Below are 144,179 nucleotides of genomic sequence, written 5' to 3'. Positions count from 1 at the left end.
CCCTGGGATCATGACCTGAGCCGAAGGCAGAGGCTTAACGACTGAGCCACCCAGGTGCCCCGCGTGCACAGAATCTTACAGCAGCCTACAGTTGGGCAAAATCGTCTAACACAAATCATAAGTATGTTTTATAATAATAAGTTGTTTTATAATAAAGTGTTGACTATCTCACGTAATTTACTGAACGTTGGTACTGAAAGCGAAAAACAGTGTTTGGAGGGGGACAGAATGTCGGTAAGTGTGTGGATTGTTTGCCCTTGTGATCCTGTGGCTCAGTGGGAAAAGCAGCTCACTACCACTGCTCAGAATCACAGGAGAGGAGCGTGCCACATATTGCCAGGTCAGGAAGAGATCCAAGTGCAAAATTCGAAGTATGGCTCCTACTGCATACGTATCACTTCCACACCATCGTGAAGTCAAAACGTTGTAAGCCAAACCCCTGTAAATTGGGCACAATCTGTATTAGCTATTGGAGGTTGATGACACAGTTACTGAAATCATTCAATTAACACTCCTTCCTTTGTTTTTATGCTTACCAAGCCACTTTCTAATTATGATTTTGCTTCCCCTAAAGACTATCTAATGGGAAAGAATGTGTTGATTAGTGAACAGAAGTGGTTAGTATACTATTTTTCACCATAAATTAAGAAGTGGGAATTCTTGTTTTTATACATCAGTCTTTGGGGAATGTGATTGCTGAATTCTCAGTATAAAATTACCTATACTTATTTTAACATCACATGTTTTAGCTTTAGACTACTACTGAGAACCAACTCCTGGGATATAGAAACCCTACCAGGGACCTCCTACAATACCATTTGGCCTGTCCCGGGTAATGACCCCTCTCTTTTTACTTGTTTACTTCTCTGAACTACAATGCAGGGGATGAAAGGAAAAAAAAAATTATTTTTCTTTTATTCTTTTGTTTTTTTCAGTTAGATCCTCAGATGTCTCACTAATAACATGAGAATAACAAATAAAAGTTTGGGGGTGGATTAGATAAGGCAATAAGTATGAAACTACTTTGCAAATTGCAAGTAGAGATAGGTGTTATTTATTTATTAAATGCATTTAAAATATTTATTAAGTGCCTATTATATGCCAGCAGTTGTTCTAGGCATTGAGTGGTAACTGAAACAGAGCCTTTGCCCTCACTCTGATGGGAAGAGACAGATAATAAACAAATAAGTAGATCATTGTAGTATGATGGTGAAAGTCCTATGAAGAAAAGTGAAGCAAGTTAAGAGAAGTATGGAGTGAAGGAGGGGGAAGGCTGACCAACGAGATCATTTGATCAGAGATCTGGAAGGAGTGACAGAGGGAGCCAAGCAGATAAAGTAGATAGATAAAGGAGCAAAAAGGGAAAGACAATGCAAGGGCCCTGGGGCAGGTGGAGGCTGCAGGTGGGGAAGCATGTTTATTAAGGAAGGATCTTTCTAGGACAAGACTGAAGCAAGAATCATCTATATTCAAGAGGAAAAGTATATCATCCTGAGCATTTTACGGCAGTGGGGCCCTGTAGAAGAGAGCAGGAAAAGTACTGGCATGGTAGTAAGGAGATGCAGGAACTGGGGACATGATTGATGGTACCATGCACTGAATATGGGGAAGCAGCCATAGTTGGAGAAAAGATGCACACAGGGCGAAGCAACAAGATTTTACTTCAATCTCTCTTTCCCTTTCCTCACATCAATGTCACTCCTGTCCCAGAGACCACTGGACACTCATCTCAGCGAGAGAAAAATTGAAATGTCACCAGTTTTGCAAGTGGTCTCAAGTAGCAGGGAAGGAGGGGAAAAGGGCACAAGAGAAAGGAAATGCCAACTCATCGTCACAGAGAGAAAAGAGAATTTTTGGCTAATGGGCTGCGGGATAGCTGCTCCCAAGTGGATGTTCATCTTTAAAGCAAGTAAGTTACAGACTGCCTGAATGATGATTTTTGAGAGATTTCTTTCTACAGTTTTTTTGAGGAGAGGGGAATTTCTTACAAATGAATCCTTAGTTCTGTCTAGGTATATATTTTTAATCTCTATCCTGAAGAGTACAAACAAAATTTTCTTATTCCAATACAGAAAATCACTCATAGACTTTGATTTCATTTTGTGACCTTCAGTAGCTATTTATTAATGATTTATGAATAATTCAAAATATATTTTCTAGAAATGTCAATGAATATGTGTCATTTCCAACTAAGAAACAGCTGAAGGGTTCTATGCATGCGATATACTCATTTTATGTATTATTTGCAGAATTTTATGTTAAACTTTGCACATCAAAAAGTAGACATCTCCATATTGAGACACAAAACCCTAGACATGCAAAAAGAATGATAACAGTATCCATAAGGAAACATTTTCAAAAAGGAAATTGTATATATGCGTACTTCTTTTAAAGATTTATTTATTTAAAGAGAAAGAGAGCATGAGCAGAGGGAGGGGCAGAGGGAGAGGGAGAATCTCAAGCAGGCTCTGTGCTGAGCAAGGAGCCTGACGCGGGCCTCGAACTCACAACCCTGAGATCCTGACCTGAGTAGAAACCAAGGATTGGTCACTTAACTGACTGTACCACCCAGGCACTCTTATATGTATTATTGTTGTGTTGTTGATTTTTGTCACCTTTGATTCTGATTGAGAGAAAGAAGTAACGCTAGTGGGATTTTCATGGATCTGTCTTCCCTTGTGTGTGGGTCATAGTCTCTGGTGAATGCCATGGCCCTTTCTTCCACAATTAACAGATACAAAATTTTGTTTTCAGTTTCATCAGTTAATGGACCTACTGAAGTTTATGTATGTCCTACAGACCCAGGGTTAAGAACTTCTGCTTTGGGGCGCCTGGGTGGCTCAGTCGGTTAAGCGGCTGCCTTTGGCTCAGGTCATGATCCTGGAGTCCCCGGATCGAGTCCCACATCGGGCTCCCTGCTCAGCAGGGAGTCTGCTTCTCCCTCTGACCCTCCCCCCTCTCATGCTCTCTCATTCTCTCTCTCAAATAAATAAATAAAATCTTTAAAAAAAAAAAAAAAAGAACTTCTGCTTTAAAATATTTCAGAATCTGGCCATGGTAGGCTCATGATCTCGAGCGCGAGGGAGCCAGAATCACATGGCTTAGCTTATTTGCATTTGCCAGATTTAATTTATAGATGACATCACACTAATCTCTACCTTGTAAAAGAGGGAAGTCTAGGCACTCAGTCCATGAGCTGATTCCTCCTAAGAAAGACAGTTGGGAGCACAAACCTTGTGGTGCCCACAAACTCAGAAAATTATGCAAATTAGCAGGAGCCATAGTGACAATGTGCACATTTGTATTCACAACAGAATATGAAGGGTAGCTCTAACGTGTAGTTTATTGTATTCAGTCACTTTAATCCCCCAAATTGATAGGAAGCCCCATAATATAAAAACACTACACAGGCAATTATTGAAATTATATTTCTATGTGACTTGAATATGAAGAGCCTGGGCCATGCTGCTTTTTCTCTTCAATGCACTGCTGTAGGAACAGTGTGATGCTTTCTACCCTGGGCCCTACTTGTAGTCTCGTCTCTTACAAGCAGCTGAGTCTAAAGAGATATAGACAGAACTAGAAAGAAGGATATTTCTGAGAGTATAGGTTTTTACTTCCTGCCAAGCATTCTATTCTCATACACCCTTGTGACCCTATGAAATGGGAACCATAAAAGTATTTTCTGGCTTGGAGGTTAATCTATAGCTCACTTTCTCCAATGTGTTCCACCAAAGACCAGATGGGATACTAAAATGAACTACGTTCCAACTACAAAGCACCCTTGTAGCCTGAGGCGGGGGAAGGCATTACAAATATGTGTGTCATGTGGAAGTCCCAGCGGGATTTCCAGAAAGAGCCCATCTAAAGGCGCATGTCCACTCTGGGAAGCAAACTACTCTGAAATTCTCAATTCATTCTGAGCACTGACCCTGCAGCAGGGTATGGGGGCCAATTGGAACCATGTGTATGGGCTATAGCTCTGGGCAGACTGCAGCCCTTGCCACACTGCCTTATGGTTGTGGCCCCAGAGCCTTCCCAGCTACACACTCGTAGACGAGCTTGCTAAAGGCGTTGACTTAGCCTTCCAGAAAAAGCATACCTCTTGTCATGGAGAAACACAAGCTTTGACATCACTCAGTCCTGCGTTGAATCCTGGCTTTACCTCTCTAGAGCTGTGTGATCTGGGGGAGGTGACTGAATTGCTGAGCTTCTTGTACCCTCACGTGTATGCAAAAAGAATAATCATGCCTATCTTGCAGGATATCACAGATATTGAGTAAGAGAATAGAGTAGTCTAGAGAAGCAAGCTAGACCCTGCTTAAGAGCTCTACATCATTGCAGCTTCACTCTCCTCAACTGCAAAGTGAAATAACAAGATATGTACCTAGTAGGGTTCCTGGTAAGGATTCAGTGAGTTCATGTACTTAAAGGGCTTTAGCCAGAGTTTGACACATATTATGCACTCCATAAATGCTCATATTACTGGAGAATGTGTGTTTAATACTTAGAAGAATGCTGTGGTTAAGTAGGAGCTCAAAAATGGCAATATTGTCATCCTTTTATCTTTCCCCCTAAACACAGTATGAAGGGAAACTAATGTTTATTTCTCTTGTCCTACAGACAAATTCAGTATGTTTAGTGCCCTCTCTTTTAAAACCATCTCTTTTAAAATACCCTAAAGCTTCATATACCACATCCTGATGGTCTCTACCAAACTTGGTCTGTGTCAACTCCCCAAAGTTTCTGAGAGTATTAAGCATAGGCTAAGTTGAATGGTTTCAGTGAAAGCCAAAGAAAAATGCACAAGGAGAGAATGTTATTCTAGGATTAAAGATGTGTGACAGAAGAATTTGGTAATCTCTACCAAAAAATACTCTGGTACTTCCTGTAAATCTCAGCAAAAAGAAAAAAAAACCTTTTTCGAGTGGTCACATGAAAGATTTGTATAGTACTTACTCAAAACAGCAATTTTCATTCTGCAGCCAGGATACTTTAAAGAGGAGAAAGACCAATTGTATTGCACTGCCATGAAAATGATTCCAGGTGCTCAAGATTTATACAACTCAGCTCTTAATTTATTTCCTTTAATCCACACAATATTTCCCAGCTTCTCAATTGTCAGCCACATGTTTCTCAATAAAGACCATGGTGGCACTAAACTTCTAAGTTAGATGCTATGATTGTGTTTCCTGACTGCCCAATATAAAAAGTAGTTAGTGATTTTAATAATCATTTCTCCTGTGATATTTTCAGAAAAATTCTGTGTTTAATGCCAAACCTTGGTCTTCTGCATGGGACCGGTCAACGTGAGTGTAGTTTAGAAAGCCGGATTTTCAAACTCCTATGTTAATTTCAGTCCGCATGTTTTAGACCACAGTATGGGGCAGCACTAGAATTGATAGACAGCTATCTCATGGGTGTGATGCATAGAGCATGGGGAGCAAGTAGTTAATTAAAATCGATATCCATTGCAGTCTCAATATAGAAGCCCTCTTTGAAAAAAATTGCAATCTAGACATAGTATCCAATAAACAATGTGCTCTTATTGTCTAATAAGGCCACATGGTTCAAGGAAGGAAGGAAAGCAGTGTAAGTAAGAATTGTAAGAAGTAAAAACAATATAAATCTGTGTAGATAACCACGAAAGTTTTATAATATAACAAGTTTCAGTGAGCAAAAGTTCAAACTCAGTTATTAAAAATCAACTGCTTACAGAAATGAGCTTTTAAGTATCAGAAGTTCTATTTTTACACTTGCCTGCTTGCACTTCTTTACATGCAAGAACAATTTCTTGCAGCCAATTAAGTAGAGATGAGTATGCGAACAGATAGAAAAATTTCTAGTATGTTTGTTTTAAAATATATCCATAAAAATAAATTATGTAAACTTGAAAGTTCAACCAGAGTGACACTTTCCTTTAAGGGGTCTGAGTAAGAATTTATTAAGTTGGAAAAGTAATTTGTGAAAGTTTTATATGAAAAACAAAGACATAAATTCCTTCTTTTAATATTAAGCATTAACTTATAGCATCCTCCCTTAAAATAGCAAAATCTATTCTACACCATCGGTTACCATTGAAAATTCCAGAAGAAGCCATTGTTACCTTCTCCGTGGTATTTTAGAGTCTTTGGAAATGCAAGCAGCAGTCATTTCTCATTGTGTGACTTGTGGTGATAATTTATTTTTTAGGATGGAACACCCAAATGAGCAACTTTTCACACGCTGTGTATATGGTGTTCATGTCAACATTAGGCAGAGCAAACACGGCTTATGAGCAGAGGTTAAATGATAGATAAATCACTTCATGAATAACAAACGTAAAACTCTCGACTCTTCCTGTATATTAGCGCTTTGGTGCTGTCTTCATCTTCACTACAGGCTGCATTCTTCTTTTTCTTTTTAATATGATTCCCAGCGTTTTGATGTCATATGTTTTGTCTTACTCAACCATTTGGAGTACAGGTGTGCCACTGTGTTTTTGATGGAGTGTTGCTATTCCAGAAAGCTCCATCCAAAACACAACCCCACACATGTAACCCAAACCCAAAGATGAGTCAGCCATTGAGCCTTTGCTCCAGTACTCGAGAGAACTCCTCACAGAGTTGGACAGAATATAGAATTAGTAACACACACAATAGTTAAGGAATAATCCTGAGCTTTAAAAGACCTCTATGAATTTTCAAGGGAAAATTTTTTTTTTAAGTTCTGTGTGCCTTCTACTAGAATTGCAGTCTGAAGGTTTTAGATTGCTAAAGTCTTTCCTTAGAGAGCAAACCCCAGTATGCATGCCTTATACCTCCTCAAAAACGGGAACATTCCACAATACTGGTTAAATGATTTTCTGAATCAGAACAAGAAGCTTGAGAGAATTTCTTGCGGTGAAATTATTCCCTGAAAGTGCTGGCTGAGACCGAGACGCCATGGATCCTGACCAAATTCTTATTTCTTTGAAAAAGTTTCAGCTTCTTATCACATTAAGGAAATGGGCATTTGCAAAAAGCTTGCAACGACAAAGAGAACAGCCTGGTCTTTAGGCTTAATCTGGGTATTATTTTCAAGACACATTTTGGAGAGGCTCTTTGAGAGCGCTGCCGGAGGCTTGTCTCTGCCAGTGTTTATTTCTTGTACTGAAGCAGTTCAGAGGTGATTAGTGGAAAAGATGCTGAAAGAAAGGGAATAAACGAGAGGACAGGTGTCATATTCTTTGTGCTCTCTCTCAGAGCTTGCACAGACAATTCCACGGTGACAAATTTGGCACTATGTGGGTGGCTGCCTGACTTCAAATGCTCAGCTGCTCTGGCTCTCAGGGCACTGACAGACTGTCTCCTCCACTTCAGAACCCCCAGATGATGAGTCTCTGACCCTTTAAACAAAAAGCCTGAGCACCATATGGTGATTTTTTAAAAGCACTATCTAAAGATACAAGAACTTTATGAAGAGCATTCCTACATCACTGTACTGCATGGAGTCGGTTCATTCTACAGTTTCTGTTCTTAGAAACCACCTTCCAGTCTGTATCCTATAATAGAAGTGTAGCCACAGACTCATAGCATTTTAAGGCTGGGGGGAGCTTATAGACCATCTAGCCTAAACTTCTGGAGCATTAAAAAAAAAAAAAAAAAGAGCATGTGGGAAAACACTTTGCAAACTGAAAAATTCTCCCTAAATGTATTTTATTTTGCAGATGGGAAAACCAATGGCCAGGGGCGCCTGGGTGGCTCAATAGTTAAGCGTCTGCCTACGGCTCAGGTCATGATCCCAGGGTCCTGGGATCGAGCCCTGCATCGGGCTCCCTGTTCCACGGGAGGCCTGCTTCTCCCTCTCCCACTCCCCCTGCTTGTGTTCCTTCTCTCGCTGTGTCTCTCTCTGTCAAATAAATAAATAAAATCTTTAAAAAAAAGAACAATGGCTAGAAGTAATGTCTTATCTACTATTCCTTAGGCTGAGAGAGAACTGTGTAATCGATTTTAACACTGTCATGCAAACTTTTAATTACAAAGTTCATCTAAAGTTTAAAATGAGATCATGGGTCCTATGACTTCTTTTTTGAATGCATATTCTAAATGAGGATTTCGGGATTTTTTAGCGTAAATTGTCTGTCTCACGAGCCACATGTGAAACTTCAAACAGAGAAGTTGTCAACGGCATCCGGAACTCTTCCGTACAGGTGAGCCCACAATCTGGCCTCATGAAAGTGCAAACCAAGAACCAGTATTATATATTTCACAGGATAGATAGACACACTTGGTTGAGGTGTTTTCTTCAGGCAAAAATGAATGTATGATATAAAAAAGTGTATAATATTTTAATAGCCGAAGTCTCCCAAAACCTTAGTGTAGGAGTGTCTGCAAAGGAAAAAGCAGAAAGGTGTAGGTGGCTGTCTCAAGAGGGGTCATCAGATTTCCAAGTCTGACTCCAAGGATCCCTAAACTAACAGAGCCACAGTGACTGAGAAGCAAATTCCAGTTCCCACTCCCACATGGCATCGCACAGCGGGGACACAAGAAAGAGACAGAACTAGCTCAGACCAAACAGTTTGTCCTAGGCCAGACGCTCAATGCCACAGGGCAGGGAAGCCAAGAGCATCTTCACCTCGATGCTTAGGGACTATCAGTGGTGCTCTCTGATTTGAAGGAATAGGGGTGAAATAATAATTTGTTTACTTCTGGATGACCCATAGTACCCACAACCATCATGGAATCTGGGACCAGACACTAAAGACCTGTGCATCCACAGGGAACAACTTCACCGAGCCCTGGCTTAAGAGGTGGAATCTGGTGGAGTCATGGTCCCTGCTGTGATCTCAGCTGAGCCCACCATCCCTGTTTCCTCATCCTCTTCTAAACCTGAATGTCTCCCAGCTCTCTGCACTGGCTGTAGGAATCCCTGGCCCAAATGTGCTCCACTTCCTTCATTAAAACCCTCTCCCACGCCTGCCACGGTTCCTCTCAGCTGCTCACACCATGTTAAAGAAGAATCAGGGTATTGCTGAAGAGAGAGCTGAGAAATTCAGAGCGAAATAGGAAGGAAGTGTAGCAGGGTTGACTTTACTCATAGCTAAGAAACAAATTAAATGCCTTATTATTAATTCAACCTTTTTTTTAGCTTCTCCATTTTTAACATGGACATCAGCAATATAGGGGGAAATGGGCAAGAACCTGGAGCCAGGTTAACTGATTTTCCAGTTATCAAATGAATATGGCATGGAAGGCAATTCCTCCATCTTGAACAGTGAGATTGAAGAACAGAGCACTTCAGTGACTTCCCAAGACTGAAAGATGCCAGATGTCCACTCTCTTGTATTTCAGTACCCAGCCCCCTTTTATTTGTTTTCTTTTACAAAGTGGTGATGCTGGGGACGGGCATGCATAACATTGCTTATTCAGTAGCCCTGTCAAAGCTACTGATGACAACTGTCAGCACATCGACCACCCCCACCTCCCTGCTTAGACTCTGCCTCCTGTACACCAGGCTAAAATATGGCAGACCCAGGAATCCAGGAGTAGAACTTGAACAGACTTTCTTTCTCAACTCCACCTAAGGGGAGAATTTCAATCCAGCACATATACTCCCGTGATCCACGTCCATTTTAATAATGGAGGGAAAGGACTGCATTAAATCCCTCCGATACCAAATTAGAAAATTAGAAACAAATAGCTACTTTTATAACTTAAATTTGCCTGATTTACCTTCCAAGCTAATAAGAGGGTTGAAAAATGGTTCACATCGAGCACAAACACTAGCAGAGAGCAAACCTCTCTCTCAGTGTGGTGCTTAGGATAAACATACATTCACATACTGTTTATTATACTTCAAAAATTAAAAAAAAAGTTTAGTGCAGGGAAAATTTTTCTAGCTGTATTTAGAGAGTGACCTGAGATGTGGGAAAGTTGTCTAGTGCTTATGTTATTTTTTTCACCCACTTTTGAATTCTTTGAGGCTACATTTCCCCTGAGTTGAGCAGAGATTGCCACCCACCTTGGCTCTTCCTGTCTCTGGCCTGACAGAACCTCTTTGTTGTTTTATCTAATCAGATTCAGAGGCCCTGCTATGGTTGGCTCGCTTGGATTTTTCAAGGAGGTTATATTTCTTATTTCCCAGGCTTCAGAAGAACTAAAAATAACTGGGTGAAAATCTAAAAGGCAAAGCTGCTCTGTCTGCCAGCATTATAAGGAGATAGGATCAGCCTGAACCAAGAGAGAGCATCTCCGTCCTGTGATGATTACAGCAGACTTACATCTTGTACCAGTTTGGTAGCTAGAGCCTCTGGCTTGTTTTATGTCTATAGCTAATCAACTTATTTTTCCTTATTTGTCCATTAAAACATCGATATGAACACCTATGTTTTCATGACCATCTTACAAATCAAACTGCTTGGCCTTCACCTTTGTGCATCCAATATTTAAAAACAAAACAAAACCAAAAAGCAACTGGTCGAGTAAATTTAAAATGGCACCAATAGAAAATGTTCTATCCAAATGGCCGCTACCACCATTAGTAGACTTAGAGCCATTTTTTACATTTCAGTCTCATGCTAATTTTTTTACTACTCAATGTCGGATCTCCTCCAGAAGACTGGAGCGTACAGGGCCCTAAGGCTCATTACGAAGGATTTGCGCATCAAGATAGCTAGTCCTTTCTTCTTGAGGCTTTGCCGGCAGCAACATCCATCTCCAGGTTTTCAAAAGCCGGATTATGCCCATGAAACATGGGTGAGGGAACATCTGTCATACATGAAAGATAAAATATATCTGGCTTTGCCTTTTCATGTTTTATTTTTTAGAGCCATAAAAAATTAAGACACTAAGTCAGGGAAAAAGTTCAAAAAAGGAGTTTGTACCATTAACTCTGCTAGGACGTCAGAGGAGATATAGGATTTCAGTTCTGAACTTACAAATATGCGAAACTGGAGATTGTGAAAATAAATATTTAGCCGTTTTCCTAGTTGTCTTTTTGTAAAGGTTAACAGTTTCATACTGAATTAAAAGCAAACAAACAGTGGTAAATTAAGAACTTTGTTCAAACTGCTTTCTTTGTCATGTTCGCAGTGATAACCCCTCCTTATAAAGCTGAGCCATAAAAAAGGATAGACCTTCTAAGATAACACTCAAAAATGACATTATTATTGGAAAGCATTTACATGCAACATGGAAATTTTAAAGAGTAATTCATCTTAAATATAATGTATGAATATATATAACATAAATAGCTGAGCTCAATCATCAGGTTTATCAGACAAATTGTCTCATGTATCTGAGCCAAGTTCCAGTTAATAAGTCAGAATAATAAAATTGATTTAAGTGTAAGACCATCAGCATATGGGAACAGGAAGGGTATCATTCCCAGTGTCTTTTGACTTTTTCATACTGAATCCAAAAATGGTTGGCAGAGATTCTAGGTTTTCTGTGTGGTTTTTGCAAATCCTTTTAAGATTCTGACCACTCTGAAGCCCTGTCAGGGCAAGGATCATCTTTTCCTTAGTCACAGATCTTCTCCAGAGCTATCAGTCACTGGTGCTCATGAAATATTTGTTGAATAAATGAATGAAGGAATGAATGTATGAACAACCTGGATAAAATGGTCTCATATCCAGTGATAGATTTTAATGAGAAATATACAAAACATACAAAACTTTTATCATAGATGATAACATTGTACTATCCCTCTCTAAAACATTGTTCCAGTATAAAGCTTTGCAAACAATGAAATAGAAAATTTAAGCTGTTATCTGAAAACCTGAAGCCTTCTGTTACTAAATAGTTATTCCATGCAAGGCTTTGTTTAAGAGGAAGAAAGGATGAATGGATTAGCAAGGGGCAGGAAATCTCTTTGAGGAATTTTCTGTGTCTGATATAAAGTGGGACGAAGAGAAGAGCATATGGTACAAAAAGGCCACCAACAACAGACAAAATACTATTTTACAAAAATGAAAATGGTCAACATCTGCATGATTTTGCCTGGCTGATAGCCCTGATGCTTATTTTCATTCCAAAAACTTGTTTTGCTGAAAAATGCTTGTTGTTGTTTGTTGCTCCAACAACCATGCTTGTTCCAAAAATGTGTTCGGAGGCAGAAGGCACAAATGCTTTTGCACAATATTTCTATAGGTTCACCCTTGTTCACAGATTGTTAGTTGGGAGTATCTTGAAAATATTTATGCAGTTCAAGTCATCTGGCAATGGGATCTTGTACACACAAAGTTCTCCATAATAAAGAGAAGATACAGCTCCCCATACTCATTAAATGATTTCACATATTCGACATCTTGTCTGTGTCTAAGTACATATCTCTTCTGTAATACGTATGTACACCCATACAAGAGAAGTCAGTTGTGTTTTTTTTTTTTTTTTAATTTCATTTATTTATCTGACAGAGAGAGACACAGCGAGAGAGGGAACACAAGCAGGGGGAGTGGGAGAGGGAGAAGCAGGCTTCCCGTGGAGCAGGGAGCCCGATGCGGGGCTCGATACCAGGACCCTGGGATCATGACCTGAGCCCAAGGCAGACTGAGCCACCCAGGCGCCCCAGGAGAGGTCAGTTTTGAATGAAAAAGACAAAGAGCACAAAGTGGAAGCCCACTTCAAAGGACATATACTAAGTACATCCATTTTAATTATCTAGGTAAGTAAAGCAGACCCATTTTCTCAATTATTTGCTAAGCACCTACCAATGTCAAGTACTTACCAACACTCCCTTGTAACTTAACAATGGGGGTGGGGGGGAGATACAGAGAGATAAGTATGGTGACAAAGCCATTGTTCTTTCCAAAACAGTCCATTGATTTTTAAGCTGTGTTCCATGTGTAGCAGGATTTTGATGGTGTAGGTCTCTTCCACACACATACTCATACATATGCATACACACACAACCACACCGTTACAAACATACCTGTTTGACATCATTTATTTGTCTTTGTCTTTTTTTTTTTTTCGGGGTGAGGTTCAGTGAAAGAAGGTATAGATAGAAGGGATGGTATAGTATCTGTTCCCATCTGGACTAGTAGATAGGGTTTATTCAAAAGGCAAGGACTAGAGGCAGATGGAAATGTTCAAATGTGCTTTAGGCTGCCGAGAAAAGCATGTCGGAGTGTGAGAGAAAAGGCCCTCATGCTCACCTGTGCTGGGCATGGAGCACTGTCCTGACACCCAGGTTAGGGAATTGTGTGTGTGCCCTGAGACGTTACCTTGGTGTCGACATCGGGTCTTCGTGGTGGCCATGTGTAGCTCCTCCATGTGGCGTCACAAGCAGCTACCAGAGACAAACCGGAGCCATGGCCGCAGAAGAGAAGCAAGGCAAACCCATCAGTAAGCGCAGGTAAGGACTGGGGGACACTTCGGAGGGAGGCTGTGAGTCCCCTGTTACAGGTCTGCATATGCATATAGACAGATGTATATTCTATCTGGAGCCTTAGTGTTCTGAGGAGGTGGCTCAAGGCTGTCTTGGGATGCCTAGCCTCTGTGCCTGTTTCAACCAGAGCCTCTCTAGTTTCAGATGTTTTATAAATTGGGGTTCCGTGTCATAGGGCCTTTGAAAAAATATTCTGCTGCTTTTAAAATGTAAATTACAAAACGAAATCATAATGTACCTCTTTTGCTAACTAAAATTGAGGTTGAATACCTTTCACAAGTTATGCAACAAATAGCTGGTCATTGGATGAAAGGAGCTGTGAAGTAGCTTTGAGAGTGGTCTCTGCTGATATTCTTGAGGATATTTTCTTCAGCCAGCTACCTATCTATAGCTCTCAAAGGTGCTTCATCTACTCTGATCACCTAAATACTCTGATCACGCCATTCATACTTTTCCATCCCTCACTTTTCTGCTCCAGTTCAGTTCTGTATATGCACCTGCCTACGGGATAATTGTACTTTAAATTTAAAGATTCAATGTATCCAAAGCCTCTTTGGCTTACCTAATCAACGGCTCCATCAGCCTTTTATCTATCCATTCACCCAAGCTAGAAGACTTAAAGCCATCAACAACTTCGGCCTCTACCCCACAGCATAAGTCACCCAAACCAATACATTTAGCTTCTGGAAAATCTCTCAAATCCTCTTCTCTCTTAATCACTGCCTTTTCCTTTTAAAGCCTTCATTATCTCTTGCCTGACCATCACAATAATCTTCTACCTGGACTCCTCTCTTCGTTCTTTTCTTTACCAATCTCAACATCAACAACAGAATTATTTTTTAAAATACACATATGATCATATCATTCCCTTATTTTAGGTCTTAGATATGAAAAAAATATAGTTAGCATAGCATGAGATCCTTCACAGTCTGCCCTAATTTTCTCAACTCATACACGAACACTATTGACCTAATAAATAGGGTCATTAGTTGCAAGAATCATGGCTGATTTTTTTGCAAAAAGAATTTATGACAGGATATATTGAGAAGCTCATAGAAATCTTGGGAAGATTGAAGAACCAGACTCAGAAAAGGCAGGAAGAAAAGGAGACTAAGGAGAAAAACGACAGCCAAAAACAGACTACAGAAGCAAGAGAGTTGAGACTGTTAAGTACGGCCACTACAAAACAATGGTCCTGGGCTTTCTCCCACCACTGCCACTCTCTGGGGACACTGCTTCTGGACACTGGGTGTGCCATGGCCCCACAGCCACTGTCCCTGGAAATTTCAGCCCCAATGATGCCGTTAACACCAGAAGGATTCTCCACTTGCTGTGTTTTTCTGCCCCCCTTCCTTGCTCCATCTGAGGGGCTAGAGCCTGTCAGATTGCCATTTCTTGCCAAGAAAGGGGGAGGTGGTGAGGAGTGCAGAAACAAGAGTCAGACTTTTCAGTTGCATAGGGAGAGGTTGGCCATCAAAAGTGAAATTAGCTGTGGGGCGCCTGGGTGGCTCAGTTGGTTAAGTGTCCGACTCTTGATGTCGGCTCAGGTCATGATCTCAAGATGGTGAGATCCAGCCCCACGTTGGGCTCCATGCTGGGCATGCAGCTTAAGATTCTCTCTCTCTCTCTCCCTCTGCCCCTACCCCCCACCCTGCTGCTCCAGTACATGGACTCGTTCTCTTTCTCTCTCTCTCTCTAAAAAAAAAAGTGAAATTAGATGCTGGACAACAAAAATGGACAGAGGTAGAATCTCTGCTTCAGTTACTTGAGCTATGCAACATTCTCCAAAATAATGTCTTGCCTCTTTTAAAATGCTGTTCTCAGTATTTGAAAGATGGTTCCCTGTTTCCTAATAAGAGAGCACTCATCTACCCCTGGTCTAATGTCACCTCCTCAGTGAAGCATTGGCTGGTGCCTCTAGCAAAGCTGATACTTCTTCTGTTTATGGTCTACCACACTTGATTGCAGCACTTCACACAGGGTGTTGTAATTATTACGCACTTCACGAGTCAATTTCCCAGGCCAACAGGGCGTTCCTCTTGGCAGGGACTATGTCTCCTATCTCAGTTCCTTTCAGATCCAGGCATCGTGCACAGGACAAAATCGGTCCTCAGCAAAGTTTGCTGAATAATTTTTGTGCTCCCCTAAGCAGAATGTTTGGGGTTCATGGGTGACCCCTAGAAGACCCTGGCCTCCACAGTCAATAGCAGAGGCACCATCTCCCTCTTGCCCAGTGACAGGAACTGACAGTTTCTAGAACTTTATCATACAGTCGCAAGCTGGGAGACACTCCTGGCATGAACACTGGCCATCAGTCTCCTTATCCACACCTCTCAATTCCACTCTCAGTTCTAAGATTTATTATGGTGCGGACTTCGCTAAACTGCTAAGGCTGCCTCTGTGCCAAAGCTTATGTGCAGTTGTTTTATTGCCATTTTAGTTATAAGCTGGGTAAGATAGCAATTGTGTGAAAAGTTTTCCATTATTTCATAGATGAGAGTTAGAGCAATTTCAAAAGTATTCAAATCCTGTTGGGTAATACTCATTCACACTAAAATTTATCTTGTCTTCCCTGTGCTATGAAGATAGTAAAGAGTCCATCGTCTCTCCCTAGATTTCAGATTGGAAATGAGATAAAATTCTTCAAACTCTTTAATATCACACAACACATCATCATAACAAAATAAAATTTGATAATTTTCCCCATGTAATATAGTTATTAAATTATTAAAGACAATAGATCTCATGCTAAGCATTCCATTTTTTGATCAACAACATAATAGAAGATAACATTCTTTATACTATTAGTCTTAACTGAGAAGTAACAAAGTACTTTGTGAATAATGTTCATTTGTTTTAGGGATGAGATTTTTTACTTGGTATCCACTTAGATGCTGGCATAAAAGCATTAAGATTCTTCAACAAGCACCACTATCCGTTATCAGCTGTATGCCTCTTTGAGGTGCAGAGAACTACTGTTCCCTAGCCATATAAGAGACTGTGGTCAAAAAACATGGCCATTATTCCACCAACGTGCACCAAACTTGCTCAAAGGAAATCAAATTGAAATAGCTAACTGGAAAGAGAAATGATCGAATAGTTAAAATGGAAAAATTGTGTGAGGAATAAATATACATACATTCAGGGGGAAATGTAATTATTGTCTTGTAAAAGTCACTGATAGACTGTTTTTACACATACGTAAACTTATTTTTTCATTGTGCAGCTTACAACTTTCATCAGCGTGCCTGGGAAATTTTGGCAGTCCGGCAGTCCTTTATTTTGATAGAATTTTTTAACAAAGCTTTTTGAGAACCTCTCTATTCCATTTAGTCTTGCTTGCATTCTGTCATATGTTCCACCAGTGAAGGCAGGAGCAGTATTATGATTAAGCTATTAAAGTGTATTTTTGTCCTTTCCTTACTTCTGTCTCTAAATTGCCTTCTCCTCTTTACCTTGGGCCCCTGCATTTGGTCTAGTACATGAAGAAATCAAATAATACGTGAGTTTCCAGGCTTACAAAGAAATATCTAGATTCACCATAACCTAGATAAGGAAACAACAATGGAAGGAAGAAGTTTTGTTACAAGTCTAAACCAGCATACCTACCATTCCTATTTTATATTTATTTTATTATTATAGCATTACTACTTTGGACCCCTTTACAACATGAAATCTTTATTACAAATGTACAGCTTCCTTATTCTTCATTTAAGCTATACATGACCTTAAACACTTGATTGTTCAGGATTCTGTGGATTTTTTAAAATAGAAAACTCTCACATTAGGAACTGCCCATGGAATAAGGATAAACATGTGAAATGCAACCATGTTAATAATCGCTTTTCCGAAAATTAAAGCCTTTTTTCCCTTTTATGATTATAAATGTATTTTTAAGTAGACTTTAACAGAGAACTTTAATTTTATCTCTGGGTGCCTGGGTGGTTCAGTCAGTTAAACATCTGCCTTTGGCTCAGGTCACGATCCCAGGGTCCTGGGATGGAGCCCGGTCGTGTCAGCCTCCCTGCTCAATGGGGAGCCTGCTTCTCCCTCTCCCTTTGCGCCCCACCCCCTGCTCGTGTTCTCTCTTTCTCAAATAAATAAATAAATAAAATCTTTAAAAAAACCTTTAATTTTAACTCTGATAATTTATTTCTTCTCCAAAAAAATCCCAATCAAAAATTTTAAAAATGCAAATAAAGGTAGTGAATACTTGCATGTTTCCTACATTACTTTGAACTTTCCCTTTTTTCAATCTTCAAAAAAGACTACACTCCCCATGCAGATAATTAGAAAAATATAATAAAATATAAAGAAAATTCATCAAATATACAGCCCAGCCCAGATAATTTTCATGTGTGGCCTATGTGATTTTTTTCTATGAGATTATATGTATATGCATTTAACAAAATTCAAATTACAAATTCTAAATTTGATATTTGAAAGTCTATCATATACTAAGATTTCAATCTTTAAAGGCCAAAGAACTTTTCAAAATTTAGAAAGAAATAAAAAAGAAAATAGCTTTTTGTTCTTGAAGAGTTGCCAGAGCTAAAAATGTAAAACAAACTCAGACTAGCAGTATATTCTTGTTGTGCTCTCCAGATCTTACAAGACTGTTGATCTGAGCCAAAAGTATACGGTTCTCTTCTGAAGTTCAAATGTTACCTTCTCGGTAGCCTGTCCCTAATTGGTTTTCATTGCTTTTCCTGCCAGCCCGGCCAGCCTGCCTTCCGCCAGCATGATTCACGGGGCTGTGGCTCTGCCTCAGAGGGCTGGGACTTCTCAGGCCTTCCAACTTAATCTCTTTGATGGTAGACATCTCTGGTCATTTGTCTGCTATGTTCCTGGTGTCAAAACAAACCCACGAGATGTTTTGCTTCAAACCAAGTATATTCGTGAGGGTGACATTTCCAAGCTCTGTAAAGGGTCCACCTCCACAATTAAAACCATAGCTGAGACTCTCATGAGAGGCCTTCCCCCGAATCAGCCTATGGCCTCTTCTTAGATGTACACACAAAAAACTATGTTTTAAAAACCCAGGGTTAACGATAATAATGTTAATATGTAGCTACTGCTTTATTTCTTGCAGTGTCTATGTAACCCATTTTTAAATTAAAAAAAAAACTCAATTTCTATTAAAACTAAATCAAATTTATCTCCTTTCAAAGAGTATCAAGAACTCAGAAACAACCTTGACATATGGAGGTCATAATCTCATGGATTTTATTCTCTTTTTTAAGAAAAACAAAGCATTAACACCTCTCTTCCTAGAGGGGGAAATGGAAGAGGGAGCATAAATCCTGCATCTTTACCTATGTATTCCAAATAGCTCTCAGAGTAGGTGAACAGCCTAAATGTGTTTATTGTTGTAAGAGGGAAATGAAACTGCAGAAGAGAGTTACTTTAAGCTACATTAACTTAGGACAAAAAGGTGGTACAAATAGCAAAGCTTCTTCAGGCTTCCCAAAGACATTAGGGCAGGTAACTTATCCAGAAGGTAACCACCAGTGCTCATCCTCATTCTAACTTTAAGGATCTATTCTTGAGCAGTAGGCAATTAGTTGAGATTTTTTATTTGTTCTGAGTCCTTCAGAATTAAGACACAAAATGAAAGAATTTTCCAGTTGATGCAATATTCGTCCAGATTAAATGAAGCAACTTACTCATCCATTTACTAGACCCTAGGAGGGTAGAGCACCTGTAGATTGACACTGAGCAACCACTGAGCTGATAGAGGACATTCTACAGTTCCCACATCTCACTGTATAGCCCTAGACATTTGGTTATTGTTGCTATCGTGGAGATTATATAAAGTAATAACAGATCACCATGTTTATATTGTGACTGTAATTACTTCTGCCTAAAAATACTGTATCTGCCTATGCACAGGCCAAAGGACAATCTCTCTACCTAATACACAGGGATGGCCTGGAAGGTGGGGGGGAGGGGGGCAGGCAGCGAGAGCAATAGCCCCATGAATGTGATAACCATTCAGGACATATTAAAACTTAGAAAAGTTTTAGGTTACAACTTAAACCATCAGATAATAAAATGGGACCAGAAATAAAGCCAATAGTTTCAACAACTATGGAACACTTACTTGTGCAAAACATTGGTATAATACAAAAATTAATAATGCAACACCCAACCTCAAAGAGTCTATGATCTGGTAGGAGAAAGAAGAAAGAGTAGACATTCAATCAATCAATCAAGTTTTTAAAAACATTAAAATAAACCTTTTCTATTTGAGATATAAGCAAAAAAGAACTTTATTCCAACTTGAAGTGTCAGAATATCACTGAAGGCTTGGCTGGGAGCATGAAATAAATCTGAAGTGGATGTCTTTTTGCTCCTTATGTGATTTTTCCAAAGTCAGGTAGATCATTTAATAAGGCAGTAGTGATACAGAACTAACTCTACTCTCGTTATCCTTGATTATTGAATATGGAATAATGCAGGTGATGGATTATTCAGAATTTTTCTTCATTTGGCTTTCACCATAGAACCAATTCATTGCTCATTAAAACCTGCTGCAGAGGCCAAACAAGGCAGGAGATGGAGATGAAATTCATTTTGGAACTTGTTAGAAGCATTGGTGAAAGATTTGGTGGAATTGTAGAAACAGTCTCTTCATATTTTCTTTTTCTTTCAAAGAAACCTTGTTTTCCATCCATGAGATTTATATGGTGACTAGAAAATGGTATGTGGGTTTTGACTTTCAGACTAAAGGAGTTCTTCACAAAAGAACTTTAAGCAAAGAAATCAAAATTTTCTCCCATTTCATATCAATTATTAGTTTATATTTTTCCTTTTAAGATTGATTACATATCCAAAAACAAACAAAAATAAGGTAAGATATTTCTCAACTAACAGAACACACCAGTATTTACACAAGTAGCAGAATCTATTTTCCTGTTAAAACTGAGGGATCCTAAATTTACTAATGAATCCAGCAAGTGTGAACAATAAAAAGTCTAAAAGTAATTTTTGGAAAACCCAAAGAACGACTTTAGAATAGTTATTATTATCAAAAAGGAGCACGGATTAAAAAAATAAAATCTGTGAAGATTGCTGAAACTCCAGATTCTAATCAGCCTCCCCCAACCACCACACATCATGGTCATTGTTTGTAGAGAGGGATTTCACATAGGAGTAGGCTGCACATATTAGCAGCATCAAGGCTTCCAGAGCCTGACAGCCACTGGAAGATTAGAGAGTAAACCCAGGAAGACACAACTGACTCAAAAAAAAGAGGACAGAAGTGAGGGGAGGGACACTCGTATGGACATTAGTGAAGACTAAGGCTTAGTGTTGACACAAAGAGTCCATGAAAATAGATACCTGTCTTAGTCACTTTACTGTTTTGAAAGGCTCTTTGATAGCTGTGATGTGCCTAGCACTCCAGGAGACAAACGAAAAATGTCTTTATAGACACTCGAACAAATAGTAATGGTGATGATGATAAGTATCAAATCATTGTTTACTGTATATACACTAGGACATGCTTCACAAATAACACAATAGCTAACATGTATTGAGCATTGTGATATACAAGTCCCCATTCAGAATTTTTATATGCTGTAACTCACTTATGCCCCCCATTAAATAACCCACAGACCCAACATTTTACTTTCTTTCTCTATGAAAATGACAACTCTGGATACTTCATAAAGGGGAAATCACACAATATTTGTCTTTTTATGACTCACCCATTTCATGTGCCACAAAATTTTTGAAAACATGTAACATTTTGCTAATGCAAACATATTAACAATCATTTTATAAGGAGGTTTTATTATTATTTTTATCAAAAAAGGGCAATGGCAACTGATGACTTGTGTGTTTTTATAACCTGAACAAAGGTTATTTTCACTTACTGATTTTTTGCATTTCTACATAATTTACCTAGACCAAGAAAAATTTAAAATCAGCACATGCTACCAATGATAAACAAAAAACAGATCAATAGTAGATATTTAAAATTTATTGTCAATAAGCTATCTGAGACATTTTGCATTGCCAGCTTCTCAGATCCAAGCTTTCTGACACTTTACTATTGATTTATGAAGTATATGCTATGTTCACTAAGAAATGTATTCCCAGATCATTCTAAATTTTAATTTTATTTATTTTCTCTTTTTAATAAGTGGAATACTTTTGTCAATGATAGGCCCCACAAACCCATCTGAAATTAAATATTCTATATTTCTAAGACAAATAATCATCAATACTTTGCATTTAAAATTTTATTCTTAAACATTTTTAAAAACTGGAAGTATCAAAGTCAAAGAATAGCCTGATGTTCTTGTAACCCATCAGATCATTTTATTCTTAAAAACTATTTTTCTTCCCTTACAAACTATACTGGAATTAAAACAAAAAACTTAATGAAACAATAATATGAAATCATAATGAAATAGAAAATGATGTTTAGATTGTAATATTTCTTTTTAAAAAACATTCTGATGATGTTACAGTTCAAATTTCAAACTTTAGTTTATTTTCAACAGTTCCGATTTTCTGTTCAACACTGTCCTTTCATGACCTCTGATGGTGAAAGCGTAAACTGACATTACAAATACCAACCGAAATAATGTCACAAAATCCATTTACCTTATTATTGAAGATCCTTTTCCTTTTCATATTTATTTACCTTGAGAATGTACATTCAACAATGTAGAAAAAGTGTTGGACAATTTCATGCTATTTTAAAGCATAAAAAAGCCCTCTTACAGTCTGTAAATCTCTAATATACGTGCACTTTATATAGCAGAATGAACATTTCAATGATACAGCAACTTACTACTGTGACTACTAGCTCTCAAATATAAGTGAATAAAGTTTGGATAAGTTGAAGCAATTATGGTAACTTATAAAATTATCACTCTTCTTAAATCTCTGTGCATATGAATAATGAAGCATGATTGCATATTAAGACCTGAATTATTTGGATGTGTTTATCTTAAATTAGCTAATAAGATTAATGTCTTGGCCTGAGTTCCTCCTGAAAAGGCTTTCCCAGAGGTAATTTATCCGGGAATAGACCCCAAAAGCAGGAATAATGAACAAGGGAGTAAAAACAGGAAGAAGGAACAGATGAAATAAGGATGCATTATGAAAATGACTATGGCTAGGTGGCTCAGTTGGTTAAGTGTCTTACTCTTGATTTCAGCTTAGGCCCATGATCTCAGGATTGTGAGATTAAGCCCTGCATTGGGTTCCATGCTGGGCATGGAGCCTGCTTAAGAGTCTCCCCCTACCTTTCCCTTTCTAAAAAAAATGGGGGGAGGGACTATGGCTATGGCCAACCTGTGCTGAATTCCATCGACCTTCTAAGAAACTTTAATGAAATCTATGAAATAAAATGAGAAAGATTTTTCTATGAGCTTCCATTCCCCATAGGTGGAGGTGGCCCCGTGGACACTGACTACCGCATAACCACTTGTAGTTTGCACATGTATGGCATTTCAGTGGATATTCCACACTTCTATGTCAGAAGAGTTCCAGCAAAGGAAGCAAGAGGCTCACACCCTTGGCCAGAGATGAGACACTCTCCAGTTGCACCTGCAGGAAACTGGTCAAAATCTATAAGAACTGGTCATAGAAACAGTGACTTCAGTAAAATGTAGGGCTGAGAGGATTTTAAGTGATGGAAAAAGTGGTAACTGATGCAGTAGAACCTTTGCACTACTCAGATCCACCCTTTCTCTCTGTTAATTCCAGCCCATCACCAAATCTCTTTCAAGGTGTTTGCCAGCTACCATTTCTGCAAGAGGTTCTGTAGAACTAGTGACAGTCCCTGCTACCAAAGGTGGTTCCAAAGTCTTGTTGATAATCATCATCTCTCTCCTCCACTACTTGATTTTAAATTTCTCTTATCTTTGGCCAGCATCTCAGCTGATCTAAAGTTCCTTGCCTGGTAGAGTGACCCAGACCTTCTCATTCTAGGTTTGGTTTACTTTGCCCTAATCAGGCATAGTTGCTGTAACTGTCCATTCACCATTATTACCTGGCACAAAAACACTGGGAGATGCATCAGTCAAGCCTTTGCATATTTCTCCCTGCCTCCATTAAATAAGAGCGACCCAGGCTCTCTATACTAATAAGGGTAGATTAATCCTGTAGATATGTTGACACTAATTCACTTTTGCTTGATGATACAGAAATGAGGAGCCTAGTCACTGGAATTAAGACCCCCAAATGACCAGGTAATAGTCAAGTTCTGTGGAAATCCTTTACTTTTTCTTCTGTAAAAGTGTTCTCCTTTTTGGAAACCAGGACCTCTTATCCACAAGGAATAAACTTTGAAAATGGGTCACTAGGACTAATGTTGAAAGAGATCAATTGTACTTCCATCCCTCGGTTCCTGAAAGAACACAGCACCATAGGTCAGCCATTGATACAGCACCTATATCTTATCCTTTCTCCAGTCTAGAACTTTAGCTGAGCCTTCAACATGCTATTCCACCATTGCATTAAGTCATCCGCCTTTGGGTGATGAGATATGCAGTAAGGCACCATTGTTTCACTACTTTTGTCAAAAATTAATCCCTTGAACAAAAGTAATGTATGGGGGGTGAGGCGCCTGGGTGGCTCAGTCATTAAGCATCTGCCTTCGGCTCAGGTCAGGATCCCAGGGTCCTGGGATCGAGCCCCGCATTGCGCTCCCTGCTCAGCTGGAAGCCTCTTTCTCTCCCTCTCCCACTCCTCCTGCTTGTGTTCCCTTCTCGCTGTGTCTCTCTCTGTCAAATAAATAAAATCTTTTTTTTTAAAAAAAAAGTAATGTATGGGGAATGCCATGCCAATGAATAAGGCATTCTGTAAGCCCTGAGTTCGTGGAGGCTTTACTGGCAGAGAATGCAAATTCATTACCCTGCTAGGTTTAAATTCCAGCAAGGATGAATTGTTGCCATTTCCCCAGGTGGAAGGGATCCAATAAAGTTACTCTGATATTAAATGACTGGCTGGTGTCCTTGAAGGATGATATCATATCAAAGACTCAGTATTAGTCTCTATTGCTGACAAGTTGGGCATTTAGAAAGTGGCAGTAGCTAGATCAGTATTAGGAGAGGGAGCCCATTCTGTTGTGTCCATAAATAGCCTTCTTCCCAACCATGGGGTAATGTCTGTTCATGGACAAATTGTTCAAACAGGGAGGTGTCTAAAGATTAAGAGAGAGTGTAGCTCATATCCACAGGGCAAACTAACCTATTTGGTTGCTGCTTTCCACTCAGAGAATGCTCTTTGGTGGGCATTAGCATGAGACACAATGATCTGCATGCTATGTACCCACTCTTCCCATAGATCTATCTACATGCCTCTCTATCCAGATTTCCTTGTCTCTGTTTGTTTTGTTTTGTTTTTTTTTTAAGATTTTATTTATTTATTTGAGAGAGAGACAGAGATAGAGAGAGCATGAGCAGGGGAGAGGGGCAGAGGGAGAGGGAGAAGCAGGCTCCCTTCTGAGTAGGGAGCCTGATGCAGGGCTCAATCCCAGGGCCCTGGGATCATGACCTGAGCTGAAGGCAGACCCTTAGCCGACTGACCCACCCAGGCACCCCACAATGCCTCTTTCTTAATGATAGGTTCTGATATGTATCAATTTGTTCTTTATCTTCATCTTTTTGGTCCCAGCATGTCCCAAACAGTAGGTTTGGGACCAATATGGCAGTACCATAAAGTTTTGTGAGGATTATCTTCTACTCTCTGGTTTGGATGTGCCTAGGTAAGATAACCTAGAATAATTTTCACTTCCTGCTCACAAATACAATTAGTATGATGCCATCAATATAATAAACCATCATGATATTCTGTGAAATGTCAAGACAAATTTCCTCCAGATTACATTCTGATAGAGTACAGGAGAGTTAGTTCAGGCAGGGGGGAAAAAGTGCATGTGAACTATTGTCCTACCCAGGTGCATGCCAACTGCTTTCATGCTTTTTCTGAAGAGAATGTAAAAGACCATATTTGCCAGATAAATAATGGCATACCAAGTGCTGTGAACTGTGTTGATCTCTTCCAGTTAAGCAAATATATCGGGCATGACAGCTGAAATTGGGGTTGGTACTTGCTTAAGTTTACCGTAGTCCACTGTCATCCAAGATCTATTTTTTATAGGAGCCAAAAAGATTGAAGAGGGAAATGCAGGGTTTACTACTCCTGCATCCTTTACGTCTTTAAGTGGTGGTGCTAATCCCTGCCATTCCTCCCAGGAAGAGGTATGGTTTTTTATTTGCTCACTTGGATGGGGGTGGGATATTTTCAGGGGCTTCCACTTGATTCTTTGTACCATAATGGCTACACAGATCAGGGAACCAACACAAGAGTTTGAGTTTTTCCAGTTATAAAGTATACTTGGGTATTTTACATATCTCAGTTATTCATTTGGGGAGTGGGGATACAATCACAGAAAAGGCCACAGATCCATTGTACCCTTCTGAAACATACTTGGGCTAGAACCCTAATTTTTATCTGGCCTCCATATGTCCCCACTCTAACTGGAAGACCATTATGGGGTTTAAGTTTCCCTGACACCTGTGTCAGTTCATACCCCTTATCCAGCAATCCTTGAAAAGCTGAGAATCCTTCTTTCAAAGTTTGTGTAAAAAGTGGATCGTGCCCCCTGTCCATTCCAACCCTCTCCAAATACAGAGACAACTACGAATTAGTTAAGAGATCTCAGTTTTAAACCATACTGACTAGTTTTAATATCTAAAAAATTACTAAAAAGTTATGCAGTCTAAAATTTGTCTAAGGTGATAAGGGATAGTGGTATTTAACACAGCACGGTCTAAAAAAGTGATAATTAAAAATAAAATAACTTCATGTTTATACTCCAACAAGTTGAGATGTATCAGAAAACTGGTTATAGTCCAACCTGTTGGGTGATTTTCTCGAACTATCTTCAATGGCTCCAGAGCAGGTGTTTTATTGGGTAGGCACGGTCCAAGGGCACTGGGGAAAAGCTATTGAAAGTATTTGCAAAAGGCTTTTGGAAGGATGATAGAATGGAAGCTGGGTAAGAAAGGAGGTGAAAACAAGTCTTGAATTCTGGTTCACCCTCTATGATTTCGAGCAAGTCACTTAACCTCTCTGCTTCAATTTTCTCATCTATAAAATGAGGACAACAACTTCATAGAGACCTTGTGCATTTTTTTACATGGATTCCTTCGTATTGAATACTGCCTTTCTTCTCTTCATCAACCCTTGCTACCTTCTACTTATCCTTTAGGTGGTTTAGGTTTCAATTTAGACTTCATTTCCTCTAGGAAGCCTTCTCTAACCTCCTAGGAGGGTGAGAAGACCTCTAACATCTTCTAAGCACACCCAATTTCTATCATAGCTGTTGTCATACAGAATTGCAATTGTCTGATCATTTGTCTATCAGTTCCATTAGACCAAAGACTTTATTAGGGCAGGGATTATGATCATTTTGTTCATTTGGCACATATTAGAAACTAAAATATAAGCTAAATTGAATTGACTTGAAGAGTGTAAGGATTAAGAGAAAGAATGCTTGTGAAGCCCTATTAACCTATGTGTTCAATAAATAGTAGCTTTTAAAAAAAAAAAACCCTCCATTATTGAGGGCATGTACTGCATGGAGCACTAGGTGTTATACGAAAACAATGAATCGTGGATCACCACATCAAAAACTAATGATGTATCGTATGGTGACTAACGTAACATAATAAAATAAAAATTTTTTAAAAAACCCTCCATTATTATTCAAATCTTTATCTGAGGGCACAGCTCCTGGCATGTATACACTTGTATCACAATAAACACTTGCTGAATGAAAAGTTTAGGCTAGTGATAATTAAGTCCTTAACCTGTGTCTGCCAGTGGCAATCCTTTCAACTGTTGTTCATTTTACTTTCACTATCGTAAATGCTGTCCTCTGAAACTGAAACGTGTGTGTTTTTGAAGAAGAAAGAACAAAAATAAAATTAAAAATCCAAGAAAATAATTGTAAGATGCCACTAGAGAGTGGGAGTAAGGGAGGTGTAGAGGGAAACCACAGATACGCTCTGAGAGGAGTAACAGGTTGGGGGTGTGAATGTGTATTTTCAATTTTTTGCCCACTAGATGGTGGAACAGAGCCTCTATCTTCATAACAGAATTCTTTCTCACCGATCTGAGTTTCTCTCACAACGCCTACTCAGGGGTTTGCACGTGGAGGAAGCCAATAAAATAATTTTTTCCAAAATTTCCGCTTGGAAAGCGGAGCCAAAACCACAAGGGCGGGGAAAGTTAGGAAGAGAAAAGACAAGACGTGAGGAAATACAAGGACTAAGGAAGCTAAACTACATTTCCCAGGAAGCCACGGGCTGGGCCTACAACACCCAGCATGCCTGTGTTCCGGCTCTCGAGTCCCGCTCGCTCAATCCACTTTTCCAAGGAGCGCAGAGGAAGCTGTGGAGTCTCTCCTGGTGCAGCAGCGACGGCTCTTACCCTCCAAATTATTCTGAGCCGCAGCAATCGTCACCTTCTTGTACAGGAAAAAAGACACTAACCACGGTCCCGTTGCGGGGCGGGGGGGGAAGGGGGGGGCCTCCACAAGCCACGTGACCAGTCCGGGTCAGGTGACTTGGGAGCCAGGCGGCTGGAGTATGTTACCCTGGTAACTGTTGGGCTCCCGCAGACCTTCGGGATAGCGCGGAATTCAGAGGCGGAGGTAGGTGAGGCTTCCCACTCGGTTGACCCTGGCCGAAACTGTCCTCAGACCCGCTCTCAGGGCTTTAGTTTCCCGGGTCACTCCCTGCGCCTGCCACACTCCGTTTAAGTGCGTCTTTGTCCTTCCGCCACTCTGGAACCCGCGCTTCCTGGAGCCCGGACCCCGCCAAGCCGAGCCCTTTTGATGGGATCCGTCTCCGACCAAGATCTTGGGGGCTAAGACCTTAACTGCACACACCCTGAACTGATCAGAAATGCTGAAGAGGCGGGGAGGTGTTACTCTGCAGGTTGGGAAAAATGTTGTCCGGGCGGAGTCTCCACACACACAGCCCCCCTCCACCGCCTCCGGAAAGTGAAGCTGCGGTTTGAGCAGCCTCAAGTAGGTATAGTCCAGAAGCTGGAACAGATCTGAAGTTGTTTGGGTTCATTAGAGGGATGGGGAGAGCTTTGCGTTACAAGTCACTTACGAATAGTTTTGTTGGCTTTCCCTGGCTCCAAAAGAAACATAATTCGTTCTGATTTGTATACTCCATTAACTGTATTTCAGGTATATTTTTAATCTTAGTGAATTGCAGTTTGTCTGTATCCGGAAACAGTATATTTTGCAAACTATTAATATGGACTGATAACCAACCGAATGATAGGGCTGCACAAACTCTGTCCCGTGCTTTGCAAAAAAAGAAATGGCCTTTTGGACTATAATTTTTGAAAGATTCCTTGAAAGGACCTGATTTGTTTCAGGGATATTAAATAACATACACCCCGTAGGTTTAGGAAATATCGTGGAGGCCACCCTTCAACAATTGGATGTTAATAATGAAAATGTAATTCTGGACCCTAAGTACAGTGCAGACTGTGAAAGCTGGTTTTCCAAAGCAGTTTTATTCATGAATTCGGAATCTTTTGTCACGGTTATTGGTCAGTCATTGTGCATATATACTAAATCATAAGAGAAATGCCTGAGGTTTAAGTCTGGATGCTCTTATGACGTGATATGAATTTACTCAAAGCATATTTATTTCTTGTCATTTAGTGTTTCCAATGTTATAAATACTTTGGGATGTTTACTTTGGGAAGTGAAAATTCTTGATTATGGCTCACTATTCCAAAGAAGAGCTGGATGAAGAGTTTGAACAGTTCATGAAAGAGGTATGTTTATCTTTTAAAAGCTACATTGTAAATTTGTGTCACAAGAAATTCATCTTTCAATTCTCTCTTTCCCTTCTAATATGCCATCAGCTTGGCCACCTTGAAAATAAAGCAGCCAGTTATCTTACCAGCAAAATGTGTTTATTTGGGAATGACAGAGGAACTGCGATTCAGAACATGCAGGCTGTGGCAAAAGCATAGGCAAGTCCGGAGACCAAAGGAAGGAACCATTACCTTATAGAGAAAATGAGGAGAAAAGTTGGGAGGGGCTTCTTTGAATGAAAGTCCATGGTAGGAAAGAGAGCTCAGGGTGGTCACAGTTTCTCATTGGCAGAGTTGTGGTATTTTCTTACTGGCTGAGCTAGTTGCTTGGCTTGGAGAAATTCATTCTTCCCCCTGCTGGAAAATGCAAGGTCCCACTTCTTACTGTTGGGTTCTGCAGTGGATGATGAGTTGATAGATAGGGCATGAGAGCTCCCCCTTCTGGCCTCCTCTTTGTATCTTAAATTTAGTTTCCTTTATTTAGTTTGACATTTCTCCCTTTTGATCCAAGTCTTTCCTCAGAAGCATTGCTGACCAAGAGTTGGGTCGTCTGTGTCTCACTGCCAGGAAGGAGCTTTCCTGGATGTCAGATCCCACGTCAGAGAGAAAGTGTATAGCGGTTAGAACCCATTTTGGACCATATTTGAGTAACAGAAACTGAGGAAGGAAAACTCTCAGGCATTTCCCTTCCAAAGTCTGTATCTTGTTGAGGTCGTACGTGTTGGAGATCATCTTGAAATGTTGAGCTAGCATCACCTTATTGGTTCCATGGTTTCTATAAAAGTTTGACAAGCAACAGGTGCAAAACTTAAAAATTATTATACAAAATGTAACTAAAAGCAGCATGACAATTCTAAATTGTATGATGGTTCTAAACCATGACCCTAGGCCTGAAGAAAGCCAACTGAACAACAGATCATTGAGAGTCATGTGAAATTTGTTACAGTCTATGTGCTTGTCCCCTAGTTCTGTGCAATTGAGTTTCTACTTTTCCAGAAGAGTTCATCTATGTGCAGTAGGTGGTGTCTGCTACCGCGCAGATGCCTCCTTGCTCAGCAGGTAAGTAACGCAGAGCTATGTGAGTGTCCAAAACTACTTCAGCCAGTGAGCCGAATAATCATTGTTGGGCTGGTGTTGCTTTAGCTGTAGAACTGACCAGCCCTCCTAAGTTTAGGGAAAAACTTCTGTGTCTATTAGTACTTACTCTGAAGGGAGAAAGGCTCTCTCTATGGAGGCAAACCTGGAGTTGTGTATGTCTCCTGGAAGTTCTCATTTAAGATGGTCATGAAGGTTTAGTGATATAGACCGGTAGGAAGCTGCTAGTTCATTATGAAGCATAAATAGGACAGTGAACACAGCAAGAGCACATTGTCCTTTTATCCTTCAGCCATCAAGGCAATGAACTGCTCAAGCATAGGGGCCATTACCAAAACCTCCACATACAGAAGAGTAGCCAGGAGCTACACATAGGGCTCCCTCATAAGCATTAGCATTTATGGACACATTTGTCAGTATAGAGGCATTGGCATTATTCAGCCAAGACTCAAATACCATGTTACCACTTATTGAAAGTCTTCTAAATATATGAGTATGACAGCCAGCTTACAAATGGTCCAACTTACATTGGCTGTTCCACAGTGTGTTTTACATATGCATTCAAGAGGTCTCATTTCTCCCACCTAGAGTTGGGTTGAATTGAGGCAGGGAACAAGTATGTGTGGATTTAATATTCTAACTTTATAAACAGGCCTGGGCAACAGTTTGGGCATGCAGCGGCAATTGGACTTCCAGCAAAATTACTTGTAGGGTGAACTAAGGGATCCCTGTTGCTCTGGACAGATTGAGGTTTCTGGTGACAAATCCCACAATCAGAGAGGTTCCCCCTTTTGCAGCAGTTGGGAAATGCGGGTAAGAGCATTATCTGTCATGGAAGAGAGACAAAGAATAAGCCTGATCCAGTCATTTTGGGAAAGTGATCTTTATCAGATGCCTGCTTTAATTCCTGGAAACTACTTTCAGGTCACCAGTTGGTGTGCAGGTCTTTAGATGTGACACGTGAATCCAGGAGTGTGTTTCTTGAAATTTGGTGGCACAAGCGTTGGTAAACAGTACCTGGTAGGGCCCCTCCAACAAGAGTGAAGAGAGAACTTTTTGAGGTGTCTTTTGTAGTAGACAAAATCTCTGGGTTGCAAGATGTGATGTTTACGGCCTTTGTCTCCCGGGAGTGTGCTGTGAAGATAGTTCTACTAAAGCATGGTTAATTTCAACAGAAGCAATGAGGCCTTTACAATATCCGAGTAGATCTCCTTTTATCAGCAGTGGATTAGACGAGGCAGGAGCCCTGTGCATCAGGCGCCCTGTGACTGCCTCAAAGCATGTGAGAGTTAATGAGTTACAAAGCGGGTGGTGGATCTCAGATTTAGAAAGACCCAATCGTGTGCTCGCTTCAGCAGCACATATACTAGCAGGACCCAATTGCAGTGCTTTTGGCCAGGTTACTCGAAGAGTCTCCACAAGTTTTGCCAATTGAGTCTTAATGGTGCTGTTAGTGTGACTCGCCCTGAGGATTGAAGGTGGTAAGCACAGTGATGGTGCTGTAGAACCGGCCAAACAGCATAGACCTTATTGATGAACTTGACCATTCCCTGATCACTGGGACGCTCGAGAGGGCTTCCTCAGGTAGGAGTAATCTTTTCTAATAGGATTTTAGCTACAGAAAAGGCCATACCCCATCTGCAAGGAAAAGCTTCAGATCAGTGAGAAAAGAAACCATGACCAAAACATATATCCACAAGACAGGGGGAGTGGAATAAAATCCATTTGCCAAACTTTGAATGATCCCTTGGGCAATTTAAGATGCCAGGGTGTGGTGTGGATGGGTTTCCCAAATTGTATTTTGGACAGGTGGGGCAAGCAAAGTAGGCACTTTTGTGGGCTTCTTAATATTTCTCTACCGGAATTGATTCATTAAAGCTATCATCTTATCGGTAGAGCCATAATTAATGCATGTGCAGTGGTTAGTAATGAGATTTTCGAGACTCTGGCAGGACTGGATTGTTATTTCTCTCAAGCTAGAGTTCTTTTTAATCAAACCAACAATTATTTGATTTCCAATATTGTTTTTCTCTCTCTGGGGCCAATTGTTGGACATCTCTTGTCAGTTTTTCTAGGTTATCATTTGAGGCAACATTCTTTTGGACCATGACAGAGGTTTGGCTATTGGTTCCTTTAAGAGCAGTGTTTTTAATGGAAACATCAACAAGGTAGTTTCCTTTGGCCTCCAGGGAGTCAAGTCTGGAATGCATAGGGGTCTTAATAATAGCCAGGGCAGTTGGCAAAAGTTTGACATCTAATGAATTTTGGACATAAGAACCATTTGTAATTTTATTCCCATTAGAAGTAAGGAAACCTTGCTGTTTCTATAACATCCCAAAGTCATGAGCTGACCAAAGGGCATACCGACTGTCAGTATAGATGTTTGCAGTTTTACCCTTGGCAAAGGTACCAGCCCGAGCACGAGCATATAATTCAGCCTGATGGGTCAAAGTAGCCAAAGGTAGAAGTTCTGCCTGGATGATTTCAAAAGGAATTTGCAGTAGCATAGCCAAGACAGTACCGTTTTTGTCCTTTAAGTAAGACCCATCAGTAAGCTATGACAAATCTGCATTGGTTAGAGTTATCTGTAAATTGTCATGGGCAGTCAGAAGGTGATCTGTCAGCATCAAGCAGTGGTGAGGGGTTTATCAGAGTGGTGAAAGAGAGAATAGCAGGGTCAAGGTTATTACAGTGAGGAAGAGTTATATGAGGAGCAACTAACAGGAGGATTTCAGAGGAGGTAAGATGACTGGCCAACAGGTGTTGAGTGTGACGGGAATTCAGAGGAGCTTCTACTGCATGGGGCACAAGGATGGTTCAAGGGGATCCCATGATTATTTCTTCAGTGGCCTTATCCAAAAGGGCAGTGGCAGGAATGGCTCTGAGGCAAGGGGGCTATCCTCGGGCCACAGGGTACAGTTGTTGGCTATAATATCCTGTGGGTCGATAACAGTTTCCTGATTTTGGGGTGAGTTCTCCAAGGGCGTAGCCTTCCTCTCATATACAAAAAGGGTATTGAGGAGCGGATAATTAGTATGTCCAAAGGAAGGAAGCCTTATTAAGATGTTCTTTAAGGCCCCGAAGGCTATGTCATTCCGATCTTCCGAAATAATAGGGTCCAGTTTGTTGTGTTTAGGTAAAACATACAAGGGTTGGGCGATAAGAGAGAAGTTTGGAGTCCAAGTTTTGACAGTAGTCCCCTACCCTAAGAAAACCTTGTGATTGGCACTTAGTTTTAGGTTTGGGGAAGTTCAGGATACCACAAAGCCTAACTATGTCTAAATGAACCCCTGTTCTGGGGCACCTGGGTGGCTTAGTTGGTTGAGCAACTCTTGATCTTGGCTCAGGTCTGGATCTTGGGGTTGTGGGTACAAGCCCCGCATTGGGCTACATGCTAGGCGTGGAGCATACTTAATAAGTAAATGTATGAATGAGTGAATGAATGAACAAACCAACCCCCATTCCAAGATCAGGTGCCTTAAATATAGAACCTGAGTTTGAGCAAACTGCAGTTTTGTCCTTGGAAACTTTATGTCCCTTTAAGGCTAAAAGTTTTAACAGCTACATGCTGTCCTCCTGTGAAGAGGCTTGGGAAAGGGAGGAGAGAAGCAAGTCATCTACATATTGTAACAAGCAAGGTAGGGCCTCCAGAAAACTTTATATCATCTGAGTCAGCTTTAAAGGTTTGGAAGAAGTAAGACTCTTAGTAAAACCCTGAGGCATTACTTTCAAATATATTGTTTTCTTTCCCAAGTTAAGGCAGAAAGATATTGGCTAGCCTTATCAACTGGAATACTAAGGAATGCACCACAAAGATCAGTAGGATCTTTGGATTCAGTAGGAATAGATGCTAGTAGCATGTTGGGGTTAGGAAGAGCAGTGTGCCAAAGGAAAACGTTATTTATTGCTGGGAAGTCCTGGACGAACTTCCATCCTCAGCCACTGGGTTTTCTTACAGGTGAGATAAGGGTGTTACAAGGACTAGTGCAGGTGATAATGCGCCCCTGACTGAGCCTTATCATCTTCTATTATGGGCTGGATGCCTTGAAGGGCTTCTTTCTTTATAGGGTATTGATTCATTCTGGGGAGATATTTTGAGGGATCTGTTTGAATCTTAGTAGGAGGTGCTTTGTGTATTCTGCCAAAGTCAGTTGAGGATTTTATCCATAAGGAAGATGGTAACTGATCCAATAGGGACAAATGGTTAGTGTCCTTAGAATTCGCTCCAGTGCTGTCGGAGACGAGCAAGTAAAAGATGCTGAAGTATCACTTGGTTGCTATTTTGGTTGCTTCTATCAAATTCTAGGAATTACTTCCCCCTTTTTGAAAAAAGAAATTCCAGCATGATATTTTTTCTAAGAAATCTCAGCCCAATAAGTGAGTTGGGTGAGAGAATTAAGGAAAAAGGGTGACTATCTCTTTTTTTTTTTTTTAAAGATTTTATTTATTTATTTGAGAGAGAGAGAATGAGAGACACAGAGCACGAGAGGGAAGAGGGCAGAGGGAAAAGCAGACCCCCTGCCAAGCAGGGAGCCAGATGCGGGACTCGATCCAGAGACTCCAGGATCATGACCTGAGCCAAAGGCAGTTGCCTAACCAACTGAGCCACCCAGGCGCCCAGGGTGACTATCTCTTGAAGGGCCTAAACAAAAGGGACTAGATTTAGAGATCGGAACCTCACTATTTGCACGGCTTTGCTCCTCTGAAGCAGGGGCTGCTTTGTAGCAGTGCCGTTGCACACCGAGGGCGTAGCTCCGGTGGTGATGAGGACAGACAGAGATTCATTCCCAGTCTGGAGGGTTGTTTGTGTAAACCAATGGAGAGAAAGAATTGGGACAAACCCCTGTAGTTCCTCAGAGCCCAGTCACTGGGGATTAGGAAAACATAGGAAAGATTGCTTAGAGGACCGAACGGCATCTGGAGCACTTAAGTTTGTAACAGTCCTTTTTCCAGTGTCCTGGTTTTTTGCAGTAATGGCAGAGATCAGGAGGGTTTGGGGTTTGTTTAGGGGCCTGCATTTGTTGGAGATGAAACTTAAGGATTTTAGTGGTGTTACTGTTAGTCCACTCATCTAGGGTGTGGGCCAGCTGGTTTGCTAAATTAACTAAATCTGGGGCAGACATAGTTTCTCCCATTTCATCCTGGTCCTTTTAACTTGAAGGGAAAGATCCGGTTTAGCTGGTTAATGAACACAGAATTAAAGGCTACCTGAGTGGATTTGACATCTAAAGGAAGACCAGAGTTTTCCTTAAAAATAATCTGACGTCAGTTGTAATAATCATAAGCAGGTGCATCAGGTTTTTGTGTGTGCAAGCCTGAATGATGTTTGTGTAAGCCTGAATGATGTTCCAATCATCAGGTTTAGGAACAGCTTTTGTCATTGTGCCAAAAGTCAGAGATCTATTTTTCTGAATCTCTTTCAGGACTTTTCTGTCAGACCAGTTTCATCCAGTGTTAGGCCTAACCCTCACCAACAAGCGTGTGAACTAATTAATATAAATCTGAGAAACCTAGTCGATAAGTTTGAGTAACTGTGTTAAATTCCTCAACAAATCTGTGAGGATCCTCAGTAACTTTGGGAACGTTTTTGACTGTAGCCTGTAGTTCAGCTTTAGTCCAGGGAACATAAGAAGGTAGGAGTTTAGCAGTTGGGTCCTTAGAGGGCTTAATAAAGGGACGGGTTCTGATAGGTTCAGAGGAAGAGAGCGCGGGGAGGGGTTCGGAGAAGAAGGGACAGTCAGAGAGATTAGACTGAGGAAGCGAAAGGGTAGAGAGGGGCTGGGGACGGCGCTGCAGGGAAGTAGGGAGATGGCAGCGGAGGAACGGCCCGATTGTGCGGGCTGCTGCGTGTCCCGAGACCAAGGATACCAGAAGGGAGCGAGGACTCGGAAGCCCTTCTGCCTTCTCGCAGTGGTTTAGTAAGTAGCCTCAGTTAATTTAGAAATGGTATTTTGCAGAGAGGCAGTTTTGGAGTCCTGAATTTGTTGGGAAGCCTCCAGGTACCAATTAAAACGGGGATTCCATTCAGTTTGTTTAATTTTAGAGGTATGGTCTTCTAATTTGGTTTTGAGAAAAGTAAGTTTGAGGAGATCAAAAGTTCCCCCATGGTGGTCATTGAAATTCTAAATTTAGCTAGGTTGGTCTGTTTCATTAGCAATGTGAGTGAGGAGGGATCGGAGTTTTTAAACAGCCGTCAGGGTCCCAGGAGTTTGAGGATTAGGATCCCGTTAGTCAATACTAGAAGTTCAGAAAAACACGTGAGTACTCACCAGAAGGGACAAAGCCTTCACAAAAATAGAAAGAATAAAGCTTGGAAACAGATCCTGAATAAAGCCAGAAAGAGAGCTCAGAACGCAAAGAGAGCAGAGCTTGGATCCAGGAGAGACTTACCTTCAAACTCCAGGCTCAGGGAGAAAGCAGTGAACTCATTGGGCTCAGTGGGTGCAGGCACCTGTTTGCTCACCAGCCTCAGAGTTGTTGGAGTCTTCTCTGGATCCCACTTCTCATCACCAAGTAATGTCGACCTCAAGGATGAAACAGCCAGTTATTTTACCATTTATTTGGGAATGGCAAAAGAGTTGCAGTTCAGGACATGCAAACTATGGCAAAACCCTAGGCAAGACCTGAGATCAAAGGAGAGGAACATTATTTTATAGAGAAAAGGAGGAAGTTGGGAGGGGCTTCTTTGAATGAAAGTCTATTAGAGGAAAGCAAGAGTTCAGGATGGTGATGGTTTCTCATTGGCAGAGCTATTGCTGGGCATGAAGAGAAGCCTTTCTTCCTCCTGCTGGGGTAGTAACATTAACATCTTCCTGTTGGAAAATGCAAGATACACTTCTTTGTTGGAGTCTGCAGTTGATGACAAATTGATAGGGTGTGAGAGCTCCCCCTTCCGACCTCCCAATTGTATTTTAAGTAATGGGGTTTCCCCTGTATTCATTTTCACAAGTCCATCACCAAGCTCTGTCAACTCTTCCTCCAGAATATATCTGTCCTCTTCCTAGGTCTCTTCCTGTTCACTGCTGCCATCCTAGTCCAGGGCACCATCTTCTCTCCTGGGCTACTATAACAGTTCCCATATACGGTCCCCCCATTCCTTTACCAAACTGCAGCCAGTGTGATCTGTAACATGAATCAGATTGTTCCTCTTCTTTGTAAAACACTCTGTTAGCTTCCCATCCCCAACGGAATAAACTCCAAACTTCTTCCCATGGTTTACAAAGCCCTAGATGATTTTGCTCATGTCTTCCTCACTCACTTTATACCTCTTTTCCTCCTTATCTACTTATGCTCTAGTGGCCTTTTTTCTCCCTCAGACATGCCAAGCTCATTTCACATAAGGAGCTGTGCACGAGCTGTTCCTTCTGCCAATAATTCTGTTCCCCTTTTCTTCACCTGATTGTTAACGATCTCATCTTAAATTTATCACTACCACAGAAATTAACATTTTTTCTGTTAATGTAGTAAAAAAGTAACAGCAAGTGACTTCTTTGTGTACCATATATTTAATTCTCTGTGTAGCACTTGGCACTATTCATTATTTTCCTTGTGTCGGTCTGTTTCCTGCCTCCCGTTGTAAGAATGTGTGATTCGTGATGTGACAGCTATATGTTCACTGCTATACCTGTTGTACCTAATAGATGCTTAGTAAATACTGGCTGAATGAATAAATTAGAGGGTCGCACTATATCCGATGTATTTAATATAAATAGGCCATGTAGAGCATTCAGGAGTCACATTTTAAGCAATTATACTAACATTCTTGTTCATAAAGGGAGTTTAGATGTAGGGTGTAGTAGAAAACCTCAGTTTCATTAACAGGAAAAAGTAATGCTTACTTTGTAGGTTTGTAAGGATTTAAAAAAGCATCTAGGGGCACCTGGGTGGCTCAGTCGTTAAGCGTCTGCCTTTGGCTCGGGTCATGGTCCGAGGGTCCTGGGATTGAGCCCCGCATCGGGCTCCCTGCTCTGCAGGAAGCCTGCTTCTCCCTCTCCCACTCCCCCTGCTTGTGTTCCCTCTCTTGCTGTGTCTCTGTCTGTCAAATAAATAAAATCTTAAAAAATAAATAAATAAAAATAAAAAAGCATCTAATGATTATCTGAATGTAATAGACACTCAGGATAAGAATCTCACTTCCCATTTGAAAACTGATTTTTTAAATTTCAAATATGGGTACATTTTGAAAATTAAACTTTATAGGAATTGTTTTCACTGTAAAAGATGAAAAGCGGTACAGGCCAATTTTTTTTCCTTTTGCCCCTCATTTAGCTCCCTTTCAACACCCTCCCTCCCTCCCACTCTTTCTCTCATATTCAGGCTCAACTGGTAAAAGCTTTTTTCTCATGCTAGAGATTTGGATAAGGCAGCATCTCGTTTTTTTAAATAATGAAAACCATGATTTTAGAGTCATGCTAACTTCTTTAATCATTTTGCTAAGTTACTGTTCAAATAGTTTGTTCAGTGATATGGCTTACCTATCTCTGTTTGTAAGGAGATTGGTGCAAACCAGCTTTTTTTTTTTTTTTTTCTTCTAAAGCTTTATTGAGTTATCATATACCATACAATTCACCCATTTAAAGTTTATAATTCAGGGGTGCCTGGGTGGCTCAGTCGGTTAAGCGTCTGACTTTTGATCTCAGTTCAGGTCTTGAGCTCATGTTGGCGGTGAGGGGGAAGGCTCAGCGTGGAGCCTACTTAAAAAAAAAAAGTGAAGTGTACAATTCAGTGTTTTTTAGTTTGTTCACAGCAATGCAACCAATACCACAATCACTTTTAGAACACTTTTATCATCCTTAAAAGAAACCCTGTACCCATTAGCAATTACCCCCTTCCCAGCCTTTGGCACCACTAATCCAGACTTTCTGTCTCTGAATATATGCTTGTTATAGACATTTCATAGACATGGAATCATACAATATGTGGTCTTTTGTGACTGGTTTCTTCCATTCAACATAGGTTGAAACAAGGTTCATCCATTTGGTAGCATCTATCAGTACTTCATTGCTTTTTATAGCTGAATAACATTCCATTGTATGGGTTTACCACATTTTGTTTGTTTATCCACACATCAGTTGATGAACATTTGAGTTCTTTCCACTTTTTGGCGTTTATAAATAAGCTGCAATGGAAAGTCATGTACAGGTTTTTGTGTGGATGTATGTTTTATTTCTGTTGTGTGTATACCTAGTAGTGGAAGTCGTGGGTCATATGGTAACTCGATGTTTAACCTTTTGAGGAATGGCCAGACTGTTTCTAAAGTAGCTGTGCCATTTTACATTCCCACCAGCTGTGTATTAGTATATAAGGATTCCAGTTTCTCCATATGCTCACCAGAGTACGGTTATTCTCTGGGGACCAGCTTTTGTGTTTTGTTTTTAATGATAGGAATCTGGAAAGCAGTGTGGAAGATTATCAAAAGTGAGACTACCTACTATGTATTAGATGATAGGGTGAGCACTCTGCATTTCATTTTCTGATCTTTGTCATAAGCTTGCAAGGTCAGTGGTACTATGACTATTTTTTAACAGATGAACAAGCTGAAAAGAGAGGATAATTTTCCCTAAGCAACAACTAGTATATTTTGAAGTTAAAATTTGAACTCAGATCTGTCTGGCCCCCGAAACCTATATTCCTTCCACACTCTTATCTGGCCATGGGGCTTACGAGGAACAGACTGAGTCTAAGGCAGATTGTCAGAATTTGGTGAACAGTGAGATATAGGGAGGAGAGAAATGGAACATTTCAAGGTGATGATCAAGTTTAGAGACTGAGTGGAAAGTGATGGAACTACAGTTCAGACAAAGAATACTTTTCCTTCCCTCTTCCCCTCTTCCTGCCTAATTGTCAGGAAAGACAATGATTTCTTTTTGAACATTTTAAAATTGACATTATTTTAAGTCATTGAGATAGAGTTGTTTGGTTGGCAGGTGGAAATTTGTGCATTGTCATCTTGGAAGTTTAAAAGGGCATCCTGGTGACATTGTCCCAGTTCGGGGACTACATAGTATAGTGGAAAGTGGACAGGTGTTCTCAGACCTCGGTTTGAATCCCAGGTCTGTAACACTTACTAACAGTAGCAAGTGGGGCAAGTTGCTTAACCTCCCTGAGCTTGTTTCCCCATCAATAAATCTTGATTGAATTGCTTAAAGATTGAGATAACCTGGTTATATATCCTGACATATAGCAGGCATGGAATAAATGTTGGTTTCTTCTCCAGGAGAAGTGTGTAGAGTGAAGATAAAAAGGACAAGCACAGAGTCCTGGGGAAGTCTAGTGTAAAGAAATGGGCAAAAGAACCAAGACTTATTAAAATAGACGGGTGGGAAAGGTCACAGAACTGAAGTATAATTTGGAGGAAGTGATGCTGTGAAATCAAACATACAGAGTTTCAGGAAGAGTCAGTCACTGGTATCAAATTCCATGATGTGATCAGGCAGTGGTCCTTTATTTGTGGCTTTTAGGAGACTTTTGCAACCTGGAGGAGAGCTGTTTGGGATGGGAACCAGATTTTAAAGGGTTGAGCAATAAACTCAAGAAAATGGTGTGTAAAAGAAAAGTAATAGGTAGAATAAAGGGGAGGTAGGAATAAGGATCTTGTTTGTTTTGTTTTGCTTTGATTTTTTTTTAAAGATTTTATTTATTTATTTGACAGAGGCACAGCGGGAGAGGGAACACAAGCAGGGGGAGTGGGAGAGGGAGAAGCAGACTTCCCGCTGAGCAGGGAGCCGTTGTCGGGCTCCATCCCAGGACCCTGGGATCATGACCTGAGCCAAAGGCAGACACTCAACAACTGAGCCACCCAGGCGCTCCCTGCTTTGCTTTTTTTTAAAAAAGGTGGTATAGAACTGAATGTTCATTCTTCCATTTCACAGTTGTGCTTTGGCCTGAGGTTACAGAGATGGGCTGGTTTAAACCTGAGGGAAGGAGGGAGGGGAGAGAGAGGAGGAAGTGCAGATATGGAGATGACATGGGATGACCAAGGAAGTAAGAACCTAGAAAGGTGGGAAGTGATTGACCCCTCTTCAAGTTCTCCTTGGTGTGGAGGAAAGAATTTCTTTTCTGAGAGAGGAAAGCAGTGTCTTTACGGGTGAGTGTAATGGTGGAGTAAGGGAAAGGAGGGTGGTTTTTGACTGAAGGTCTTTATTTTCTCAGTGAAGAGAGAGACCAAGTTACTGACTGAGAGTGGTGGCGATGGGTCAATTAGGATTAGACTAGGGGATTTAGGATTGTACTGAAATTTGGACCTGAAGAGTAGAAAAGGACAAATAAAAGTTTATTGATCATTGTGACAAAATACTAATTTTTCTGGTAAACACCTGAAATTCAGTTCATCTTAGAATTTTGTGCTCTTTGAGAGTGATGCTGGGTAACTTTTGCTCAATCATTATTTATTCTTAGATCCTAGAGATTGTCTAGAAGAGGATAGCATAATTCTTTTTTTCCCCTTCTTGATCAAGTTTCTTGATAAGTTTTCTTTATTTCTTTGTTGTTATCGTTGATGTTTTCTCCCTGGTTAGTTTACTTATTTAACTCTAGATATGAAATTGATGTTCAGAGATGTATGCTTGATTTTTAAGTTATTTTAGCCATGTATGTTTAAAAGTACAAATTTACATATTGCTGAGAATATTTTTTATGTACATGATAGCTGAACTGTGAAAAAAATAAAAGAAACATTTTTAGTGATGAATGTGGGATTCTCGAGTTTTAATTCAGTAGCTTGTATCTGATTTAGCTTTCAGATGATTCTTTTGAGAATTCAAATAAAACACCTAGACAACCTAAAAGAGAAGTGAAAAAGAAAGATGCAGTGCCATGGTGGATAACTGAAGATGATTTTGAAGATGGTGGTAAATACTGCTGATTTTTTTATTCCAAATTATTTGACCACAAGGTGTCAGTCAAGACTTTTAATTTTGGGGTTTTGTTGTTGGACTATACCTATATAAAGAAAATAATACTAGTAGTGTGACTTTTTGAAGCTTGACTTTTCATATTCACTTTATTATATATTTATTATGTAATTGAGAATCTATGATGTTTCTGCATTATCAGGTTATATTACATTGGGATAATTTTATATTTACTCAAGTTAAGATGATGAATAATACATGTATATTTCTACATTGTCATGTATAATGGTAAATTGATTTAAGGTGATTTAATAAATATTTGGACAATGTATTAATGCCATTACATTGGGAACATTTTAACAAATCTTTAGATTTTTGGTATCACAGTCTGTTAATAACAGTAGTAAAAAAAGTAATTTATTGCCTTAATGGTAAAGAACTCATTAATGATCCTGCCTGACATATGTGTATACCTTTCCCCAAACTGTTCTTAGTCACCTCTTCACAAATGGAAAAGTACTCTCTGGAGTATTTGCTTTGGTATACCTGCTGTATATGATACTGCCGTATCCATAAGGAACCCCAGACTACTTCTCTTAACCTATGTTTGTACTATTTATGGATCATTAAGCAGCATTTTATAAACTTAGAGGATTTTTCTATCCTAGGGGAGAAATTTGCCCCATAGCTTTTGTTTTTCCCCATGAAATTAAGCCCAGATTCCTTAATGTGCCCACTAAGGCTCTGCATCATCTGAAGAGGACCCTCCTTTCTAGTTTCCTGTGCCCCAGCCATACTCAGTTATTCCCTGTCTCCTGGAAACATCATTGACTCTGTGCCTCTGTGCATTAGCTCATGCTTTCTCACCACTAGAATGCCTTTTCTCATCTTTCTTTCCTAACTCTTCCAGCTCCCTTTCCAGCATAATTATTTTCTTCTTTGTTTTGATTTCAGAACACCACAGTAGCACTTACACATTGTGCTGATAGTCATTACCTGTAGGGCTATGCCTGAGGTTGGGAGCTTTGTGAGAGCAGGAAACACTTCTTTTTGTTTGTATCCCCTGACCCCAACAGTAAATAAATAATAAATGTATTTAATAAATGAATGTTAGAGTAAATTTGATAGTCATTTCTCTGTTCTTAAAACTAAAATAAGGAAGTGCCTTACTGAAAAATTCAGTGCATTTTTTCATAAATCCCCCAACCACATAACAATGCTGAAGTTTGCATGCAAAGAATTCTTTTTTAGAATCTTTTCCCTGTTGGTGCTTGAAAAGAATATTACATGATGAAGTACCATTGGAATTGTTCACAAAGATTTGAGACTGAATTAGCATTAAAGTCTCTTTCTAGAAAGTAATGAATCAGAGATGGAATGTGCATACTCATCCCAAAGGGAAAGCCTAGGTCCTGGACCAACACTTGAATGTAACCTGACTAAAGGTATTAATTTTTAAGAAAGAATTTGTCAATCAGAATGGATTTGATTAGTAAAAGATTCAAAGAAGGATATTTAAGAAGTAAACTTTGACGATATCCATTTAAATACTAAGGAGAGGGTTTCTCCACGCAAGAACATAACCTGGTCCCTGGTTCAATCACAAACATTTCTGAGTTCATGTTATGTTGGGCATACTAGGCACTAGTATACAGACAATAGGATTCCTGCCATCAAGAGTGTAGAAGCTTCTGAGGGGGAAGTAAACACCCTCTTGAGGAGAGGAATGCATTACCAATTTTAGACACCTTTTTTTTTTTTTTAAGATTTTTTTGTTTTTTGACAGAGAGAGAGACAGTGAGAGAGGGAACACAAGCAGGGGGAGTGGGAGAGGAAGAAGCAGGCTTCCCGCTGAGCAGGGAGCCCGATGCGGGGCTGGATCCCAGAACCCTGGGATCATGACCTGAGCCAAAGTCAGATGCTTAACGACTGAGCCACCCAGGCGCCCCAATCTTAGACATCATTAAACATCGACATTGAGCTACTTCAACCTTATAATTTTCTCTTTCAATTGCCATAAGGATGAAATGTTCTGCCTAGAGGATGAAACAATCTAATCCTTCTACTGGTCATACTCTTCATTATGAATAACTAAATTGGATATTGGTTTTGGTCATTAGTCTCTTGTAAGCTCAGTTAGTATGGGTCACATCCCTGAGTCCAGCTTCAGAGCCAAGGTGAGACCCACATAGGCACCACAACAGTACCCCAACCATGGCATACCCTTTTTCTTTTGAAGTGTCTATAGATAACGTCTCTTGATTTTCTGCAACCATGGAAGTTATTATTTGATCTATAAAACCATTATTCACACAAAGCCATAAAAAATAGATTGGAATCCTTTCCAGGAGTATACTAATTAGGAAACTGAAGTCAGAACTTGACTTTTTTTTTAATTTAAGTTAAATTAGCCAACATATATTACATCATTAGTTTTTGGTGTAGTGTTCAATGATTCATTAGTTGTGTATAACGTGCAGTGCTCATCACATCATGTGCCCTCTTTAACGCCCATCACCCAGTTACCCCATCCCCCCACCCACCTCCCTTTCCACAACCCTCAGTTTGTTTCCCAGAGTCAAGAGTCTCTCATGGTTTGGCTCCCTCTCTGATTTCTTCCCATTCAGTTTTCCCTCCTTTCCCCTATGATCCTCTGTACTATTATTTCTTATATTCCACATATGAGTGAAACTATATGATGATTATCATTCTCTGATTGACTTATTTCTCTGAACCCTCCAGTTCAGAATTTGTGACTTTTTTTTTATTAACATATAATGTATTATTTGTTTCAGGGGTACAGGTCTGTGATTCATCAGTCTTACACAATTCACAGCGCTCACCATAGCACACACCCTCCCCAGTGTCCATCACCCAGCCACCCCATCCCTCCCACCCCCCTCCACTCCAGCAACCTCACTTTGTTTCCTGAGATTAGAAGTCTCTTATGGTTTGTCTCCCTCTCTGGTTTTGTCTTGTTTCCAGAATTTTTGACCTCTTAATAAGACTTCCTTCTAAGCAAAATGATATTCTTCTAATCTTAATATATACACAATGTAATTATATAACTTCTCCGTTTTTTACTTTTTTATAACAAATATATGCTATTATGACAAATTTTGAATATTGCATAGCATTTTCAGTGTTTTCTAGTGTTTTTGGCATAAAGAGAAAAATGCTATCCATGGCTATGAGTACTGGCCTGGTCTGACCATTGACTCCTGCTCTGGGCTCATTTCTACCTGGACTCACCCTCACTCTCTAGATTCAACCTCACTGGTCTTTTTGCGTCCTCCAGTGTTGCCTGCCCTCCCATTGCTGACCCTTTGTACCTTGTCTCCACCCTACCTGGAGTTGTTTCCCTTTTCTAGTTCACCTATTCTTCCTTCATATAAGGCAGAAGATACTCTTCAAAGTGGCATGGTATACTGTATTAAATAATTGTGCTTCAAAGTAATTTTTAAAATTTTGTCTCATGTAAACTTTTGAGATTATTTAATAAAATACAATGCAAATAAATAGTGTTATAATTTTTCTTTTGTGAATTTTAGGTCTGATGGATTCTTATTTAATAGACCAGATTTATTTTGTAGCTACTGTCTACAAAATTAGCATAATGGAAAAAAAGTTAGTATAACAGTATTACTGGCTAATACATAGTGGTCAGAACAGTTTTCTGAGCATAAATATCCAGCTATATCTTAAATCCCATCCCTAGGACTGCTTGGAACAAATGTAAGCTATCTGAAAGCAAAGAGGCCTTCTCAGCCTATTATGGAAATACAAGAGGAGTCTGCTGAAAGGATTCAGTTTCTTCAGAGCAGTGGAACCTCTATCTTAAGTATTGACAGCTTAGAAACAAATGGTAAGAAACGTGAGGGATACAAGTTGACAGATTAATTACTATGCTTAATTAAATTAAATACTATAATTATACTATACTCAATTAAAATTTTTACAAAAACTAACCTGTATCTTGGAGCCTCCTTTACTGAAGCATGTAGACATTCTTTTTTTTTTTTTTTAAGATTTATTTATTTATTTGAGAGAGCGAGAATGAGAGAGAGAGAGAGAGAGTACATGAGAGGGGGGAGGGTTAGAGGGAGAAGCAGACTCCTCGCCGAGCAGGGAGCCCGATGCGGGACTCGATCCCGGGACTCCAGGATCATGACCTGAGCCGAAGGCAGTCGCTCAATCAACTGAGCCGCCTAGGCGCCCCAGCATGTAGACATTCTTAATACCTTCCTTAGAAGGTTTAGAATTAGATCTTGAGGGAAGCCTTATAACCGTACATACTGATTATGAATACAAGTCTATATGTAGTGGGTGAGAGATGCATGTTTTAAATTTTTTTAATTTTACTAATATCAATAAATGCATCATTCAAATTAATTTTATCAAAATTCAAAATTCTGCATATTAATAAAGTATATTTGTCCTTTTCATTTAGAGATAGTAGTTTCTGAACTCAATCATAGTGTTCTTGGATTGGGATTGGACACATTAGAAGAACAAGAAGAAAAAGAGCAATTTTTTGCCAGGCTTGAGGAAGGCTTAACATCTTCCATTGATTATTCAAGATTAAATAAGGAACTGGATTCTAATGACTCCACACAATTTAAAGGTTTACATAGGTAATGTATGTACAATATCAACTAATCATTAAATGGTTTCTGTATTTTTCTATATATATTTTTTTAATTTATTTATTAGAGAGAGAGAGATAGAGCAGGAACACAGGAAGCGGGAGTGGAGAGGGAGAAGCATGCTTCCTGAGGAGCAGGGAGCCCGATGCGGGGCCCGATCCCAGGACCCTGGGACCATGACCTGAGCCGAAGGCAGACGCTTAATGACTGAGCTACCCAGGCTTCCCTTATTTTTATCTCTTTTCTGTGTTCATTTTTTCGATCCTGGTTTCCCTAATATATGAATGGAATATGTTGATTTGTGTTTAAGAGCTCACTCTGCATCCAGGTATCTGAAATGTCATGCGTGCGATGCTACTGAGACTAATGGCGCACTGCAAAAAGACCTTACTAGGAAAGTAGCTTCTTAAGTGATTTTCCACAGATGAAGTAAATAAGAGAGTTCAGGTAGCTGTCATAAACTCAGAGAAAAAAATAAAAGAAAGGGTGAACCAGGGAGTCAAGACAGGTTTTGTCTCCGTCCTCCCTTTGTATATGGTTGACCCTGATGATTATCAGGAAACCTCACTTATCCTGAAAATCCTACTAGTTGACTGAGCTGGCCTTCTGTAAGTACAGTAGACCTTTGACCTTTTAAAATTATATATTATAAATGGAGGGACACCTGGGTGGCTCAGTCGTTAAGCGGCTGCCTTCAGCTCAGGTCATGATCCCAGCGTCCTGGGATTGAGCCCCGCATCAGGCTCCCTGATCAGTGGGGAGTCTGCTTCTCCCTCTCCCTTTGCCCACCTGTCTGCCTACTCGTGATCTCTCTCTCTCTCTCTGTGTCAAATAAATAAAATCTTAAAAAAATAAAAATAAAAAAAATAAAATTATAAATGGAAGCCAGATTACAACTTCAAGATTTTAAGAACACCAAACTATAATTAAATTAAGGGTGAGGAGAATCATTACCTCTTATTAGAGTACCTGGTCTCCTTAGGATGCTTAGTTTCTTACAGACCATGGATAAAGCAGTGCAGTCACTTTCATGAATTTTATAGAGTTTGAGATTTTTACCCTGCTTGTAAGCTAACAAGTTACCCTGCCAGTTTTATGGATGCAGATAGTAGACACAAGATTCCTGGGTCAGAAACAAAGGACTTTATTTCTCACAATAAAAGCCATATCTGAGTCTCATGTTTATTTGCCTCAGTTCCCCCATGCTCCACAAAGCTTGTGGAGGCAACATGGAGGGTCCATGATGGCTGTCTGCATGGGCAGTGGGTTGCTTTATAGGAGAGGAGCACTGAGCTTGGGGAATCCATTGCTTTTATAGTAAGAGGAAATAAGCCTGCTTCTTTTCTGGAAGGAGATACGGTCTCATCTCTCAAGGTTGCTCTCTGCAAACACAATCTTGGGAAATAACCTAGGAGAGAGAGGTTTGTGCCTTGCATTCCTGGCATACCCCACAAGAACATGCAGGGACACTCAGGGCCCTTGGCGATTGCCTCTCCCAATAGTAACAACACAGATTAAGTATACACAAGTTGGCTACAAGTTTTGGCCCCTTTGTAATATTTAACTTTTTAAATTTCTTTTTTTTTTTTAAAGATTTTATTTATTTATTTGACAGACACAGCGAGAGAGGGAACACAAGCAGGGGGAGTGGGAGAGGGAGAAGCAGGCTTCCCACCGAGCAGGGAGCCTGATGCGGGGCTTGATCCCAGGACCCTGGGATCATGACCCGAGCTGAAGGCAGACGCTTAATAACAGGGCCACCCAGGTGCCCCTTTTTATTTCTTAACAGTATTCTTAACTACTGATATTTCTGCTTTAGGACAGGCGAGTCAGAGTGCTAAATAACATTGTGTATAGAATATTGTTGCTGCTATTATTATAGTCACAGCTTCTTGATTTGCTGATAATCTCACTAAAGACAAGGTTGATAGACTGAAAAAAGTAGGGTGGATTCCTTGGTTTGAAAGAAAGCAGTATAGGGCGCCTGGGTGGCTCAGTTGGTTAAGCGACTGCCTTCGGCTCAGGTCATGATCCCGGAGTCCGGGGATCGAGTCCCGCATCGGGCTTCCTGCTCAGCAGGGAGTCTGCTTCTCCCTCTGACCCTCCTCCCTCTCGTGCTCTCTGTCTCTCATTCTCTCTGTCTCAAATAAATAAATAAAATCTTTAAAAAAAAAAAAAAAAAAAAAAAAAAAAAAAAAAAAAAAAGAAAGAAAGCAGTATATGAACTAATCCAATATAATTAAAATTTGCTCAAGCTCCTTTGTTACTTTTCTGAGTTTTTATTGGTTTAAGGTTCCTATTCACCCTCTATGTCATGATTAAATTGCTTATTAACAGGTAAATGCTGAACCTGACATTTTTTCTGGCCTCCATGTAGACTTCACTGGTTCTCATGTGGTCAATTTCTAATCTTTAGTGTAGAAAGGATATCTGGGCCCTGAGACATGTAAATGCACACACTTATGTATAAAATTGCGTGTATTTGTGTATAAAGTTAAGTTATGGCATTTTTTTCTTTGTGTTAATTTGATAGCTTCAATTAGGCTTTGAGGATCCTTTATTTTCAAAACATTTTCTTTGTAACTCCCAAATTTTTAGTTTTTGTTAAAATAAGAGTACTTGAGAAGAAAAGTATAATGCTAGAGATTTTTAAAATATATATGTAAAAGAATCCATGGAAATGTATTATTAACATTTAATACTAAATTAAGTAAATTTGGGGGTACCTGGGTGGCTCAGTTGTTAAGCGTCTGCCTTTGGCTCAGGTCATGATCCCAGGGTCCTGGGATTGAGCCCCGCATCGGGCTCCCTGCTCCGCAGGAAGCCTGCTTCTCCCTCTCTCATTCGCCCTGCTTGTGTTCCCTCTCTCGCTGTGTCTCTCTCTGTCAAATAAATAAATAAAATCTTTTAAATAAATAAATAATTTTTTTTTTCAGTTATCAAGCTAATGTAGAACTAAGTGAAGATAAACATGAGTATGAATCGAAACATGAAGAATTGGCAGGTAATTTCATTGGTTTAAAAATGTACAATACTTGAAAAGATAATATAACTATTAATAAAGACATTGATAGGAGAAAAATAAAAGTAAAACCATATCTTTGAAAGAGCTTTGATCAGGTAGAGTGAAGTGCCTATGTTACAATCTGAGCTGCTAAGAAATGATGGAAAGTGCACTGCTGCCTCATTTGTTGGGAGTGGGCAGTGGACCAATTAGGAAGACAGGAAAAGGACTAGAGGAATCTATGGAGCCAGGACCAGTGTCTCTAAAGCATAGCTCAGTAGGTATTTCTTTTTCTACCTTTGACTTTTAACGTGTCCTTGTTTTTATATTTAAAATGATAGTTAGCATATAGCTGGATTTTCCTTTTTTGTCCAATCTAACAATCTCTGACTTTTAATTGAAGTGTTTCTACCCTTTATAAAAATATATTCATTGGTATGGTTTATTACTCTTTGGCCATTTGTTGGTTGTGTTGATTTTGTCCTCCAGTCTATTGGATTGAGTATTTATAACATTCCATTTTATCTCTTCTTTGGGCTTGTTAGTTGTACCTCTTTGTTGTATTTTTTTCCTAAGTTTCTCTATGATTCATAACATGCATCTTTATCTTATTAAATACAGTCTATTTTCAAATAAAATTATACCACTTTATATGAGTCTTAAAAACAGTGAACTCCCCCAACCTTTTTGCTATTTTGTCATACATTTTCCTTCTATATATCTTAAAACCCTGTGATGTATTATTATTGCTATTATTATTATAATTAATATTGCTTTTAATAGTCTATTTAAAAAATTTTTAAAGAATATAAAAAATTTATATTCATGTAAAAACATTTATCCACATATTTGTCATTCCCAGTTTTTTGTATTCTTTGCATAGATTTGAGGGTTTTTTTAACTTCTTATTTAAAATGAATTTAAAAATTTTTTTATATTGAATATAACTGATATATAATATTATATTATTTGCAGGTGTACAAATACTTATTTAATACACTGTGAAATCACCACAAGTCTAGTTAACATCTATAACCAGTACCAAAAAAACCATTTTTTCCTTGAGATAAGAACTTTTAAGATCTACTGTCTTAGCGACTTTCAAATACAGTTGACCCCTGCACAACATGGTAGTTGGGGATGCTGAACCCCCTACACAGAAATCTGTGTCTAAGATTTTTAGCCTGGTTTTGTGGCAGTTTGATGATGGTGTATCTTGGTGTGGCTTTTCTTGTATTTATCCTACTTGGAGGTGGTTGAGCATTGATCTGTGGATTTATAGTTTCCATCAAAATGAAAAAAATGTTTTGTCCACTCACTAATTCTTCAAATATTATTTCTCTCATCCCCTGCCTTCTGACCCTAATCACAATTGTGTTAGATGGCTTTTTGTCTCATAGGTCACTAAGACTCTTTCATCTTTTAAAGCTTTTTTCTTCTCTGTGCATTTCAGTTTTTACTGCTTTGTCTTCAAGTTTACTGATTGTTTTTCTTCTTTGATCTTCTGTTAATTCATTGAAGCATTTTTTTTCTTTCAATCTAGAAGTTCATTTTGCGGTTTTTTTAAAATCTCTTTGTATCTTTTCTCATGTTCTTTTTTTATTTTTCCCTCAAGTCCTTAACATTAGTATATTCTCCTGATCCCAATGCTTGTGCATTTCTGGGTCTCTTTCTATTGAATACTGCTTCTCCTTATAATGATTTTTTATTGGATGTTGGATATTGTAGATTTTTATATTGTTGAGTGTTTGGATTTTGGTTTTTTTCTTATAAAGAGTGTTGAGCTTTGTTCTGGCAGATAATTGACCTTGCTAGCTTGATCTTTTCAAGGCTTTTCTTACGCTTCATTAGGGGAAGTCTTGAGTAGCGTTTCCTAGTAGAGTTTGACACTAGTACGAAGGCATGGCCTTTCTGAGGTTTCTACTGAATGACCCTACTACACAATGAGGATTTTTTCCACTCAAGCTGGTTAGAACTCCAGAGTCTCTCTTTCTTGTGTGAAGCCTGTGAATTTTCTAGCCTGTAGCTTTCCAGTTGCTCAAACTATACAAATATGGTTTAGTATTCAGCAAAGACTCAGGGAGACTCCATGTAGATCTTTAGAGCTCTATTTCTATGTGTTTCCTCTGTTACTGCCCTGTAACTTCTAATTGGCTCAGCCTTTCTGAACTCTTATCTCTGTCACCTTAACACAATGAGACTGTCCTGATTTCCCCCTCCCTGCTTAACATTCCTGAATTTATGTACCTTCAAGTAACTGTAGGGCTCACCCCACTTGTTTATCTTTTCTTAGGAATCACAGTTTTGTGCTGCTAATTATCCAATGTCTGTAAATAGTTGTTTCATATATTTTGTCCAGTTTACTCATTGTTTACAAAGTTCTTGAAATCTGCCATAGTAGCGGAGAAAGTCCTATAGGTTGCATCATACTTAAATTTGCAGCTAAATTTTCCAACAAAGAATGAAAAATATCTCCAAAATCTTTCATTCAGATCTTTTATATTGACTTTTATTTACTTCACCTCAATTTTAAAAACTTCTATTTATGCAAATAACATTTTCAAGTTATAAAGTTAGGGAATATAATAATAGAAATAGTACCTTGAATGTACAACATCTCCTCCCAAAAAGGTTGGAACACAGCAAATTAATACTCTCATTGTTTTCCAAAACAATATGGAAGAGCCTGCATATTATTATCTCTGAGATTTGTCATATGAGAACCACCTTCTCAATGTGGTTTTATTCTTTGATTTTTATATAAACTTAATTTGCCTTGATGTTTCTGAAATCTCTGATATGCTGTTTTATTTCCATTCATTTCTCTTCTGTGTCCTTTCTGTCTGTATCTTCCAGTGACTTTTCCTTCTTACTTCGAATCTAGTTTATTCGTGACAAATTCCTGGAGAAGGGATTGGTCATTTGTATGTTACAGTATTTGCCTCTAGACCTTCAGTTACAAAATACAGTTAACAAAATGCAATATTGAAAAATACACATTAGCACTTTCCCCATTCAGAAATAATATTTGGCCTTATTAACTTATGATTCAGATTAAATGCAACACTAGTTATAATAATACTAACAAAAGTAATTATTACTACTAAATGTAATGGCTAACGCTTATGAATAGGGCATATTATATACAAGCCACTGTTCTTTTTTTTTTTTTTTAAAGATTTTATTGATTTATTTGACAGAGAGACACAGCGAGAGAGGGAACACAAGCAGGGGGAGTAGGAGAGGGAGAAGCAAGCTTCCTGCAGAGCAGGGAGCCCCATGTGGGGCTCGATCCCAGGACCCTGGGGTCATGACCTCAGCCGAAGGCAGACACTTAACGACTGAGCCACCCAGGCGCCCCACAAGCCACTGTTCTAAACACTTTAACTCTTAATCTTCTCAGCAGTCCTTTGAGATAAGTACTATTATCATCCCCACTTTACAGATGGGAAAAAATGAGGTAAAGAGGGTATGTGACTTGGCAGTGTTTCTATGCTAAAAGTAGTAGAACCAGGAATTAAATCCAAGCCTTCTGGCTCCTAGTCATGCTCTTAGCACTGTGCTGTACTATCTAAACTGTTTCTTACACTGCCTCTTTGTAGTCACACAAATACTACTTCCCTTTCCATTGATTTCAAATAGTTCTCAAATCCCATGTACTTGTCTAAGTTCATTGTCATAGCCTCCCATATTTCCTCTCTCCTTGTTCATCATCTATACTTAAATAAGTCTGATCTTTGAGGTTACTTAAAATTCAGTGATTCCCACCTAGAACATTAGAATTTTAATCATGTTGTATTGGTTCTAGCACCTAGAAGTATGTCTAATACAAAATAATATCTTGATAACTGTTCTGTGAATTTAATTATGTCTGCTGATATTTAGAAAATCTGAAACTGTTCTTTCTCATACGGAAGAGAAACAAAGGTGAGCTTCTCAGCCTCAGAATATAGATATTGATGTAGTTAACTAACTAAGCTAGTTTATTTACCTAAGGTACAATACCCACCTTGTCTTCCTTATGAACTAAAATGGAGATGTTTCTGTAGGTCGATGTCACTGGGACCATCTCTGTTTAACTTCTAAGCCCTCTCAAATTCATTCCCAGACTTTCATTATTAATTGCACTCAGGTTCTGCACTCCATTCTAAGAAAAGACAGCCACTCCAGAGCAGACCCTCTAGTACCTCGTACATCTTTCTTTCATCAGGCCATCCTGTTTCTGAATGTGATCTAATTTTTAAAATACAATTAAGATTATGTTTATTTATGAAATGATGGTTTCCACTCTGAAAAGGTCACAGATCTCTGTCTGTCCTTTGATTTAAGGGCTATAAACAACACGTTAAAAATTGGCTTAGAGATCCTGGCCAGATAGCCCCTACCCCACCTTCCCCATAAGTAGTGTTATGGCATCATGTTAACATGGACACACCTTTCCCTTCTGGTGTAAATTCACTGAGATATAATTTGGGATTTAAGCTGAGAAGTGCCCAGGATTGGGAAATAATAGAGATCATATAGAACCAGTATTTACCTGATGGAAGGATTAGAGATAAAGCTTTCATAAGTACTGTTTCAGGCTTACATTAGAGATACCTACAGAGACCAAAAAAATCAACTTTAAAAAAATAAGCAAATCCAACCTTTTGTTTAAGAATGTCAAGATTTCACAGAAGTGCTGCCTTTTGTAAGTAAGCTATTTGAGACTTTGTCTTTAAAAAATAAGCATTAAACTTTGGTTTAAAGATAAAAAAAATTTTGGACAGCTCTAGAAATGTTTAATTAGTTAATAATATAAAACATTAAAAATTTAAAACTCTTATAAGTATTTGAAAGTATAAGTGAAGTAAACCTAAGTCTTATGAATTGAATTCTCATTAAATCTTCACACACACAAAAAATCTTCCCCCCCAAAAAGTATGTCCTCTAAAGATAGCTTTATGTTAATATTTCAATAAATTATTCTTATGCAGACTCCTTCCTTTGGAAATCAATAGTCTTTTCCTGGAATATGACTTTTTTGATAGTGTGATCCTTGTATTTTTAAAAATTATTTTCTTCAGAAAATTACAGTGATGATTTTGAAGGTGAGGAGGATATTGATGCACCTTTGACTACTCAAGAAGAGATTAATACCAAAGAAAATCCCAAATCTGAAAAACTATACGTACCCAAACAGGTATACATCAATTATATATTTGACAATTTTGAAACTTCTGTCATCACCTTAGCTGACTGTCACTATATGAAGAGTTCAAAATATGGAGTTTGTCATTGTCTTGCTCATTGTTGTAAAGTTGTAAGTCTCTTAACACTCAGACATTTTCTTAATTCAGGATGTCAATTTAATGTAAATCTTAATGAATGAAATATGGCAATTGATTTTTTAAAGGATCTTTTTGGCAAGTAACTTCTTTAAGTTTTAGAAATTAAAATTTTAATTGAAATCTCAAATCTAATTTTTAAACAGGTATATTAAGCTACATCTTCTTTGGTAGATCTTGTCCTTGGGAAGTACAATCAGTATTTATGCTAACTGACATTACTGTCTGAAACTTACTTGGCTAAGATCATGAATTAAATTATTCCATTCATAGTCAGTTGTTGCTGTACTCCAATTCTCTTTTTTCTCAGTTCTTACAAATATTGGCTAAGTGTATTACTACATATTGCCTGACATATAGAACTTATCCTTGAAGCTACCTAATAGTAACTAACTAGTAGGATAATTACTATTTGTTATGTTGGTCTTGATCTGTACAAGTGAGGTCTCTTTTGGGACTGCATGTTAGGACTAGATGTTTTAAACATGTGTGAAACCATAGGTGTCTAAATAGAAGTAAGAAATACTATCCAGGTATTAATAAATACTTATTTTTAAATATACCTGGTGCTTTGTCACTGGGTCTCTCTACATCACTCAGTTTGGAGGGGAAAATAAGAAAACCTTTAGAAGTACATGAAGATTAATGTGATCTGCTGGTTATCCTTAGAAGCTTAATGGGATTTATACTTGGAATGTGGCAGTTTCAATGTTTTATGAAAGATAGGTCAGTAGAAGGCACAGTGGTTTGATATATCAAGAAAATATAGCCTGCATAAAAATGTGTCAGTATAAATGTACACATTGCCTATCCAAGTGGAGAACATAGGTGACACTAATTATAAAACTTACTCTAAGGGAACTTACAATTTTTTTTAGGAACTTATAATTTTGACAAATTTCAACTATCTTGCCATTTGGTGGCCTGCCTCTTTGAAAATTTTGTTTCTCAAAATGTAGGTGAAACAGAATACAAGTTATATTTGATCATTAATTTTGAACAATAAAAGAAAAATGATTGATGTTACAATAGCAAGAATCTTATGTAAAGTATTCATGTTATCTTGGAGTTCAAAAAATAGAATTTCTGAGCAAGGTGGATGAGCAAATGGCATCTAGATACTTTAAACAAAGCTTTTAAAGGCCTAAAGGGATTGGTAATTGCTACAGTTCTGAAGAAACTTCTAGAAGTTCTTTCACAGCTACGTTCTCAGTCTTACAGAATTATTAGTGAATGAGGGTGATGAAAGAAACCTAGAAAGTACATTTCTTGACTTTTTCATAGTGGAGTAAAACACAGGTTTTCAGATTTTGCTATTATTTGCATTGTGGGCATTTTACATAATTTTGATTTCAAATCATATTTTCTTTTAATTTAGGAAGAAGAGAAAATTGGTATGCTGGCTAATGGTAAGTATTAGGTGGCAAAAGATTGGTCTGTTCAAATTGTATCTAAATAATTCTGAATAAGTTACCATCTTCCTTTGTTTTTAAGTATCTCTAATGAATTAAAATCCACAGATTTTTCTCAGCAATGTGTACCTTATGCCTGTCTTGAATAATTCCTGTCATATGTAAGAATATTTCCTTTTTAAAAGACTAGGACCAGATGGCAGTATGGTAAAGTCTACCAAACGTTCAAAGATGAATTCTTCCTTCTTAAAATCTTCCAAAAATGGAAGAGGAATTCTTCAAACTCATTCTATGAGGCCAGCGTTAACCCTGACACCAAAACCAGACAAAGACACCTCAAGAAAAGAAAACCACAAGAAAGCAAGCAACTCCATTTACAATAACATGAAAAAGAATAAAATATTTAAGAATAAATTAAGGAAGTGAAAGAGATGTACACTTAAAACTATAAAATATCAATGAAAGAAATTGAAGAACACACAAATAAGTGAGAAGATATTCTGTGCTGATTGATTGGAAGAATTAATGTTAAAATGTCTGTACTACCTAAAGCAATCTACAGATTCATTGCAATCCATATCAAATTCAAAAGGTATTTTTCACAGAAGTAGAGAAAACAATCCTAAAATTCACATGGAACCACAGAAGACCCCAAATAGCCAAAACAATCTTGAGAAAAAAGAACAAAGCTGGAGGCATCACACTTCCTGATTTCAAATATATTACAAAGCTACAGTAATCAAAATAGTATGGTATTGGCATTTTAAAAAAAGATCAGTGGAGAGTCCAGAAATAAACCTATGCATATATGGCCAATTAGTTATGGATAATGGCACAAAGAACACAAAGTGAGGAAAGGAATAGTTTCTTCAATAAATTGTGTTTGGAAAACTGGATAGCCACATGCAAAAGGTGCACTAGACTCCTATCTAACCCCATACACAAAATTGAACTCAAAATGGATTAAACACTTGTACATAAGACCTAAAACTATGAAGCCCATTGAAGAAAGCATATGGGGTAAGCTCTTTTACACTGGTCTTGGTGACAGTTTTTTAGATTTCACACCAAAAGCAAAGACAACAAAAGCCAAAATAAACAAGTGGGATTGCATCAAACTAAAAAACTTCTGCACAACATGGGACACCATGAGCAAAATGAAAAAGCATTCTGTGGAATGGGTGAACGTATTTGCAAATTACATAACCATTACAGGATTAATATCCAAAACATACAAGGAACTCATACAACTTAATAACCAAAAATGACCAATAGGCACATAAAAAGATGCTTAATTTCAGTAATCATCAGGGAAATGCCATAAAAACCGCAGTGAGATATCACCTCACACCTGCCAGGATGGCTATTATCAAAATGGTAAGATGCTGGTGAAGATGTGGAGTAAAGGGAACTCTTGTTGTTGGTCAAAATATAAACTGGCATAGCCACTATGGGAAACAGTATGAAGACTCCTCAAGAAATTAAAAATAGGACTATTACATGATCCAGCAGTGCCACTTTTGGATATATATATCCAAAGAAAACAAAGTCATTATCTCAGAGAGATGTCTGTATTCCCATTTTCATTACAGCATTATTCATAATAGCCAAGGTATGCAAACAGCCTAAATGTCTGTCAATGGATGAATGAAAATGTGACATATATATACCAATGGAATATTATTCAGCCTTAAAGGAAATCTTGCCGTTTGCAACAACATACATGAACTTGGCTAAGTGAAATAGCAAGACAAAGAAAGATTCTTACAGATTCCACCTATAAGTGATACCATGCAAACAAAAGTTGAACTCAGAATCAGAGTAGAATGATGGTTGCCAGGGGCTGAGGGGTGGGGAAAATCAGGAGAGGTTAATAAAAAGTCCAAACTTTCAGTTATAAGATAAAGTCTGAGAATCTATATAAAATGGTGAGTACAGTTGTAACTATTATATAATTGAAACTTGATAAGAGAGTAGAACTTAAGTGTTTTCACCAAAAAAAAAAAAAAAAAAAAGGTGATACATGCATTAATTAACTCAGTTGTAGGAATCCCTTCACAATGTATACATAAATCATCATGTTGTCCACATGAAATATATTAAAGTTTTATTTGTCATTTCTACCTCAATAAAGCTAACAAAAACAAACAAAGATGGTTAATTGACAGTAAAAATGTAATTTACAGAGTGAAAGACTTTTACAGTGAAAATTAGAAAACATTGATGAAGAAGACACAGATAAATGGAAAGACATCCTGTGCTTGTGAATTGGAAGAATATTTAATACTGTTAAAATGTCCATACTACCTAAAGTGGACACAGATAAATGGAAAGACATCCTGTGCTTGTGAATTGGAAGAATTAATACTGTTAAAATGTCCATACTAGCTAAAGTGATCTGCAAGTCTACAAAGGTAATCCCTATCAAAATCCTAGTGGCATTCCATTTTAAAATTTATAGGGAACCACAAAAGACTCCAAATAGCCAAAGCAAGCTTGAGAAAGAGCAATGCTTGGAGGCATCACCCTCCCTGATTTGGAAATATATTACAAAGCTATAGTAATCAGAACAGTATGGTATTGGCATAAAAACAGACATATAAAACCATTGAGACTATAGAATAGAGAGCCTAGAAATAAATATACACATCTGTGGTCAACTGATCTTCAACAAGGGGGCCAAGAATATACAATGAAGAAAGGATAGTCTCCTTAATAAGGCATACCTTGTTTTATTGTACATTGCTTTATTGTGCTTCACAGATAGTTTTTTACAAGTAGAAAGTTTGTGGCAATCCCACATAGAGCAAGCCTGTCGGTGCCATTTTTCCAACAGCATTTGCTCACTTTATGTCTCTGTGTTATATTTTGGTAATTCTTGTGATTTTTCAAACTTTTTCATTATTTGTTATAGTGATCTGTGATTAGTGATCTTTGATGTTACTCTTGTAATTGTTTGGGGGCACCATGAACCATGCCCGTGTAAGACAGCAAACTTAATTGATAAATGTTGTGTTCTGACTGCTCACTGACTGTTATGTCATCTCTCTCTCCTCAGGCCTCCCTATTATCCAAGACACAACAATATTGAAATTCGGCCAGTTAAGAACCCAGTAGTGACTCTGAGTAAAAGGAAGAGTCACATGTCTCTCACTTTTTTTTTTTTTAAAGATTTTATTTATTTGAGAGCGAGAATGAGAGAGAGAGCCTGAGGGGGGGGGGGTCAGAGGGAGAAGCAGACTCCCCGCTGAGCAGGGAGCCCGATGTGGAACTTGATCCCGGGACTCCAGGATCATGACCTGAGCCAAAGACAGTCGCTTAACCAACTGAGCCACCCAGGCGCCGCATGTCTCTTACTTTAAATCAGAAGTTAGAAATGATGAAGCTTAGTGAGGAAGGCATGTTGAAAACTGAGATAGGCCATAATACACTTGATCATCCAAGAGTTCTGATAGAGATGTATGATGAGATTCATGTTGTTTTCATGCCTGTGTTTCATAACACAGCATCCATTCTGCAGCCCATGGATCAAAGTAATTTTGACTTTCAAGTCTTACTGTTTAAGAAATACATTTTATATGGCTATCATTGTGCAAGATAATAATTCCTCGGATGGATCTGGGTAAAGTAAATTGAAACCTTCTGGAAAGGATTCACCATTCTGGATGTCATTAAGAACATTCATGATTTACAGGAAGAGGTTAAAATATCAACATGAACAGGAGTTTGGAAGAAGTTGATTCCAACCCTCATGAATGACTTGGAGGGGTTCAAGATTTTAGTGGAGGAAGTAACTGCAGATGTGGTAGAAGTAGCAAGAGAACTAAAATTAGAAATGGAGTCTGAAGATGGGATTGAATTGCTGCAGCCTTATGGTCAAATTTGAAAGGATGAGGAGCCTCTTATGGATGAGCAAAGAAGGTGGTTTCTTGAGATGGAGTCTCCTCCTGGTGAAGAGGCTGTGAAGGCTATTGAAATGACAATAGAGAATCTAGAACATTACATAAGCTTAGTTGATAAAGCGAGCAGCAGGGTTTGAGAGGATCAACTCCAATTTTGAAAAAAGTTCTGTGGGTACAATGCTATCAAGCAGCATTGTATGTTACAGAGAAGTCATTTGTGAAAAGAGGAGCCAATTGATGTAGCAAACTTAATTGTCCTACTTTAAGAAAGTGTAATAGCCACCCCCACATTCAGCAACCACCACTGTGGTGGTCAGCAGCCATCAACATTGAGGCAAGACTCCACCAGCAAAAAGATTACAACCTGCTGAAAACTCAGGTGGTGGTTGGTATTTTTTAGCAGTAAAGTATTTTTAAACTGAGGTATGGACACTATTACAGATGTAATGCTATTGCACACCTAATAGACTACATTTTGGTGTAAATATAACTTTTATATGCACTGAGAAACCAAAAAAATTAATCTGACTGGCTTTGCAATATTGCAATATTTGCTTTATTTCAGTGATCTGGAATCGAACCTGCAGTATCTCAGTTATGCCTGTATATGGTATTAAAAAACTAGACACTCATATGTAGAAGAATGAAATTAGATCCTTATCTCACCCCACATACAAAAGTCAACTCAAGATGGACCAAAGGCTTAAATATAAAACCTGAAACTGTAAAATAACTAGGAGAAAACATAGGAAAAAAGCCTCTTGGCATTGCTCTGGGGAATAATTTTTTAAATATGACCCCAAAACACAGGCAACAAAAGCAAAAATTGACAAATGGGAGTGCATCAAAAAAAATGCTATCTAGCAAAGGAAACAATCAACAGGGTGGAAAGACAACCTATAGATGGTAGAAAATATTTGTAAACCATATTTCTGATAAGGAGTTGATACCCAAAATATATATGTGCAACTCAATAGCAAAAGACCTGATAACCCAATTAAAACTGAGCATAAGACCTAAATAGACATTTTTCAAAAGAAGACATACTAATGGCCAACAAACACATGTAAAGATGCTTAGCTTCCCAAATCAGGAAAATGCAAATAAAATGAGCTATATCCCTCCTACCTGTCAGACTGGCTATTTATCAAAAAGACAAAAAAATAACATGTTGGTGAGGACATGGAGAGAAGGAAACTTGTACACTGTTGATGGAATGTAAATGGGTGCAGCCACTATGGAAAACCATACGGAGGTTCCTGAAAAGAATTTAAAATGGAACTACCTTATGATTTAGTAATGCCACTTCTGGATATATATTTTGAAGAGTTATCTGTACTCCCGTGTTCACTGAAGCATTATTGACAATAGCCAAGATACATAAACAACCTAAATGCCATCGACACATGAATGATAAAGAAAATGTAGTACATGTAATATTACACTGTGGAGGACATCATGCTAAATGAAATAAGCCAGATGCAGAAAGACAGATATGGCTTTTTCTGTGAAAGGGAGGTATATGCAAATCAAACTTCAAAGGCCTTCAGTCCTAAGGCTGAAGGAAAAGGCCAACAAGTCCAGCTTGACAAGAAATGGTTTATTGGGGGGGCGGAGCAAGATGGCAGAAGAGTAGGAGACCTGGATTTCGTCTCCTCTCAGGAATTCAGCTGGATAGGGATCAAACCATTCTGAACACCTACAAACTCAACAGGAGATTGAAGAAAAGAAGAGCAACAACTCTCTCATCAGAAAAGCGACCACTTTCTGGAAGGTAGGACGTGCGGAGAAGTGAATCCGAGGTGATATTCGGGAGGATAGACGGCGGGAGGGGCCTCCGTCGGCCGCTTCTGGCAAGTGATAGAGCCGCGGAGCACAAAATCGGAACTTTTAAAAGTCTGCTCCGCCGAGGGACGTCACTCTGGTGGCTAAGTGGGGGGTGGAACCCTCTGGGACAGTGTGGTCTCAGGACCCTCGGGGTCACAGAAAGACCGGGGGTGCCTGAGTGTGGCAGAGCTCCCAGGTAACAGAGCAGGGAAGCCGGCTGCAGAGGCGGAGCCCAGGCGCGGGCTCTCAGCTCGGGGTTGCCATAATCCGTGATCCGCGGCACAGTCGGGCCCCTGCTCCCCCAGCAGGGACCCAACAAGCGGCAGATCCGGGGAGACTCACCTTCCTCCCCTGGGAGGAGCCGCGCGGGAGTGCACCGCAGGGATCTGCTGGGTTTGGAGACTCCACCCGGGGTCGGGTGCCAGAGATAGAAACGCGTGGTCACAGGCCAGGTGAACACGGACTGTGGCCGGAGACCGGGGAGACGGGAGTGACTGACGGCTTTTCTCTGGGGGCTCACTGAGGAGTGGTGCCCCGAGTTCTCGGCTCCTCTGGGGCGGAGATTGGGAGGCCGCCATTTTCACTCTCCGCCTCCAAAGCTGTACGGAAAGCTCGCAGGGAACAAAAGCCCCGGAGAGCAAACCCGAGCAGATTACTTAGCCGGGCGGGGGGGAAAGGGCGGGGCAATTCCGCCTCCGGCAGAGACATTTGGAAACCACGGCAACAGGCCCCTCCCCAGAAGATCAGCGAGAACAGCCAGCCAAGACCAAGTTTACTGATCAATGAGAACGGCAGAACTCCAGCGCTAGGGGTCTACTGCACATAGAATTCACGGCTTTTTTACCATGACTCTTTAGTCTTTTAAAGTTAATTTTTTTTTTAAAGATTTTATTTTATTTATTTGAGACAGAATGAGAGAGACAGAGAGCACATGAGATGGGGGAGGGTCAGAGGGAGAAGCAGGCTCCCTGCCGAACAGGGAGCCCGATGCGGGACTCGATCCAGGGACTCCAGGATTGTGACCTGAGCCGAAGGCAGTCACTTAACCAACTGAGCCACCCAGGCACCCTTAATTTTTTTTTTAACTGTCTTTTTGTCTTTTTATTTCTTTTTGAATTTTTCTTTTTCCCTTTTTCAACCAACATCTTATCAATCCCTTTTTTTAAAAAAAAAATTTTTCTTTTTCATTTTTAAAGTCATATTCTATCCCTTCATAGTAATTACCCATATTTTTGGCTTATATATATAAGTTGTTCTCTCTTTAAAATTTTGAGATAGTTTCTTCTAACAGATTAAAATATACCCTAAATCTCTAGTATATGGTGTTTTCTATTCCCCTGCCTGATCACATCCTCTCCCTTTTTTTTTTCTTTTTCTTTTTTCTTTTTTTAAATCCTCTTCTTTCTTTTTTCAAACAACTTCTTATCAATTCGTTTTATAAAATTTTTTATAATTTCCATCTTTACAGTCATATTCCATCCCTTCATCATATCAACCCTTATTTTTGCACATATATAAGTTTTTCTTTCTTTAAAATTTTGGGAGGCACTTTCTTCTAAAAGACCAAAATACACCCCAAATCTAGTGTGTGGCACTGATCTATATACCAGCCTGATCATATTTGATCACATTCTGGTTTTTTTGTTGTTGTTGTTGTTTTGTTTGTTTTTGTTTTTATCTTTATCTTTATCTTTTTCTTTTTTTCTTTTTCTTTTTTCTCTCTTTCCCTTTCTTATCCCACTGCTTCAGGTCTTTTCTGATTTGTTTAGAGTATATTTTCTGGGGACATGGTTATTCTGCTAGCATTTTGTTCTCTCATTAATCTATTCTCCTCTACACAAAATGACAAGATGGAAAAAATCACCTCAACAAAAAGAACAAGCGGTAGTACCGACTGCCAGGGACCTACTCAATACGGACATTAGTACGATGTCAGATCTAGAGTTCAGAATCATCACTTTAAAGATACTAGCTGGGCTTGAAAAAAATATGGAAGTTATTAGAGAAACCCTTTCTGGAGAAGTAAAAGAGCTAAAATCCAACCAAGTAGAAATCAAAAAGGCTATTAATGAGGTGCAATCAAAAATGGGGGCGCTAAGTGCTAGAATAAATGAGGCAGACGAGAGAATCAGTAATATAGAAAATGAAATGATGGAAAATAAAGAAGCTGAGAAAAAGATAAACAACTACTGGATCACAAGGGCAGAATTCGAGAGATAAGCGATACCATAAGATGAAACAACATTAGAATAATTGGGATCCCAGAAGAAGAAGAAAGAGAGAGAGGGCCAGAAGGTATAATGGAGCAAATTATAGCAGAGAACTTCCCTAATTTGGGGAAAGAAACAGGCATGAAAATCCAGGAAGCACAGAGAACCCCTCTCAAAATCAATAAAAATAGGTCAACACCCCGACATCTAATAGTAAAACTTAGGAGTCTCACAGACAAAGAGAAAATCCTGAAGGCAGCTCAGGAGAAGAGATATGTAACCTACAAGAGTAGAAACATTAGATTGGCAACAGACCTATCCACAGAGACCTGGCAGGCCAGAAAGGACTGGCAGGATATATTCAGAGCACTAAATGAGAAAAATATGCAGCCAAGAATACTCTATCCAGCTAGGCTGTCATTGAAAATTGAAGGAGAGATAAAAAGCTTCCAGGACAAACAAAAACTAAAGGAATTTGCAAACACAAAACCAGCCCTACAGGAAATCTTGAAAGGGGTTCTCTAAGCAAAGAGAGAGCCTAAAAGCAACATAGACCAGAAAGGAACACAGACAATATACGGTAACAGTCACCTTACAGGCAATACAATGGCACTAAATTCCTATCTTTCAATAGTTACCCTGAATGTAAATGGGCTAAATGCTCCAATCAAAAGACACAGGCTAACAGACTGGATTAAAAAACAAGACACATTGATATGCTGTCTGCAAGAGACTCATTTTAGAACCAAAGACACCCCCAGACTGAAAGTGAGGGGGTGGAAAACCATTTACCATGCTAATGGACACCAAAAGAAAGCTGGGGTGGCAATCCTTATATCAGACAAATTAGATTTTAAACCAAAGACTGTAATAAGAGATGAGGAAGGACACTATATCCTACTTAAAGGATCTATCCAACAAGAAGATCTAAAAATTGTAAATATCTATGCCCCTAACATGGGAGCAGCCAATTATATAAGGCAATTAATAACAAAAGCAAAGAAACACATCGACAACAAAACAATAATAGTGGGGGACTTTAACATCCCCCTCACTGAAATGGACCGATCGTCTAAGCAAAAGATCAACAAGGAAATAAAGACTTTAAGTGACACACTGGACCAAATGGACTTCACAGACATATTCAGAACATTCCACCCCAAAGCAACGGAATACACATTCTTCTCTAGTACCCATGGAACATTCTCCAGAATAGATCACATCCTAGGTCATAAATCAGGTCTCAACCGGTACCAAAAGATTGGGATCATTCCCTGCCTATTTTCAGACCACAATGCTTTGAAACTAGAACTCAATCACAAGAGGAAAGTCGGAAAGAACTCAAATACATGGAGGCTAAAGAGCATCCTACTGAAGAATGAATGGGTCAACCAGGAAATTAAAGAAGAATTAAAAAAATACATGGAAACCAATGAAAATGAAAACACAACTGTTCAAAATCTTTGGGATGCAGCAAAGGCAGTCCTAAGAGGAAAGTATATAGCAATACAAGCCTTTCTCAAGAAACAAGAAAGGTCTCAAGTACACAACCTAACCCTCCACCTAAAGGAGCTGGAGAAAGAACAGCAAATAAAGCCTAAACCCAGCAGGAGAAGAGAAATCATAAAGATCAGAGCAGAAATCAATGAAATAGAAACTAAAAGAAGAGTAGGACAGATCAACGAAACTAGGAGCTGGTTCTTTGAAAGAATTAACAAGATTGATAAACCCCTGGCCAGACTTACCAAAAAGAGAAATGACCCAAATCAACAAAATCATGAATGAAAGAGGAGAGATCACAACCAACACCAAAGAAATACAAACAATTATAAAAACATATTATGAGCAACTCTATGCCAGCAAATTAGATAACCTGGAAGAAATGGATGCATTCCTAGAGATGTATCAACTACCAAAACTGAACCAGGATGAAATAGAAAACCTGAACAGACCTATAACCACTAATGAAATTGAAGCAGTCATCAAAAATCTCCCAAAAAACAAAAGCCCAGGGCCAGATGGCTTCCCAGGGGAATTCTACCAAACATTTCAAGAAGAATTAATACCTATTCTTCTGAAACTGTTCCAAAAAATGGAAATGGAAGGAAAACTTCCAAACTCATTTTATGAGGCCAGCATTACCTTGATCCCAAAACCAGACAAAGACCCCATCAAAAAGGAGAATTACAGACCAATATCCCTGATGAACATGGATGCAAACATTCTCACCAAAATACTAGCCAATAGGATCCAACAGTACATTAAAAGGATTATTCACCATGACCAAGTGGGATTTATCCCTGGGCTGCAAGGTTGGTTCAACATCCGCAAATCAATCAATGTGATACAATACATTAACAAAAGGAAGAACAAGAATCATATGATCCTCTCAATAGATGCAGAAAAAGCTTTTGACAAAGTACAGCATCCTTTCTTGATCAAAACTCTTCAGAGTATAGGGATAGAGGGTACATACCTCAATATCATAAAAGCCATCTATGAAAAACCTACAGCGAATATTATTCTCAATGGGGAAAAACTGAGAGCTTTCCCCCTAAGGTCAGGAACGCGACAGGGATGTCCACTATCACCACTGCTATTCAACATAGTATTGGAAGTCCTAGCCACAGCAGTCAGACAACAAAAAGAAATCAAAGGCATCCAAATTGGCAAAGAAGAAGTCAAACTCTCACTCTTTGCAGATGATATGATACTTTATGTGGAAAACCCAAAAGACTCCACCCCAAAACTGCTAGAACTCATACAGGAATTCAGTAAAGTGTCAGGATATAAAATCAATGCGCAGAAGTCAGTGGCATTCCTATACGCCAACAACAAGACAGAAGAAAGAGAAATTAAGGAGTCGATCCCATTTACAATTGCACCCAAAACCATAAGATACCTAGGAATAAATCTAACCAAAGAGACAAAGGATCTGTACTCAGAAAACTATAAAATACTCATGAAAGAAATTGAGGAAGACACAAAGAAATGGAAAAACATCCCATGCTCATGGATTGGAAGAACAAATATCGTGAAGATGTCAATGCTACCTAGAGCAATCTACACATTCAATGCAATCCCCATCAAAATACCATCCACTTTTTTCAAAGAAATGGAACAAATAATCCTAAAATTTGTATGGAACCAGAAAAGACCCCGCATAGCCAGAGGAATGTTGAAAAAGAAAAGCAAAGCCGGCGGCATCACTATTCCGGACTTCCAGCTCTATTACAAAGCTGTCATCATCAAGACAGTATGGTACTGGCACAAAAACAGACACATAGATCAATGGAACAGAATAGAGAGCCCAGAAATGGACCCTCAACTCTATGGTCAACTCATCTTTGACAAAGCAGGAAAGAATGTCCAATGGAACAAAGACAGTCTCTTCAACAAATGGTGTTGGGAAAATTGGATAGCCACATGCAGAAGAATGAAACTGGACCATTTCCTTACACCACTCACAAAAACAGACTCTAAATGGTTGAAAGACCTCAATGTGAGACAGGAGTCCATCAAAATCCTAAAGGAGAACACAGGCAGCAACCTCTTTGACCTCAGCCGAAGCAACTTCTTCCTAGAAACATCGCCAAAGGCAAAGGAAGCAAGGGCAAAAATGAACTATTGGGACTTCATCAATATAAAAAGCTTTTGCAAAGCAAAGGAAACAGTCAACAAAACCAAAAGACAACCGACAGAATGGGAGAAGATATTTGCAAATGACATATCAGATAAAGGGCTAGTATCCAAAATCTATAAAGAACTCATCAAACTCAACACCCAAAGAACAAAGAATCCAATCAAGAAATGAGCAGAAGACATGAACGGACATTTTTCCAAAGAAGACATCCAAATGGCCAACAGACACATGAAAAAGTGCTCAATATCGCTCAGCATCAGGGAAATCCAAATCAAAACCTCAATGAGATACCACCTCACACCAGTCAGAATGGCTAAAATTAACAAGTCAGGAAACGACAGATGTTGGCGGGGATGCGGAGAAAGGGGAACCCTCCTACACTGTTGGTGGGAATGCAAGCTGGTGCAGCCACTCTGGAGAACTGTATGGAGGTTCCTCAAAAAGTTGAAAATAGAGCTACCATATGATCCAGCAATTGCACTACTGGGTATTTACCCCAAAGATACAAAAGTAGGGATCCGAAGGGGTATGTGCACCCCGATGTTTATTGCAGCAATGTCCACAATAGCCAAACTGTGGAAAGAGCTAAGATGTCCATCGACAGATGAATGGATAAAGAAGAGGTGGTATATATATACAATGGAATATTATGCAGCCATCAAAAGGAATGAGATCTTGCCATTTGCAACGACGTGGATGGAACTGGAGGGTATTATGTTGAGTGAAATAAGTCAAACAGAGAAAGACATGTATCATATGATCTCACTGATATGAGGAATTCTTAATCGCAGGAAACAAACTGAGTGTTGTTGGAGGGGGGGTGGGTGGGAGGGATGGGGTGACTGGGTGATAGACACTGGGGAGGGTATGTGCTCTGGTAAGTGCTGTGAATTGTGCAAGACTGTTGAATCTCAGATCTGTACCTCTGAAACAAATAATGCAATATATGTTAAGAAAAAAAAAAGAAGAAGGTAGCGGGAGGGGAAGAATGAAGCGGGGGAAATCGGAGGGGTAGACGAACCATGAGAGACGATGGACTCTGAAAAACAAACAGGGTTCTAGAGGGGAGGGGGGTGGGAGGATGGGTTAGCCTGGTGGTGGGTATTGAGGAGGGCACGTTCTGCATGGAGCACTGTGTGTTATGCACAAACAATGAATCATGGAACACTTCATCTAAAACTAATGATGTAATGTATGAGGATTAACATAAGAATAAAAAAAAAAAAGAAATGGTTTATTAAGGGAATTTACAGGCAGAAGCATGTTTTGTGCACCACAAGATGAATAGATCTCTATAACCCCACCTCCCTTAGGACCTGCCTGTATAGCCCTAGAGGCTGGGAGTACATGCTGAGGGACCACCCAAGGGGACAATGTTTAAGAATAGGTGTGGGTCATAGTCCTATCTCCAGGGCAGATCAAGGACTCTATGCCCTGAGGGTGTACTTAAGGATGTGGTAAAGGAGAAGGAAAGAATGTTGGATGGCAGCTGTGCTCAAGAAGGTTTCCGGTCATAGAACAGTTACGGCAGGTATGTCCAAGATAGTATTAGTCTTGTTTAACCAGGCATGACCTCACTTACATGTGGAATCTAAAAATGTTAACCTTGTAGAAACAGAGTAGAATGATGGTTACCAGGGACTAGAGGAGGGGGATTTGGGAAGATGTTAAGGAGTACAAAGTTTCAGTTATACAAGATAATTAAGTTCTGGAGATCTAATGTATAACAATATGGTTATAGTTAACAATATTGTATACTTGAAATTTGATAAGAGGGGGAAATGTGTGTTCTCACCACACCCATACACAAAACCAAAAGATAGGGTAATGGATATGTTAATTAGCTTGATTGTGGTCAGTATTTCACAGTGTGTACACATATGAAAACATCAAATTGTATACCTTAAATATATACAATTTTTAATTGTCAACTATACCTCAGTAAAGTTGAGGGGGAAGAATATTTCTTTTTTGTTCTTTTTCACAGGCCCTTTGCATTCTACATGTAAATGTACTTTAGACCTGTATATAAGCATAGTTATGGATGTTAATGTAATCATGCTTATTACATGTATATGGTTATATGCTCTTTATATGGAAATATTTATCTTTGTTTTTATACAGCTTATATATGGTTAAAATATTAAATTGAAGGAACCATACAAATTTCTCTATATTCCTCTAATTTTTTTTTATATTGTTCTAGTGGTGCTGCTTGATTCCTTAGACTCTGTTGCAGAGGTCAACCTTGATGAACAGGATAGAGCAACTAAGCTGGAGGCCCTGCCAGAAATGGCTGATAATGAAATGACAGGAACAGGTAAAGCTAGAAAACTGGCTCTTCTCTAAATATGTAATAGTTTAAGACTAGTTGACTTTATTTCTAGAGAAATAAATATAATATATAATATTATATACAATTATATCAACAATTAAAACATTTTGGTGGGGGGTTGCTGAGGGAGAGGGAGAGAATCTTAAGCAGCCTCTGCCCAGCGCGGAGCTCAGTGTGGGGCTTGATCTCATGACCCTGAGATTGTGACATAAGCTGAAATCAAGAGTCAGATGCTTAACCGCCTGAGCCACCCAGGCACCCCAACAATAAAATTTTAATCCCACATTTTTACCATTATTGACAACTTAAATAATCTGTACTTGCCAGTGGTGACACTTAATGCTAGTAGGCCAAGTAAAGTGTATGTTTAATAAAGACTTGTTAATGAATGAATGCTGTTGATACAAAGTATAGCACTATAGTGAATATTAATTAATTTTCTCTGCCCCTCCAGAGTATTGTTAAATTTGGAACATGTAGGAGAAATGAGATTTCAGTCTCACTTTGCTTTTCTACTGTTCCCTCTGTGTAGGAGAAAGCTAAATCACATTCCAAAATTTCAAAATGCCTTGGACCATGTAGACTTTTCAAAAGATTATAAAGATCTTTAAGACAATGCCTTTTCAAACTATTAAGGCAGTGGAATCCTTACCTCCAAATGAAATCTCATGTAGTACTCCCTTTGTATTTTATCAGTATAAATATAAACATTTACATTTATTACATTTACTTATAAAGTTGGTGAGAACAATAATGGTCTTTTGAAATTTTTAAAATCAGAAGTTTTAGACATTTGTTATATTCTTATCATCAGATTTCTGATATGTTTGTATATTTTATTTTTGTTGTATAATATTAAAATATTCTTGGCTTACTACATAAATAGTTGCAGCTGAGAAATTTTTAATCAGCTTGCTTTGCAAGTCTCAGTTGACTGGTATGGTCAATTAAACCAATTCAGACATTTGGAACAAAAGAGCAATAGAAATGATAAATCACTAACCAACTCTAAACATCTGCTTGTATTTTATTTTTATTTTATTTTTTATTTCTTCTTACATTTTTATTGAAGTACAGTATACCCAGGGAAAGTTCATGTATATAATAGTGCAACCTGATGAATTTTCATATACTGAACACACCCATGTAACCAGCAACCAGATCAAAAAACAAAGCATGACCAAAACCACGAAGTCCACTCAAGATCTTATTTCTAGTCACTGCTGTTCCAGAAGTCACCACTGTCTTGTTTCATCCACTTCCATTTAAAAACATAATTCTGAAAGTAAAAACATTACAACAATTTTCCCATCAAGTCATGTTACTCATTTACTTGTTATTACCCAGTTGAATATTCGCCGTAATGAAAGCGTGTGCTGAGCACATGTTCCTCAGTCTTACTGCTGTTCCAAGTACATGTCATGTGTGTGCTATGGTAGTCACCCTACATGCACAGTTGTCTGCCGACACAAATTCTTGTAAAAGACCAGTATAGAGTTACAGCTTTTCTAATCAGTGATACATTATAGGAAATGCATATATATACAGGATAGTCAGAGGAGCTGCATTCTAAGATGTGCATGAAAGCAAAGCAGGAAACAAAAGTTATCACTCTGATGGTTTTCAAAATATTACAGTTGCCTAAATGGCACAGTTGAGTGTGCAGATTAATTTCTATTTTTATGTTTTAAAGCACAATTTAAGATGAAATTTCACTCAATCATCTGTACAACCCATGATTTTCTCTGAGAAACTATGATTTTGTAAAACACAGTATGAAAACCACTGCTGTAGGTTATAAGAAAAAAAATGTATTACTGAATGAAAAAACTCTTATTAAGATGATTCAAGCAGTTATATAAAGCTATAGTTTTCTGGTCTTATTTCTTAAATGCTCTTGACTCTGAAATAATTTGATTGTTATTACTGGAAAATAGTAAGTATGATCTTATTGTCATATATAGCCTTGGACTCATAGTCCCAGCTTTGCCAGTTATCAGCTGTGTGACACTGGACAACTAATGCCTCTAAGCCTGTTTCCTCATCTTTAAAATGAGGCCTTGTGTTGGTCAACTCAGATAATGTATAATGCCTAGTATATTGTTAAGATTCAATAAGCAGTAGCACTTAATGGTTCTTACCACTATTATTTATAGCAACCTTCTGTTTAATGGTAGAAATTATAATAAAAAACTTGAAGGCATACAGTATAAATACTTATTGGCTGTGGGGTATTGAGTTTCACCTACTATTTCAAAAATACACCTGATAATCTTCAAATCAGCATATGAACTTGGTTTAAGAACTGAAAAATCAGATGGTTGTTTAGTGTGTTTTTGTTTTGTTTTGTCTTTAGAAAATGTTTCCTTAAGTATTAAGCAACCTCAGTTTAGGTGATACATTGTCAAAGATCGTCTTTTTAAAAAGGGATCACTTTTGAAATTCTTTGTGCTTTATTGTATTGGAAAGGTTGATCACTGTACAAATGAGGGTCAGATTCAGCCTTCTGCTTATTTTCATTTGCCTCCTGGGCAGGTACCGTTTTGTGCTGTGCTGCACGAGTGGAGCATTCACAGTATGACAGTATTGCGTCACAACCAGGTCCTTGCCTCTGCAATGTGGGATTTGACATTTCTCACCTCCCTAAAGTAGAAAATTAGGGAGCTTTTGACTTGTAACAAAACATTAAATAACTACCTAGGATCCTCTCTTTTTCATGTAAAAGGCAGAGAAGTCAGCCCTTTACTGATGAGGCTGTATCTCCAATTTTATTCTTAAGCATTAATTAATTAATCATGGGTATTAATAGAAAAGGAGACTACTTACCTTATTTCTCTCCTTTTCCCCCCACTCTTCTGTGACTCTTTTATTCTTTTCTCTAATTTTAAAAATTCCGGTGTTAGTAATGAAAGGTACAAAATAAGGAAGAAAAATACTTAAAAAATTTTAAATCATTATTATCATTAGAGTCTTCTTCAAATTCTTTTTTCCAGAATTTATTTATTAATTGGTGGGAGAAGGAGGAGATTAATAGGGAAGGAAGAGTGAATGATGACATCAGGTTTTCTATTTTGGATGACTGGGTGAATAGTGATGCCATTAGCTAAAATACTTGTAGTAGAACAAGTTTTGTTGGGGAATATAATTAATTCAGGTGGGGATAGATTAGATTTGATTTACTTATAGTGTAAATGTCTGTTAGAAAGTTTAATATTCAGAAAAGAGGTAAGGACAAAGACGTAGATTTGGGAGTCACAATCATATGGGTAACAGTTGAGTTAAGGGTCTTGAAGAAATTTGCCAGCTCAAAAATAAATAAATAAATAAATGAGAGGTTTAAAAAAGAGGACTGAAGATGGAACTCTGAGATGAGCCATTTACCATAAAGGACGGATAGGTAGCCATCAGAGTGGTGGGAAGAACAAGAAGAGGCTATACAGAAGAAACAGTTCCCAGGAAGAGGACAGTGTCAGATGTCTCACCGGGTTGGAGAGAATTAAAGATGGCTAGATTTGACTATTAGAAAATTGCTTTTGATTATAGCAGTGTACGCAGGATATTGGAACACATACTGGATCGTAAAGTTAGGGGAGTGAATTTCAGTTGAAGAAATGCAGACTACAAGATACTTGGTGGCACTGGGAAGCAGAGAGAGAATGCAAGAGTGAGAGAGAGTGGTAGTGGTAAGGGAGACAGAATCCTTGAAAGATTTTGTCAGCTTAGGAAATTTGGGAATAGTTTTATCCAGTGTAATGGGGTTGATTAAGGGTAATGAGAAGAGAAGGCAATAACTAGTGGAGTCAGAGTTTATTTACAGTTCCTGTGTCAGGACACATCTCAACTTGCTCAAGAGTTATTGAGCCTGCTCTGATTTTGTACTGTTAGGCTATAGCTACATATTAGCAAGGTTTGTACTTTACTCTATAATGTTGCAGTTGTCCCACCAGCCTCATTCACCATTCCAAACACATGAAGGGATGATATTGGTGTTTTATGTCTTTCATGTATTTGTGTGATTATACTGGAGATGACATTTATTCCAATAGGTGTTTCTTATGGACAAAGCAATAGTGACATTGAAGCTCTCCATCAGGCTTATTGTCATATAGCCCATTCTTTGGGAGATGCAGACGAGCAAAGAACTGAGAGTAATGCAATGGAAAATATCAAGAGCTCAGTGAAAGATTATCCTCAAGAAAATGAAGAGTCCTCTAAAAACATCTCTACTACAGAATCTGGTAAAAGTTAATTCGAGACCCTCTCCAAACAGTCTCTAGTGTGGTATAATTTCAATGCAGTTTGCTGTAGTGATTGTTTCTCAGTCTCTGAACTTAACTTAAAGGGTTTGTTAAAATGGAATTTGGGAATCAGTGGTTATAAAGTTAGAGCTGAACATGGGATAAAATTTCAATTCCTCCTTCGGTATGCCTTGGCCAAATTAGGAAATCACCTAACTGTTTTCACTTTATTTTATGCTTTTCTATACTATTAATTTTTTAAATAGAGAACAGTATTTTAGAATCAACTAAAATATATTTAACAAATGTGTGTGCATGTATGGACACAGCCATGCACATATTTTTGATATTTTATAGATACATTATATATAATATATAGATAATATATATTATTATCTATATATTATATATATATAAATCAAAGGAGATTTTCTTAGTACAAGTAAGTTTATAGTGGGAAACTGGGTTTATTGTATATGCCATTTTGTTAACTCAGTCAGAAAAAATGTAATCTTAGTGGGATTAGACTAAGTAATTCACATGATTTTTTGGGTTGCTATTTTAACTTTTTTTCCTCTTAGATCTGCCCACGGTAGAGGAGCTGATGAAACCTATCAGAATAGATTCCTTTGGTGTCAGTGGTTTTGATTTACAACCTGTCAGGTATGAGGTTTTTTGGAATGGATTGTGCAGGTTGTTTGTTTGTTTATTGTTTTGTTACTGGAAACTTTTAGTCATTTCTTTTACATACTCATTCCTAGTGAATGATTAATGGGTAGCTTATATGAGTCTACCTGTGAGTCACTGCTCTCTTCTTATTAGTAGTTCTTACTCAGTTTATCAAAATTCTTCTAGTGCTAAAATAAAAAAATACATATTTTTTAAATAGATGCCACTAAAAAAAAAAGTGCTGCCATTTTTTTAAGTAGTCTGTTGGCCTTTTCCTGAAAACTAAAATCCTTTCAGCTTTAAATAGCTCAGGGCAGTTGATTTGAACAGTGAGAGGGACCATGAATTTTATTCTGTATGCATCATAGATTTGCTTCTTTATAAACCACTTAGTTTTGCACTTAGTCACAGACCAGCCATCCTTTTACAAGGTAAGTGTTTTGGTCACAAGAGCAGCGGGCTTCAGTATATTTTAATGGAAACTCGTGGGACCACGCTGTCATTCTCCAGCACACAGAGTAGCACAAGACAGTAACCTTGCATTTGTGTCACATCCGTCATTTCATGTGATCCTCATAACAAATAGGGCAGTCATCTTTATCTGCATCATTCAAGTGATGAAACTGAGGTAAACCAGTTTAATGGTGGAGCTCTCACAAGAACCAGATGATGATGATGGAGATGGTGGTGGTGGTGGTGATGACAGCTAACATTTTTATCACATGCTTACTGTGGGCCAGGTACTGTGCAGAGTTCTTTACATATTAGATTTCACTTAATCTTATAGCCACTCTGTGTGGTATATTTTATTATCATCTCCATTTCATAGATAAGAAAACTGAGGCTTAAAGAAGTTAAATAGGGGGGTCTGGGTGGCTCAGTCAGTTTAGCGTCCAACTCTTAATTTTGGCTCAGGTCATGATCTCAGGGTTGTGAGATTGAGCCCCGCATTGGGCTCCACGCTGGGCATGGAGTCTGCTTGAGATTCTCTATCTCTCTCCCTCTCCCTATGCTCCTTCCCACTCCTCCCCCCCAAAAAAAGAAGTGTAAGAAATTGCTCAAGATCATATGGATATAACCAGGAAACACAAGAAGTCCATGTGCTTAACCACTTACACTGTCAGATCTTTGATCTCCATGAAATATTTCTGTGAGAAGCCTGTCATTCCCTCCATGTATTCATTCGTTCATTTGTGTTTTCAGCACACAGTTTGAGTCCCTCCTTATACTACCTCCTCATCATGTAAATCCACTTGTAGTGATTTCTCATCCTGTTTCTACATTTCTTCCATTTGAGAGAAAACAAGGCAATGAAGCCAGTCTACTTGAAGGCTAAGTCTAGTATTCTTCCACTGATCTGTAGCACTAGTTAGTATGTTTTCGAGGGCAGATCATTCTCACTTACTGCTGTTTGGGGGCTATGTTAGTATTAATGAAGAGATGTGCTTACATATCTTTGTGTCTTTGTTGGCATAGGTGGAAATCATTTTACTAATGTGTAATCTCTAAATAGAGATTTTTTTCATTTAAGGTCTAAAAACAAGTATACTTACATTAAAGGCATAACAATCATTACAGAAATGTCAATAGTATAAACTTTAGTATTCATGTCTGAAAACTCTTCAGTAAACTGTAGAGTAAATAATCCTGGCTACTGGGATTATTAAAATTTTAGTAGCTAAGCATCATCAAAAATTTATTTTTTGCTCACGTCATAATCCCGTGTGTGTCAGTGGGGTTGGGATGGGACTCTATTCCACATGGTCATTTAGGGACCCGGGCTACTTTGTCATCAACACATGGTTTTAAGGTTGTCATGGCCTCATCCAACCAGTTGATAAAGAAAGAAAAAAGGTAATTTAGCACAATTCCTTTTAACTGCCTCAACACAGAAGTATTACATCACTTCAGTTCACATTCTGTTGGTAAGAACCATCACATCGAGCTAACAAGGTCCAAGAGGCTGGGAAATAGGATTTGCTTATATGCTCAGAAAGAAAAGTTAGATGAGTTTGATAGGCATCTAGTTAGTCTCTACCAGAATCTACCCTTCTAGTAACCAAATATCCATTTTACTCTTCTTTATACACAGACCCACTATCCCCTCCCCAAAGCAAACAGCCCAAAGTCCCATTCAGAACTGTGTCCATCTAAAAGACCAGGATTTCCAGGTGAAGCAGTGTCTTCTCCAACGGGTTTGAATGTAGCTCCTCACTGTCTACTAATCTTGTATCTACACAAGTTCCCTACTTCCTCACCCCCATCCAATATATGATAGCGAAACTACAACAAATACTCCCATTAAGAAGGGAAAAATATGAGGAAAGGACAGCAAATAATGCAACCTTGAAATCCACGGGAAAGGCCTTATAACAATATTTACACTGTGGGCCACAACTGAAGTGGGTTTTGTGGGGAGGCTGTGCCCGTCTTGGAGGATGCATTCCTTTTAGTCCACTTCCTGCCTGCAGGTGGTTTTAAGGCTCCCAGATAAGTCTCTGGCTTTTATTGTTTGTTTTATAAATATGGTTGTGGTTTCCTTGTCATTACAGTTCCTTCAAAAAGTTTAGTAGACTTCTTATCTATTAGTTTCCAGTGAGTCCCATGTGCCAGTAACTACACTTGAAGTCAGTTTGCTAGTCAGAGGTTTTAAATCTGCTTTAAGTATTTGCTTTTTTTTGTCCCTCTTTCTTTCTTTTTTTCCTCTCAATTCAGTTGCAGCTATCTGTATATTATTGAGAACAATAACCTTAAGTGTGAAGAGGACTCCTTTAGTATGATCTTTGTCAAAGGACTGAGTCACTCTTTTCAACTTAGAAGTCTCATGAAATCCTGCTTTTTCATAGCATTTTTCAATGCTGAATCCTACTGTTAGGGTCACAGAGAATGAACCTTAGAGGCACTGAGTTTCTAGACTCTCTCTGTTTTCTTTGATTTCTTCTTATAAACTGGCCCTTTTTTATCTTGAGCTCATATCTTTTAGTATCTTGTCAAAAGTAGTCAATAGTAGCTAGCACTTAGAAACTTTCCTGCCATTTTTCTTAGTACCCAGACTCAGTAGCCATGTGATCTGCCTTATATTGTTTGGCAAATATTTTGGCAACATAGGTTGCCACTTCTCCAGCTTCTAGTATCATTTTCCTTGCCACCCAAAACCCAGCCACTGAGCCAATGACAGATATCTTAGGTTCTTGTCACCATAGCACTCACATTCTAAAGGCAAGAACTAGTAATTGGCCCCAACTAGATTCAGGGAGGCAAGGAAATGTAGTTTAGTTAGTATGCAGAAAGAACAGGAGACAGTTTTGAAGAGCTTCTAGCCAGATTCTGCAACCTGAAGAAGGAAAGACCTATTATATTTTCTGATGATTCCAACTACTTTAGAAAAGCCTAACAATTACTAAGAAGCCAGTCTATCTTACAAGAAAATAGTAGCCTCTTAAACTTTATTTTATAAATGACATCTTATTTTATAAATTACAAAATTAAATGACCTAATAGACCATGATTACTCAGTTTGAAAATACGGTGTCCATATTTTTGGAGCCCCTATGCTATACTGATACTTAACCCCATTTAGAACATTTCCTTAAGAGATATTTTCTCTATTTTAAAAATTGAGGGGCGCCTGGGTGGCTCGGTCGTTAAGTGTCTGCCTTCGGCTCAGGTCATGATCCCAGGGTCCTGGATCGAGCCCCGCATCGGGCTCCCTGCTCAGCGGGAGGCCTGCTTCTCCCTCTCCCACTCCCCCTGCTTGTGTTCCCTCTCTCGCTGTGTCTCTCTCTGTCAAATAAATAAATAAAATCTTAAAAAAAAAAAATTGAATGGTCTGAAATATTACATTGTATTTAAGTGTTTTAAACCACAGACATAATTTTATTTCAAGATACTAGTGATTTTCCTGTGTTACTTTAAAATTTTTCCTATAGTGTGATGCAATTTATGCTTTTTAATATTTATACTTTATTTCTCATTGACATAAATTATTACTTCTTTAGTTTCTTCTAAAAATGTGTAAAATGTTTTTCCTGTCTCAAATGCATGTTGACATGGTATTATGGATGAAAGATTAATTACACAAAGTTCATTAGAAATTCAATTTTTATTTTTTCTTACACAAAAACAGTCTCAGTCTTGGTTTGTCTTTCCTTTGAAGTAGGTCTCAGAGTCATCCATGTGATCCCTTATTTTATACTGCATTAAATTATCTGAAATTTAAAAGAGTTATAGGACACTATATGAGTATACTCTGCTAACCAGAATTACAGATAATATATTTGACATTAATGACCTAATTTAAATAGTTACAAATATTATATATAAATAATAATATACATAATAAAATATAAATATTTCTTATATTTTGTGTGTGTAAATATGTGATATGTATGGTATATGTATATATAATGGATATTTGAGGAGTCACCTAAGGTTCATTCTCTGTTTTGTTTTATAGCTATAAGAAACTGGCTGATAGAAAAGAAACTGAATTTGTTAGCCCTTTATCCCTTAAGATGAACCCAAATATTATATCTCAAGAGCCACGAAATGTGAACCAACTTTTTGACAAAAATGAAGAGAATGTGGTTTTACAAAAGACAACAAATAAAGGTATAGAAAATGGCTGTCCAGGAGTAAATACTACGGAAGAACATATAGATAAAATGTACCTTGATATTTTGAGGAAAAAACTATCTGTTGGTCCTTCATTATTGCCTCAGGATGACAAAATAAATAAAGTAAGTGTTTATAATCTAAGTTGATTTGAAATATTGATAAATGAAGTGTTATATAAATACTATTGATAAGTAGGTACTTCTTAAGCTAGTGGGATTGATTACATACTAACCTCCACATAGATCCTGGATATTTGTGAGCAGTATTTATTAACAACATCCCATAGTCCCCAAATTTTAAAATACTACCATGGCATTAGCTTTCTTTTGGAAGCCATTCTTTACATTTCTTCATTTGTTTTTAGTAAGTGTAGTCCAGAATTTGAGTAGCACAAGAAAATAAAGTTTATTCATCATTCTAGTGCTTTTTAAATCTTCCCAGTAGTGTGTGTTCTACAAAAGTAGGTAAGTTGGCATTTTATATAAATGCTATTAGCAGCTGTTGAGAAAGTTATATTTCACTATTCCTTTTTCTTCGGTTCTTGATCTATTCTGATTTATAGTTCCTTTGATCTCCATATTCTAGTTTTATTTTACAGTTTTAAGTTACGTGTTTACCATAAACTGTCTCCAGTTTTTTGTGGAATAAGACAGGATATTAATAAATTTTTATCTTGAGACTTCTGGAGAAAAAAAAAGATACAATTTTGTGTCATTTGAAAACATATTCTTTCCTGTTCTCTTCTATATTAATTCTAGTAATTACACATCTCGTTTTCTGGCAAGCTTACTTTGTTCTCTTATTTTGCTTTGTTTTACTCCTGACTGTGAAGATGTGCTTCAAAATACTAAAATTCTGATGAGTTAGACTTTGAGAACTTCAGTGTGTAGTGGTTTGCCTTATAATATAATAATGTGTATATTATATGTGTGTATATGTATAATATAGATAATATAATAATGCAAACTATTATTCAGTAATCACTGTGGTTTTGTGATCTGTTAAATCTTCATTTACAACTGTAGTTGAAGTTTATTTAAGTCCTAAAAAGTTGCTACTTGTGTGCAGACTTTTCAACAACTTAGTTCTGGAGAAGAAGGGGCTATAACTGGTAAACAGGTCCCATACAAGAAGGCCAAAAGTGCACCTCCGCTGCTTAAAAGAAAACCCCAGAGTGGATTATATGCATCAGTTAGGAGCTCAGGCTATGGCAAATCCAGTTCACCATTCAAGACTTTTTCTGCTCTTGAAAAGAAAACTTCAAAGGACGTTATGAAAATGAGATCCAGTCCCACTTCAAATCAAGCTAGGAAAAAAGGTAATTATATGCTCTTTTTGTAATAGAGTTCTGTGCATATAGTGTATTATTTTACTTTCCTTGCTCTCTGCTTTCCTTATTTCTTTCTCTCCTTCTGTGAACTTTTATTTTCATAGGAAAGAATTCATCTTAAGATAGGATATTCCATTCTGAAAGATTCAGTTTACAGGAGGATTTTGGTCATTGGCTCTAGGCTTTCCTGAATGACACTCCTAAAGTATGGGAAGTGAATAGGAGTCAAACTCATCCTCACCTGGTTGACTTTGGAATATCCAGTGTTTACCAGAGAAGAACTACAAATTCAGAATGCAAATGGCAACCTACAAATGAAGGTTGATTATAGAGATTATTTGGATATTAGTTCAGTATAGACTGAGCCAGGCTGGATGTTTTATATAGCACATAATGCGTATTTTTATATATCGCAGTGCCTCTGTTTGTTATTTCCTAATGCAGTCATTTATAGTGACAGTAGGAAAGGATAATTTTCAACTTAAGAGCCCATGCAGCAATTAAAAGAACAGAAATGTTCAGATCAAACCAACATTTCTGCTGCCTTTAAATTCCAGTGAGGAAGGGAGAGCTATGGAGCCAGAAGCATTTTGTCCTTCCCTTTGTGATTAAATTTAATAGGTGACCAATTTCATCATTGTTATATGGTGATATTTGTCATGAAGAGAACTGTCCTCATTGGAAAATTCATTTCTAGCTTGAAATGTCTTTCCTTGCTTTTCCCTAAGACTATTAAGTCCAGGACCACTTTGACTCTATTTTAAATTCTTTAGGCATTAAAGACTCTCTCCTGCCTTTGTGTTGTATTTGCTGCAGCAACCTGTGCATCTAAGATGGAAAGGAAGGCCAAGGCTGATTTATGTCAGAATAGAGGAGAACACCAGCAGGAGGTAGTTATTCTGTAGAGACAGGAATATGATTCTGTAGGATTAATGCAAGCATCCTTTCATCTTGTTCTTAACCTGTGAACCTCTAATTCCTTCCCCTACAAAGTCTTTTGTATTGCCTTATTTTCTCTTATTTTTGAAATGACTGTTCTACATGCAAGTGGAGACAACAAGGAACCAATTAGATAGAAAAGTCTAGAGTTCAAGAGGGAGGTGTAGACTGCAGATGATTTGTGAGTTATTGTGAAAACTAATATAGATGGGCGACGCCTGGGTGGCTCAGTTGGTTAAGTGTCTGCCTTCTGCTCAGGTCATGATCCCAGGGTCCTGGGATCAAGTCCCATGATGGGCTCCTTGCTCAGCGGGGAGCCTGCTTCTCCCTCTGCCTGCCATTCCCCCGCTGCTTATGCTCTCTCTCTCCCTCTCTCTGGAAATAAATAAATAAAATCTTAAAAAAAAAAAAAAAAAACTAATATAGATGGTTTTTAAACCATGAGGCTGACAAAGAGAGTGAGCATTGCTATAGGAGAAAAGCAGACCAAGGCCTGAGCTCTGGGCATGCTAACCTTAGGAAGTCAGGAAGAAGAGGAGTAACCTGCAAAGAGAAGAGAGTAAGATTGGAAGAAACCTGAATATGTGGGATCCTGAAAGCCAAGTGAAGAAAGGAGAATTGATTTATCTGTCAGTTGCTGCTGAGAGAGAAAGGAAAGTGAAAACTGGGAACTGACCTTTGGGTTTAGCGTGGAGGAAGTCATCAGTAAACTGGACAGTTTCCATGGTTATGTGGCTGTAAAAGGCAGGCTGAATGAGAATAGGAGGGAATGTGAGAAATAAAATTGGATGCTTTATAGACTAGGAGGAAAGAGTGTAAAAGGCAGAAAAAAATGGGGTAGTAGCTGGCATGGGAAGTAGAGTCAAGGAAAGCTTTTTGTTTTGCTTTTTTTTTAATGGTAGTAATAATAGTATGCCTAAAAGTATGTTTATGCATTTTGGAAAGATTTCAGTAGATTCATGGTGGTGAGAGGGGAAGAATTGCTAGAGCAGTGTCCTTGAGTAGAGGAACTGTAACGGAATCTAGAGTTCATTGAAAGGATTGGCTCCAGATAGAGGCATGGACAATTCATCTGTGCAAGCAGATGGGAAAGGGGAAGATGTAGACACAGATACTGGTGGGTGGGTAGACATGGTGAAAGAATGTGGATGATTTCTTCTGATTGCTTCCATTTTCTCTGAGAAATAAAACATAGTATCATTTGCTGGCATTGAGGATAGGGTAGGAGTGTTAGAGGAGAGGAGAGAAAAGATGAAATAGCCATCCTGGAGGACTAGATTGCCCGCAGCAGAGTCTTCTTGAAGTTAGTGATTATGGATTTAAATTGATACCAGGCAACATATTTGTGTGTGTGTGTGTGTGTGTTGTGTTTGTGTGTGTGTGTGTTTGTGCATGTCCACGTTTTGCTACATGATTGCAGGTGTTGGGTAGTTGTATAGTTGGATTTACCAAGAAGAGTGGTTTTTGCCAAACGAGTGCAATGAACTGAGGAGCAAGAAGAGAGCTAATGGTGTATGTGGACTTCAAATTGAGTAAGGAAGGAAGAAAGGACGTCAAGGGGTGTAATACGGTATGAAACAGGTAGGATTGACCGTCTATGAGTACTGTTGGGGTTAAAGGATTGATGGAATCCAAATACCAGAGGGCATGAAGTGGGAGATAGGATTGATAGAGAAGAAATGCCTAAGACTGAGATTAGAAGTGATTGTGTTACTAGTAGAGAAAAGGCTTAGAGTATACCAATGTAAGTAAGTAGCTGAGGTGGAGAGGTTAAGTATAAGGACCCAAGAGCCAAGGGTTGAAAGGATCACTATGAGTATATTGAAATTACTAAGAATGAAGACAGAAGTAATGTCACAGTGGGTGGAAAAGAAACGAGGGGCATGATTGAGAGGTTGATAGAGGAAACCAACAATACCTTTATGAGTATTTTTCCTGTTTCAAAATTTTACAGTATTTGTGACTACCAAAATAAAAATAAAACAGTACAATTTATATTAAAGTACAATGATAAACCTTGACTGTCCATTTTTATACTGAGTTACTTTTTTTTCATTAGACTTAAGATTTTTTAAATCTCTTTTTATTGTAAAATTCCCCCAGAGCAATTTTAGTTTTATTCAGAAGAATTTTAATTCCTTTGGGATGGTTGTTACTTGTCACAGGTTGGGTTCTCCAACAAGCAGACTCTGAGATACAGATTAGTGTTCAGAAAGTCTAGAGAATGCACTTGGAATCAACCTTGATTAAGATGAAAAAGAAGCCAGGTGCTGGGGCTTACTCAGAGTTTCTCTTTTTCATGTAACAAGAAGGCAGGAATAGGCAGTTCAGACCTGGCACCACTGTGCAAGGAACCAGATCCGTTCTTCTTTCCTGCTGCAAAATCCTTTATCTGTAACTTTTGTCTTCATTATAACAAGGTGGCTATTTCAGCCTCCAGTCTGAGTCAGGAGGAAAGTAAAAAGTAAAAGGTCCATGCCAGTTAAATCATCGACTTCTTCATCAGTAAAGTAGTGACTTTTCTGGAAGCACCATGTAAGAAACTTTTGCTTTCATCTACTAGCTTGAATTTTGATCTTATGGCCACCCTCAGTTGCCTGGAGTCCAGGGAGATGAGTATTTTCAACTGGGTACATTGCTGCCCAGGGCAAAATTAATAGGGAGGTTTCTATTAGTAGGGAAGAGGAGATTGGCAATTAGCAGTACCTGCTGTGTGGTTGTTTTCCTTTTTATTTTAAATTAATTTTCTTTGGCTATTAACTTATGTTTTTATTTTTAGACTAATAAGTTTCTTCTTTTTTTTAAGATTTATTTGAGAGAGAGAGAACACAAGAGCACAAGTTAGGGAGAGGGGCAGAGGGAAAAGTAGAGTCCCCACTGAGCAGGGAGCCCGATGCTGGGCTCGATCCCAGGACCCTGAGATCATGACCTGAGCCGAAGGCAGACGCTTAACCAGCTGAGCCACCCAGGCACCCCTAGACTAATAAGCTTCTTGTCAAAAAAGGAATAGTTGCTCATTATTTAAATTTAAAAATACAGAAAAGTAAAAAGAAAGCAAGAAGCAATGGGTGTCACACTGAGTGAGCATCATTTCATGCTTCTCATGTGTATGTCCTTATACAGATAGAAGGAAGCATAGATGGTGGATGGAAGGAGAAAAGCAGACATATGGCTAAATGGACAAAACATTTTATAAGAACAGAATCACTCTTTGCAAGTTCTTTTTTTTTATTATTATTATTTGTTTTTAAGAGAGTGCATGAGTGCGGAGAGGGGCAGAGGGAGAGACTCCCAAGCGGGGAGCCCAACTCGGGTCTCGCACCCATGATCAAGAGTCGGACGTGATGCTCAACCAACTGAGCCTCCCAGACGCCCCTACAGGTTCTTTTAAATAAAATATTAGATTTAGTATTTCTTAAATCTGTAAGAAAAACTTCATCCTAAGAAATATTATATCCCAAAAGAACCCTTTAAAAGAAAACAGATTTTGAAAACCACTCAAAGATTGCCAGAATCATGCTGCTTTTAACTGCATTTTCAATTTTATACATGATCAGTTTTCCCTTCTGTGAAATATAAGGTAGTAAAACTCTTACATCCCCCACTCATATGCCTTTTACTCATTTTTGTTGATTTCATTTTTCCTTGTTCAAGTTTATTATATTTTATCCTGCAACCTTAATTCCCCTCAGCTTTTGAATTTAGGTCTTCATTCTGATTATTAAAGAGATGGAATGCTTTTCACGAGTCCCTTAGCCATAGCTTCTCTATTCTGGAATTATTTTGATTGGTTTATTTTTTGACTAAATTTTCTTAATCCGTTGTTTTTTCAAGAAGGATTCATGAGGTCCAAATTCTGCAATGTTTTCATATTAAAGTTTTCTATCCAGGCAAATTTTCTTCATATATAAAGGAAAAAGATACTGTCTATGTACCATTACTAAAAATAATTACTTAGAGAAATGAAAATTAAGAATTCAAGAAGAGAGAATTCTGGTATGAAAGCATTGGCTGACTACAACTTGAATAAGAACCACCTGCCACCCTTAGCTGCCATTTCCTAGGGAGAATGACAGTGCTAGCAGATCACACCTCATTCACTGGCCACATTAATGGATCTCCAGTGACTTGGAAGGATGAATGCCAGCTTTTACAATGACTCCGTTTCTTTTTGAACACTTTAAGTTCTCCAGAAAACCTTCTACACGGAATAGTCCAATTACAAATGACTACTACTCTGTAAGGAAAACCCCTGCATGCCTGCAAAAGAGATTAGAAAGAAATCTTTGGGTGAGGTGCTACTGGTGACTTGTTTCTTTTTTTGACTTTTCTGTAATTTCCAAATCTTTAATAACCATGTATCTTTTCACTTTTAATGAAAAAGTAAACTTTACACTTAAAAGTTAGCATCTTGAAGAAATTATATTTAAAAATAAAAATTTCAAATTCTTAATTTACCTCTAAGGCAGATAAATGAATGTTTACTGACTGTTCAGCTCAAACTTATAGTATTTGAATATGGGCCTCAAGGTCTCTTCAAGGTATTTCTCATAAACATTCTTTTTATTATTAACTGAGTAATTTATTGGCCTTAGAATTATTCCTACTGTTTGGGGATTTATGAGGTACCTTAAAAGGTGAAAATTGGACCAGAACATACATTAATCACATTTTTTTAATTCAATATATATTATCAGGGTTTTATAGCAGTATTATAATTTTACTTTTAAGTCAAATTTAGACTAGCTGTTGTAAAGTTTCCATGCAATTTATATTATTCCTTTAATACTATATCTTGATACACATTATTTATGAAAAGTGTGCTTTGAAAGCACCCTTAATTTGAACTAAAGTGCTTCATAAAGTTAATCAGCTTCTCTTTGATTCATCACTTGGATATTCTTATTTGTTATTGCTGTGACTATTTTAAAGAATAGTATTTAAAATTAGTAAGACCTGAAATTATCCCTGTCCACATTCTCTTCACATTTTTTTAGCTCCGTTTATCATTTGACATGAATCTTGGGTCAGTTAGCCTTCTTTGTCAAATTGGGTGAAATGTTGATTATGGGGAGTTCTGACTGCAGTGAAACAGCTGTGTTACAGAGTTAGACCCCAGCCTCTTTCCAGATCCTCTTCTATCCTACCGTTCCCATTGTATTAGTACTTACTATTACATGATTGCTGAATACACATTCACCTTTGTTTGCATTTGTGGTGCTTCTGTCCATTGTTTACAATATTTAGAAATCTTATCAGGAACAAAAGTCATCAAGCCTGCAGCTTTGGGTAAAGCAGCTCCCAAAACTGAAAGTTGCCTGGCTACTCCTAAGAAGGCTGAAGATTCTACAGAAACTGATTATTGTGTTCAGTTTCAGAATGTAGGTATTGAATTTCAAAATCACATTCATAATTTTTTTCTGTTTTATAATATTAAAACTAAGTAATAAATAATGAAATTTGTTTTGCATTAAGCATGATGTTCTAATCTTACTGAACATTTATTGATTTTTCTATAGCAGAACATTGTTAACCATGTCATTTTTATTCATTGTGGTTTTTTTTTCTAACCACCTGTTTTCAAACTTAGTATGTAAATATACTATAATGAAGTAATGCTTCTCCTTAAAAGGATTCTTCAGGATACCATGGTGAGAACAAGGAGACCGAGTTAATTATGTTTAAAAGAGTTCAGGAAGCAGAGGAAAAATGGAGGGGTGCACAAGCCCTAATTGAGCAAATTAAAGTTACATTCTCAGAAAAAGAGAGAGAGCTGGAAAATAAGATGGAAGAACTAAAGAGACAACAGGAAAAGGAACTCTTCAGACTGAACCAAGACAATTACATTCTTCAAGCCAAGGTACTAGACACATTGTCCTGTTTCTCCTTTTATTGAATAAAAAGAACTTGTACTCCCTGCAAAAATGCATTGTCATCCTTTGTTCCTGGGGCTGTTTGACTTGATGTATTTGCTGTATAAAATATGAACATGGTTCCCAAGACTGCCTCCTCACAACAGAGCCTAACTCACACCCACTGGGAAAAAATAAAAATTTAAGTTGGCTCATTTTGATAATTTTCTTCTGTTAGCAGTCCTTTTTGAAAACAAATCCCTTAGTTCACTATGACCTTCAAGAAGACAGTTTCAGAAAGAACTGCTATAGAAGGCCTAGATTCAGAGAATGACACTGTGTAGCATTTCTGAGTTACTCTCATCACCAGAACCATCAGCACAAAACATCACATTGTAATGATTTAGCTAGTTGGTGTTAATTCCACTGTAGTTATAGGACAGTTTTAGATCTATGCATGTTGAGTTTTCTATTATTCTTCCTTATCTCTCACTTCATCATCTCCTTTCCTAAATAAAATAATGTCTGTATTTTCTCAAAGTTAAGTAGCTTTGAAGAAACAAACAAAAAGCAAAGATGGTTACATTTTGGAGAAACAGCTGATACTGTCACTGAAGAAAAATTGAAGCAAATTCAAAAAGAAATACAGGAACAAGAGACACTTCTTCAAGGATATCAACAGGTGTGAATTTTCAGCACTGTGAATTTGTTCTTGAGATCCTTTGATTATAGAAAGTAAGGCATATTAAAATATTTCTATGCTCATGTAGCGGGTAACAGGAATTCTGGCAAAAATGAGTAAGTAATAATTTGACTAGTCTGAACATTTTTCATAGGCATATAATTAAGCTGGTTAAGAGCGTGGGGACACTGGGGAGGGTACGTATTGTGGTGAGCGCTGTGAATTGTGTAAGACTGATGAATCACAGACCTGTACCCCTGAAACAAATAATACATTATATGTTAATAATAATAATTTAAAAAAAGAATCCAGTGTTAGTCCTCCCTCCACCTCCTGCTGTGCAGCCTTGGGCAAATCATTTCACCTCTCTAAGCCACTTTCCTCATCTGTGAGTGGGGATGGTAATAACAGTAGCTGCCTCATATGATGGTTATAAAATTAAAATATGAAAGTGCAAACCAACCTCTTAGTACCTGGCACCCAGTAACCAATTAGTGAATGTTGCCTGTTACTATTTTTAATAGCCATATTCCTTAGACACTGCCCTATTCTTCTTTAGTTTTCTGTAATGCTTTTCAGTAGATTATATTGATTAGTTTTGGTATTATATTCAGAAATACAAATCTGAAATTAATTGCCAATGTGCGGAGAGTGAAAAAATTTGAATTAAATGAGAAAAAATCTGTGTGTCCTACAAGAAGGCAGATATTTGCCATGTGTGATGGATTCTTGGTAATGCTGACTAGCCAGTCAGCCAGGACAGGTTTAGTGATCTCCAGCATAGAACTTCATCTTAGTTTCCTCCCCTTTTTCCCCTTACTCCCTTTCCCTTCTCTTTCTCACTCATTACCTTTTTCTCTTTTGACTTTTAAGCATCAAGCCTATCAATAATTAGCATTGTCATCCGAGGATAACCAGAGAAAGCATTGTCATATCAGTGATTCATAATTTTCCTATAGATGAAATAGTACTGATTTTGTAGGGCACACTGCCCTATAGTTAGTGAGAACCTTCCAAATCCTTTGCCTGCCATTGTGATCTTGCTGTAGAGAACACCTGTTTGTGTTTTTTGTTTTTGTTTTTGTTTTAAGATTTATTTATTTGTGGGCGCCTGGGTGGCTCAGTTGGTTAAGCAACTGCCTTCGGCTCAGGTCATGATCCTGGAGTCCCAGGATCGAGTCCCGCATCGGGCTCCCTGCTCGGCAGGGAGTCTGCTTCTCCCTCTGACCCTCCCCCCTCTCATGTGCTCTCTCTCATTCTCTCTCTCTCAAATAAATAAATAAAAATTAAAAAAAAAAAGATTTATTTATTTGTTAGAGCAAGCAAATGGGGCAGGGAGGGGGCACAGCAGAAAGAGAGGGGGATAGAATCAATCCCAAGCAGACTCTGTGCTGAGTATGGAGCCCAGCATGGGGCTCAGTCCCCTGACCCTGAGATCATGACCTAAGCCAAAACCAAGAGTTGTTCACTTAACCAGCTGCGCCATCCAGGTGCCCTGAGAGCACACATTTTTAAGGAGTATGTCACAGACCCATAAGGATGCCAACCACCTTCTCCCACAAATATAACACAAAACTTGCATATCTGTATACATTACATTGTGGGTATTTAAGCACAGACCATCTTACCAAGCACTAGGCCAGACATGGTGAGATAGTCCATGGTTTTTATTAGATCCTCAAAGGTCCTTGGTTTTCATCAGATTCTTAATTTTAAAAAAGTTAATAAGCCACAGCACCTAAGCACAGATTGGTTTGAGTCACTCTTTAGTCTAAGGCTAGGGGAGAACTGGGCCTAGTATCTGCTTTGCCTTGTCCTTACACTTTTAGAAATACCTGCTCTCTAACTCCCTGCTCACAGAAAGTTCCAGAAACAAGCATGGAAGCCCATCGTGGCTATCTATATCCAGTTACCTCATTGCAGGAAGCCAGGCTAGAATCAGAAAAAAGAGGATGCAGACAGTCCCAGTGGGCCTTTTGCCCCTAGTCCACACAGTTAGGTTGTAGTTATTTCTGCAGCCACTCGGCCTGCTTACTCCTGTGAAATACAGCGCCTTACACTGACATTAGGATCTTGGGAATTTTTGCAACTCTTTTTTTCAAGTAAGCATTTTGGAAAGAATTGTTTTCAGGTAACAGATTTTCTTCTGAGATGATATAAAGAGTTTTAAAAAGATTTTGCTTACTCAAAACTAAATAAATGTAAAAGACTTTGAAAATGTTTAAAGGATGTATCTGTTGTGAGCATATATACTTATGTAAGTACTAATGACTATTAACTAAAATGTAATTTTCTGTTTATAAAAAGGAAAATGAAAGATTGTATAATCAAGTGAAAGATCTCCAAGAACAAAACAAGAAAAATGAGGAGCGAATGTTCAAGGAAAACCAGAGTTTATTCAGTGAGTTAGCTTCCTTAAAGTAAGTTCTTTTTGAATTCGTAAAATCAAATATATGTAGACTATTTCTAAGCATTTTATTTTAATACTAAAAATACATTTATTTTTACTTAGAACTGAAAAAAATTTTACACTTATTTATGGTTTGTAACTTTTATAGGTTTAATATTCAGTATATTTTTCTTTTAGTACTAGATGGCTAGTAGTACATATTTTAGTATTTTTAGCATACTCATATTTGAGTTTCACATCAGTTTTAGGAAACTGAATATACAGTATTCCTCTTGATCAGTCATTAAGCCTGAGATGCTTAGCCATTTCCTAAGGAACCATGTGATTAATCATACTAAAAATATATGTATCATATAACTATCACTTAATGTTTTAGGTCAGGTTCTGTAGAAGTAGAGCCTGAGGTGTAGGGATCCTTATGGAGGTGATTTCTGGGAGGATAACCCTAAGGAGAAGGGGAACAAGAGAAGCAAGGTGGGATAAGGGGGAGGGAAGGTAAGTAAGAACGTGGTCTTAGCCAGTGACTGGCTTTATTTATTCTGCTCAGGAAAACAGATTACATCACAGAGTTGGTCCCACTTGAGGCAAGGGGAGCAATCTTTTATACCCTCAAACTAGTCAGTCACTGGGTGTGGTATGCCCTAGGAAGGGAATGGGGGATATCCTCTAGGCCAGGGGGCAGAGGCTGCTATTTGGCTGAGGGCATTTCTCCAGAGAAGAACTTGTGAGTTGTTATTAACCAGCACTCAGCACGGCAGGCTCAGGGAGCACCAGCACCTACTTAGGAATCATATTTCAGACTGTAAGATCTGTAAGATCTTTTAGATAATACTACATCCAACTTTAACATATTGAGTGAAAAAGCTGAACTCATAAACATGAGCAAGTTAGGGTACTGTCTTCTTTTAGGAAATGGCTCACCAGTTTTGTGTCACTTCACATAGACACCTGATCACTTAGATGGAACTGCTATTAGAAGAAGCTTCTTTGGGGGTGCCTGGGTGGCTCAGTCAGTTAAGTGTCTGCCTTCAGCTTGGTTGTGATCCCTGGGTCCTGGGATCGAGTCCTGCGTCAGGCTCTCTGCTCAGCGGGGAGCTTGCTTCTCCTTCTCCCTCTGCCTGCTGTCCCCCCTGCTTGTGCTCACTCTCTCTCTGACAGATAAATAAATAAAATCTTAAAAAAAAAAAAAAAAAGAAGGGCACCTGGGTGGCTCAGATGGTTAAACGTCTGCCTTCGGCTCAGGTCATGATCCCAGGATCCTGGGATCAAGTCTCACATTGGGCTCCCTGCTCAGCGGGGAGCCTGCTTCTCCCTCTGCCTCTCTCTCTCTCTGTCTCTTATGAATGAATAAATAAAATCTTAAAAAAAAAAAAGCAGCAGCAGCACCAGCTTCTTTGGCCTTGAATGTATGACCCCAAGCCAGTTGTGATAATCTGCACAGTTCTGATGCGTGAAAGCATTTATATCTGATTTCAGTCAAGTATGCTTCAATAAAGCATTCTAAAATATCACATCTTATATTACATGGGTTTAAAAGAGATCTATTCCCGGATCCCAAACTGAAGCTTTAAATGCGCTTTCACGATGAAATAGAGGGTTTCTTTACAGTAGGATTAGATGATTTTAAATGCAGTCCTAAACTCCTTGTATAATGTTTCTGGAAAACCAGAAAAATTGATTCTAACTTCAAATAATAGACTGTGTTTGGTTTTGTTTGTCATTTATCATGTGTATGATTGGTGATTTGTGTTTCTTAGAAAGGAGTCTAGAATGATGTAGCAGGGAAGATGTAGCACCACAGGATAAATGCAGCACATCTTTCTCACACATTGAGTTTTGTTTCTCTGAGAATTAGTAGAAAGTATTTTTATATTATAAAGAAAGCATGATGTTAGGGTTTCAATTCTTTTAAATTGAACAAACATCTCCCTTATACTTCTTTTACTATTTTAATATTTTAATCTTTAGAGTAAATAACCTTTTTTTCTTCAGTGGCTCAAATAGTTGCAATGTCCATTAGATTTTTTAATTTTAAGAATTGTATATTTTGCATTGAAAGGAGTACTTTGTTTAAAAAAAATATTTTCATTTTCAAAATAAATCAGAGAACAGATGCACAAAAGTCGTTTCCTGTCTCAAGTAGTTGAAGATTCAGAGCCCACCAAAACCCAGAATTTTACAGATCTGTTAGCAGAACTACGGGTGGCACAGGTAAGTTGCGTAAGTATAGTAAAGAATTTATTCTTAAAATTTCCATATGTGTATAAAAAATCTGTTTTTGTAATTTATGAATAGATAAAATCTGTTATAAATTTCATACCATTAAAAAATTTAGGTATATCTTAAATTAGCATTTAATATACATGTGACCTTAGAGAAAATGACATAATACTGGTTTTCGATGGCATCCTCTTTATTTTATTTTTATTTTATTTTATTTTATTTTATTATGTTAGTCACCATACAGTACATCATTAGTTTTTTTGGGGGGGTTGTGTTTTTTTTTTATTTTATTATGTTATGTTAATCACCTACATTACATCGTTAGTTTTTGATGTAGTGTTCCATGATTCATTGTTTGCATATAACACCCAGTGCTCCATGCATCCTCTTTATAATCCAGCCTCTCATCTAGTGATCGTCAGGTGGAGCCATACTGGAGGCATAACCTTACTTAGGGCATATATACCTTATTTCAAAAATTCCTTCTTAGAAATGTAAGCTAAAATAGGAAAATACTTTGAAGATGATTGTTCACCTTAAAATGTTAAGTGGCTTTTTACCGGTCTTCAATGAACTGTGCACTTCTAGAAGGCAGAGACTGTGTCTACAAATATTTGCCTCCCATGTACTTAACACAGATGTGAAATACAATAGCTGCTCCATAACTTTTTTTTTTATTTTTATTGAATCGTATTATAAAGGATATGGCTTAGAATTTTCTAAAGTGGTATTTACCAGTGAGAGAAGTTTTGGAATTTTGGGCAGGTTAATTCTATTTTAAGCAGAACAGTTCCATATACTGCACAATTTTTGTCATCCCTGTCCCCAGGAAATATGTGCTCACTGCCACATTTCCAAACTTGTCCCCTGTGGGATGGTAGTTAATTCTCCCCACTCCCTCCCATTAAGAACCATGGTGTGAAACTAAAAAAGCCCTTCTAATCTATTGAATGACTATATGAATTAGAAAAATGCCAAATACATACACTTTTTAATGAGAAATCATATAAAGTTTTGTTACGTAGAAATCTAAACACACCCTAGTTTAATAACATGTTTAGCAGCCTTTTGTGGTATTTAAGATGTAGCTTCAAATATGAATCTATTTGGCAACTTTCTTCAGGTGCAGGTATGCATGTATAGCATGATTAAAGAGATACGTAGTTAGGCAGATAGGTTAGAAGAAAGAGTGAATGGTTGGACTCTCCCTAACTCCCTTGCCAGTAGGCCTCAAAAATTAGCAAGTTAAGAGAGAAATTAATATCATTGTAGTTTATGAAGGCTTGGGAAACCATAGTAAGGTTTCAAGCCAAACATCAGCTTTATTCAAATTGTTATTAGCAACCTTTTAAAAGTGCTGTTTTGAAAATATTTTCTGACAGGAAACTAAAACTTCCACTAAAAACATCAGAAAATGCTGGACAAAATAGAATAAACATCTTGTAAATGCAAAATGTAAAAGCTCTCAGGAAAGTGAGAGAACTCTCTAGGGACCAGAAATGAGGAGGGATAAAAACCTAACAGTAAACATCTGCTCCTAGGCCTTTAGTTTAGTAGCCATGGGCTGGAGCTTTAACAGCAAAGTGGAGACAGGACATCTGGAGTTCAACTGGCCTTATCCTTCAGTACGGCAGCAGACTAGGAAAACATCCACCCACCTTTGCGAGGGACTAAGACGTCAAGAAACTTTTCTGTTTTAACTTGATTGCTAGATAGGATAGGGAGAAAGTGACAACATGGTTGGATCTAGAGGGTATCGTGCTAAGTGATAAGTCAGAAGAAAACAAATACCGTATGATTTCACTTACATGTGAAGTAAATGAGCAAACAAAACAGACTTGGAGGTGCAGGAAACAAACTGTTGGTTACCAGAAAGTGGTGGGGGGTGTTGGAGGGCAGGTGAAATATAAATTACCAGTTATAAAATAAGACACAGGGGTGTAATGGACAGCATAGGGTATCTAGTCAATAATGTACTAACTTTGTGTGATGACAGACCATAACAAGACTTACCATGGGGATCATTTCATAATGTATAAAAATATCAAGTCACTATGATGTACACCTGAAACTACAGGATATTTATTGTATGCCAGTTATACTTCAGTACTTTTTTAATTAAAATCTCTTTGGCTACTGTGAGGAGAATAGACTAGCTGCTAAAAGTGGAAAAGGCACACTAGTTAGGACATTATTGCAGTAATCCAGGAGAAGTGAGAACAGTTCATTGGGAGGTCTTTAGGCTATGTTGAGTTAGATGATTAGAATTAATCTAGTAGGCTATGGGGAATTATTAATAATTTGGCAGGGTGGAAGAACATGATGACACCAGAACTAAATTTAGGAAAAATAATTATGTTTTTGGTTTTTTTTTAAAGATGTTATTTATTTATTTGACAGAGACAGCAAGAGCAGGAACACAAGCAGGGGGAGTGGGAGAGGGAGAAGCAGGCTTCCCACTGAGCAGGGAGCCCGATGTGGGACTCGATCCCAGGACTCTGGGATCATGACCTGAGCGGAAGGCAGCTGCTTAACGACTGAGCCACCCAGGCGCCCTAATTATGTATTTATAAAAAATACGTATGTAGAATTTATGATGGATGGGATAAAAGAGAGCCTATACCACAATTTTTTGTGGCTATAAATAATATGCTTTTATAATTCTATGACTATCAAGAAAGAAAAAAACAGTTTATTGGAAGACATCAAAAGACTGAAGCAAGACAAACAAGCTCTTGAAGTAGACTTGGAAAAAATGAAGAAAGAGAGAGACCAAGCCAAAGATGAGATTGCTTATGCCACAGGTAAAACGCTGAGCTGAAACAGTTTGCCTTTATACTCATAAGTGTTTTAATCTTGAATTTAAGTAATAGTTGCTATTACTACTTAAGGAATCAAAATGCTATTCCTTTAAGTATGTTGTAATTTTAGAAAATTTTTAAAAAACCGATTATTAATAGGTATGCACATTTGATTGGTTTTAGCAGGAATAATTGCAGGATCATAAAAAATCAAGGATTATTTTGAATTTGTGGCATCTTGTATTTATTCATGTTCATGTCTGTCACCCGAGCTAGATGGTGACCTTCCTGAGGGCATGGTCTGCCTTTTTATCCCTGGGTCCGAAACCTAGGCTCTCAAGTATTTGCCAGATGAACAAATAACACTGTACTGTGTTTATAGAAAACACAGGATAAATGTGACATTCTCTGCAAGGGAAAACAAAGGAGAGTAAGATAAGAATGCAGAAAAGTTTAGTATTTTAAAAATTACAAATAAACATGAGACATGGTACTATGATACTACGTAGGGGTTTTAGGGAAGAGTAGCATTTTGAGCTGGGTCCTGACAGATTGGAAGACACAGAAGTGAAGGGATGGAGGGAGGTTGCTGGAGTGTGTTTCTTGAGCATGTTATTGAGTGCACCTATGGATTGGAGCTTAGGATGACAGAACCCAGGGCTAAAAAAGTGGATCAGAGGAGACTTTGTAGGGTCTTTCTGCTGTGATACTATGATCTTCAGTGTAAGATATGTACAATAAAATCCACTTACCCGTTTGTAAGAAAATTACATTTGCTTTCCTCATCTGTAAAATAGAATAATAATAATAGTGCCCATCATGTTTGTTTTGTGAAATGAAATCATGCATGGTAAACACTCTATATTGCTTCCCGTTGCAATTTTTAATATAATTGTAGGAATTCATGTTTATTATTTCTTGGACCCAACATTTATTGTCCCATGGAAACAACTTTGCTTTTATAATGAAAATGGGAAAATAACTGATTTATCAAAAAATTTATATACAGCCAATTTTGCTATGAATTTGAGGATTTGGACTTTGAAGACAGTCTTCATCTCTCTTTATGAATTGATTAAACTGGACACTACATTGCAAAGATCATTTTTTTTTTTTTGCTTCTTATTTTTTCATAATGCTTTCATTATATAGGCATTGGTTTTCATATAATTTAGTTTATTTCCATATTTTGGAAAATTACAATCAAGTTCAGGAGTTCCTTTTTCTTATAGGTGAAAAATTATATGAAATAAAGATTTTAGAAGAAACACATAAGCAAGAAATCAGTCGTCTGCAAAAAAGATTACAGTGGTATGCTGAAAATCAGGAACTTCTGGATAAAGATGCAGTTCGGCTTAAAGAAGCAAATGAAGAAATTGAGAAGCTCAAACTTGAGGTAGTAAGATCATTTTAGAAAGTATTTCTGTGATGAACCCTATTCAACATTTAGTTCTTCTTAGCCTTATAAGTGTAATTGAGTCAGTACCGTAAACTTTAATAATGAAAATAGCTGGTTTGGGTTGGGGTTTGCTCTTAGATGTGTAGTCTGTTTTCGATTAGACTGAGAATAAATCTAAGCTCCTTTTCATAACCCCTCAGGTCCCCGTATTGTCTGAACCCTGTCTGCCTCTCCAGCCTCATCTGTATGTATCACACTCCACACATCACTCTCCTGCAGCCACACCAGACCTCCCCGATTCTTGAACATGCTTGCTCCACGGGTTGCCTTGGTCTAGATTACTCTGGCCTAGTTTCTTCCATGTCTCACTCCTCATTCAAGTCTCAGCTCCAGTTTCTACTCCCCAGAAAGACCTTTCCTGATCTCCTCATCTAACGGAGCTACCAATCCTGCCCCCTTCTGACTTTTCTTCCCAATCTGTCACTCTATTTTATTTTCTTCATAGCACTTGTCACTCTCTGAAGTTATTTTATTTACTCATTGATTTACTTTATTAGCTTATCATGTGTCTCCTCTACTGGAGTGCAAGCACTATGAAAGCAGGCTTATCTTGTTTGCCCTCCATATCTCCAGCACAGCGCCCTATCTGGGAATTCATAAATGAATGAATGAATACATTATGCGTCTCTCCTGGGGTTTCTCAGGTGTTTTTTAAATATGCTTCTTAACATTTTCTTTACCTTTTGATAGGTTGAGAAACTGAAAGCTGAATCTGGAAATCCATCTATTCCGCAGAAGATACGTTTAAAAGAGAAAACAGCTGATGCCAAAAAAATTCAGGATCTAGAGCGACAAGTATGTGTTCAGGGTAAATTTTCATTAAGGTATTTTATATACTGTGCATTTTTGTTTTCTCTCATTTCAGTAGTTCCTACAAAATATAATTGACCTGAAAATTCTGTTTTTATTAATTTATTCTAATATAGAACTGTCCTTTAAATACTTGATACACAATACTTAAAGTGACAGTAATAAAAGTAGTAAACACAATCATTTTATATAGTCTGTGGCTTTCTGCATAAGGAATGTGTAGGCTGTTGTGCCTCACTGGATAGTAGACCTGTGGACGAAAGGTTATTTTGCATTCCAGCTCTATTAGACATCTAGACACAAGCAGCATTTTAAAACTCTGGGTATGGAGTTAGGATTCCTTCTCCTGATGAGAGTTTGGTGAGAAAGGAGTATAGGAAAGGAGATCCTTGAGTTGAGAACATGTTAGAAGTGCTTGGGAAGTGTTGCAGAATGCCCTGGAAATAGAACATTTAGCCTTCCAAAAAGCTGGCCTTAATTTTGAGTTCTCGCTCACTGTCAAGCTTCGAAATATTCATTTCATGGTCTGGGTAGCTGGGAGACCTTTTCAAAAATCATATAGTGATGCTTGCTGATTAGGATGAAGATGTTTTTTCATTGAAGTAGTTATTTTGTAGGGTGGAATATTAACTTTCTCCTTGTTTTTAAAATTCTGTAATTAACATTTGTATTCATAACTCAGTATTAAAACAAAATAAGAATTTCCAGCCCTGTTCATAAGGGAGCATGAATCTGTAGTCAAGTCATGACACTTCAGTGTATGGCCATTATTCCATCACAAACCCAAAACTGTGAGGTCATCACTGGGCTGACTATTATCCCAGTTTTATGAGAGAAGGAAAACTAAGCAAAAAATTAACTTTGTTACTTTTACAGGACCTGTTCTTATTAAAAGGTATGATTTTTAGTTGGGCTCAGTAGCCAGGAAAGGAATAGGACAGAAGTGTCTTGAAGAGCTACAAATATTCTGAAATAACTATAGTCCGGGATTGCTTGGCTATTTTTCAGTGCTTAAGATTTAAATTAGCTAATGTAGATGAAGCCATCTGGAACTGTGAGAGAAAAAAGACCAAAGAAACTTCTTCTCCACCTGATGACTTTAAGAGAAATAATGTAGAACTGAATGTATCAGAGTAAAAAACAGAAGCATGCTTAAAAGCAAAATTAAGACTTGAAATGATGATCCATATTGACTAGAAATATAGCACTTTATGCAGTTACCTTTCTCTTTTATTAAAGGTTTCATTAAAAGTTTATTGGTTTACCATTTTAAACTATATCTTTCTAAAATATTGCTCATTAATAGTATTTTGTATAGTTTGCTGCATGTACACTTCAGATCTTATTCTGTTCCCATGAACATTTATATCCTGATGATTTTAAACCTTAACGTATATTTTAAAATCGAGGTATATCACAGTATATTCAGAATCATTTTGGAACCATGTTCTGAAATAGATTAATTATAGAATAATTAATAATAATGATCTCCTTTTCTAAATAATACATAAGTAAAAATGGGACTAATTAATTAGATGCATGTTATAATGAAAATTTCAGATTATGTGCTGTTTTTTACTCATGCTTTTATTTAGTGGAATATTCCATAGTTTAATTTCCATTGAGAATATTTAAAAAAGCATTTACTTTGTATGAGAGCCACACTGGTATTAGTGACCAAAGAATAATATTAAAAAGCAAAATTAAAGAAAATATAAATAAAATTGAATTTTCCCCAAAAAATGTAATAAACATTTAAGAAATCAAAATTAGATTAAAACATTTCTTAAAATTTTAAGTGAAAGCATTAATTACAAAGTTATAAACCATTTTTAAAAATCAAGATCTTTTTTCAATATATATGATGTGTTATGTGTATGTATATACTTTTATATGCTTAGATCTACTCCAAATAACTAGATTTTTAATACCAGAGAAAGCAAAGCTTTGAAAATGTTGCAGATGAAATTATCAATATTTGTATCTGGATATATTACAATTTATGGTACATATGTGAATGTGCAAGCTGTCTTCATGAATGGAAATATTTGCTTTTAACTTTGCAAATGATGAGATCCTTGAATACTTACCATGAACAATATTCAATCTATAAACAGGATTTTGAGCACCAGCAACCCATCATGCCTTAGGGAAAGGTAGTTTTTGAGACCAGATCATAATAAAAGCCAATATTAACAAGCGCTTATGGTATGCTGGGCATTCTGCTAAGCACTTTACCAAGATAAATGTCATTTAATCCTCACTTAAATTTAACAGTGCCATGAAATTGGTATTGTTGTCATTCCCACTTTACCTCTCTTGTCCTATTTTATTGTATTGTATGCTCAGAGGGTAGAAAACTGCTCAACAAAGAATTTCATGTTTTATATATGTTTTTCTAAGATACCTTAACCATAATACCTTTAATAAAAACAAGTATACACACATGCACCTATATAATATCAAGCTCCAATTTCTGTGGGCCTTGGCACTGTTCTTTCTTATAGAAAGACCATAAAATATGTTACTGTTTAATAGATCAAATGAAAAGTAGTCTTTTGTGAAGACTTCATTAAATATTATCTAATCCTCCTTGCTTTCTAATTGAAAGAAGTAACTTTAAAATAGATCAAACTTCATTTGGAGGAGGACATCTGTAGGAGGGATGAGGTTGGGTGGAAATTGTTGCAAGTAGGGGCAGGTGCTTAGGAAGCTATGTGTTTATTGCAAAAATTCTGTACATTCATGTGCATATAAGTCATTTTTCAATTAATAGATAGTATAAACATGATCATCCAAGGGAGTCTGTGGAAAAAAAGGAAAGAGCATTGTCCTCAGAAAGATTGGCTATTACTAATATAATAGAAAGTGCCAAGATCTATTTCAAATAAATATAAGAGGATTTCTATAAATTAACCAGTACTGAACTAGTATTATACTATAGCGTTTTAAAATCACATAATCTAGTGATATAAAATTTGAAATTAATCCATTTTTGTGCATTTGATTCAGTCTTAAGATGTGATATAAACATCTCTTTGAAATCTAGCCATGACTGATAGAGCATAATCTAAATTTATACATCAAAGTGCTTAATTTTAATATATTTGTGACCTTACATATATGTAAAAATATTTTAAAAGGTTAAGGAAATGGAAGGAATTCTAAAGAGAAGATACCCCAATTCTTTACCTGCTTTAATATTGGCTGCATCAGCAGCTGGTGATACAGTGGATAGAAATACAGTGGACTTTATGGAAAAAAGGATAAAAAAACTAGAGGCTGATTTGGAGGGCAGAGATGAAGAAGCAAAGAAAAGCCTTCGGACCATGGAACAACAGTTCCAGAAAATGAAGGTAAGAGCCAGCTAGACCCTCAAGGTCTCAGTACGATGGGGGCTGGGCACTTCTCAGGTCTCATTTTTACAAATTACTAAACATCCTTCCCTATAAAACCTTTGCCATGAGTGTCAGCAGATGCAAAAGAAACCTAGACCCATCCTATCTTTTTTGTTTCAAGCATGGAAAATCAAGCACATGGCCCCCTCTCAGTGATAGTAGAATTAGTGGAAATTAAGTCATGAAAAGGCAGAGTAAAACACCTCTGATGTATATTCAATAAAAAATTGTTTTTTAGTTACCATGGTTGAAAATACTTTTTTGAAATTTCCCTAGATAAGGGAGAAGGGAGTAAGACAGAATATGTCTTGGGGGTAGAGTAGGCTGTTGAAAATTTTTTTCTGAGTTTTCTGATCCTTCATGAGGAAAGAATTTGAAAATACAAATGCTAGGATGACCAAGTATAAAAGAAGATGTGGTATTTCATTTACTTTTAAAAATTTGTTGAGCACACAGTTTCTGCGGTAATTCACGCTAGATGCTTTCACAGACATTTTAGTTCATCCTGCATCATCCTTCAGTCACTGGTGAGAAATAGATATTGCTATCCTGCTTTACAGACAGGGCAACAGAGATGTTCACAATTGAGCATCTTGCCTGAGGTGCTACTGCTGGTGAGGGATAGAGCAAGGCATCAAATCCTAGGCCAAGCTGCTTCTAGGAAGCAGATCTCATTCTCCACAGATTTCCATCCTGAGAGAAGCAACAGATGATAGGATATTAGATTCCAGAAACAGTAAAAGGTTGAAAACCTGGAAGTACATTGGCCTGCTAGTTAATTTAAGGTCCTATCAAGGAAGTTGGGTTTATTCCATCCTGTTTTTTAAATCTCTCAGTTCTCTACCTGGTTCTCTTTCTTCTCTCACTCTGCTAACTTCCAAGATGGACTTCTCTTTTAACCACCCAGTTTTCAACCATGCTTACCTTCCTCGCTTTCTGCTCCAGTTCACCCATCTCTTTCTCCACTCCTCCTCTCACACAAATCTGTGTTTCTGAGGAGATGGCCCAGTTGTGAGAGTCGGGCTGTCACAGGTGTGTAGGTGTCTGATCTTGCGAATTCCCTCAGTGCTACTTGGCAAGCCTATTGCTGTGGCTAATCAATTTCTTCTTCTATTCCCCTAAACGTTCACTCCAGACCTCCTTCCATCAAGTTCATCTGACCCCACACTACTTTTAATAGACTGCCTCTTATCCAAAGGAGACTGCAGTGCAGTGGAAAACACAGGCTTTTAGAGTCAGACCAGCCTTCTGTCCAGGCCCAGTTTCACCGTTATGGCTTCATGACTTTGCACTAGTTACTTCAGCTTGCTGAGTCTCCCTGTCCTCATATGTAAAGGTGATAATAACTGACTTAGTGCCAGTTATACCACTTTTACTCCTAAATTTCTTACAGTTTCCTTTGTCCCTTTTTATCACCATGTCACTCTACGGCCATCATTAATAAAAAATGGCTGGATAACTGTTGTAATCTCCTGACTAGTCTACACATACCCACTTCACCCCATCCATCCTCTAATCAGCTCTTGACAGTAAAGCCAAAATTATATTTCCGTATCCCTCAGTCTTACACACACACACACACACACACACACACACACACACACACCCTACCTTTATTTATATCCCTCAATAACTTCCTGTTCCTCTTAGGATAAATAGATGGCCTATAATTCCATGTATGGCCAGACCCCACTCGCTGTCCAATGTGTTCTCCCACGATGCTTTCTCTGTCCTGTTATACTAACATGTTTCTCCTACTTGCCATGTTTCCTGCAGCCACACATGTTGGCAGACTCTTGCCTCTGGTATGCTCTGCCCACCTCATTCACAGTAAAGGTATTCCTGTCCTTCAGCTCTCAATCCAGGTGTTGCTATCCCAGTGAGACCTTCATGGACTCCCTAGTAGAAAAATTATCTTACAGGCACTCTAGTCCCATGCACTTCTCCATTGCATCCACCACATTTCTGGCCATTTTGATTGGATCATGAGTGATCGCTCTCCCCATCTAGCTTCTGGACTTCATGATGGCTGGAACTGTTCTGCTTTTACTCACCATTGTGTACCATCATTCAGCAAGGTGCCTGACACAGAGCAGATGCTAAAATATTTTACTTAATTATTAATCCCTAATTCATAGGATATTGGAGGATCGAGTGGCAAAGTATATGTAAAGCCCTACTGCCTTGTCTGGAGTGTAGCAAACATTCAATAAATGATTATAATAATTCAACTGGTATTAGCATTCCACTCACCAAATAGAGGCATGAATTCCAACCCCCTACCCTATTTTTATATATCTAAATCTACCCACCCTGACTTTTCTTTTTGCATTTCCCTACCCCATGCCCCTCCTGTCCCTGCTCACTCTATCACTTCTTCTTTTCATTTCTGGTTCCCAGTACACACCAAACATTAGATTGCCTTTACATGTATTCTTCCTATTTCCAAAATGTCCCTGCTTCCGCTTATCCTCAAATTTACACTCATCTCTCAAGCCCAAACTTAAATGTGCTCCCTCTGTTGCAGTCTTCCCACCTTCTCTCAGGCCTCCAGACACACTGGGGTGCATCATCCCCATTGCACATATTCATAGGCCCATTATCACAGTTATCATAGGACATTGAAACGTGCCATGTCACTCTCCTGACCAGGCTGTGAACTGTTTGAAGGCTGCACTTCTTTATCTTTAGAATCTGGCACAATGCGTGGCATACAGCAGTAGCTCAATAAATATTCATTGAATGAACAAACACTGTAGTGCCTCCCTCCGCAGAGTAACCTATTTAGGTTATTTTGTTTGTAATACTAAAGCTCCAGTATAACAAATCCAAGCTGATTTACTCCCTATGAGATTCCTAAATTGATACTAGGAAGTTGAAAATGCACTATTTCTTAAAGATTTCAGTGCCCCCAATTGCTTTCCCTATTTCTCCTGAAAGCATACCGTTTGTCAATTTGCATAGAGAAGGTACATAATAATAGGTTCGATTGTGATACTTAAAATAAGTTTTGGGGTGTAGAGAAATGTGTAATTTTTGTTTATAAAGAAACACATTAATTGTGAAATTATACAACATATGGAGAATATATAACATTATGCCCTTTTAAGATTAGGACTTCAGTACATTTGACTGAGGGAATTCAGAGTTGGAAGCATTAGAATATGTAATGAGTGCCTGAATGAAGGAATAGGTAGGACCCAAAAGAACGCAGGGCTTCACTAACAAATGACCTACTTAGCAGTGGTTTTGACATGACACGGATTCTTTTCTTCAGATTCGGTATGAACAGAGACTAGAGGAACAGGAGCAGCTACTTGCCTGCAGATTAAAGGAGGCACCCCAGAACCAGCCTGACAGTGCCCGCAGGGTTGAAGCACTAGAGAAAGAGCTCGACGACATCAAGGAAGCCCATCAGATCACTGTCAGAAAACTTGAAGCTGAAATAGACATTCTTAAACATCAAAATGCCGAATTGGAACTCAAGAAAAATGATAAAGATGATAAAGATTTCCAGTCTATAGAATTCCAGATAGAACAAGCTCATGCTAAAGCTAAGCTGGTGAGACTTAATGAGGAGCTGGCTGCGAAGGGGAGAGAAATACAAGACCTTTCAAAAACTGTGGAGAGGCTTCAGAAGGAGAGAAGGATGATGCTGTCTAATCAGAACTCTAAGGGTAGAGAGGAAGTGACTGCAAAAAGGGTGAAGAAAGATGGCTTGCATTCAGGTAAAGGAAGTGCTAACTCATTCCCTGGGACCCTGGATGGCAAGCTTTACCAACCACATACTTTTACTGATTCCCATGTTTCAGAGGTTTTACAAGAAAACTGCAGATTGAAAAATGAACTGGAGAGATTAATTGTGGAGAGGAATGAGCTAAAGATGAAATCTGAAGCAGCAATGAACCAATTTGAAAATTCCATGAAAAGGTAAAATGTGAATCTGTAATTATATGGGGACATATAAAGATAAAAACATCAAAATTATAAGAAGTATTTCCTCTGGTGGTTTTAGCCTGAACTGAATTCATTACCAAATTTTAAGAAATTGCATTACATTGCTAAGCATAGATCTCTTTCAGAGTAGGATCCTCTACCTGTTGGAAGCCCAGATTCTGATAAACCTGAATCTCCATGTCAACCTGAACCATGTCCTCGGGCTGACAAATCCTGTCTTTCCGCATTTATCTAGGTAGTGTTAATAAGCTGACCCATTGGGCCTTTTTGCAAATGAATGTCATCATTGATGACAGACTGCAGAAAACAGCTATTACTAAAACTAGTTGAACATGTGCGCCTGGGTAGCTCAAGTCAATTGGACGTGTAACTCTTGGTTTCGGCTTCGGTCATAATCTCATGGGTCCAAGCCCTGTGTCAGGTTCCGCACTCAGCAGAAAGTCTGCTTGAATTTCTCTTCCTCTGCACCTGCCCCCCTGCCTCCGCTCATATACTCGCTCTCTCTCTCCCCCCTCTCTAAAATAAATAAGTCGTTAAAAAAAAAACAAAACTAGTTGGCATTCTAAGAGGAAAAGGTCTTCTTTTCCAAAGTAACTCTTCAAATTAATCTAGTGCTCACATCCATTCACGCCTTGAAGAACTTTCATGCTTATCCCTTTCCTTCTCAAAATCACTAGGTACTGTCTACTGTCTCTTTCTCTGAGCCCTTCTAACATGCTCAGATCTTTTTCACTGTCATCAAACCAAGTCCTAGTCCTCTTTCTGTCAGTACCAGTTTTCCACAAGTTACCTCTTATTTGTACCTCACTTTTTTTTTTTAATTAACATATAATGTATTATTTGTTTCTGGGGTACAGGTCTGTGATTCATCAATCTTACACAATTCACAGTGCTCACCATAATACATACCCTCCCCAGTGTCCATCACCCAGCCACTCCATCCCTCCAACCCCCCTCCACGCCAGCAACCCTCAGTTGTTTCCTGAGATTAAGAGTCTCTTATGGTTTGTCACCCTCTCTGGTTTCATCTTGTTTCATTTTTCCCTCCCTTCCCCTATGATCCTCTCTCTTGTTTCTCAAAATCCTCATATTAGTGAGATCATATGATACTTATCTTTCTCTGATTGATTTATTTCGCTAAGCATAATACCCTCTAGTTCCATCCACATCGTTGCAAATGGCAAGATTTCTTTTTTTGATGGCTGCATAATATTCCATTGTGTGTGTGTGTGTGTGTGTGTGTGTCGTCTTTATCCATTCATCTGTTGATGGACATCTAGGCTCTTTCCATAGTTTGGCTATTGTGGACATTGCTGCGATAAACATTGGGGTGCACGTGCCCCTTCGGATCACTACATTTGTATCTTTGCAGTAAATACCCAGTAGTGCAATTGCTGGGTCGTAGGGTAGCTCTATTTTCAACTTTTGGAGGAACCGCCATACTGTTTTCCAGAGTGGCTGCACCAGCTTATATTCCCACCAACAGTGTAGGAGCTGGCTGCGAAGGGGAGCTCTCCGCATCCCCGCCAACATCTGTCGTTTCCTGACTTGTTAATTTTAGCCATTCTGACTGGTGTGAGGTGGTATCTCATTGAGGTTTTGATTTGGATTTCCCTGATGCCGAGTGATGTGGAGCACTTTTTCATGTGTCTGTTGCCCATTTGGATGTCTTCTTTGCAGAAATGTCTGTTCATGTCTTCTGCCCAATTCTTGATTGGATTAGTTGTTCTTTGGGTGTTGAGTTTGAGAAGTTCTTTATAGATTTTGGTGACTAGCCCTTTATCTGATGTGTCATTTGCAAATATCTTCTCCCATTCTGTCGGTTGTCTTTTGGTTTTGTTGACTGTGTCCTTTGTTGTGCAGAAGCTTTTTATCTTGATGAAGTCCCAATGTTCATTTTTGCCCTTGCTTCCCTTGCCTTTGGCGATGTTTCTAGGAAGAAGTTGCTGCGGCTGAGGTCGAAGAGGTTGCTGCCTGTGTTCTCCTCAAGGATTTTGATGGATTCCTGCCTCACATTTAGGTCTTTCGTCCATTTTAAGTCTATTTTTGTGTGTGGTGTAAGGAAATGGTCCAGTTTCATTCTTCTGCATTTGGCTGTCCAGTTTTCCCAACACCATTTGTTGAAGAGACTGTCTTTTTTCCATTGGACATTCCTTCCTGCTTTGTCGAAGATTAGTTGACCATAGAGTTGGCACCTCACTTCCTCTTAACCAGGACTCTCGTCCTCACCACTCTTTGAAATGTCATCTCTCAGTAGTGACCTTTCCTGGTCCAGTGATGTTGTCTCTATTCTCATTTCCTTGACATTATTGACTTTCCTGAAATATGGGTTTCCTCCCATAACCTCCATGACTGACACCTCTGACTAACACTCCTCTTCTGGGTCTTTTAACTAACTCTGACTCCTCTTCATTCTCCTTCCTCAAAAATCAGGCTTCTGCCATGGTTCATTTTCAGCTGTTTATTGTCTGTTCTTTCTCTGTTGCTAAATTCATCCATTCTTGTGGCTTCTATGAATCATGACTCCAGTTTACTTTTCAAGGCTTGTTTTCTTCCCTAAGCACAGATGTTAAATCTACCATTTTCTGGATTGTTTCTCTTGGAATCAGTAGTATCTCAAATTTTACTCCATTTTTACCTGTAAACTAGCTCCTCCTCACAACTTTTCTATCTCTGTCTATGACCATATTTTACAGTTGCCAAGTCCAGCTACCCTCCTTTATTTCTTGGGCTCACAGTTTATGGGGTGCTTCCTTACAAATATGTCTCCTTTTGCTTTCTACCTTCCTGTAGAAAGCAGCCTTACCTGGTTTACTAGACAGCTTCCCCACCCTAATCTCCCTGATTTTAGTTTCTGTCTCCCCCAATCATTTTGCTTAAAAACGATTAATATTCTTTAAATATTCCTGTATCTGAGTTACACTGCCCTCCACTGACTCCTTGCTTCCTGAAGTATCAAGACTAAATTACTCTACGTGGCTTTCCAAGTGCCATCACCATTATAGGACCTCTCTGTGGCCTGACTTACTGAATGTCTTTGCTGCCTTTTGCTCATCCATGTTTCAAGTACTGCCTCTTCCACAAAATATTTCCTAGAGCCTCCCAGGAAATTTCCTGCTCCTGGCTCCTCTATAATTTATGTACCAAGTACCAATATTAAGTACCAAGAAAGCACTAGTCATACACTGCCTTGTAACTCCTTAAGAACTGATGTAAGATTATACTTCTTTTGCAACCTGGCATAGGAGCAGAGTGAGCATAGCAATATGCACCTAGACAAATATGTATCGATTGATTGGCAGCTATGTCTGATTGAGTCATCCTGGTAACCATAAGTGCTTCCAAACTGAAACCTTGTTTCTTGAGTCCTGAATGTGATGCTAGTAATGAAGGTGTTTGGAAACAATCACATTCTTTTCTGGAAATAATTTAAAATTGAAATTTTTCCTATAAATTTTTCTATCCATAATTTCGTATTGTTAATCTGTTTTTCAAATAGCCTCTGGGCCTGAGAAGTGAGGTGTAACCTTTCCCAATCCCAGATTTAGGCTGTTTCGGGTTTTTTTGTTCATTTGTTTTTTACTTTAGTTCAGTTATATCATAAGTGCTTTAGATTTTTATGCTTTTCCAAGGACCCTAATCACACCATTTCCATGAGGAAATATTCATATAGTCAAATAAGCCACTAATAAATTCGTTTATAGTTTGGGAATTGCCATATTAATATGTATCAACAGTGATTTATTCAGTATCTGCTTTGAGTAAAATCCTGTCAATTTTTAATAACTTTTCCAATAAGAGAAAATGGCTTATCTGTAAGAAATGTCTCAAGTGTTTATCAGAACTTTGTCACTTATTAAACTGCCTCTGAATGCATAAATTTTGTCACAGAGACAAATCAGTAGTATCTCACGCTTAACAATCCAAACAAATTAGGTGCAGGGTTACACTGGGTCCTAAAGAATTACTGTAAAGATTATTTTATTTTTATGATATGGCAGCTAGGTCTGGAGTCATATCCATGGACCAAAAACCAGTGAATGTTGCCTAGAGACAAAGCTTTGGAGATTCTAAAAGGAGCTGTGATTATCAAAATAAGAATCTGGGCAAAAACGTGAGTTTATCTTAAAAGATAAAATGTGAGGCCCTTGCTTTAAGTCCAGACAGAACATTTAGAACCTTTGATTCTAACAGAAAGTACAGCCCCAGGCTGGGGGTTGAGTGAAAGGCCCAGACTTTGAGCTCGGACTCTGCTGGGCTTGAACCCCCAGGTCTGCAATTTACTAATGAACTCTAGAGACATTCACTCTTTCCTAAACTCAAGTTTGCCCTTAAAAAATTGAGTAAATAATAGCTCATGGCATGGTTGTAAGATCTCACAGGCGATCATGTATAAAGCACCTGACAGAGTGCAGTAAGTATTGGTGCTCTCTCTCCCTTTGTTTCTTTAATTTCCAGACTTCTTACATTATTTTTGTGCTAATTCTGAATTGAAGAGCAGTTTTTATGTGTGATTTTCTTTGATTTGCTCTGCAGGGTCAAGGAAGATACGGCAGCACACATTGCATCTCTCAAAGCATCTCATCAGAGGGAAGTAGAGAAACTCCTTTGTCAAAATGCAGTAGAAAATTCTTCTTCCAAAGTAGCTGAACTAAATCGTAAAATAGCAACACAAGAGGTAGATGACTTTAACACACTTTCTTTGGCTTTAAAATTATTTTTTTCAGGACTGTTAACATTATTTAGAAATGCTTCAACTTCACTTTTTGATAGAAATGAGAAATTATTGACTTGATTTTTTTTTTATAGGAGAGGATGCCATTATCATGCATTTAACTGTTCTACTTTAAGATTATTCTAAATAAGGGGTTTCACAGTTTTGTCCCAATATTTCTCAGATAGTTCTTCTAAGGCAGTTGTAAGGGATGGTACAATCACATTATGTGATTGAGACCTGAGTACTTGAACTTGAATGTTGAACCATCTCCCTCCACCCAAGTGCCAGCTGACAAGTAATTATCCTAGTCGTTCTTCTTGCCCAATTACCTTTCATTCATTAAACAATGATTCGAGGTCTATAGACAATCAGGCACTGGGGATAAAATAATCAACAGAGAGATACACACAGCTGTAGCCATTACGAAGCATAGTTTTCTTAGAATTACGACAGAGTATGGTGAAAGTTCATCTGCATTTCTTCAAAAAAGTGTATCTTCCTTCTTGGTTAGTATGTACATCAACATGGAATATCATGAATATCTACTATGTGGCCCATCTTCTGTGGTGTTAGAAAACTGAAAAAACAGCATTGAGATAGAATTTGTATCTGTATCCCCCCTCCAAAAAAAAAAAAGCAAGCAAATATGGCAAAAATGTTAGCAATTGAAAAATCAAATTGAAGAATAGATAAATGTCCATTGTGCTCTTTTTTCTAGGTTTTAATTCTAAAAAACAAGCTGAGGGGGAAAACCAGGAAATGATGATCTTACCCCCACCTCTCCCATCAGTAATTATTTAATAGCATCTTGATTAAAAACAAATCACTCAGGGGTGCCCAGGTGGCTCAGTTGGTTAAGCATCCAACTCCTGATCTCAGCTCAGGTCTTGATCTCGGGGTCGTGATTTCGGGCCTTGGCCAGCATGGAGCCCACTTAAACTTCCCCAGTTGAGCGATTTTGTTTGTTTTTAGGGCCAGATAGTGGATATTGTGAACTTACTGTACATTATTTCAGCTATAAAAATGCTATTATGGGTTTGTGAGAAGGTGTCCTTATAAGGAGATGTGCGTTCCAAGTATTCAGAGAATTGAAGGCTGAAGGGTAATGAGGTCTATAATTCATGTAGCTCAGAAACCGAGAATTCTATTTTAATATTTCAATGAGAAAAATTTAGAGTGCTTTTCAAAGGTAATCATCATAGAGCAGATGCAGATAACTTCCCTGGCTCCCCCCCCCCGCCCCCCCGCCATGGGAGCAGGGTGTCAGTGGGCAGTGTAAACAGGATAGCAAGTCAGTATGGAGTTGGGAGAGGTGGATAAAGTAGTGTCAGGGCACCACACATGGTGTCCTTAATGTTACTTTCCCAGAGTTCTCAATGTTAAATTGTAAATTATGAGTTAAGTGGACGTCAGCATGGTCTGATGATAGAAACAGTAAAAGTAAAGCACTGGAGGTAAGCGATGCACATTTTTCCCAAGTTTTCAGTTTCTTGATGAAAGTATTTATGTATTTCAGTTGGCCAAAAATGTGTGACATTTATTTCATGCTAACACTAGGCTTGTGCTGTCTTTATTTTGTCAGTAGCTCTTTAATAAAAACTATTATCCTACTTAGTCACAAAGTAATACAGACAGTATTGGCTACTTTCTTCAAAATGCTTGGACTTTATAATAGAGGTTTATTTTAAAAGGTGTTTTTCAGGCCTCCAGAAGAAAAGTACTAGAGATAAAGAAGCCAAGTAGTTATGTAGCCATTAATTTGTAATATGTATGATGCTTTATATTAAATATTGAAACAAAAAAATGTGTATTCAATGAGCTTAATTAATCCAATGAACTTAATTCCTGTGGCAAATTATTTCCACATTAGAATTTGGTAATTTTAAAATATTGGGAATTTTTTTTTATTACAAACAGAAGTCATTAGTTGGTTTTCTTATATTTTTCAAATAATGTTTGAGGAAGAGCTTTTTTAACTCAGCACTTCTAACATGATTTCCTAGGTACTTCTAAAACATTTCCAAAATCAAGTTAACGAGCTGCAGGGTAAACAGGAGTCTCTTGTAGTTTCTCAGGTTCGAGAAGAAATCCTACAGAAGGAGGTAAGAAATAAGAAAAATATTGGACTAACATAAGCTTTTCTTCACCATTTCAATCATATTATTTTTGTATAAATTTTTTTAACAAATGTACAAGTAGAAACAACCTGAAAATATTTATCACATGTCAAAACATTAATAACTTGTTTATGGTAAGTCTGCTTTCCCCAGATGAAACTCTCTCAAGTTTCTTATGTATTTGATGCTTGAGATTTTTCTGGGCAATGAGGAAATAGAGGGGAGGGGTATTTAGTTTTTTTTTTTTTTAGGACATAAAATTGGATGGTTAAGGCCACTTCTGCATTAAGTACTAATACTATTTAATTTGGTTAAGAAATAGAGACAGCTGTCATTATAATCATGCTGGATTCCCAGTAACAATATCATAGGAAATAGATCTTTCTGGAAACTCATTTTTATCACTCTAGATCCTTTTGATTCTAGAAAGTATAAAAAAAAAAACAGATAAACTGTGCATTCTGTTCTTTGAAGCATATACACCATTTATTATTCAAGGATTTATTAAACCCTATAAGCAGAACATATAATTGCAATATAAAAAGATTAATCTGAAAACACTCCACAATTAGGTAACTATCAAAAAGTTTTGTTTGAATAATTGAAAGGCTGTAGTTCAGCATGTGTGCATTCTTTTCAGTGTTTAAGATGTACATAAACATTGTATAAGCAGTAATTTAACAGAACTTCACAGACCTAAAGTAAACTTTTGGGGAAAAGCAATAAAAGGAAGTATGTTCTAGTGTTTGCAAGATAAAGGTCAGTTTTAGTCAAGTTTACAGTGTTCTTAGTTTAAGAATAGCTAAACTATTTATTTTGAAAACAGAAAAGCTGCAACACATGATTTTCAAACCTATTTACTGGAAAACTAAGTAAAACACTCCATCTCTTGAATAAAATAACGACAATCTGCCTTTTTAATTTGCAGTACATTTATAATAGTTGTTTGAACAGGGCTTATTTATTCCCATTACTGATAACCTTTTGAGGGCCCTCGAGGGGATTTTTCTCTCAGGCTGGTGGGAATAGTTCATTTCCCAGCCCTGCAGGAGTTCCCAGAATTATTCAGGCTACCAGTTCCACTGGCTTCGGAACTGCCTCAGGGCAGCCAGCTAGGCAGTCTTAGAGTTCACCTTGTATGTTTTCCATCCCTCATGAATCACTGTCCTGCAGTGCTGTTAGCTAGGGTTTGAAAACGGTTGTTTCACATGTCGTTTGGTTTTTCGGTTAAGAAAGGAGGGTAAATCCCAGTCTCTTTCTGACCACAAGAAAAAGCACAATACATTTGTTTATTATGTTAATCACCATACATTACATCATTAGTTTTTGATGTAGTGTTCCATGATTCATTGTTTGCATGTAACACCCAGTGCTCCATTCGATACATGCCCTCTTTAATACCCATCACCAGGCTAACCCATCCCCCCATCCCTCTCTAGAACCCTCAGTTTGTTTTTCAGAGTCCATAGTATCTCATGGTTCGTCTCCCCCTCCGATTTTCCCCCCTTCATTCTTACCCTCCTTTTTTTATTTTAACATATAATCTATTATTTGCTTCAGAGGTACAGATCTGTGATTCAACAGTCTTGCACACTTCACAGTGCTCACCATAGCACACACCCTCCCCAATGTCTATCACCCAGCCACCCCATCCCTCCCACCCCCCACCACTCCGGCAACCCTCCGTTTGTTTCCTCATTAGGATTAAGGATATGAGGATTAAGAATTCCTCATATCAGTGAGGTCATATGATACGTCTTTCTCCGATTGACTTATTTCGCTCAGCATAATACCCTCCAGTTCCATCCACGTTGTTGCAAATGGCAAGGTTTCATTCCTTTTGATGGCTGCATAATATTCCATTGTATATATGTATACCACATCTTCTTTATCCATTTAACAGTAGCAAATTGTTTTGTTTTTTGACTGCTTGTTGTTATTCTAGCTCTATAGAAAAAAGTGATTTAAAATTTTCCAGCATAGTTCAAGACATTGAGAAGTGAACTATCTCCCACTACTGTGTTAATCGTGAAAACCTGAAAAGATTTTTCTAATTTCTGCATTTTGTTCCATGCCTATGTTACCTAAAGTGTTGTTAAACCACATCTCTTTTAAAATCATATCTGCTGCCAATAGGCTAAAAACATTACCAAGCGTCTGGTGTATATTCATTCAGTTGATGCCATCTCAGCCATGTATTCCTCAAATTTTTTTGAATATTAAAATGAGAAAGGTAATCTTTCATGTTTTAGCATTCATCATAGATTTCTGGTCTTATTTTTCCCCTCACTGTTGACTCCAACCATCTATTTATTTCCTTGCCCCCTGAAGTTGAAGACTTGAATCTTAACTCCTTAAATTTAGACAACTGAGGGGATTGCTGCTATTATTGTTTCCATGTTCTGCAGGTAATATATGCATTTTATTGGTCATAGTTTCTTTTTCATCAATAGGTTTTATCTGTATAGTCTATACAAATTTTAGAAACCATTCAAGAGTGACCTCTAACATGGAAACCCAAGGACTATTACAGTGACTCCTAAAAATTATCAAAATTCTTGTAATTTGTGTCAAATATGCTACAGCTAGCTGCTTTTATGTTACGAATGTTATGATAAGATCTGGGCTTAAGTTGTTAAATATGTCAGTGAGCCTTATGGTGGCAAGTCATGTAAACATTTAGAGTGATACAGTGACCGTAGGCCACACTTGGTACTCTGGCTGCAGACCAGGAAACACAAGGCAACAGCAGGCATGAGTAGGTCCCACAGCAGTCCACACAGCTGTCCCAGGGACAGCCCACGTGCAAGGGAATAAGACTCACATCTGGCAGTTGGAGGAACCACCCAGGCTTAGACTCCCCCCACTCCACAAGAACCAGCGTCTCTTATAATAACTCATGCACAGTGGACCCCACAAGGACATGCCCAGTGCAAGAGTCACTGCACTCAGGAGAGCCCAAACTTGCCCCTACCTGTCCCACCAGGTATTTCAGTTCATACCAAGTCCTCCAAGCCCAGGTGATTTTCCACCAGTCGGGGCGTTACCACAAGCAGTGTACATATTTGACATCTACCTTTATCAAGGGAACAAAGCTAGAATGTGAATTGAACCCAAGGTCAGTCTCTATGTAGAATGAAGAATTACATTTACCCTTTACCCACAGCCATTTGCTAGTGTTTGTAACTCTCTCAGTCTCAGGGGGGGGTTTTTTAGCTATTTTTTTTTTTTTAAAGATTTTATTGATTTATTTGACAGAGAGAGACACAGCGAGAGAGGGAACACAAGCAAGGGGAGTGGGAGAGGGAGAAGGAGAAGCAGGCTTCCCGCCGAGCAGGGAGCCCGATGCGGGGCTCGATCCCAGGACCCTGGTGAGCCACCCAGGTGCCCCTTTTTTAGCTATTAAATGGAATAAAATCTACTTCCTAGCATTTAAAAAGTGTTTAGGTGTCAGGCACTGTCAATAGGCTTTTTGGGATAAAGAAATGAGTAGAACACCTAAAGGTGTCACCCTCAAAGAGTTTGCATTCTAGTGAGTGGGACAGAAAAATAAACCGATCCATATAGACTGTAAGGTCCCCCAGCTAACTTTCTTTGCATCAGAACTGAGCCACATGCCCACCTCCAAACCAGGCATTGCCAGCGGACAGTGGACAGCAGTAACGGGCTTAAATCGGTCAGTATCTCTTTCCGTGCTAGACCATATTAGAATCTAGACTCCCTGGATTAAGTGTTGACAACCGCTAGCATTCATCCCAGCAGTGTGGCCAGGAAAATGCATCGTGCCAGTAAGTTGCAGAGTATGAAGGCACACGAGATGGTTGAAAGCACACGGACTCAAGCCGGTCATGCTCATTTAAAGGAGTAAAAATAGCGTAATTTTATGGTCCAGTTTGAATTGAAATTTGTAGTTGTAAGATTCTGTACTCACCAGAGTATAAGAGGACAGAGTATATAGGTCTTCTCTGGAAAGAGGTCTGTGGGATATGCATGGATCATCTGAATTCCCTTACCTGAGCCTCCTGCTGCTATTGGTCAGTGATGTCTGTCTCCTTTACCTTTAGTAACATGATCTGGGAGAATCACTCTTTCACTTTAGTAAAACAATAAACTAGTAAGACAATTAGAATTTTATTCATTAAGGAATATATGCTTTTTTTTTATTGATGTTATTCACTTCTATCCTGGTTGAGTATGGATTTTTATAAATAATATTTATTTAACATTTATTTTAATATAAATATTATATATTTAAGAATATATTTTTATATTGATTAATATATATTAGAAGGTATAAAAACGCCCATGATCCCATTACCCAGAGCATATTTTGCTATATATTCTTCCAGATTTCATTTATTCATATACAGATACAAATACTGAGGGTGTGTGTTCATGCATGCACACATATAAAATACATGTTTGTGTATGTGTGTATGCATATATGATTTTTAAAGGATGTTTTTTACCTAACAGTATATATATATTCTCATGTCAGTATATACTTTTTCTCATTTTTTTCCAATTTTATTGAGATATAATTGACATACACTACTATATAAGTTTAAGGTATACAGCATAAAGATTTAACTTACATATATCATGAAATGGTTACTACAGTAAGCTTAGTTATCCATAAAGAAAAAGATTTTTCTTACCTTATGATGAGAACTCTTAGGATTTACTCTTAAAAACTCATATATACCATGCAGCAGTGTTAACTATGGTCCTCATGCTGTACATTGAATCCCTAGTATAGTTATAACTGGAAGTTTGTTCCTTTTTGATCACTTCATACAATTCCCCTTTTTCCCACCCTTTCCTCTCCACCTCTGCTAACCACAAATCTCATCTATAGGAGTTTGGGGTTTTTTTGTTTGTTTGTTTGTTTGTTTTTAAGATTCCACATATAAGTGAGATCATATGATATCTGTCTTTCTCTGACTTATTTCACCTAGTATAATACTGTCAGGGTTCAACCATGTTATCACAATGGCATGATTTCCTCCTTTTTTGTGGCTGAATATATATCACATCTTTATCCATTCACCCATCAGTGGACACTCGGGTTCCTTCCATGTCTTGGCTATTATAAACAATGCTGCTATGAGCATGGGGGTGCAAATATCTTTTCAACATAGCTGTCTTCAGGTAAATACCCAGATGAGGAATCACTGGATCATATGGCCATTCAGTTTTTAATTTTTTAGGAGCCCCCCATACTCATTCTCATAGTGGCTGTACCAGTTTACAACCCCAGCAACAACATACATGGGTTCCCTTTTCTCCACATCCTGACCAGCATTTGCTGTCTTTTTGATGCTAACCATTCTAACAGGTGTGAGGTGATACTGCAGTTTTGATTTGCATTTCCTTAAAGATTAGTGATGCTGAACATTTTTTCATGTACCTATTGGTTATTTATGTATCTCTGGAAAAATGTCTATTTAGGTCCTTTGCCCATTTTTTAATTGGATTATTTGGGGTTTTTTTGCTATTGAGTTATGTAACTTTTTTATTTATTTGAGAAGTAGACTCCCCACTGAGCAGGGAGCCCAACGCAGGGCTCAACCCGGGACTCCAGGATCATAACCTGAGCTGAGGGCAGACGCTTAACCGACTGAGTCACCCAGGTGCCCCTATAAATTCTTTATATATTTTGTATATTAACCCCTTATCAAATACATAGTGTGCAGATATTTTTTTCCATTCCATAGATTCTTTTCATTTTGTTGATTTTTCTGTACAGAAGCTTTACAATTTAATATAGTCCCAACTTGTTTTTTATTTTGTTGCTTGTGCTTTTGGTGTCATATCCAAAAAATTGTTGCCAAGACCCATGTCAAGGAGCTTTTCTGGTTTTTCTAGAAATTTTCTGGGTTCAGGTCTTACATTTAAGTCTTTAATCCATTTAAGGTTAATTTTTGTGAGTGGTATAAGATAGGGATCTAGTTTCATTCTTTTACATGTGAATATTCAATTTTCCCAACACCATTAATTGAAGAGACTGTCTTTTTTTCCACTGAGTATTTTTGGCTCTCTTGTCAAATATGACTATGTGTCTGTTTTTGTGCCAGTACCATACTCTTTTGATTACTACAGCTTTATAATACAACTTGAAATTAAGAAGTAGGATACATCCCACTCTCTTTCTCAATATTGCACTGACTATTCGGGGTCTTTTGTGGTCCATATAAATTTTAGGATTATTTTCTCTATTACTGTAAAAAATGCTGTGGGAATCTTGATAGCGATTGCATTAAATCTATTGATGGCCTTGGGTAGTATGGACATTTTAACAGTATTGATTCATGCTCGCTTCGGCAGCACATATATTAACAGTATTAATTCTTATAATCCATATCCAGGAATATGGATTATAAGAATTAATACTTTATTTTGTATCTACTTCAATTTCCATTATCAGTGTCTTGTAGATTTGGGTATAGAAATCTTTCACCGCCTTGTTTATGTTCATTTTTAAGAATTTTATTTATGATGCTTTTTAAATGGTATTTTTTTCAGAGAATTCATTACTAGTGTACAAAAACACTACTGATCTTTAATTTTGTATCCTGCAACTTTACTGAATTCATTGATTAGATCTAACAGTTTTTTTGGTGGAATTTTTATAATTTTCTCTATATAAAATCATGTCACTTGCAAATAGAGACAGTTTTAATTCTTTCCTATTCTGATGCCCTTTCTTTCTTTTTCTTGCCTGATTGCTCTGGCTAGGGCTTCCAGTACTATAATGAATAGGAGTGGTGAGGGTGAGCACCCTTGTCTTGTTCATGGTCTTAGTAAACCTTTCAAGCTTTCACCATTGAATCAGGAATTCAATGTGGGCTTATGATATATTATCATCATTTGAAGTACATTCCTTCCACACCTAATTTAAGAGTTTTTATCATGAACAGATGTTAAATTTTATCAAATGCTTTTTCTGCATCTATTGAGATGGTAATATGATTTTTTTCTTCATTCTTTGTGATCTATTACACTGATTTTCATATGTTGAACCATCTTGCATTCCAGAGATAAATTCCACTAGATCATGGTGAAGGATACTGTTAATGTACTGCTGAATTCAAACTGCTAGTATTTTATTGAGAGAATTTCCACTCATTCATCAGAGATAGTGGCCTATAGTTGTCTGATAGGGTCTTAAAAAAAGAAAAAAAATTTTTTCTAAAGATTTTTAAGTAATCTCTGCACCCAATGTGGGGCTCAAACTCATGACCCTGAGGTCAAGAATCGCATGTTCTACTGACTGGGCCAGCCAGGCAACCCTGACAGTCCCTTTATCTGGCTTTGTTGTTAGGGTAATGCTGGCCTTATTAAATGAATTTGGAAGTGTTCCCGCCTCTTCTGTATTTTGGAAGAGTTTGAGAAGGATTGGCATTAATTCTTCAAATGTTTGGGAAAAATTCACTTATGAAGTCATCTGGTCCTATTGGGAGATTTTTTACTTATTAGAATTCTCATTCACTTGACTACTTCGTTCACTAGACCAGAACTTCCAGCTGGTGTACAGGAATGGGTTCCCTGTGGATCGTAAGATAGTGATGACTGGAAATGTTGTCTCATTAAAAACTCAAAATTTTCAGTCATTAAAAAGTTTATGTGTTGAAGTGATATTTAACCATTATGTGTATGACAGTGCCAATCATCCCAATTAAAGTCTGCAAATTTCTTTGGTCACTGATGATATCATCAGGGATGTCCCACATTTAAATATTTAGATTTATTTAGATTTGCTCCTGATTTAATTTGCTTGTATTTTCACATTTTAGAAACTAATTAGGAATTGTATGGGGTTTAGCGGTGGGGGGTAGGGGTTGTGTTTTGGGTTTTCTTTTAGTGTTATCAGTGTTTTTATTAAATACTGAGTGTTCCATGGGAAACATGATTGAATTTGTTCATTTTAACCATTTTCACTTGCTTATTATTTTGCCTTTTGCTACTAACAATTAGAAAATTATTATAATTATGTGGTATAAAGAAAATACATTTGTTTCACCAAGCCCAATAGAAAGATCTCTCAGATCCCCTCTGTTTTACTAATGGGTGCCATGAAAATATTACCATTTTCTCTGTTGACCATAGTAATGAAAAGGAAGGTACCACACTAGACTGTAACCTCCATGAGTATGGACTATGTCTTTCATGTCTGTATCCTCAGGACCTAAGACAACAGCCAGGACAGAAAGAATTCAGTATATTTTCTCAGAAAGAGGTTGAACTCTTCTGTGTGTTGGGTGCTATACTGTGTAGGGTGCTTTAAATGTATTCTATAACCCTAAAAGTAATCAACCTTGTTAAATACATTGATACTTTGTTAGCAAAGCTAAATATACCAAAGACAGTGCCTACCTTCATTTTGAATGCTGTAATCAGCCTGGCGTACATGGGAGGAGGTGATCCAGTCATCTAGAACCTTTTGGATTATGAGGTCATTTCAGAGCTAGGATGAGCCTTTTCTTCCTGAACATAGGGAATGCAAACTATTAATTCTAACAACTCAAGATATTTTTCTTATTAACCAGAAGCCTCTTCTGTAGAGAAATTTTATACAAAGAAAATATAGTAAATATTCTTAAAACTACCTGGTAAAAAATTTATTTTTCTTACCAGTTTTTCATTTATTTCGTATCTCAATTTTAGATTACAAAACTCCTAGAAGAACTAAGAGAAGCCAGAGAAAACCATACACCAGAGATGAAACATTTCATGGGCTTAGAAAAGAAAATTAAACAGATGGAAATGAGACATCAGCAAAGAGAGCAGGAACTTCAACAGGTAAAGTAGTAAATTATATTTACATATTTGTATAGCTCTTCACTTTTAAGTACCTCCAGTTTGCTATAGGTTGGCCATCCCTAGCCAACACTTCCTAAAGTATTTCATTGTGTATTGATATTAAGAATAAAAATACAGCTTTTAAGAGCATATAAGACTTTATGTATTTGAAATTTAAAGATTGGTCTTATCTCTGGAATAACAGAGAAACAACTTGTATCTTTTTTTTTTTTTTTTTTAAGATTTTATTTTAGAGAGAACACAGCAGGGGAAGGAGCAGAGGGAGAGGGAGTGGGAGGAGGGGAAAGAATCTCAAGCAGGTTCCAAGCTGAGCATGGAGCCTGATGCATGGCTTGATCATGACCCTGAGATCACGACCTGAGTCCAAACCAAGAGTTGGATGCTTAACCAACTGAGCCACCCAGGTGCCCCTCATGTTCTTAATCATTGATGGTTGCCTAAAATGTTAGGCGTTTTATCCTGGGAATGAGTCTTTGGAAGCCATATTCCATATTCATTTCATAAATGTTTGTAAGAAGTAGAATTATATTAAAAAGTAATCATTTAAAACATATGGCCAGCACTAGTAATATCACAATTACTCTTCTTAACTACAAACAGATAAATTAATAGAAATTAAAAATGGCAGAAGTAAGGGCATGATGTTTTTAGGCATTAACCTTTCTGCTGATATTTAGCTTTGCTTGAACAGTATATTGGTCTGCTTGAGCTGCCAAACTGAGTTGCTTGGAAAACATAAAATTTTTTTTTACCAGCTGATTCATTCTGGTGAGCATGCTGTTCCTGGCTTGCAGAGGCCTTTCCTCAGCACGTGTGCCTTGGGGTGAGGGAGGGCGAAGAGAGAAAGAGCTCGCTGATGTCTTTTCTTATAAGGACACTAATCCAGTCTGATCAGGACCCCATCCTTATGACCTCATTTAACCTTAATTAGTTCCTTACCCCAAATACAGCCATACTGTGAGTTAGGGCTTCTATGTATGAAAGGGGGGTTGTTGGGGACACAGAAAAAATTCAGTCTGTAACAGTGTAAATGTATATATACTTTGAAAACAAAAAATACCACAGAAATGCAAAGGTTTATGGTTGACCTGAGTCCCACAGAGAAACCCTAGCTGTTTAATCATATCAGAATTTTAGCTCTTTATCGTTATAGGAACTACAAAATGTAAAATGGATGACAAAGATTAGTGTGATTGATTTCTCATTCTTACATAGGGTGACTGAATGGATAAAAAGAAAGAAAAAAAAAACCTCTGTATGCTACCTACAAGAGATTCACTTCAGACCTAAAGACATATAGATTGAACATAGAGATGGAAAGAGATATCCCATGCAAATGGAAATCTTTTAAAAAGGTAGCAACACACATCAGTCGTGAGACAAGGGCATTACATAATGATTAAGGGATCAATCTAACAAGAGGATATAACGATGGTAAATATTTATGCAACCAACATAGGAGCACCTAAACATATAAATCAAATATAAACATACATAAAAGGAGAAAGTGACAGTAATATCATATTAGTAGGGGATTTTAACACCCTCTCTTACATTAACGGATAGATCATCTGGACAGAAAATCAATTAAAAAACCAGTGGCTTTGAACAACACATTAGACCAGATATAATTAATGGATATTGGATGTAATATGCTGTATATAACAGCAGCATATACATTTTCAAATGCACATGGAATGAGCTTTAGGATAGATCACATTAGGCCACAAAATAAGTTTCAGAATATTAGTAAGATTAAAATCAAAACAAGCATCTTTTCCAACCACAATGGTATGAAACTACAAATCAATTACAAAAAAAAATACAACACAAATACATGGAGGCTAACCAAGGTGCTACTAAATAATCAATAGGTCAATGAAGAAATCATAGAGGAAATTTTAAAATGCCTTGAGACAAATAAAAATGGAAACACATTCCAGAATTTTTTTTTTTTAAAAGACTTTATTTTTTATTTATTTGACAGAGAGAGACACAGCAAGAGAGGGAACACAAGCAGGGGGAGTGGGAGAGGGAGAAGCAGGCCTCCCCACTGAGTAGGGAGCCCGATGTGGGGCTCCATCCCAGCACCCCGGGATCATGACCTGAGCCGAAGGCAGACACCCAACAAATGAGCCACCCAGGCGCCCCAACATTCCAGAATCTTTTGGACACAACAAAAGCAGTTCTATGAGGGAAAATTTTTATAGGTATACAGGCTTACCTCAAGAAACAAGAAATATCTCTGGGCACCTGGGTGGCTCAGTCAGTTAGTGTCTGCCTTTGGCTCAGGTCATGATTTCCGGGTCCTGGGATCAAGCCCCGAATTGGGTTCCCTGCTCAGTGGGGAGTCTGCTTCTCCCTCTCCCTACCCACTTGTGCTCACTCTCTCTCAAATAAATAAAATCTTAAAAAAAAAAAAAAAACCTCAATCTAACATCACACCTAAAGGAACTAAAAAGAACAAAGCTCAAATAAAGGAGAAGGAAATAATAAAGATCAAGACAAAAATAAATGAAATAGAGACCAAAAAATAGAAAAGATCAATGAAACTAAGAGCTGGTTCTTTGAATGATAAACAAAATTGATAAGCCTTTAGCCAGACTCATCAAGAAAATGAGAGGACTGCAGTAAATACAATCAAAAATGAAAGAGGGGGAATTAACAAATACCACAGAAATACAAAGGTTTATAAAAGACTACTACTATGAAAAGTTATATGCCAACAAATTGAACAACTTAGAAGAAATGGGTGTCTATAAATACACAGTCTCCCAAGACTGAATCAGGAAGAACTAGAAAATTTGAACAGACTAATTACTAGTAACAAAATTGAATTGGTAATCAAAAAACTCCCAACAAAGAAAAGTCTAGGACCAGATAGCTTTAAATGTTGGAAGAATTCTTTATACCCGTAAAGAATTAATACCATCCTCTTCAAACTATCCAAAAAAAAAAAAAACTGAAGAGGAGGGAATGCTTTTAAAGTCATTCTACAAAGCCAATATTACCCTGATACCAACAACAGACAAAGACACTACAAAAAAGAAGAAATTACAGACTCTATCCCTAATGAACATAGATGCAAAAATCCTTAACAAAATATTAGCAAACTGAATTCAAAAATACATTAAACAGATCATTCACCACAATATGGGGGGATTTATTCCAGGGATGCAAGGATGGTTGAGTATCTTCAAATCAACATGATATACCACATTAACAAAAGATAAAAATCATATGATGATCTCAGCAGATGCAAAAAAGCATTTGACAAAATTCCACATACATTCATGATAAAAATTCTCAACATACAGGCTATAGAGGGAACATAATAAAGGCTATATATGACTAACCCACAGCTAACGTAAAACTGAAAGCTTTTTCATGATCAGGCACAAGGATGTCCACTCTCGGTGCTTTTACTCAAGATAGTACTGGAATTCACAGCCACAGTAATCAGGAAGAAATAAAAAGCATACAAATTGATAAGGATGAAGTACAACTGTTGCTCTTTATAGATAGCATGATACTGTATATTGAAAACCCTAAAGACTCCACCAAAAATCAGAATAAATGAATTCAGTAAAGTTGCAGGATACAGACATCTGTTGCATTTCTATATATTAAAAACTAGCAAAAAGAAATTAAGAAAACAATCACTTTATAACTGCATCAAAAAGAATAAAATATGTAGGAGTAAATTTAATGTAAGAGTTAAAAGACCTGTACTCTGATAATTCTAAGACCCAGATGAAAGAAATTGAAGATGACAATAAATGGAAAGATATACCATACTCATGAATTGGAAGAATATTGTTCAAATATTCATAGTACCCAAAGTAGTCTGCAGATTCAGTGCAATCCCTATGAAAATATCAACAGTACAAAAACAAAACAAAACAAAACAAAACTCAAAATGGATTAAAGACCTAAATGTAAGACCTGAAACCATAAAACTACAAAAATAGTAAACTCTTCAAATCAGTCTTGGCATTTTTTTTTTGCATATGTCTCCTCAGACAAGGAGAACAAAAGCAAAAATAAACAACTGGACTACATCAAACTAAAAAGCTTTTGCACAGCAACGGAAACCAACAAAAGGAAAAGGAAACCTTCTGAATGTGAGAAGGTATTTGCAAATGATATATCCAATAAGGGTTAATATCTACAACATATAAAAAACTCATAACTCAATGCCAACAAAAATCTAATTTAAAAATGGGCAGTGGACCTGAATAGTTTTACAAAGACATACAGATGACCAACAGACACATGAAAAGATGCTCAACGTCACTAATCATCAGGGAAATGCAAATCAAAACCACAATGAGATATCACCTCACACCTGTTAGAATGGATAGTATAAAAAATACAAGAAACAGCAGGTGTTGGTGAAGATGTAGAGAAAAGGCAATCCTCATGTGCTGTTGGTGGGAATGTAAGTTGTTCCTTCCACTATGGAAAACCATATGGAGGTTCCTCAAAAACTTAAAAATAGAAATACTGGGGCATCTGGGTGGCTCAGCCAGTTAAGCATCTGCCTCAACTCAGGTTGTGACCCCAGGGTCAGGCTTCCTACTCAGTGGGGAGTCTGCCTCTCCATCTGCCCCTCCTCCCCCCGGTGCACTCTCTTGCTCTTTCATTCTTTCAAATTAATAAAATTTTAAGAAAAATATGGTATGGTCCAACAATGTCACCTCTGGTATTTACCTGAATAAAACAAAAACATATTCAAAAATATATATACACCCCTATGTTTCTTGCATTATTTACAATAGCCAAGATATGGAAACAACCTAGGGATCCATCAGTACATGAGTAAGTAAAGATGTGCTACATATGCACATGTATTTGTGTGTTTACACACACACAGTGCAATAGTACTCAGCAATAAAGAAGAATGGAATCTTGCCATTTGCTACAACATATTATTCTGAGTGAAGTACGTCAGAGAAAGACATATTGTATGATTTCACTCACATGGGGAATCCAAAAACAAAACAGACTCAGAGAGCATACTGCTGATTGTCAGATGGGAGAGGGATGGGGTAACAGGTGAAATAGGTGAAGGGGATTAAGAGATACAAACTTCCAGTTATAAAATAACTAAGTCACAGATTTTAAAGTACAGCAAAGGGAATATAGTCAATAATACTGTAATATCTTTGTATGGTGACAGATGGTGAGCATTTTGTAATGTAAATAAATATTAAATCACTAGTTGTATGCCTGAATATTGTATGTCAACTATGAAGTTAAAAAAATAATAAAAAATAAATAAATCAGCCTAAGCCTACCACTAAGAAAACATCACATCACAAAGGAAGAGCACAAGAAAAGAAATGAATAGAAGAACCACAAAACACCCAGAAAATAATTAACAGAATGGAAATACATACCCATCATTAATTACTTTAAATGTAAATGGACCAAATTCTCCTATGAAAAGACAGAGTAGCTGAATGGATTTAAGAAAGAAAAAAAAAAGGGGGGCCCATCTATAGGCTGCCTGCTGAAGACTCACTTCAGATATAAGGAAACAGACTGAAAGTGAAGGAATGGTAAAAGGTATTTCATACAAATGGGAACTACTAGAAAGCTTGGCTAACTATATCAGACAAAACTGACTATAAAACAATAATAAGAAACAAAGGTCACTACATAGTGATAAAGGAGTGATCCAAAAAGAACATATAATGTGACATACAAGTACTTAAATACATAAAGCAAATTTTGACAAACCTAAAGGAAAAAATAGCAATACAATAGTAGGGATCTGTTTTTTTAGTTTTTAAATTCCAGTTAACATACAGTGTAATATTAGTGTCACGTGTGCAGTTTAGGGATTCAACACTTACATACAGCACCCAGTGCTCATCAGAAGTCAGGAACTTTAATACCCCACTTTCATCAATAGATCATCCAGACACAAAACCTTAAGGAAACATTGGCTGAAATAACACATTAGGTACGATGGAATTAACATATACAGAACATTCCATCCGAAAGTTAACAATACACATTTTTAAGCACACATGGAACATCTTCCAGGATTGATCATATATTGGCCACGAAACAAGTCTTAAGAAATTGAAGATTGAAATAACAGGCCAATTTCCCCCAAATACAATGATACGAAACTAGAAATCAATTACAAGAAAAAAAAAAAGGAAAATTCACAAGTGTGTGTAATGAAACCAAATGCTCTTAAGCAACCAGTAGGTCAAAGAACAAATCAACAGAGAAATTTAAAAATATTTTGAGACAGTTGAAGATGGATATACGATATATCAAAACTTAGAACTATTTTTTGCTGCATCCCCCAAGAGAGAAGTTCATAGCATTAAGTGCCTATGTCAAGAAACAAGATTTCAAATAGACAACTTTACACCTCAAGGAACTAGAAAGAGAATAAGTGAAGCCCAAAGTTGGCAAAAGGAAGGAAATAACAAAGATCAGAGCAGAGGGGCGCCTGGGTGGCTCAGTTGTTGGGCATCTGCCTTTGGCTTAGGTCATGATCCCAGGATCCTGGGATCGAGCCCCACATCGGGCTCCCTGCTCGGTGGGAAGCCTGCTTCTCCCTCTCCCACTCCCCATCCCCGCTTGTGTTCCCTCTCTTGCCATGTCTCTCTCTGTCAAATAAATAAATAAAATCTTTTTTAAAAAAAAGATCAGAGCAGAAATAAATGAAATAAAGACTAAAAAGATCAAAGAGACTAAGAGTTGGTTCTTTGTAAAGATAAAATTAACAAGCCTTTAGCTAGACTAACCAAGAAAAGAGAAAACTAAAATAAATGAAATCAGAATGAAAGAGGAGACATTACAACTGATAACACAGAAATATAAAGGATCATAAGAGACTGGTATGAATAATTGTACACCAACAAATTGGACAACTTAAAGAAATGGATAAATTCCTAGGAACATAAAATTTACCAAAAAGGCATCATGAAGAAATAGAAATCTAAAAAGACTGATTACTAGTAAGGAGATTGAATTAGTAATCAAAAACATCCCGACAAACAAAGTCCAAGACCAGAGGGCTTTCCTGGTGAATTCTAAAAACATGTAAGAAGAATCAGTACCAATCCATTTTGAACATTTGCAAACAATAAAAGAGGAGGGAACTCTTCAAACTTACTTTGCAGGGCCGGCATTACCCTGGTACCAAAACTATGTGCGAAAACACTGGTCAGTGTCCCTCATGAACATAGATGCAAAAATCATGAACAAAATATTATCAAGTCAGATTCAGCAATATGTTATAAGAGGATCATACACCATCGAGTTGCATTTATTCCAGAGATGCAAAGATGGTTCCCCATCCACAAATCAGTGTGATACACCTCATTAACAAAATGAAGAGTAAAAATCATAAAATGATCTCAATAGATGCAGAAAAAGCATTTGGCAAAATCCAACATCTTTTCCTGATAGAAACTCAACAAATGGGGTATAGAGGGAATGTACCTTGACATAATAAAATCCACATATTAGAAGCCCACAGCTATCATCATACTCAATGGTGAAAAGCTGAAAGCTTTTCCTTTAAGATCACAAACAAGGGGGCGCCTGGGTGGCTCAGTTGGTTAAGCGACTGCCTTCGGCTCAGGTCGTGATCCTGGAGTCCCGGGATCGAGTCCCGCATCGGGCTCCCTGCTTGGCGGGGAGTCTGCTTCTCCCTCTCCTGCTCCCCCCTCTTGTGCTCTTTCTCTCTCTCACTCTCTCTCTCAAATAAATAAATAAAATCTTAAAAAAAAAAAAAAAGAAAGAAAGAAAAGCTTTAAAAAAAAAAAAAAAAAAGATCACAAACAAGGAGGCCCACTCTCACCACTTTTACTCAAAAAAGTATTGGAAATCTTAATCAGAGCAATTATTCAAGAAATGAAATGTCCCCAAATTGGAAAAGTAAAACTGTCACTCTTTGCAAATGACATGATTTATATAAGAAATCCTAAGACTTTATCAAAAAACATGAGAGACTATGGACTCCGGGAAACAAACTGAGGGTTTTAGAGGGGAGGGCGGTGGGGGGATGGGTTAGCCCGGTGATGGGTATTAAGGAGGGCACGTATTGCATGGAGCACTGGGTGTTATACACAAACAATGAATCATGGAACACTACATCAAAAACTAATGAGGTACTGTATGGTGACATAATTTAAAAAAAAAATGAATTCAGTAAAGTTGCAGAATACAAAACCAATATACAGAAATCTGTTGCATTCCTATTCACTAATAAAAAACCATCAGAAATTTTTAAAAAGTTACTTTAAAAATTCTTAAATGCTATACTCAGAGGATAGGTGGTTTTCAGAGGCAAGGCATGAGAGGCAGGCAAAATGCATGTAGGGAGACAAAGGTAAAAAACTTCTAAAGTTGTAAAGTAAATAAGTTATAAGGATGTAATGTACAGTGTGGTGACTATAGTTAATAAAATAAATTGTATATCTGAAAGCTGTTAAAGAGTAGGTCTCGAAAGTTCTCCTTACTAGAAAAACACGTTTTGTAACTATTTATGACAATGGATATTAACTACTATTATGTGATCTTTTCGCAGACTATGCAAACATCAATCATTATGTCATACACAATACACATACAATAAACATTAAAAGCTAATTACATTCATTACCACTAAAATAAATGCTAAATGGAATTTGTCAGGTGAAAATAAAATGAAACCAGTTAACGTCGTAAAAACATACGAATGTTCGGTGTAAAAACATACGAATGTTCGGTGTAAAAACTCAGTGGTAAATAAGTCGTCAAAGTCAGATTCACTAATATTGTAATGGTGATTCCTAATTCATTTACAACTCTAGTTTAAAACAGTTTTTACTCTAGGTAAAAAAACATTAAAAATAACTGCAACTACACTAATTTGTTATTGGATACAAAATATTAAAAATTAATTTTAACTTCAGTAACCTAAAGTTTGGGGGGCATGGAATGAAAATGTAAAGTTTAGGTATGCTATTAAAATTAAATTAGGTTGTTATAAATATATCACATTTTATGTAAGCTTCATGGTAACCACAAAGGAAAAACCTGTACTAATTACAGAAAAGATTATGATAAGACTCAAAGCATACCACTACAAAAAGTCATCACATCACAAAAGATGACTGCAAGATATAAGAAGCAAGGAACATAGGATCTACAAAACAGTCAGAAGGGAACAAAATGGCAATATTTTTTTTTTAAAGATTTTATTTATTTATTTGACAGAGAGAGACACAGCGAGAGAGGGAACACAAGCAGGGGGAGTGGGAGAGGGAGAAGCAGGCTTCCCGTGGAGCAGGGAGCCCGATGCGGGGCTCGATCCCAGGACCCTGGGATCATGACCTGAGCTGAAGGCAGACGTTTAACGACTGAGCCACCCAGGCGCCCCCAAAATGGCAATATTAATTCATTATCTATCAGTAGTTTCTTTAAATGTAAATGGATTAAATTCTCCATTCAAACCACAGAAACTGCCAAATGGATGAAATATAGTCCAAATAATATGCCACCTAAAAGAAGACTTTAGCCTTAAAAACAGCACAGACTGAGTGATGGGACAGAAAAAGGTTATTTCAATCAAATGATAATAGAAATCAGGAGTAGCTATAGTTACATCAGACAAAATAGATTATAAGCTAAAAATCTCCAAAAGAGACAGAGGTAATTATATAATGATAAAAGGGTTAATCCATCAAGATATATCAGTTATAAATATTTATGCACCCAACATCAGAGCACCTAAATATATAAAACAAACACTAACAATAACTAAAAGGAGAAATAAACAGCAATACAATGATAGTAGGGGACTTTAATATGTCACTCTTATCAATGGATAGAACATCCAAACAATCAATAAGGAAACCATGGGATTTAAATAATGCTATAGACACAATGGACCTAACAGAACAGACATACACAGTACAGTCCCTCCAACAACAGCAAAATATACATTCTTCTCAGGCACACAAAGAAAATTTTCTAGGATATGTAATATAGTAGGACACAAGATAAGTCTTAGCAAATTTAAGATTGAAATCATAGCAAGTATGTTTTCTGACCACAATGATAGGAAACTAGAAATCGCTAGGGAAAATACTGGAGAATTCACAAATACATAGAAATTCAACAACATACCCTTAAATAACAAATGGATCAAATTAAAAATTAAAAGTGAAATTAAAAAGTATCTTAAAAAAAAAAAGTATCTTGAGCCAATTGGAAACACAACATACCAAGACTTATGGGTAGCAGCAAAAGCAGTTCTAAGAAGGAAGATTATAGTGAGAAGTACCTAAATCAAGAGAAAGATCTCAAATAAACAACCTAACTTACCAGCACAAGGAACTGGAAAAAACAAAATAAGCCTAAAGTTAGCAGGAAAGAAAGATTAGAACAAAAATAAATGAAATGGAGTATAGGAAGATAATAGAAAAGATTAACAAAACTCTAGGAGTTGATTCTTTGAAAAGAAGAAATTGACAAACCTTTAGCCTAACCAAGAAATAAGGACTTAAGATTATAAATGGAAGAGGAGACATTACAACTGATACCAGAGAAATGCAAAGGATCATAGGAGACTACTATGTACAACTATATGCCAGCAAACTGGACAACCTAGGAGAAATCAGTAAATTGCTAAAAACATATAGCCTACCAAGACTGAATCATTAAGAAATAGAAAATAGAAATAGAACAGTTACTAATAAGATGACGGAATCCATAATCAAAAATCTCCCAACAAAGAGAAGCCCAGGGCCAGGTGATTTTACTGGTAAATTATACCACACTTTTTTTTAGGTTTTATTTATTTGTCAGAGAGGGCACAAGCAGGGGGAGGGACAGAGGGAGAAACAGGCTCACCGCAGAGCAAGGAGCCCTATGCAGGACTTGATCCCAGGATCATGAGATCACGACCTGAGCCGAAGGCAGACGCCCAACCGACTGAGCCACCCAGGCATCCCTCTACCACACTTTTAAAAAATTAATGCCAATCCTTCTCAAACTCATAAAAAGTAGTGGGGCGACTGGGTGGCTCAGTTGGTTTAAGCACCTGCCTTCCGCTCAGGTCATGGTCCCAGGGTCCTGAGATCGAACCCTATGTCAGGCTCCCAGCTCAGCAGGGAGCCTGTTTCTCCCTCTCCCCTCTGCTTGTGCAGGCTCTCTCTCTCCCTCCCTCTCAAATAAATAAAGTCTTGGGAAAAAAAAAAAAAAACTCTTCCAAAAAGTAGAAAAGGAAGAAACACTCCCAAGCTCATTTTCACAAAGCCAGCATTAACCTGATAAGAAAGCCAGGTAAGGACACTACAAGAAAAGAAAAACTATAGACCAACATTCCTGATAAAGATGCAAAAATTTTCAAAAAAAATATTAAACCAAATTCCACAGCACATTAAAAGGACCAAACACTATGATCTAGTGGGAGTCATCCCTGGCATGTAAGGATGGTTCAACATATGCAAGTCAATAAATGTGATGCATCACATTAATTGAATGAAAAATACAAATCCTCTGATCATCTAATTAGATGCAGAAAGAGCCTTTGACAAAATTCAGTATCTATTCATGATTTAAAAAAACAAACCTACCTCAACAAATTAGGGAAAGAAGGAATACCTTGGGGCACCTGGGTGGCTCAATTGTTAAGTGTTTGCCTTTGGCTCAGGTCATGATCCCAGGGTGCTGGGATCAAGCCCCGCATTGGGCTCCCTGCTCTGCGGGGAGCCTGCTTTTCCCTCCCACTCCCCCTGCTTGTGTTCCCTCCCTCGCTGTGTCTCTGTCAAATAAATAAAATCTTAGAAAGAGGGAGAGAGAAAGAGAGAAAGAAGGAAAGAGGGGAGGAAGGGAGGAATACCTTAACATAATAAAGACATGGGTTTATTTCTGGGCTCTAAATTGTTCCATTGGTCTGTCTATTGTATATTTGAAAGTTACTAAGAAAGTAAATCTTAAGTTCTCATCATAAGGAAAAAATTTTAAAACTGTGAAATGATGGATGTTAACTTTATTGTGTTAATCATTTCACAGTGTATGCATTGTGTACCTTACACTTACACAGTGTTATATGTCAATTATATCAATATATCTGGAAAAAATTGGTTAAATGCCAAATTTCAATAGACATCCAAAATTTTCCAAGTATTTTAAAGCTTAGAATTGAAAGTTCATACTGCATTTTGTGTTTCCCTTAACTCAAGTATCTATTTACACAGTATTTTTCCAATGCTTTTAGAGTTATGAAGTTATTCTATAGCCAGACAGAATTATAGATAAAAGTTATATTACAGAGGTCCAACATATTTAATAATTAGAAACATTATTGCTTTTGTTGCCCTAGCTAGTTGTTTTTATTTTTATTTTATTTTTTTTAAGATTTTATTTATTTATTTGAGAGAGAGAGAATGAGAGAAAGAGCACATGAGAGGGGGGCGGGTCAGAGGGAGAAGCAGACTCCCTGCCAAGCAAGGAGCCTGATGCGGGACTTGATCCAGGGACTCCAGGATCATGACCTGAGCCAAAGGCAGTTGCTTAACCAACTGAGCCGCCCAGGCGCCCCTAGCTAGTTGTTTTAATATGTCCAGCTTTTTGTGGTTTGTAATACTTGACTAATGATTCCCTTATGGTAAGACATTTTGAAATTATAAGAACTGTATTATAAGTTACTGGACAGGGTACCCATTTCAGGTTGAAAAAATTCATCCACATGAGCAAGACGGTCTACGGTGGTAGTTAAGAGCAGGGACTCTGAGGCCAGACTGCTGGGGTATAAACCCTGACTCTGCCTCTAACCAGTTGTGTGTGAATCTTGGGCAAACTATTTTTTGCTTATCTGTGCCCCCATTTCCAGAAACTACCTGGTAAATGGGGATAAATATATAGAATTCATCTCCTCATGTTGGCAGGATTAAATGAGTTAACATATGTAAAATGCCTGTTCTTTTATCGTTTCTACTGTTAAAATGTGCATTAATGACATGTGTTGTATATTAGAACTGTTTTGATTGAACCTCAAGTGCTATTCTTAAGAGGAACAACATTTTTGCGGGGGGGGGTTGGATTCATACTAAGGTATTAGAAATTTCTGATGCTTTAAATGCCTTTTTTTTTTTTTTTTAAGTTTTGAGTAAAAAAAAAAAAAGACTAAAGCTTCCTAACTCCCTATCAGATTTAGAGTTCCCACTTCTTACCCGTTTCACCCACCAGCCTATTGATTGACACAGTGGATCCCATTAGGTAAGGCTCCCCCTCCTGCTCCCTCCCCTCTACAGTCAGCATTGTCCCACTTGAGTTCTTTGAGATTGTTAAGTCTTCATCCCACTGTGAATTGTAACGGTAATGTGAATTTTTTTTTCCTCAGATAATACAGCAAACACACCAAGTAGTAGAAACTGAGCAAAACAAAGAAATTGAGAAATGGAAAAGACTCGCTCAGTTGAAGAATCGTGAGTTGGACAAGTTCCGCACAGAATTAGACTCCATATTAGATGTTCTTCGAGAGCTGCACCGGCAGGGGGTGGTTGTGCCGGTTGCTTTTGCAGATGACGTGAATGCGCCAGAGTATTACTAGAAACTGGGATTTCCCAGGACCTCACGGAAAGCCCTGAAGATGGAGGGTGTATGGGACTATGCCACTGTCAGAAGAAGGCTTTTGAAAACAAGTGTTCCAGTGTGTGGCCGGGAAGCAAATAATACGAAAGCAACATTTCAAAATAAATTGCCCTAACCCAGTAAGGAAAAATATTATGCTGTATTTTACTGAAAATCATTAAGCAGTCACATGTTAAGTAATTTATGGACAAGTCCCTTTGTGTCTGGTGATTAGAACGAGTGAGATTAGTTGGAACAGGTCTTAACTTCTAGTCTAGATGCGGAAAGAAAAAAATTGCTCATACTCTGCCATTTTTGACTAAGTGTGTATTCTGAATCCTTGGTGCCAGAAAAACAGCTCCTCTTTCTCATGGAAACATGGAGAAGAACGTGAGCACAGTGGTTTGGACAGATGCAGCGAGTCACCAGAGTAGTAGAGCTTCCACAATAATTGACAAGAATGATAACTTTGTACAGCAGACAGTGAACGCTCTGCGTTCTCCCAGATTTCCACTTCTACCTCTGGCTGCCTCATGTTTGCACCTGACAGAAGTTCACATGTAACAGGGGAATTCGATTTCTTCATTGTTTTAATCTTTTATGCTCCAGGTCTTAAATACTAGTCCTTTTTTGAAAGTCTTAGATTATAAACAGAATATAACATCTTTATTTAAAAAGTAATGTATGTTCATTAGAAAAAATTAAAAGCATGCATAAAAGTAGCCAGATTGTTCTTTTTTACAATGCCCATTTCCAAAAGCAGATCGTATATAAAATACTGGTAAATTCAAGCTGTAGCCACCTTGTTTTCAAGTGTTCCGGCCCTGTGCTGTCCTATAGGAGTAGAGTATGAGGCACATGTTATTTTCAGTTTCCTATTATAGCCTCATTTAAAAAGAAGGAAATGAAATTAATTTGTTAATTTATATTATGTAATATATCTAAAATAGCAGTATAAAACGAGTTTTTACATTTTTTTCCATACTTAGTCTCCAAAGTCTGGTGTGTTTTACATTTACAGCACAACTCAGTTTGGACTAGCCACATTCCAAGTGCTCAATGACCATATGCCACTAAGTGCAATTCTGAAATAATAATAAAGAGTGAAATACTTTGTAAAAGACAGGTGAAATAGATTTTGGTGAAATTATGGGTAGCAAATGTAAAATGTGGAAATTAAGTAATTCAATTAATGTCTTAATGTTCAACATTTTTTATGTCCTTTAAGAGGGTAGAACAAGCATTAAAGGTAGCTATTTTTTATGTGAAAGAATTTTATTTTAAGTTATAACATAAACTATTTTGGTTATTAATTGAGTGTACTTTTGTGTAGTTTTTATCTGCAAACCTATTAATTTATAGCTACACCCCTCCCTCTTGACTCTGTCCATTAGCCATTCATTCCAAGCACAAACATGGTTGATTCTGAAACATAAGAAGTGCAAACATCAAATATTACTATCAGAAAAAAGTACATCCTATTTTGATGAGGATTCTGTTTCTCTTTTGGAATAAGCTGTGCGCATGGCAGGTGTTCAATTCTGTTTACAGATTAAAGATCCCTAAGTACTATCAGAATTATTAGTTACAACTATAAACCTCAAGAACCATACTCCATTCCTTAGTCATTGTCCAAAGGGTCTAGGATGAGAACATAGAAGATAGACAGCACTTAGGCTATCTTGAATAGGAAGGCACTTTTTTTTTTTAAGATTTTATTTATTAGAGTGCACACGAGCTGGGGGGAGGGGCAGAGGGCGAGAGAGAAGCAGACATCCTGCTGAGCACAGAACCCTGAGATCATGACCTGAGCCAAAGGCAGATGCTTAACCAACTGAGCCATCCAGGCGCCCTTGAATAGGAAGGCTTTTTTGAAGAATTAAACTCCAAAAATTATCAGTCCCTTTCTACCAATTCCATTCCCCTCACAATGTCATAAGGTACCTGCATCCATAGGGCAGAAACCTCATCGGGATATAGGGCTTGCTGCTGACACCACTGCTTTTGTGCACGTTCTGATTCGATCTGTTACTTTGAGCCCATAGCATGTTATAACTAGGGTCAACCCACCAACCTTGGGAAATCCAGACTTTAAGTATTAGGGTCCCATTCCATATTACAAATACCCTAAATTTGTGACTAAAGGCCAAGAAGTTGAAAACACTTTCCTACCCATACTACTAAGGACTCTAATTAGGTCAGATCCACAGGTACATGATGTAGCAGAGTTAATCTCAGAATAAGATAGATACTTTATAGTTACATAGCTATTCACGCTATCCTGCTTTGAGTAACTCCTTAGCAATGAATGGTGATAAGAGTGAAGTTTGAAAATTTTCCAAACCTCCCAAGTGACTCTAATTCTATTTTGGTATTCGAACCCATGAATTAGAGCCTTCCTTTCCAGTGTCTGTAGAAAAGTCTAAAATGAAAAGCACATGGATTCTTTCTCAGCACCTGTCCAGCCCTAACTAGTCTATTTATGCCCCTAAAGTCTAAACCATAGTAGGTCCATTTGTCTGCAGGTTTGCTGAAAGCTTCAATCACAACCACATAAATAATACACATAGGAGGAAACATTTTTTCCACCCACACTTGCTTTGTAGGATTGTTATGAGGAATGTTTGAAGGGCAGTGTCAGTTCTCTAGGAGGGGAAGGGAAGCACTGAGCTTCATCAGAACAAAATGAATCATTCGTAATTGAGGAACAAGAGAAATGGACTAGACTTTGGGGAGAAGCAGACAAAAAAAAAAAAGGAACAGGCCCTGGAGCACAAAAGTGAAGAGGCAAGAACACAGCAGGAGTCTGACCCAGTGGAGCAACTCCCATTAAACCTTCCCTGCACTTGAACCCTTCATGGTGGCCTGCCAGTGGTCCCCACCTCAGGGTACTGATATGACGATTAGAAAATCTTGATGCAGGGGACAGAGGATAGTAGACTGCACATGGTCTGTGTTTAAGTCCGTGGAGAAAGGTCTGGAAAGGATTTTGGAGAAGACTTTGTGAGGTAGGCAAAAGTGAAGTCATGAGGGAAAGAATATTTGTAAAAGGGTTAAATTGAGCCTGCTTATTGGAAAAGACTGAGTAGAAAGAAGCATATTTTGGGGGGGTGGTTTTAAGTTACCCCAGCTCCTGGCAGTAAGTGTAAATAATCACACATTTGCATGTCCATGTCTTACCTGTTAGGCTCACTATCAGGGCCACATGCAAGGAGCCCCAGTAAGAGCCAGCAGGTGCTCATTCCCCAGCTTGGGATCAGAGCCTTCACAGCAGCAGAGTCCCTTATACATAGTATCAATACATTAATTGCCTTCTTTTGTCCCTTGACCTTCACCTTCAAATACAACCCTCTCTTCCCTCCAAGACCCAGAGACTAGATCTACACTCTACCACTCCCGACAGGATAACGCAGAGCCTGCGTCTCTACCTTTTCTCTCTCTTGAGTGCCGGCCCCTATTCCCAGTTCCTGCCGGAATTACCCACTGTTCTCAAAGAAGTCAACATGTCTGAAACCAGCTCATTTTACTTCCTGAAACCCGCTGCCCATTCCCCTGCGATTCCACATTCATCCAGAAAGTTCTAAACTTTGACGCATTCTCAACTGTCGTCAATTTGGGATGCGTTAACAAATTACCATGGATTGGGTGGTTTAAACAACAAACATTCATTTCTCACAGTTCTGGAGGCTGGGAAGTCCAAGATCAAGGTGGGTGCATGACGGTTTCCTTCCTGGCCTGAAGAGGTCCGCTTGTATCCTCACACGGTAGAAAACAGAGAAGCAAGCTCTCCTGGGACTTTTATGAGGGCTCTAATCTCATTCATAATGGCGCCGCCCTTACCACCTGATCTAATCCCAATTACCTCTGAAAGGCCCCACCTCCTAGTACCATCACACTGAGGGGTTGGGTTTCAACATACGCATTTTGAGGGGACAAACATTTAATCCATATCGACGAACTCTCCTCAACATGTGGTCATCAATCCTGTAGCCAATCTCTTCAAAAATAATATTTGTATCTACCTGTCCTTTTTCCATTCCCATATCCACCACCACTGAAGCCCGGTCACCATTTTACTCCTTACTTTTCTCATAGAGTTAAGTTTAATTGATGCCTCTCCCCCAGTGCTCTCCTCACTCCAAATAGCCTGCAAAACAACATTGCTAGGTAGTTCTTCCTAAAACTCTGCTTGATGCATACCAGCTTCCCACTTCTCCCAGCTGTTTTTTAGGTGTAAATGTTAGAATCCTTACCCTAAGTCGTCAAGGCACTATTCAGTCTGACCTGGCCTTCCTCTTCACACTCCATTCCAGACCTCTACTCTCTTACACAAATACTCCCTATGCCAGTTTCCTATTTCTGCTGGAACAAATTACCACAAATTCAATGGCTTAAAACAGCACAGATTGATCATCTTAACCATTCTGTAGATCAGAGCTCCAACACAGTTCTCATTGGGCTAAAATCAAGGTATCAGCAGGGCAGCATTCCTTCTGGAGACTGGGAGAAAATGTTTCCTTGCTTTTTCCAGCCTTTCCTTCTCCTTCTCCACCTCTATTCCTTAGCTTTGCCCCCCTCCCTTCATCCTCATAGCGACCTTCCATCTCTCTGAGCATTCTTCCGTGCCTCTGACTCAAAACAGCTGGGAGACGTTCTCCGCCTTTTAAGGGCCCATATGATTAGATTGGTCCCACCTGGACAATCCAAGATGCTCTTCCCATCTCTCCATTTCCAGATCCTTAACAACAAAAGTCCCTTTTGGCATGTACAGGACATTTTCACAGGTGGCTACCCTGGGGTGAGGTTAGCAGAGAACATGATTCTGCCTACCACACTCCTCTCATTCAAACCCATCTCCTAATCTAACCATGCCATCTATGCTAACACCTTGGCTTATGTTCTCCTTTCCATTTGACCATCTCGCCCCCCACCATGTCCTTTGTTCACCACACCAGGTTTTCATGATCACATTCTTCTCTAAACCAAACATACAGTCTGCATCCAATGCCTGATTATATTTCTCATTGTATACACACATACACTCACATCCCCGCCTCCCCTGTTCATCTATTTTCTTAGGATCTCTTGGAGGAATCAGTTCCACGATGATGATAATGGCAGCAACGACACAGCCTTCTCAGGGACTTTGATAGAGAAGGAACCATCGCAGAGCTGCTACACAAATAGGCTTAGAAGTAAACAACTTCTCTAGTGTTTATGGAATCTAATAGTTAATTTTTTAAAAATTTTATATCACGGGGTGCCTGGGTGGCTCAGTTGGTTAAGCAACTGCCTTCAGCTCAGGTCATGATCCTGGAGTCCTGGGATCGAGTCCCGCATCAGGCTCCCTGCTCAGCGGGGAGTCTGCTTCCCCCTCTGACCCTCCCCCCTCTCATGTGCTTTCTCTCTCTCTCATTCTCTCTCTCTCAAATAAATAAAATCTTAAAAAAAAATTTATATCACTGTATTTCAGATTTTAATGTGAATTTTCTTTAACCACAAAGACTCTACTTGAGGAGAAAAACCAAAGGGGATTTCTATCTTCTAACAAATTGTCTACTAGCCTTTAAACACATGATGCTTTAAGCAACGTTAGTGCTGTGCCATGAATAAACAGGATTTACCAGGTGTAGTGAATATGGGAAGACGAAGGGAAAAACCAAAAAGTCGTTCATAAGTGTGAATTTGAACCTCAGATTGTTCACAGGAGAAACCATTATCCAAGGTGGGTATCACATCGACATAATGCCTGAGTGTGATGAGAAAGCTGATTTCCCTACTCATAGAATTATGCTGCTAATTTCTTAGGTGCTAAAGCAGTTTCCTCATATTTGTTCCTAATAAGTATGGAACAGTTTAGACTTTACAAAATCAGACTAAATATATCCCCATACTGCCAGATCACTGGGCTAAATTTCCCCCATAAGAAGGATATGATTATACTCCCAGAAAAATTCTTCCTGTGAATAATAGGCTTTTCGAGAGTAAGTTTCCCGCAGTGGAGGGCTAGAGTAGAGACGGAGGGAACCAGTGGAAATACAATAGGCCCTAGGAGCCAAAGATCATTGATGTCCTTAAAGATATGACATTCTCCCAGAAGTTCACTGATGAGGGAGCATGTGAACAATAGATTAAGACACAGCTGCATAACTATCACAAGTCAACTAGAATATGTTTTGATATTTGGACAATAGCCCATTGGTACTAGCAATAGGAATAATGAAGCCTGAGAGAACTTGGAGATATGATAAAATAAACCATTCTAAATCTGTTGGACTCCTTAACAATATGCAGGAGATGAGCTAGATGTCTTCTGCAGATCTCTCTTAATGCAGGGCTCATGCCTGCAAAGTCTAAAGCTAGCTTTTTCAGCAGGGAGAGGGTACAAATCAAGATTCCTGCCCTGGTGAAGTTTACCATATGGCAGGAGAGATCAGACAAGTATATGTAGCCAAATAGGAATAAATGCGATAAAAGTGTTATGAAGTGTGAGTGGCATGGAAGAAAAAGAAATTCCTTTCACCTGGGATCTGGAAAGCCTTTTTGGAAAATGTGGCTATGGGGATGGATCTTAAGGAATGGGTAAAATTTTGGCAGAACAGGACATAAGAAAGGAAATTCCAAAAACTGATTCCAAAATTCACATAGAAATGCAAAGGACCCCAAATAGCTACAACAACTTCAAGCAAGAAGAACAAAGTTGGAGGACTTACAATATCTGATTTCAACACTAATTATAAAGCTACAGTAATCAAGAAGTATGATTTGGCATAAAATAGGCAAATAGAACAATGCGACAGAATAGAACATCCAGAAATAAGCCAACACATGTACATGGACAACTGGTTTTCAAAAAAGGCACAAAGGCAACTCAGTAAGAAAGGTTCTTTTCAACAAATAATGCTGAAACAATTAGATATCTTAATATAAAAAATAAAAATAAAAGTAAACTTTGATCCATACCTCACAACATACACAAAGATTAACTCAAAATGGATCATAGACCTTAATATAAAACCTAACACTATAAAACTTATAGGAAATAAAATAAGATTAAATATTTATGACCTTAAGTTTGGTGAAGACTTCTTTGACACAACACCAAAACTATGACCTATATTAAAAAGAATTGATAAATTGGACTGTATCATAAGGAACTTCTGCTCCTCTAAGACACTATTAAGCAAACGAAAAAGACAAGCTATAGGCTGAGAGAAACTATTTGTAGCTCATATATCTGATAAAGGATTTATACCCGTAATAAAGAACTCTCAAAAGTCAATAATAAAACAAACACCCCGAATAAGACAATGAGCCGAAGACATGGAAAGACACTTTACCAAAGATGGAAGTTTTCAGATGACACAAATAAACAGGAAACTTAAAGCCAGAATGGTAAGCTTGTGAGCTAATGCCATAGCACCCCGGGGGACAGGGTTTTAATCTACATCATGAAGTGGGGTTACAATATCCATTCAGAAAAAAAGGGTTCATACCAGATGTAGAGACCCCTCCTGCTTTACTGAGACCCTTAGCGAAAGGGAGACAAGGAACTCCAGACACTGACAGAGGAAAGGGATGAGGAAACTGGGTCTACCAGGGTCTCTAAGAAAAACAAAGGCTCCCTGAAAACATCTAAACCCCAAGCTCATGCTTCATGTGGAGGTGGGATCCAAATTCATACTCGATTTAAGAGGCAAAAAATCCCCAAGCAAAAATTCAAAAATAACATAATTCCAGATTGATCAAATCACTTGGGGCTTAAGGATAAGCAACACAAACACAGACTTGTTCTCTGGGGAAATTTTTATACAACCAGGGTGTGCGTGGGACAATCATAGGAAAAAAACAAGAGTCACTGAAAGGACCTTGTTCAACTACACACACACACACACACACACACACACACACACTAAACTAAGAAGAGCTGGAAACAATTGGCTGTAAGAAGAAGCAAACCCAAAAAACCCCCAGGATGATTAGTAGTCCAGAGCCTAAAATTATGAAACAATCTAAAAGAGAGCATAAAATGAGTACGGCTAAATAATTTTTAAAAAAATATAAATAAAAAACAGAGAGAGATAGATGTAAATCATAGCAAATGTAATGAAAAAAATCAGGACCTCATGAGAAAAGAACAGATCAATTTTTCTGAAAGAGCCACACAGGGGCGCCTGGGTGACTCAGTCAGTTAAGCGGCTGCCTTCAGCTCAGGTCATGATCCCAGGGTCCTGGGATCGAGCCCTGCATCAGGCTCCCTGCTCAGCGGGAAGCCTGCTTCTCCCTCTCCCACTCCCACTGCTTGTGTTCCCTCTCTCGCTATGTTTCTCTCTGTCAAATAAATAAATAAAATCTTTTTAAAAAGGAGCCAAACAGAATTTATGGAAACAAAATATATATAACAATTGATACATAAATTCAATTCAGTGAGTGGTTAAACAACAGACTTTAACTTTCAGTATCAAGTATGTTCATTAAAATTCAGGAGTAATCTCTCAAATACTTTAAATAAATATGCAAATGAATGAATGAATGAATACATAAATAAAAGACTTGTTTAAAAAGAGAGTAAAAACAACTACACTGGAATTAAAATTTAAATGAGAGAGAAAGAATAAAAGCAAATGAGCCACAGTGGAGTATGCAGAATAGGCCAATCACTATTTTAAGTGCTTTACATGTTTTATCACTTAACGCTTACAAAGTTTTAGGTGGATGTTATCCCTTTTTGTATATGAGGAAACAGTCTCAAAGGGGTTAGGTATCCTGGTTACGACTCTACAGTTAGCAAGTATGGAACCAGTCCAAATATAGACTATTTCTAGACCCCATGCTTTTGACCACAGCTGCATGAGATAAAGCAAGAAAGGAGAAAAGCAGAGCAAAGCAAACAGAAATCACAAAATGAGAAATGAGATGCTAGAAATAAAACATCATCAGTAATCACAATACGTTTAGATGGAAAAACCATGCAAGTTAAAAGATAAATTTACAGATTTCATTCGCTTGCCTAAAACCAGATTGAAAGTTAAAAAGAATGCATAGAGGTCAAAAGTTAGAGACAA

The 144,179-nt window shown here is 38.0% G+C and overlaps 1 protein-coding gene across 6 annotated transcripts; it reads left to right on the top strand.

Moving 5' to 3' along the window:
* The first annotated feature begins 27,918 nt into the window (after positions 1-27,918).
* Positions 27,919-136,427, top strand: CEP162 (centrosomal protein 162). 6 transcript variants are annotated; one of them, XM_064597823.1, is made up of 29 exons: positions 27,944-28,411; positions 29,066-29,181; positions 42,053-42,167; positions 45,889-46,035; positions 46,621-46,804; positions 49,753-49,820; positions 54,887-55,002; positions 56,526-56,556; positions 70,348-70,461; positions 74,523-74,714; positions 75,296-75,377; positions 79,840-80,122; positions 81,069-81,318; positions 87,517-87,650; positions 87,902-88,129; positions 88,663-88,803; positions 91,111-91,223; positions 93,319-93,424; positions 96,114-96,240; positions 97,470-97,633; positions 98,387-98,491; positions 101,650-101,862; positions 105,182-105,632; positions 105,717-105,834; positions 107,798-107,881; positions 110,398-110,539; positions 112,582-112,680; positions 121,363-121,497; positions 134,885-136,427. In XM_064597823.1, exons 2-29 carry the CDS (start codon positions 29,125-29,127, stop codon positions 135,092-135,094), a joined length of 4,209 nt encoding a protein of 1,402 aa, XP_064453893.1. In that variant the 5' UTR covers positions 27,944-28,411; positions 29,066-29,124; the 3' UTR covers positions 135,095-136,427. The 6 variants fall into 6 exon arrangements, with proteins under 6 accessions (XP_064453892.1, XP_064453894.1, XP_064453893.1 ...); XM_064597822.1 differs by having other exon boundaries at positions 27,919-28,033; positions 105,182-105,834; XM_064597821.1 differs by having other exon boundaries at positions 105,182-105,834.
* Positions 136,428-144,179: the final 7,752 nt, after the last annotated feature.

The sequence above is a fragment of the Mirounga angustirostris genome, unplaced genomic scaffold (assembly GCF_029215605.1).
Source record: "Mirounga angustirostris isolate CCGP_5_RB_7025 unplaced genomic scaffold, mMirAng1.0.hap1 SCAF_8, whole genome shotgun sequence".
Lineage (NCBI taxonomy): Eukaryota > Metazoa > Chordata > Mammalia > Carnivora > Phocidae > Mirounga > Mirounga angustirostris.
Note: the sequence above shows the minus strand (reverse complement) of the source record. Positions and strands in the feature narration are given on the sequence as shown.

Coding starts and splice junctions, on each gene's coding strand:
- CEP162 (XM_064597822.1), top strand. CDS start 29,125: ATGGCTCACTATTCCAAAGAAGAGCTGGATGAAGAGTTTGAACAGTTC. Junction 42,168..45,888: donor AGATGATTTTGAAGATGGTG/GTAAATACTGCT, acceptor TCCCATCCCTAG/GACTGCTTGGAACAAATGTA. Junction 93,425..96,113: donor CAGAACTACGGGTGGCACAG/GTAAGTTGCGTA, acceptor ATGACTATCAAG/AAAGAAAAAAACAGTTTATT.